This window comes from Anas platyrhynchos, chromosome 2 (genome assembly GCF_047663525.1).
Source record: "Anas platyrhynchos isolate ZD024472 breed Pekin duck chromosome 2, IASCAAS_PekinDuck_T2T, whole genome shotgun sequence".
Lineage (NCBI taxonomy): Eukaryota > Metazoa > Chordata > Aves > Anseriformes > Anatidae > Anas > Anas platyrhynchos.
In genome coordinates this window covers 11,991,753-12,113,648 of record NC_092588.1, presented here as the reverse complement: position 1 = coordinate 12,113,648, position 121,896 = coordinate 11,991,753, and the positions used below count along the sequence as shown (strand labels likewise).

The 121,896-nt window shown below is 46.7% G+C and overlaps 5 protein-coding genes and 1 long non-coding RNA gene across 23 annotated transcripts; 2 read left to right on the top strand and 4 right to left on the bottom strand.

Annotated features, from left to right (window-relative positions):
- Positions 1-518: 518 nt before the first annotated feature.
- Positions 519-8,825, bottom strand: C2H8orf76 (chromosome 2 C8orf76 homolog). Its single transcript, XM_027452665.3, has 6 exons — positions 8,165-8,825; positions 7,793-7,888; positions 5,455-5,598; positions 4,163-4,662; positions 1,927-2,059; positions 519-856 (listed from the first exon to the last, which is right to left on the bottom strand). The coding sequence occupies exons 1-6, from the start codon at positions 8,546-8,548 to the stop codon at positions 650-652; spliced, it is 1,464 nt and encodes a 487-aa protein (XP_027308466.3). The 5' UTR covers positions 8,549-8,825; the 3' UTR covers positions 519-649.
- Positions 8,826-9,773: 948 nt separating this feature from the next.
- On the bottom strand, positions 9,774-34,910 carry ZHX1 (zinc fingers and homeoboxes 1). 7 transcript variants are annotated; one of them, XR_011807352.1, is made up of 4 exons: positions 34,658-34,910; positions 34,078-34,183; positions 19,252-22,641; positions 9,774-10,149 (listed from the first exon to the last, which is right to left on the bottom strand). XR_011807352.1 is itself a non-coding variant. In XM_038175722.2 (3 exons), the coding sequence occupies exon 3, from the start codon at positions 22,420-22,422 to the stop codon at positions 19,795-19,797; it is 2,628 nt and encodes an 875-aa protein (XP_038031650.1). In that variant the 5' UTR covers positions 22,423-22,641; positions 34,078-34,183; positions 34,658-34,910; the 3' UTR covers positions 13,265-19,794. The 7 variants fall into 7 exon arrangements, 2 of the variants coding, with proteins under 2 accessions (XP_038031650.1, XP_071890441.1); XR_011807348.1 differs by lacking the exon at positions 9,774-10,149 and adding an exon at positions 13,265-14,762 and having other exon boundaries at positions 18,805-22,641; XR_011807350.1 differs by lacking the exon at positions 9,774-10,149 and adding an exon at positions 13,265-14,155 and having other exon boundaries at positions 18,805-22,641.
- A 5,248-nt stretch (positions 34,911-40,158) lies between these two features.
- Positions 40,159-69,683, bottom strand: ATAD2 (ATPase family AAA domain containing 2). Of its 5 annotated transcripts, none has more exons than XM_072034337.1 (28): positions 69,550-69,683; positions 66,369-66,511; positions 65,550-65,596; positions 64,398-64,551; positions 63,493-63,571; positions 61,903-61,975; positions 59,638-59,748; positions 59,094-59,199; positions 58,164-58,286; positions 57,835-57,937; positions 57,499-57,614; positions 56,385-56,559; positions 55,921-56,009; positions 55,413-55,572; positions 54,463-54,553; positions 53,721-54,035; positions 52,660-52,786; positions 51,498-51,681; positions 50,317-50,502; positions 48,977-49,106; positions 48,629-48,825; positions 47,326-47,485; positions 46,857-46,970; positions 46,611-46,760; positions 45,298-45,552; positions 44,473-44,606; positions 42,947-43,075; positions 40,159-41,531 (listed from the first exon to the last, which is right to left on the bottom strand). In XM_072034337.1, the coding sequence occupies exons 1-28, from the start codon at positions 69,664-69,666 to the stop codon at positions 41,490-41,492; spliced, it is 3,810 nt and encodes a 1,269-aa protein (XP_071890438.1). In that variant the 5' UTR covers positions 69,667-69,683; the 3' UTR covers positions 40,159-41,489. The 5 variants fall into 5 exon arrangements, with proteins under 5 accessions (XP_071890438.1, XP_071890437.1, XP_071890435.1 ...); XM_072034336.1 differs by lacking the exon at positions 69,550-69,683 and adding an exon at positions 68,738-68,944; XM_072034334.1 differs by lacking the exons at positions 40,159-41,531; positions 42,947-43,075; positions 69,550-69,683 and adding exons at positions 43,132-43,513; positions 68,738-68,944.
- Positions 69,684-69,930: 247 nt separating this feature from the next.
- LOC113842916 (uncharacterized) lies at positions 69,931-80,262 on the top strand. Of its 8 annotated transcripts, XM_072034339.1 has the most exons (9): positions 69,931-70,087; positions 70,263-70,370; positions 71,112-71,162; positions 71,411-71,468; positions 73,192-73,389; positions 73,698-73,847; positions 74,922-75,176; positions 75,870-76,003; positions 76,538-77,374. In XM_072034339.1, exons 6-9 carry the CDS (start codon positions 73,805-73,807, stop codon positions 76,799-76,801), a joined length of 696 nt encoding a protein of 231 aa, XP_071890440.1. In that variant the 5' UTR covers positions 69,931-70,087; positions 70,263-70,370; positions 71,112-71,162; positions 71,411-71,468; positions 73,192-73,389; positions 73,698-73,804; the 3' UTR covers positions 76,802-77,374. The 8 variants fall into 8 exon arrangements, 7 of the variants coding, with proteins under 7 accessions (XP_071890440.1, XP_027308474.3, XP_027308476.3 ...); XM_027452673.3 differs by lacking the exon at positions 71,112-71,162; XM_027452675.3 differs by lacking the exon at positions 71,411-71,468.
- A 1,139-nt stretch (positions 80,263-81,401) lies between these two features.
- LOC140001816 (uncharacterized) lies at positions 81,402-90,209 on the top strand. Its single transcript, XR_011807347.1, has 2 exons — positions 81,402-81,801; positions 86,677-90,209. It is a non-coding gene; the product is annotated as an uncharacterized lncRNA (long non-coding RNA).
- A 3,401-nt stretch (positions 90,210-93,610) lies between these two features.
- On the bottom strand, positions 93,611-113,000 carry FBXO32 (F-box protein 32). Its single transcript, NM_001310361.1, is given in 9 exon segments — positions 93,611-93,700; positions 94,391-94,534; positions 95,700-95,882; positions 99,099-99,283; positions 100,161-100,254; positions 107,045-107,137; positions 107,827-107,876; positions 109,591-109,703; positions 112,885-113,000. Coding segments are annotated over 9 exon segments (1,068 nt in total).
- Positions 113,001-121,896: the final 8,896 nt, after the last annotated feature.

Genomic DNA, 121,896 nt, shown 5'->3' with positions numbered 1-121,896 from the left:
CCTTGACAGTTTTTCACCCTCCTTGTATAAGCACCCTGAAGACTAGGCTGTGGCTAGCTCTACGCCTGCAAAAGCATTTAGCCTGGGCAAAAATCTCCTTCCAGTTCTAAGTTAAACAGTTACTATTTAGATATTTTCCCCCAAAATATGGAATTATTCTTTTTGACAATTTTGCAGCACAAATATATTTAAGATTCGTAGCCACTCAGCTCTGAACAGCAGATCAGCGTAATGTCAACTAATCAAGAAATATTAAAAACTTAAATTAATAAAATTACTAATTCCATGGCTCTAGATTCCATGTAGGATTTAAAACCGAGGAATTTTCAAACTGGGCATCAAAAAGGAAGCCTTACGTTCCACCAGCATCACAGAGCCCCCAAAAACTCTCAGGTGCTTCAAGAACCCTGTGAGGTTCGTGACGGAAAGCTAACTCTGGAAGTTCACTGAAAGGGCAATTTTATACTGGATTTCTTATTATTGTCAATATATCAGTGAGGAAAGAAAATTATGAGACATTAAGAGTTTAAATGCAGAGATTTATGCATTCTTAAAAGACACACAGTAAGAATTCTTAAAAAATACGAACGTTTTTGCAAGCATCATTCCACAGGCATTTGAAGACGTGGTAATACAAACAACAAAACTTTTACGTAGCCAGAGGTGGGATATGTGAATCTTGACAGAGCTGTCTGTCCGAGTGGCATAAATCATCCCGGAGCTCACCGAACCACTTGGTTTCAAACTCTGAGGCCGAGGCAGTTACCAACGATGCCAGTGCTGAGGAGCCTATGCATTTCACCTCACCTTGGAATTCCTCTTTTAGCTTTTCCGGTATCAGATCCGCCCCCATAACCTGCAAACAGAGTAAGAAAGAAGGTGGGAAACAAGGAAACGATGTGCAGAGGAAACCAGGAATGTGACAACAGCCAAGGCATTTACCCACGAACCATACTCCACCTAGGAGACATTCCCAAGCCACCATTACGTTGTCTGCCTGTTGGATTCTGCAATAACTATGGAAAACGGAGAGGCTTCACAGGGCACAACCCCTCCCACCTTCGCTCTCGGCTTGTATGTGGGGATTTTTGCTCTGAATAGCAGGGGAAATCTCACCCCCTCCTGCTAGGGGGTGTCAGGCCAAAGGCAGCAGGGACAGGATTTTCTCTTCACCAGCGTTTTTAAAAGCTGCGATAGTCTGCATGCTACTGCCCTCTTACGGCTGAAATCCCACAAGATCTTCTGCCAACTTGGCAAGTAATTTGGCTTTTAGTAACTTAAACCTGTAATGCTGGCAGCAAAGTTTAAATCCCGCCAGCTTCTTTTTGTTCTTTAAAATAGAACTCCATAAATGACACCACAGATGTTTAAGCTCTGTGAACAAAGCCATGCAATGTTAATCTCCTCCTCTGTAGTTCTTTAAAATTACAAGCCAGTACTCGGACCGAACAAAGAAATAATGTCAAAGGTTGTCTCTGGCTTTTTCTGGAAATTTGCTGAAGGAGCAGAGAGTTCCCCAACCCAGTGGCCCTCGGTGCAATCTCCACGCGCATTTCACGCCCGTGATTCACTTGGTGGCATCGCAAGGCCCCGAAATGAAACCTGCATCCCAGGAAACGATGATGAACGGCGATGATGATGATGCAAACGCCAGCCCAATGAGGAAGGTAACAGCCCTGAGAGCTCCCGCAAGGAGAACCTCGTCAGAACACGGATCCACCCGCGTGACACACGGCAGCACCAAACAGTTCCCGATAACGCGCTCCCAGGGCATCCACCCTGCCTAATTTCCCTCGTTTCCCAGCACAGTTAACAAGGCGAGGGGAGTGTCGGGCAGCTGGAGGCAGCACCCGGCCCAGGCACCTCACCCAGGCCTCGGTGCCGAGCTGCCCGCAGGAACCTCCGCCCAGAGCAGCGCTCCCTTACCTCGCTCAGCAGCAGCAAGGAGGTCGGGGTTAAACCAAACTGCGTCACTTTGTCATCAATTTCTTTTTGACTTCTTAAGTTGCTCTCCAGAGCAAAGGAGGCCTGCTGCGACTGAGTAAGCTGCAGTAAAAGCCTGGAATGAAGAAGGCAGTTAAAGAGGGGACTGCTGGAGAAAGAGTACGTCAGCAAACCTAAACCCAGCTGCAGTGTCGCGCTTTAAAGCAGCTCTCCTTCCTGAATTTAGCCAGCTGCACAAACTGAGGAGAAATAAACACGTGTAGCAATCTGCTCTGCTTATCCTGCGTGCTACGGTACTGAGACAAACAGTTGCTTTAACAAACAATGTACCAAGTACCTCTGCTTGCTCTACACAGACATTTTCCTCCCCACGTAGTCAGAGAAGCTCGGGTCTGCAAAGCAAGGTGCTGTGCATCAAGCCCCCCACGCCCTGAGGCCAAACAAGGCAGCAGGGCCTTGCTGCATACAGCACTGAGTATTTCAGTTATTATTTTTGCAGCCTGAAAAGCCAGAGATTTGGTTTTGTGCAGCCAAACATCAAATACCTGCAACTATCCAACATCCTGGCAGTTCCCAGAGTCCTCCTCCCACAAGGAGGACTGTGAAAGGTGTCAGCAGAGGAAATATCTGTGCCTGTTCAACCACTGAGGCTTAGCAGGATCATGCTGAAACCATGCTTCATTCACTTTATACATAAATAAAATAAAAATGTATTGCATCTACCACTGCTAAATGTAGCAGGTGTTATAATAAAGGTGTGCATTTGTAGCAAGAGGAAACATTCGATCTTAGCTGGTAGTTTTCACGTGAGCAATACAAACATCAAAACCTCCAAGTCTCAGCCAACAAACCACGGGTAAATTCAGAGAAGTTTTCACAGGGAATTCGAGGTAAAAACGGGAAGGAGCTTTTCTGATGGAACATTTTTGCCTCAAAATTTACATAACGATATTTAAAAAAAAATGAAATGTTGAAAACTAAGCAAAACCATTTATCCGTTTTTGTTGCTGGCAAAACTAAAAGAATTAATTATTTACAATGCTCTGAAGCAGACCCTTATTTACTGAATAAAGCCATGCTCACATCCCTTTTCCAGGTGCCATTCACCCTGCACACACAACATCCATGTCTCACTTAAAATCCAGCTGAAAATTTCAGATAGCCTGACACATAAACCCTGGGATGGGAAGAAGTTCCCCCTGGACAAGTGTTTATGCAAATATAAACCACCACAACACCTTGTGAATCTGTGACGTGAAGCAAGGAGATCCCTGAATTTACAGTTGTCTCAGTGCTGAGCCACACACACTGAAACAAGAAGCACAAATTATTTTAATACCAATGTAGCTTAATATTGGGCATCGATACTAAATCTACTACCTGCTCCCAAGCAGCAATTAAATCCCCTTTCAGTCAGAGTACAGTTAAAAACTACTCCCCCTGTGTTAATATTTCTTAAAAATCGCCCGCACAGGGCAGTTATAAGGTGTTCTCTGTAAAAACCTTCAGAAGTTCATAAAAAGGCATTAAGCACATTTCAGTGCCTAACGTGTTACTGAAAGGCAAGAGGAAAAAAAATCAAGGCTATTTGAACAAAAATCATTTCCTAATTATCGCTTTGAAAGATTGTGTTGTGGGGATTTTTGTTGTGTACAAGAGTTTTAGTAAGAGGGAAAAGAAAAGGGAAGAGCATTTTAATGCAGCCTTGTCAGTCAGCTGTCACGGAGTTCATTTTTCAGCCTCATCCATTATGCAAATCGGTGTATTATTGAAATAATATGCTTTTGCTCAAGCAGGCGGCTTCAAGCAAATAAGACAGGTGGCACTCACAGAGGGAAGACGGGCAAGGCTTCCCTCTGGGGGCCTTCAGCTGCTGCATCTTTAACAGCAAACAGCCACGCTCTAACAGGAGTGTCTGTAGGAGAACAACCCCTTTTGTATACAATTATTTGAAAAAAATCACATAATGACATCATTAAAAAAAAGTTTTGCTTCTCCATGTTGCATGGCAGACTTTTTCCACTTGGATTTTAGTTGTTCATGGTTGGTGGACTTTACCTTTTACATCTCAAGCAGGGTGCCTCTTTGTGTCGTCAGTGCCGAAACAAACCTTGACATTGAAAATGGAAGCTCAAAATCTCAGGGCTGGATAACAATATGCTTAAAATTGTCCTGGACTGGGAGAAGTTAGCATTATTCTAAGAATGCATTTAATTACCTCGCTCTAATAAATGAGGCACATGCCTTTATCCCAACCTCCTTCGACATGCTCTGCTCCCAGGCCTCGGAGGCTCCCTCCTTCCCTTTGTCCTTTCTCTCAGGTGCGTGTGAAGCGCAGAGGGTTTCATTTTCAGCTTGGCTGCTGCTGCAAGTCCCTGTGTCCTCGCTCTTTGTGGCAAGGCCGGACCAAAGGCCTTCCCTCTGGCTGCCTGGGAGATGAATCTCTCTTCCAGTTGGTATTTTGGAGTGGCTGTCACTGACACCAACCTCCTCAGAGCGATTTGTGTTTGTTTCTGGAACGTGTAATGGAGACAGACTCCCTAAAAGGCTCGTGTAAGCTTCAGCAAGTAACTTCCAGTACCAAGGGTTGAAGGGATGTAGGCAGATCAGCTGCTGCAGGCACAGCAGCTCTTTTTCGACGTTTTTCAGACCCTGATAAACGGCAAGCTGCAGGCTGAGAACAGTCGTTAAGTGATCCGTGTTAGTAGCACCGCTCCTCTGAAAACAGAAGATAAAAGATTAATAACAGAAGCACGGAGCCATCCTTCAGAGCCTAAGAAAGCATCTCCCTGGATAATGACACACAAACACCTCTCAAGGTAATTTTTAAATCATGCAAGGCTGTTCCCTGAGCTTTAAATGACACAGCGTGACACGGATCGCGCCAGATCAATCTGGCAGTGCTGCCTCCAGTCGCCTTGTCCCAGCCTGGAAGACACGAAGGCCCCTGAACATTTCTGCCCCTGAACTCTGTCACTTGCTTCTTTGCCTTCAGTTTTATCCAGCTGCCCTTTAATAATATAAATACCTTTTCTATACAATAAACAGCAGCAGAAATCTTAGATTTCAGAGCCTCTCGACACTTTCCTCTGAGGAAAAAGCTCCACTTGGGGCTCGGCACCCTTCTTGGTGGCAGTTTGGCAGCGAGTACATGGAAATAAAAGCAAGTTTTGAACCGTCACTTTTAGAGTGGAAAGATTTAAGCACTCATTTATCCCCTTCCTTATAAATCCCATTACATTACGTTAACTCTGCCTGGCAGAGCGTGATGTTCAGTCCCTTTCAGGACTACCAGGCTCCCTGCACGGGGAGCTCACAGTGGTACAGGCTGTTCTGATTTCTACAGGGTGATGCTATCTGCAGTGACAGTTACCCTCTGCTTCCCAAACACTCCCAGCATCCTGAAGGATTACACACATGGAGATTATTTTTCCAGAAAACAGTCCATATAAAAGGACTACCAGCAACGTTTTTATGTTCAAAGCATACAAGAAAGATTGGAGGAGTTACCATTTTTTCTGCGATATCCAGAGCCTCCTCGTGCCTTCCTAGTTGAGACAAACACCGAGCCTGACCCTCCTGGACGTCCCGCCTCATGGCGATGTTACCGGGAGGTAAGAGCAGCAAGCAGCTGGAGTATTCCCGCAGAGATTTCTGGTAGCAGTGGTAGAAAGAAAAGGCAGACAGAACAGGGAGAAATGGTCATTTGGAGGCAATCCCGGCAGTGTGCTTTGTTTACAACTACAGTCACAAAGGGAATCCAGGAGCTGCAGCCCAAATTTTCGTGTCTCCAGACCCAGCTATCATCCACGGCCAGCAGCGCACAAAGGACCTGGTACCTCGGGGTCAGAGAGCCCAGCTCTGAACCACCCGAGCGTGGACAGCATCGAGCAGCCCCAGCCCTAACCCACATTTAAGCACAGGCAGGGATTGCAGGAGGTCACCTATGGACAGGGCACACATGACACAAGGCTCCTTCGTCCCAGCTAACTGAGCGATCACAGCGCTGAGCCCAAATTTGGCAGACGTTGCTTTAAATCCACGAACATCCTGGCAAGAAGGTGTGAACCTGCGAAGGTGTGAGCAACGAGAAGGGCTCCAACCCTGTGAGCAATGAGAAGGGCTCACCTCACATGAATAATCAGCAAGTTGGGGAACACCGCAAAGAAAGGGAGCCTCCATCTCTCCTGTACGGCGGCTCGGATTTGCATGAAATAATTAAATATTAATTGGTTCAAGGAAAAAGACAAGAATGAGCAATACTCTGTAGCTTAATGCTCAGGGCACTCCCCAGGACTCCAATTAACATTTAAATACATTATATTAAGTATTCAGTGATGCTAAGACTGGAATCTTGGTTCCTTCCTCTCCGTGGGAGAGCTCAGACCAAAAGACTAAAGAGCAGAGCTCGTTCTCCCATCTCTCTAAATGAATATTTAATTATTCCTTGCAAACCTGAATAGCTCTAACAAAAAGAGCCCATGAGCAACATCCCCAGAATACCTCCTGGCATAATGGCCAAAGCATTTCTCTTCGCTGGTAAGCTCACTTTCCTTCTCAAGCAGAAGTGGGAGCTCCCTTACACCGGGTGAGTGCAGCAGGCACAAGGCCAGGGGGACCAGAGGAGGGCTGCAGGATGTCCCAGTCTGCTTTGCTACGTGATGAAGGGGTATAACCCCGGCAAAGGTTTGGCATTACGAACGCAAGCAGGTTCTGCAGTCCTAAAAAAAGGCTTAGATCACTGCTGTCCTTGGTCTCTCCTATCCACTAGCTTAGGCTGGCATCAAAAACTATTCATAATGTGTGAATATTTAGTCCCGTTTACTTATTTCCAGCCCCCTTTCTGAGGTCACTGCCCTCAAATCTGTGATTTTACACGCAGACACTCTCTACCCTGGCTCTGGTCCTGCCGCAGCAATCCAAGAACACGCCACCAGACACGGCTGACGTGGATCGCTGTGAGGGAAGATGGTCGGGAAGCAAGAGATGTTGTGTCGTGCTGCAGATCTGCAGGGTGCCAGTCCCTAGAGGTTGGGCATCGCAGCACGGGGCAGGGAGCAAAGCTCTTCATGGGGCAGGATGCCTGGCTGCAGCCTCAGACATCTCCCGCAGCACACTTCTGTGAAGCCATTCAGGCTGAGATTGGAAAATGTCCATCAGGTACAGACAAGGTGTCAGCAGAGCTGGGATAATGTTTGAAAGCAGGACTGAAAACAGAACCCTGACAGCCAGGGGGAGCCCTGAGGAAGGTGCAGGGCAGCCAGGCAGTGACCTGTGAGGCGACAACCTTTGGGGGACGAGGCAAGTGGAGGACTCGTCAGTGTTAGGTCAGAGGCTGGACTAGGTGATCTTGGAGGCCTCTTCCAACCCAGATGATTCTGTGATTCTCCCCACGAGCACAGAAACCAGCATGTTAACTCTTGCCGACCACAATTTCTGCGATCCCAAACAACAGACCTCCTCACTGCCGGGCTGTTCAGATGCACAGGCTCGGTCGGAGGCCAAACACCATTTTTTTAGGCTGGTTGGTTCACCTCGGTTCCCGTTGCCTGTAGGACATGACAGCTGGCTGAGAAAGCTTGCCAGAACAAGGTTAAATGTTATTATTTGGGCACACTTTAACCAGCAGCGCCTCCCCCCTAGCTGACGGGGTTGTAGTGCCTCCCAAGGTGCCATCGGGACGGATTTAGGTACCACAGGACTTAGGGGCATGGCTTGACGAGGATTTTTTTACAAAAACCTGTATGTTCACTCAACACACTGAGGACTACAGGGCCTGAATTTCGTGTCCCAGTAACCGGGACTGACCAAGGCACCGACTCGTCCCCAAGCTGGGTGCGTGTGGTACCTCAAAGTGCCGCTCCCTGTAGGCCAGGTCAGCCCGGAATTTATTGCCCGTTACGATCTCGGCGTCCTCCTCGCCGCCTGTCTCGCCGCAGAACCACTGGGGGCATTAAAAAACAAAAACAAAACATAGTTGTAAACCCATGGCCGCCACGCTCGGAGGCGCTCCGGGGCGGCTCCCTCAGCCCCCGGGAGCCTCCCTTAGACCCCGGTCGACCTCCTGCAGCCCCTGGGAGCCTCCCTCAGACCCCAGGACCCTCCCTCAGACCCCGTTCCCCGTCCCCCAAGCCCCGGGCAGGCAAAATCCCAGTCAGAGCCGCCCTTATCCCAGCCCATGCCGGCCCCACACGGCTCCCCCCCGCCTCCGCCTCCTCACCCGGGGCTCGCAGCGCTTGGCGCTGTAGGGCTGCCCGCTCCCTCCGCCCTTTCCCCGCTCCCTGCCGCCAGAGAAAAGGCTCTCGGCGAACTCGCAGCCCAGCGGCAGCTCCATTGCCGCTTCCATCGCCGCTGAGAGCAGCCCAGAGCGGCTCCCCCCCGGCCGGCCGGCGGCAGCGCTCCCCCTGCCGGGCCCGGGGAGAGGCTGAGGGGGCGCGGCCGCCATTTTGGGCAGGGCGCTGTGGGGTTGGGGGGCTCTGAGGCACAGATTTGGGGTCGTGCTGGCAGCGCTGAGCCCCTCGGGGAGAGCCGCAGAGATTGAGGGGAGGCTGAGGGAGCTGGGGGTGGTTGGTGTGGGGAAGAGGAGGCTCAGGGGAGGCCTCATTGCTCTCTGCAACTAGAAACTGGGGGGAGCAGGGGGTCGGTCTCTTCTCACAGGTAACCAGTGATAGGACCAGAGGGAATGGCCTCAAGTTGCGCCAGGGGAGGTTCAGGTTGGAAATGAGGAGACATTTCTGCTCAGAAAGAGCAGTCAGGCACTGGGACGGGTTGCCCAGGGAGGTGGTGGAGTCTCCGTCCCTGGGGGTGTTCAAGGAGAGGTTGGACGTGGTGCTTGGGGACATGGCTCAGTGGTGACATTGGTGGTAGGGGATGGTTGAACCAGATGATCTTGAGGGTTTTTCCCAACCTTAATGATTCTGTGATCCCGTTCCTAGCATTTGTGCACTGTTTTTATGAGGTAGGTGCTAAAAGGGCAAAGCTTCCCTTCCCACTTGGAACAGGACTATTGCATTTCCCACTGCTCTGCTGAAGATCCTGGTCACGAGTCATCCTAATGGAAATTTAGAAAGATACCATAAAAAATACTTTAACTTAAGTGTCCTGTGCTTAGATGAATTAATTGCAGAACCGTGGAGTTACTCTGTTGGTATCGTGGTCCAGTGTGCGTGCCAGGGTGGATGGTGCAGTATCTCAGTAACTTTTCCATTTGATTTCAGTTCTCGCCCAAGGCAGGATGGGGAACTTTTGAAATCTCTTTCAGAAGGCTTTTAGAACACAGAACATCCCAAATCTCCCTGCACTCTGCATTGTTGTGCTATGGGAAAAGGGGACACAGCAAAGTAAAGACTGATCCTAGAGCTTCTTTAAGATTTTAAGACTCAGACATGGCACTGCTTATTAACAGCTGCCCATCCTGCCTTAGGTTACCACCATACAGAAAGTGTATCATGTTTTAAGTGGCCTGCAATGCTGTTTCCTCTCTGTGCCCTGCTGGCCCTTTCATCCAGGGAAACCCATTTCCTCCCACCAAACCACCATACAAGTTCAGAGAAGGTGAGCTGAGAAGTCGTCCTTGTGCTTCCCTAACCTGAAAATGGACTCATGAACCTGTGCCTACCAGAACAGCATTCGAGGCCAAACCACTGCTTGTATGGATAATTTGAAAGGTTTCCTTCTAGCAGAGATGTGAGAAAGGGGTGGAGGATGCTTGTGTTCAAAATATGCTCAAAATATCTTCCACACCAGCATAGCTGTGACTGGAACTAGCATCAGCTGGTATAAATCCTTGGGTAGAAACTAAACATTGGCAGGTAGATTTGACCAGAAAATGAGAGAGAATTGAGGTTTCTTTCGCTACTAAGCTGACCGTTTGGCAAACAAGCCCTCCTGAACATAGGAAACTGCTTAACAAGCAAGTCTGGAGGGAAGCAGGAGCTTGCTCCACGTGATGCTTCAGTCGTTTCATTACAAGCGTCAGGGTAGGCGAGCACAGTCAGAGCTTCTTGTATGTGCACAGCAAAACCATCTGTCTCCTCTCTGCATGCAGACTGGTGTGCTGAGCTCCTGCAGGACACGCAGAGGACACGGGAAGGAATCTGCAGAGGTTGGCACTGGTGTCTGAACAGCTACAAGCGTCTGCGCCTCTCCTCACACATGCTGGGCACGTGCTGCTGCTTCCCCACTCCTCCAGGACTGCCGTTCATGCTGCAAAACACAGGTCTGATGAGTACAGCACTAAAATCCAGCAGGACTGTTAAGAACAAATCTAAAAGAACAAAAAAAAAAAAAGAAAGAAAGATGAGTAATCAAAGTGAAATGTGGCCCCCGCTCAAAGTAAAACACAAAGTGCAAGGCGTTCCCAGGGGCAAACCCGAGAGCAGCCAGCTGGCTGCCAGCGTGGATTGCGGAGTCCTCCAGGGCTCAGGGTTTCAGCCGCCGGTGCCTCTGAGGATACCAACATGGTCTGCAGAGGCTCAGTGTTGCAACGAGCGTGCCTCTGCCTGGTAAATCAATGATAGGGGAGCAATTCCTGAGTGCCACGCAGGGGGCCTAGCGGCTAGGGCACTGCGTGCTTTGAGGCAGAAGTCCCAGGCGTAGCATCACTTCTCTTCTTCCGTCCTTTCTTCCTTCCTTCCCTGGCTCTCCCTTTCTCCCGCCTCCCCTCAGACATTTAAAAAGCTCCTCGTATCTTAGTTACCAGAATTAAAAAAGTGCAACTTAAGGAAATTCCTCTGCCTTGTCAGCACTGGAGGTTTGCTCAATTTCTCCTGCGAGACCCGAGTCATCGGTGCAGCTGCCAGTGCACAAATCCCGGCTGTATGTGAGCAAAGCTGTTTGCCTGAGCTTGCACGGCGTGGTTTGCTGTGGTGCTGTGAGCCTTGGCTTCACGTGGGAGAAAGCAGCTCTGCAAGAGGCAGCTCTGAGAGGGTTTGGAGGTACAGGAGCCCAACAGGATCCTGAACTGGCACAGCTGCTCCGTGTATCCTCAAGGATAACAAGCCACAGATGAATCTCTTCCTCCAGGCAGACGAGGTCTTACCCCCCTGCCAGCCGAAACCACCAGCTCAGCGGGTGAAAATCAGGCCAGTGGCACCGACGGGCTCTGAGAAGTTGCAGTCGCCGAGTTCCTGCGCATCAGCCAAGCCGCTGGAGCTCCTGGCATGAGCCTGAGCCAGCTGTGGTGTGCTGGGACCCAGCTCCAGCCTCAGCGAGCTGGGGACGATCTCGTGTGCTTCAGTTCGCCATCAGGGCAAGCCCAGAGGAAGCCCGGACACGCAGGACAGCCCAGACGACGGGCAGGAATTTGTTCCGAGCTTTTTGGCCAGGAAAAGAAAACGCAGCACGGCAGGCAGAGCTCGTCTGAACCCCCACAGCCCTTCTTCTCCCAGCTCCCCAGCCTATTCCCAGGCGAAATTAATTCCAAAGAATTGCCCCCTGGGTTCTTCCAGATGCTGTGAAACACTCGTACCTTGGGGGGAGAGCAGTTTGCTTTTTTTTTTTTTTTTTTTTAATGGACAGTCATAACATGGGCTCTCCCCTGAAGAAAAGACAAGGAGGAGCTCTTTATGGAGCTCTTCATTTCCTGGCAGTGTCTCGAGGTGTTCTCGTCTCCCTCTGCTTATTGTCTCCTTCCTTTTATTGAGCCGTGAGTTCTTCGCAGCAGCAGCCATCCTTAAGCTTCTTTGCACGGTGCCAAACAAGCGGATATTGCCCGTGATGGAAAAACAGCATTTCAGGTGAGCTCTAGAAAATCGTAGGCTGGTTTGAGATGCAGCTGCAGGTCCCACGTGGCACCAAAGCCACCGCAGCGGGCGGCGTCAGGCCCAAAACTCATCCAGAAACCTGAGCTGACTGCCTGCGACCTTGCTGCCTTGCAGGAACAGAGAGAAATAAACCTAAAGAACGGGAAAACAACCAAGCAACCAAAAAGCTACATCAAAGAAATGCACAAAGGGCTTGGGGATTGCCCTCGAGTGCCCCTCACAACTCGTGGGCTTTCAGTCCCGCTCTCCTTGTCCGTCTGGAGGCTTCCACATGGGAACACCCAAAGTGGTTTTTTTTTGGGTTCTCTGGTGCAGCTTTTGCACAACTGGACAGGACCAGTCGCTCAGAGAATTACTGCCAGAGCTGACCCTTATTTTCACCCAAAGATACAAACCAGCTAAGTGAGACCACCAGTTTCTCCCCCTTTTCCCATCTTTTTTTTTTTTTTCTTGTCCCAAGTAAATATTTTAAGGTAACGCACATCGGCACCGATACTGCAAGGCGACACGGATGGGAAGGAGTTAGTCACAACGCTCACAGTTCAGCGTTTTTGCACTGGAAACACGTAGTCAGAGCTTTCATTTTACACTACTCGAAGTGCAACAAGGCATTGAACAGCCCCAAAACGCCGTCAGGACTTGAAATTATTAAAAATAGCCGAGTTTGGAGCCACTGCCAACGCAGCAACCGAAAAAAGGTAACTTTAAAAACAAGGTGCTTGTGTGAAGCCTTTCCTGCCTCCCTCTGGAGCTGACCGAATCTCGAACATTTTTTCCCCCTCCTTTTTTTTTTTTTTCACTGGACCGAGTGCAACTATTTGGGCAAACACCCAGCTGTGCTGACCGCTAGCGCTCGCCTCCAGGTCGCTGCTTGGGTTCAGGGCGTAGTTTTTCCGGGCTGACATGAACCACAGCACAGGTCCGGCTCTGTTGTCTTAAACCTGTCTTTTTCTTTCAGGGATCAACGTGTGGGAGTGAAGCCAGGTCCTGTGGGGACAACGGGGTCCCAAACACCCCCGGCCACGGCACAGTGGCTGGAGCAGGACACCGCAGGTAGCTGGGGAGGTGAGGGAGGCTGGTGGGAGGCTCCTGGAGCCTCCTGGGGCTGCCAGAGAGATTTGGGGCTCAACAAGACCCACCTCAGGCACTGCCTGAGGAAAACACATTTTTAAACCAGCCCTGAGGTCACCCAGCGTGATGTCCAGTTGACAGGGGCTTCAGCAGGGAGGCTCCTGCTCGCCCCTACTCCTCCCACCCCAAATATTTTCAGCGTGGTAATAAAGAGCGTCTGCCTTAAGGAGAAAAGCCACGGGAACGTCCCTGTGGATAGGGCAGGATAGTTAGCAGCACGCTGCTGCCCTGACCCCAACGTGAAGCTGCCCTGGTGCTGGCTCTCCAGCCAAGCCACTCCTCCACTTGTATCGCCTCCAAGGCATCAATGAAATTCGGTTTTGTGGAACACGAAAAAAAAAAAGCACTCAGCAAGATCCGTTTCGTGACATTTTCAGGCAAACACAGTCTCTGGTTTCCACGCGGCCCATGAAAAACACACACACTCAGTAAGGAGACGTTTATTCCATTATTTCTGGTTTCAAATTTTTTTGGTACAAAGTTTATTTTCAGAAGTCCCCACGTGATCCTTTCTTCTACCAGCTTCTTGTAGGATTTTTCTATCTCTGATTTATTTTCTTTATCTGTTGAAGCAAAAGCAGTAATTGCTACAGAAAGCAATAATGGCAATATTACAAATATTTTACAGCAGCATCCATTCATCTCTTTGCCTCAAAAAAATAACAAAAATAAATCCAAAGACGAGATCCATACCGCCACAAAGGCTTAGGTTTGTAGTATCAAGAAGTATGCTGCGTTCCCATATATGAGTTGTACAAGTCCGGCACAACTTTCCAAGTTTGTGCAGAGCCTGATAAATAAGACACAGAAATATCAGTTACATTATACTGTTTCTAAGAACTTTTACTCTGTAAAATGTTTGGTCACTCCAAGCTATAAGCTTAATCACGTATCAAAGAACACAGGCAGTAAAGCCCATCTTACTAGAACATATAGGATTAGGCCAAACAAAATATAAGAGGACAAAATCTAGTGGTCACTGAAGCCTCTTCAGAAAAGGTCTAAAACAGAATGTTTCCATTATGTATCAGAATAAAAATGTACTGTATTAAAATTTGATTTTCTTTTTTTCCTTTTTTTTTTTTTCTTTTTTAAAAGCTGTCTTTTAATCAGTCTTCTATTTACAGTGCAGAACTTCTGCCAACTGCAGTAGTTTTAACTTTGGCACAACACTAAGTTCCAATCCTTTTGAGTATTCAAGTCCTGTGTGTGTCCAAATATGTTCTTGGTTTCACGAAAAGTTTAGGGCCCATTCACAGTTAACCAGTTCTCTTGAACTTTTTCAAGAATTGCTTCCCCTTCACCACGCTGGGCAGCTACAAAGGAAAGACACTGTAAGCTATTGCATCACTCATCAGAAACGCTTCATTCTACACGAGAACAGCATCGCTGCTTCCGTTAACAACAGCACGTACGCCAGACATCACACAGACTGCTACATACCGGACACCTTCTAAAAACCTTGCTGGTCGTTAGTGAATCGTCTTCCTCATACTTCCAACACATTAACAACGCATTAACTTAGCTTCATTTCACATGTCAAACAGGACATTTAAATATATTGCAATATATTATAGGAAATTGCAAAGCTCCATCTTTTCTGTAAACGAAACCGACACCTGTTAACTCTCCTGTGCACGTGAAGAGCGGTACCTAGTGCCACATTTTCTGTACAATATAAAGCCTTCCCAGTAGGGCAACTCCTTTTAGTGCATTTCTGTCCAAACGGTGAGCATACGAGCAGGTAACCAACTAGGCAGGATCGGGAACGCTCCCGTAAGCTGGGACTGGAGGCAAGGGGAACACGGCAAAATCAGAGCGGAGCGCTCACGCTTGGTTGTTTCGTCTCCCAAGTGAAGACTTGGCAGCTTGAATCTTCTGTCATCCTAGCAGATTCGTTAGGGTAAGTTTCATGATAGGGATCTGGTATTGAATAAGCATAAGGAGACGCTTTGATCAATTGGGATACAAATATTACGTCTCAACACACTTTTAGGTACGCACAGTCCAATGCTCAGATGGTAACACTCTCTAAATACTTCAGCAACCCGAAAGCCGTATTTATGCCACAGTACTCTAACCAGGATCAGCTACATTATCCACCGCTGGAGTGCCACCTGCTCTAGAGTAAGGAACAAAACCCAAAAGGAAGACCTCACGCTTCCCCACACGTGCCATTAGGGAGCGGAGGCGAGTACCATCGCTCACACAACAGAAACCCTTCAGAAACCAGCACTGCCTCCCAGCCAGCACGCTGCAAGGTGAAGATTCATCTCCCCTAATTCCAGATGTCTCTAAGATCGGTGTCTGCCTGCGAGCTGCCTGTAACAGCCGGCAGGGTTTGGGGCACAGTTCCTCTGACCGGCTGCAGGCGCTGGGGACGAGCTGCCTTGCACTCAGCCAGACAAATCCCCCCTGAACTCAGGAAAAGTGCTACGGGATCCTCAGCCACCCCCCAACATTTTGAATGTTGTGGTAAGGCTTTTTTTATTTTTTTTTCTACGAGTATCCACTGAAAAAGTGCAGATGCCCTTCACTGCAGCAGGAAAAAAAAAAAAAAAAAGACAAAAGAAAAGCTCAGACCATTAGGCTTGAAAATACTGTCAGCAAGCTGCCCGTGCTTCAGAAGCTCCCTTTTCACAAGTGGGACAATGACGCTGAAATTTCCACTATTGAGTGTGTACAAATAGCTCTGGAGAGGACTTTTCTTTTTTTTTTTAAACCTCACCAAACCTGCAGGCACTTGCCCCAGTAAGTTTGTGTCACACCAAACATCTTTATCCCAGTGCATCAGAAGCTTGACGGGGAATACGACAGGCAGAACCCGGTACTGCTCAGGGCAGGAACCGAGCCCTGCGCTTGCCTGTCCCATCCCCGACACGATTATCCCAGGCGTTCCCAACAACTTCCAGCAGTTTTACTGCTCCCTCATCACTAATTCCTCATTCCTACCGAACGCAGGCAAAAGTATTTTCCAATAAATAATAAATTAAATCAAAGAAAAGTAACTACATTTCATTGCACTCTACTTTTGTGCCTTCGGGTGAGGGCGGGGATATTTACTAGCACAGAAGCTTAAGGGTTATCTTCTCTCCTTGGGAGATAGGAACACAGAGAGGAGGAGGTGGTGGAGGACACGGTTTGGGGCTGTCATATTTACAGGAGCAAACGCTGAGATCCGACTTGGATGCGCAGCACCCCGTTAAGTGCAAAAGGAAAATGCTCCCCACCTTACAGCTTGGTTCCGCAGCAGCCAGACTTGTTGTCAGAGTTACCGCTGTGCTTTCACTTCTGGGGAAGATGCAGGAGGAGAGTGTCTGCAGCTTGGGGCTTTCTAGCTTATGGGACTGCATCAGGCTTTGAATCCCTTTGTATGGGCTCCAGAAATCCTCTCTCTGCTCCGAAGGAGAAGGGAGAGCATTCGCCTGCCTCGGAGCTCCTTGGTGGGCAGGCAGACAAGGGGCTTTCACCCCACGTCAGCAAGCCGTGCATTAGAGAAATTATTTCATGTCACACATGGACATCGTGTGAGTTTCCTTACTGATGACCAAAGTTACAGCTAGCAACCATATTGCACATAACGCTGTGAAAAAACACTAGAAATGGAACTGGACAAGGTTCAGAAATGGAACGGCCCGGCTCACTGCAGGGTGTTAGAGATAATCCACTGAATCTAGTCACGGGCTACCAGCTATCTTTCATCTGCTTTCAGGTCAGAGCTGGGATTTCTGTGTGCTGCACACAAGTGACTGCAGCGCTTGTTCAGTGTTCGGAAGAGCGCAACGTGTGGTGAAGCAGCATGATGCAGGGACAGCGAGCGCCTCGGCGGCTGTGACGCTGCCTGCCTTCAGCCTGGCTTTATCCGAATCCCAGAGACAACGTTAACCAGCACCAGGTCAACCAGCTGATCAGATCTAAGATCAGATGAGATGAATCTGTGCTGACCCCCTGCCACCAGCACTTCGGGGCTGCCACGACCAGGGGCTACAGCCAAAGCAGAGCATCCCTCGGCCTCCAGCATGCCGCCAGCTCCTTCCAGTGCTCCTCCCACCAGCTCTGCTGCAGGAGCCTCTGGTAATTCGTCTCCCACAGTGCAAATACACCCGTGCTGTAAACGTGAAATAACCTGGACTCTTTTTTCCAACTAAAATAGCAGATTGTGAGTGGTGAGTGCATGCAGCCGGTGTTCTGAGGACTGAACCCACACAGATTTTTCTCGTCCTTGGCACAACCGAAAGGTTGCATCTAGCCTAAAGGAAACGTGGGTACCCTGCACCTCTCGTTACCCGGCCCCCAGCACGTGGTTTAAATTTAAATTCTGTGTTCTGCAAAGAGATGAGACAGGCTGTGAATGCTGTTATAACAATATTATGCAACACGAGGAACTGTGATGTTTGCAGCAGTTAAAGATCTGGTCCAGTATACACCAGCCATCCTCTCTGACCATTTTACTCAAAGAAGACGTCCAATCCAACTATATTTAGTCTGATAAACAATGTGTTTCCTCTTCCTGCCTTTCTCAGACCAGATGTGCTAAGGCCTAACACTGTAGCTGAGTGCTAGTTAACAGAGCACTGCCAAAATGGAAACATTTCCCATTTAATCATACAATTAACTTGGATCTTTGTATTTATTTTTTTTTGCATCTTTTAAAGAAGGTTAGATTTAGTAATAAACTAAATGCTAACAAAAATGAAGATGCTTGTAGAGGTTGATTGGGTGTTTTTTTGTTTGTTTGTTTGTTTTTAAATGAATTCTGGCTCAGCCTTAAGGTTGAAGGCAAGTCCAGAACTCGCTTGTTGGAGGCATATTCCCAAGGAGTTTAAGGATTTGCTTTAATATTTCTAGAAACTTAAAAATAGCATCTCTTCCCCTACTAGTTCTGTCCTTTCCCACCCATCAAGCATTGATTTCTGACCCTGTGGTCCCAGTGGAGCTTGAAGCTAATGCAAATCTTTCCTTGACTTTGTGCTATCCCCAACAGCCTCACCTACCCCATCACCTGCCAAGCCACAGCTCCCAACCTCCCGCAGCAGCCCGTGCTGGGGAGGCCAGATCCTGACCTCTCCTACACCAGCTCACAGACATTTGTCAGACATTATTCCCTCTCTTGTTCTGACCCAGGTTTCAGCCACAATCTGGCAAATCACATTTAATATGAGCTCCTCTGCTTCGGAAAATCATCACTGAAAAGATTTCCTTGGTCTTTTGACAGTTATCACAACAAGGAAGAAAGAATAATTCTAGATTAGGTTCTTGGAGATGCGGAAACATCAGGACACATTTTCTCTATGCTCATCTTTCCCTCACAGGTCAACAGATGCAAATGCCTACAGAGAAGAGGTCGACAGATTTGGAAAGGAGATGGCTAGCGTGCGCTCTGTTAGTGCCCATGGAAAAGCAGACAACGCTGCTTACAGCAGCACCAGTTCATTAGCATCTTTAGACACCTAAATATAAAGCAACTTACCCCTAAAAAATGCAGACTGACAGTGGTACGGACACAAACTACTCCTCCTTGGAGTACCACTCCTCTACAATGCCAGGTATCTGCCTAAACTTCTGTGAATTTGGCCCCCTGTTCTTTAGTTGGTTATCCAAACACTACGAAGACTTCATTGCCTTGAGACCATTTTTTCTTTTCTTTTCCTTTCTTTTCTTTAAATATAAACACTCATCCAAGATGCAGATGCTCCCTGTCAGATTTGACTGCTTCTGGAGTTCAAGCAGATCGAACCATCCCTATAAATACGTGTGTTCACCCCGCAGCCCTAAGAGCGACCAGCACAGTGGCAAGCTTAATCCACGAGGCTGAATTTTAGCTTAAACTTGCACGTGAAACATTCAGCCGGGCTATCGCTAGAGAACAAGCAAACACCGCTATGTTTATCGTGCCTAACCATCTAAAAGCCACATAACTTCATTTCGTTTGAGAATTATAAAGCAGGTCGTTGCCACAACTTACTTGAAACCCTTTCTTACTAGCACCTGAAGACGCTTTTCGCCTCTGTCTGTGTATTCTTACACGACCGTAAGCAACGCTGACCCAATGGAAACAGGCAGGTTCTGCCTTGTGTTCACCTTAAAATACAGTGTAAGATTTCAAGAAATTAGTCTTTTTAGCTAGAAACATAAATACTTTTCTTACCATTTTCCAACAAAGTAAAGAATGCATAAGCTAAAAATGAATGTTGCTATCAACTGCATCAAGTCTGTCAGGCATTTAAATTAAATTGATGTAGGATACACTGATTAAATTTAACGAAAAGCATCTTCTAGCATTAAACTCGTTCAGTTAGCTCATAATTATCAGCAAGAAACATTTCAGCACAAGCTCTGTAAACCCAAAACACTTTGAAGATATGCAAAAGGTGCAATATCGCCTCGTTTTCTTAAACCAAGCAATCCTCACCCCTAGGTTCATTGGTTCCTTTGTCACACTTTTCCCCTTCTCTTTTGTTTTGAATCCTTTCCTTAAGAAATAAACCCAGGCCTTGAAACCTTTCAGGTGAAGTGATGTTTGCAAAAACACATCCTAGGTTTTTGTATTTTCCTCCTTCGCGAGCAGGCAATGTTCTCCTACAACAACAAAAAAATATGCGTCTGTGGTGGTTTGTGGTTTTTTGGAATCAAACAACATAAGGCAATGAAATATTGAGAAGCAGTCATGTGTATGATGAACCTTCCCATCGGTAACACAGAAGAGGAGGAGCTGAACTGGAGCTGATTTGTAACCCCATGTCCTAGGCTGGGCCTGAGGATGTCCACCTCTGGTAGCAAGGAAGCAAACGCTGGCCACCTGCACGGGTCGCATCTTGCCCGTGTTCTCCCGGGTGCAAGGGAGATGCTTTGCAGGTGCTTGCTAAAACCGAAGGCCAGGAAAAATGGTTTGGCTCTTCAGCATCAGATCAAACCTAATTCACAGGTTTTTGGCTCCCAGATCCCAAACCGTGCATCAATCGGATTTGGAGAGTTTACGCTTAACATGTCGGGGCGGTTCCCACGTATCGCTATCGTCTGTTTCTTCCTCATCTTCCTGATCTTCCAGCGTTTCATCTTCCTCCTCGTTCTCCTCAAAGAGCTCTATCCCAAGTTCTAACCTCCTTTGCCTTTCTGCAAACCACTCTCGGACCTGCTCATACCCCATGTGCGATTTGGCTACCAGTTCATCGAGGTCTTGCTCGTTAAGGAATTTGTGCTTCATGTAGTAGTCCTTCAGGATCGCTGTTCCAGTTTTGAATTTTATCACCGACACGCCTCTGTCCCAGCAGTTTAACCTCTTGCTCCCCCGAGGCCTCCCTCGAGGCCTTCCTCTCCCCCTCCCTTTTGGTCTTCCTCTCCCTCTCTTCCTCGCGAAGCCCTGCCCGTTCAGGCTGCCCGCGTTGGCGCTCTGGTAGTAGTAATACCACTTCAGCCCACCGTTTTTCCAGGCGTAGCGAGTGTCGCCGAACCAGCTCACAATTTCTGACCTTGGGAGCCCCGTTTCTTCTGCCAGCTTGTTGTACTCTTGTGGGGATGGCCACTGAGTGCGAACAAATGAACTTTTGAGCATGTGCAACTGCTCTGGGGATTTTTTGCCTATTTTGCTGGAAGCGGAGCCCCCCGATTTTGGTCCCGCTGCTCCGTCTCCCACGGATGTTTCTCCAGCCTCCTCTTTTGAGCTGCTGGCATTGCTCTCGTTCACGTCGGCTCCCTCTTCCTTTAAGACATTCGACTTCCGTCTTTCTGTAAACCAGGCATCGATCTCCCTCCTGGTCAGTTTGGTTTGGGCTCTTAACCTGTTCATCTCCTCATCTGTAAGGACAGGGTTATTAAGAAAACTCGCCTGGAGGACTTGCAGCTGTTCAGCTGTCTTCTCCTTGAACTTCTGCGGGGTGAAGTCGGGAAATGCACCCCACGAGGACTTGCTCTGGGGAGTGGCTCCCGTTGGGGACTCGTTCATTTCGTCACTCGAGTCAATAACAATGGTGGCACACGAATCGCTGTTGAGATGAATCCCGTGGTTATTCTTTGAGTTCCTCTGATTGTAGCGCGTGTCACTGAACCACTTCTTGATCTCTCCTTTAGTCAGGCCTGTTATTTTCATAAGCCGGCTAATTTCTGAATCTTGAGGGAACTGATTCTTCAGGTAGCTGACTTTTAATTCTGCCAGCTGTTCCTTTGTTTTTTTGGCCCGCATGCCGAAGGAATCGGGATTCATTAGGGCGGTTTCATTTTTGATCGGCTGAGGGGCAGGCACGGCAGCTACCTGCTTGGTTTCTGCCACGGGCTGAGCGGTGTGGATCTGACTCTTCTGCAGCTGGGTTTGGTTTGGGACTCCCGCTACAGTCAGAGCTATCGGGGCTGTCACCGGTAAGGTATTGGCACCTGCGACTTGAGTGAGAACAAGGCCTGGCTGACCGACTATTTGGCACGTCTGTAAAATCGAAGGTAGCCCATTGCTAGCGGCAGAAATGTGCGCTGGGATGACGGTGATCGTCTGCGGCACTGTGTGCACCGTGCCATTAAATTGCTTCCTCCTCGCTTCCTCCACTTCCTCCGGCGTCCAGCTCACACCATGCTTCAGACGCTGGGCAGAAAACCAGATTTTGATCTGCTCCTCTGTGTACTTCGCTTGAGTGGAGAGCACAGTGATTTCTGACATGGTCGGGTACGGGAATTTGTTGTAGGTGTTGAGCAAAAGAGGGTTGTTGTCCAGAGCGGTGTTGTAGGTCGGAATGCTATTTACAGGGATCAGGACTTTGGGGATCAGGTTGGAGTTCTGCGGAGCTGTAACAGCCGTTATGACCTGTGCCACCCCGGGCTGAAGCACCGGCGCTGGGGTCACCACCGTGCTCGTCACGTCTGCTGCGCTGCAAACGGCCGAGTGGCTTGCTTTGGACTCGGAAACCGCCGGCGGTGGCTTCTCTCCTGCTTCTTCCGAGTTTGGCTCATTTTCCGTTCCCTTTTCTTCGCCAGGAATGTCATCGATGACATTGTGGAAAACAGCAATGCGTTTGGTTTCGCTTTTGTTTTTCATCATCTTCATAATGGGCGTCTTGCTAATGGAGATCCCCGACGAGGGGGCCTCGGCAGGGTCAGCCTGCTCGGCGTTTTCTTCTCTAACAAAGCTCCCATCAAAAGTGAGGTCATTGACAGTCTGCTCGAAGATTGTCTGATTGTTACGCTTCACCATGGTCAGTTTAAAATTCTCCTCGCCGGGGTGGTACTTCAGATTGTGTTCTGAGAGCGCGTCGTATCTTTTGGTAAGGAAATTGCATTCCACGCAAACGTAGGACGAATTCAGCACGACGTTGGGATGTTCCGAATCCACGTGGAAAGTAAACATGTTGAGATCGGGAGTCTGAAAAGTACAGTATTTACACTCGTAGCCACCTTCGACTTTACTGGCGTTCTTCTGATTGTCTGAATCCACGCACTCGTGCGCGTCCTCCTCGCTCGTGGCGCTCTCTGCCACGGGGTTGTTCTCTGCCGGCGCCGCTGCGGGCGGCCCTTCCTCCACGTCCGACACCGTCCCCAGGTCCGGATCCTGCTCGTTGGCTAAGACCATGCACGGCGTTGTTGATTTTCGTTTACTTGCCATGCCTGTTCCTGCGGATGCGATACGGACTGGTCAGCTACAGGCTTAGCTTCAAGCTCTTCTGGATCGGTAATAATGGCTTTTGGTGCTTCAAGTCAGTTCTGGTAACGTCTCAACATTTCTCCCGTTAGCAGCTTTTCTTGGGTAGTGCAATCGGATTAAAAAAAAAAGACAGTTGAGGATGAAATGTTGAGACACTGCTTTAAAGTCCACATCCACCACCTGTAGCAAAGAAGAGAGTGTAATTAGTTCGATTTAAAGGCTGACTTCTATTCTGCTACATAGCACGGCTTAAGGTAATTCAGCCCCTTAGGGTTCTGTCCACCACTGTTCACCCCTGAAACCAGCAGACCCATTCCAGGAAGAGATCCTCACAGCTAAGGCAAGAAGGACAAATTCCAACTCAATTATAGCTGGGCTACTGATTTCCCCTCTGTTTCCTTTCTAAAAAAGGCACGTTTAGCCTATTTTTCTGCTTCATTACACACAGAGGTACAAGCATGCACAGGGCCTTTCTCCCCAGTTTGAAATGAGGCAAAAAATGCCTTTTTAAGGCGCTCTGACAGACAAAAGATGAGTGTCCTTTCCTCCTAGCTCCCCAAATGTCATTCTTCAAGTGAAGGCCAATCCCAGACCAATAAAAGTTGATTGTTAACACATGGCAATTAACTAAGATCTGTTTTCTTGGCTCTATGCATTAACGGGGACGTGATTGATTGTGTGAACTCCACCAGAAGAAAAAAAAAAAAAAAAAAAAAGGCATTAAAAAGTGATATAGCAAGCAGAAGCCAAACAAAATTATGTATTTTCCATTCAGAATTCCTTGTTCACTTCTAAGAAAAACTAAAGAAGTACCAGCCCGACTTGAGGCCTGCATAAATTCAGAGAATAAATATGTTCTTAAATAGCACAGACTGGAGTGAGTTTTATCCCACTGGGACCACAACTAGGCTGTTGGAAACGATGCACTAACTTCTGCAGTGGGTTATACTCTCTGTAATAGTTTTCTTCTTGAAATAAAAGCAGGCGCTGATTTCTTGTACAAGAAATCCCACAGATACATGAGTCTGTAGACAGTGGAACATTATCTACTGCCCAGAGTGGTGGCATGCTCAAGTGCAAAAGGAACATCCAAGCAGCTGCTTCACAAGGTTTTTGGGGCATGTAACAGGTTAGAAACAGAAGGCCAGCTTGGATCTTGACAAAATCTTGAAAGAAGAGCAGTATAAAAGGAAGCAGCGCAGCTTAAGAAAACGAGAAGGAGAAAATAAATACTATTTCCCACAGTAGGGTAACACAGCCCTTTATTTTTGATTATGGGGCCAGCAGAGGCTGTGGCTAGGAAGGAAGGCAAATAATTCATAACTTCACATTTTGTCTTTAGGCAAAAGACAAAATCGCTCATCCGTAGCTATCACACAGTGCTTTGAAACTGGGCCTTACTGCACTTTGCTGCAAAAATCCTCCCCGAGTGCCTGGAAGTGACCCTCCGAATCTCTCCGCACTGCTCCTCTGCCTACACCCGGAGCGTGCCGCCCAGGACGAGGGGCTCCTTATGCCAGGGATACGGTTACACAGCATTAAGGACACCGCCAGCGCTCCATAAATCTCTGGTAATCATCATTCCAGGGTCATAATTATTTCATAGTGCTGGCGCTGAAGGGTGCCCTTCTTCGACAAGCCACTGCCAGCCATCTGTAAAATCGCAGAGAGGTGTAAAGGATATTTATTTTAAAGCATACACAAAGCGTGCGCTGCAGACCGTCTCGTTTATCTTCGCAGCGAGAAAGCCACGAAGCCCAGCTAAATGGATCCATTTGTCTCCCTGCCCGGAGGGACGAGAGGTAGGGAGAGCATCATTAACTGTGCCACTCCTCTGCGGGGCTGGAGGGCTCTTCACAAAAGACAGGCAACTGCCAAGACGAAACGTTGGGCAATTCTCCTGGGGAAGAGCTGGGTGGTATTACCTAATTTTTCTGCGATCTTGAGTAAAATTTCCGAGATGCCAGACATGCCAGTTGTCACAAGCTCCTCAGCAGCCAGAGGAGCTGGCTGGGGTTGCAGTTTGACACGACCGGAGGTGCAGCAGCACTCACTGTTCTCAAATCCCAGCAAAGCCAGATGTTTGCAGCCCTCCTTCCTCTACAAACCTTCCAGAAGCCCCGGTACCAGTTTCTGATGGGATTGCTGCAGCTGCAGCACGCTGCCTGACCACGGTCTGTCAGTGTACCAGGGAATTACAACTCACGCTTGAGCAGTAGATCAAAGCAATCACGCACACCCCCAGTAGTTAAGTTCCCCTGAAACACCTCTCCTGTTCTGCTTACGAGGATGCCACTGCAACCTTCTCGTGCGTTTTGACTTCAGGAGGCTTTGCAGCATCCAGTTGCAGGAGGCTGACTCCACTGACAAGGAAGGAATGCAGATTTGCGTGAGATAACTTGCTTTTTGACAAATCCACCTGTCTTAAAAATAAACTCTTGTTGTTCTCTAGGTGCTTACAGGCTCTTTTTAAAGCGAATTCTTCCTGTATTTTTCTGGGAACAACGATTCCGGGAACTGATCTGTAATTCCCTGCGTGTTCTCCCCCTCATTTCAGACCAGGTTTTATGTTTGCCTGCCCCAACTCCCCTGAGACCACCCCTCATCCCCCACAGACTCCTAAAGACTGCCACTAGTGGCTCAGGGGTTGCTCTGGCTTGTCCCTTAAATACTTTTGAGTCAAATACAGGAGCAAAGATTAAGATATAATGCAGAAATTCAGTACTCTGAGGGTGGTGAGGCCCTGGCACAGGCTGCCCAGAGAAGCTGTGGATGCCCCATCCCTGGAGGTGCTCAGGGCCAGGCTGGATGGGGCTTTGGGCAACCTGGGCTGGTGGGAGGTGTCCCTGCCCAGGGCAGGGGGCTGGAATTAAATGGTCTTCAAGGTCCCTTCTAACCCAACCCATTCTGTGATTCTGCAGTAGAAGAATCTGGAGGAAAAATTCCATGTAGCTGCACTTCATCTCTCAAGATATTCACTACTACAACGCCCTTTTGTAATTTTACCTCAGATCTTCACACAAGTGACATTCCTAGCACAACCAGCCCACAAAATGGATATTTTCCCAGGGAAATAAAACCAAACTAAGTGCAGACACACCTTTTCAAAGGCCCTGGAGCTTGTATTTTATCTCCGAGCACGCAACTGCTCAGGACTCTGCTCTTCAGAACATAAACAGTTCATAACACCAATTCATTAGTAATTTTATTAAGACAGGCTTACTCTCCAGAGTGGAATTCAACACTTAAAAGCTGTCTCTGTAGCAGATCTGGATACAGATTTATACGTTTCCTAAGTGCTGCCTCTTTGATTGAAGTTTCAGGAGGAAAAGATATACGGCTGACAGCAGAAAACAAGTCAAAGAACAAGCTTTAAGGACTAAAGTTTTGCCCGCCTCGTCCTTCCATGCCCCGAGCAGGAGGAGCCGCTGCCACAAGAAATGAGACTACAGAAGGTGTTCTCCACGTGTTAAGGTGCTTTATGAAAAGCCATTTTTCCCTGCTTGCTGTATGACATTTCTGTCCAGCATGCAGGAAAAAGGGAGAAAAATGCAACAAAAACCCAAACTGAATGTAACTGGAAGGATGTGCCCAAGCGGAGTGGCTCAGGAGGGCATTGCTGCTCCTGACCCCAGAATTTTGAGCAAATCTCAATTTAAACCTAATTTTCCCTCACCTGCTCATCCAGGCAGCTCCACTTTACATGGGCAGCTCTTGATTTTTGGAGCTCGAGCGTGTTTAATTCAGGAGGTGAGCGCCCAGTGCTCATTGCACCTGACATCTCCACGTCATTACTCTTTAAAGGATCAGGCCTGGCCACGATTGCCGATGCAAACGTTCACCTTAGCCAGCAAAACGGTGGCAGAGTTCAGAGATGGATTTCTTTTTGCATAGTTACAGCTCTGTTTTGTTTTGCCTGCTGTGCTGTTACACAGAAAAACGGGGAGGAAGAGGAAATAACATTATTGACCTGAAAAGATCGTGGAGCACGTTTTGGGTCGAATAAACATTTAATTCAACCCCCAAAATGTTTGTTCCATATCGGCTTTTAAAAACCATAGCGGTAAAAATTGATTTCACTTCAGAAGCTGTTTATCAAAAAAAGTTTCTCCTTAAAACACCAAAACAAAAGGTTTTGTTCCCCCGGGATTTCCTCCCTTAAAACGAAAATCTGGCACAGGCAGCGTTTCACAAAATGTTCCTTTCCACTTCCATTTTTTTTTAATTTTTTTTTTTTTTTTCCCTAAGCTGAAAAAAAATCTGTGGAGACCTCAGCTTTCCCAGGCCCCGGCGTAGGGCTGGGAGTACAAAACCTCCCCTTCGCCTCGGGAGCTCAGTGTCCCCAGGCACCTCTCAGCTGCCGCAGCCCCGCAGATGGTCCCGCACCACGCAGGGGTGACAACCCAGACAGAGGGAGGAGGAGAATCCATTTGCCAGCGGAGGTTTAAAGCAGGAGGAGTGACAGGCATGAAAGCCGGTGGAGAGCGGGTAACAAAATATCCTGCAAATCCTACCTTGGATACAAGGAGGTGGCGACAAACTCTGACTCATAATCCTGCCAGTTCCTTTGCTTTGAACAGCAGAAGGCATTTGTCAGACCTCGGGCTAGATCCTTGCCAAATTTCAAGCTGCAAGTCAGAATTTCAAACTGCAAGTCAAAAATGTGACTCCGGAGCTGACGTTTGATTGTTTTGAAGGTGCCTCCTGCTGTCACACATCGGCTTTACACCTGTAAGCTGAATTACACCACAAAACCAAAGCAGAATTCACCTACAGCCTACTGGCAGACTCTCCTAGAACTGGGGAGATGAATTTCTTGGTCGATGCTTGCAATTTCTTTAGGACGTGCCCTGATCTGATCCAAGCAGCACAACCCTTGAGTTTCCCTCTCCGTACGCAGGGTGCTCGGTCCCTGCTGAGCTTCTGCCAGGAGCCAGGAGAGGCTCTGGGGCTGCTTTGGGTCTGTCTCCACCTCGCTGCTCTCGGCCTGCTCCTGGAGATCACTCACTGCTTGTGGGGCCAGCTGATGGAGGAGTAGCGGCACCTCCACACCAGCTGGGGACTGCAGGCAGCTGTCTGGAGAGGTCGAGGAGATCTGCTGGCAACTTTGAAGGAATTTCCGTCCCTGGAAGATTGCAAAACTCGGCAAGACCCAGACCAACCCGATCTCATTTCAAAGTTAACCTCGCTTTGAGCAGGAGGCAGGGCCAGATGACCTCCGCAAGTCCCTTCTATTCCTTTTCCCCTTAGAATCTGGGGATGTTTCAGCTAAAAAGGAAGGCAGAAACACTCTCCGCAGGTCTCCACCACGTAGTAAAACAGCGCCGTGTACCCGGTTAACCTCTGCAGCCAGCAAAGCATTTCTATTTGCAGCAGTGCCCTGACCCCAGCCTCTTGCTGAGCTCCGTCCTGTGCTGCTTGGATGCTCCCGCTGCTCAGACACAGGGGCTGAGAGAGCCACCGGGCGAGCACAAGCCCCCCAGCTCACTGTCAAAATTCACGTTTGGCATCTTTCACTTCACCAGCGCCGCCAGACAAGGAGCCCAGTGATGCCTGACGCCGCTCCGGGCTCACCTAAACACGGGGCTGCAAATTCAGATTCAAAGCTGCGAAGGTTTTACTTACTGAAAGCACAGAACGAGTGGCCAGCGGTGGCTAACCTTACAGGAAGGCATTCACTGTGTGAATGCTGCAGTGAGTGAAGACCGAAGATGTTTTCTGAATGACCTAAGAAGAGTCCTCCCCGAAAAGCAGGACGGTTTATTGTCTACGTAACATCTCCTTTGAAGGTTCGAGCACGAGCTCCACCAGGTTTAAGATCTCAAGACATGGATCTGCCACCACAGAAGCAATACATTTCATCTACCTAAAGCCTAAATACCATATTTTGCCTCCTCTGTAGGTTTAAAAAAACACGGTCATGCTTGAAGGAATGCATTCTCAGATATTCTACGTATTTACAGTGCTTTAATTAATACCACAGACATGTTGTGCTGTTTAGGGGAATTTGCAATTACATTTTCATTTCCAACCAAACGCAGCCTGACACAAATTGGGAGTAACAGGAACTAATCATCTGGAAGCTGGGATATGCATCATTCGCCATTTTCTAAGAAAATGACAAAAATATAAAACCCCAGCAGTCTGAGAACGTGAGCATTGAGGTAAAGGCCTGATCAAACAACACACACAACTATGATTTGTCCTTTTAACTCAGCAAAAGTCCACGAACTGTCACGGTAGCAAATGAGGAGAAGGAGTTGGTATTTACAGAAGTTGCAGCTGAAGATTGAGATAAACCATTCGGATCGATGCGCCCTTCCTGCAGGTTTAAGCTGCGGTCACATCGCCTACTTTAAACCCTTTTGATTTCTACCAGTCACCCCAGATCCCACCTATTTTGCACGTTTTCCAATCAACGAATTCGCTACGTGATTTCTGGCGCAGAAGAGCAGGCCTGGTGAAGAGGAGCACGCCTGGTGCCATTATTAAATCGAATCAAAAGCGTCCAGGAGAAGCCCGGGGTGTGGTACTCACAGGGAATGTTTGCGAGCGGCCAAGTTCAGCAGAAGAGAATAGGCAGGCCTGGAAGCCCAGGGGAACGAGATGCATCTGTTGTTGTAGGCAGCCCCAGCAAAATGTTACAGCTTCACTAGCCTGGGGCATGATTCCCCCCTTCCCTTTTGACAGCCAAGTACAATATTAGCTTGCCTTTTCTTTTTTTTTTTTTTTATTATTATTTTTATTTCTTTTTGCCATCATCAGGCTGAGGCCGGCTGAGAATATTTTGTGTCTAGACTAATAAATGTTTGTGCGGATTTTGCAAGAGCAGCTTATGGGAACAGAATCCACTTTTTGTTTTCTGCTGGAGGAAAAAAAATAAAATAAAAATAAAGGAGGAGCATTGAAAGCAACCGAGCACCCCCGTGCATTTGTTTTAAATTGCATATTACGGTGCTGCTATTTTATGTGCAATCAATACATAATTTGGAAGAAAAAAATGCTTTTAAAATTCAGAGCTATCCCTGAGCAGCTAAGGTTCTCTTGGAAACTGAAGGAGGAGTCTGAAATTATTGTTCTTTTGTTTGCATCCCCCAGTGGGAAAGGCAGCACACAAGTAGAAACCACTGTGCTTTGAGGCGGCATGAATCATTAAGAATAAAGATCAGCCCCCCCCCCATTTAAACATGAGATATTAAAACTGAATCTAGGACAAAGGTAAACTAAACAGACTCCTTCCTTCCCGGGCAGTCAGTGGGTTAAATCAAATATCAAAGGGGCAATATCAACCTTATCACTTCCTCTGCCGAAATTTGAAAAAAAAAAAAAAAAAAAAAAAGGTAACTTCTATTTTGCCTGCCCCGACCCCAGTCGCATCGCCCGAATGGGTGCAAACTGCTGGGATATGTGAGGGCCCAAGCCTACATTTTCCCTTTTTCATATTTGTTGGAGGAGGGCGGGGTATCTCCAGATGAAATGGCTGACCGAGCTTTTTATTTCCTCGCTTTGGGTGGAAATGACTGAATCTTTCCAGGCAGCAGAGCAGCGCTCGGCCGGCTCCCTCAGCCTCCCTGGGTGGGAAGAGCCCTGCCGGGAGCAGCCCGCGTAACCCTCAGATGCCAGCCCCATCAGGATGAGGTCCAGCAATGGGACGTTGGCTCCTCTAAGTGAGGATGCATCCTCTCGAAACACATACACAGAGATTTAAATGAGATATTCCCAAGAACACCTGCCTATTCTTTCAGCATGTGTGCAAAGAGTAAATTCATTTGACTTCATTCCTCTTTTTCTCAACTCTCCCCTCCTTCCTCCAGAAGGAAACAACCAAGCAGTATTAGCAGGGCCTTCCTTTTCCCCTGGTGGAGTCCAAGAACTCGAGAATTGAGAAAAGCGACTTGTCAGGAATCAAGTTTAAAAAGAGTGTTTGTAGACTGCGAGGTAGAATACCCGAAGGTGTAAACAGAAACACAACTTTTCACTAAAAAAAGCTTCTTTCCATTGTAAATTATTCCAGTTAGTGAAATAACAAATTAGTTCTCTGCTCAGCCACAGCCTCCTCCACCAAATTTAAGTAAAACCTGCAAAGAAGTCGAAGTTGTAAAACATTTGTCAGATGCAAGGGGCAGCGTTGCGTGGGTTAGTATCACACTCGGATGCCCACAGCACCAACAGGTGCTTTCTTTCCAGAGGCACCAGCTCCTCCAAGAGTTCCCCGCGCGAAGAACTGAAGAAGCTGCAGTCAGGGTGAGCCTTCCTCAGTCCTCATCCTCACAGCGAGGAGTACTGGGGATGGGGAGCTGCGTTTCGGCTTGCTGAGAAGCAGAAACCCCCCAAGTTTTCAGGCGGGCTCCGCTCAGCTCCCCTTGTGACTGCTGCTCGGGACACGACCCTGCCTTGCTCAGCACCCTCGACTCCAGCAGGTGCTGCTGCTGGCAGCTGCCCTATGTATACAAAAAAAAAAGAAACCAACACAGTATTTTCCTGCTTTTAAAGTATATCCCAAAGATTTACTAGGAATTGTGACGTTCTGCAGAAGCCCACAGCTGTAACTAAGGTTTGTGGGGTGTAGAGGGGCTGGGGGTTAAACAAGGCCAAGAAGAGCCACATCTCCTCCCCGATTGTCTCCCCTCTACTCTTTTTAGGACATCCAACATTCCCAGATCTCGTTTTGTCCCAGTGACCATACAGGAGCCTGGCACTCATGCACTCCGCCTTAAAACCTCTACAAACCATGCGCCTAAGTCACAGAACTTATTATAAGCCGGCAGCTCTTTCTGGTCTCACAAACTATCTGTGGCTTGAGATGCTCTGAAGATTCAGGGCGCTGAACACCTGCAGCCTTTGCCAGAACCATGACAAAGTCCAGGAGCTCCCTGCTGGCTCCAGCAGCAGCTTCAAGCTGTGGGTCAAGAAGGCCAAGACACCCAAGAACCTACAACACCAAGTGGCTTTCTGGAACAGCTCCAAACACAACTGGAAGCCTGTTTTTTTTTTGGAAGTGAGCTCTTCTGGACCTGCTAGGTGCAAGCAGAAGTCAAACTTTCAAAGTGTGTTTGCATCATTAAGCTCTCCATGATCTATCTCCAAGGTCTTTTAAGAGCTAGTAGCAACGTGTTCAGAGTTCTTGCCTGTTTTTCCCTTCACGTTCTCCCACAACAGCAGCCATGCGCTCCCTTTGGGCTGACTTCCAGAGCTGGGTAGAAAGGATCCCCTGGAAGCAGAGATGCTGCTTTATGCAACACCTTGCAGCTCGCTGCACTCTGAAGGGTATGAGAAAAGAGGTGAGGGGTCCTGGTGTGGTTCCTTCCAGCTCTCAGAAAGACAAGAGAACTGGAAATGAACCATCAGCCAAAGGGAGGCACGGCGCAGCATTATGAAATGCCATCTGGCTGCTACAGGATAAGGAAATGAGGCATTTTTGGTGGCTCCCACCTCCACAGAAAAAGAAACAACTGTTTATGCAGCAGAGTGGTTGGAGTATTTCAGGAGGCCCTGAGCTACCCCAAAAACCAACAACGAAACCACAAACCAAACCGAACCCAAACCAAACTAACATGATGGACTGCAATCAAAGATGAAAATCAGAATTAATACTACCAATGACAATAAAGATGTTGAAAACTTGAGTCATCGCATCCCTTGTGTAGACTGCAGGAGGAATCACCTTTAGTGCCTGATGTGACAGTGTCAGAAAGTTAATTAATAACACCACAAAACTGGATTCCTATGAGCATACACTCGGCAAAGGTGAGACAACCGACAGCGAGACTTGAACACTGATACTGGTACCTGACTGGGAAATAGCGAGGAAACAAAGGGAGGAGGGGAAACGGTGCTATCCTGAAAATTGCATCACTTGTTTACAAGTCACCGGCAACTCCGAGGCAAACCATCTCGGGCATTTATGGATCAGTGACCTCACGTCTCTGGCACAGGACGGAGAGGGAATACCGACCGTGAGTTCACAGAAGGGAACAGCGCGTCCAGGCCCTCCTGCACTCAGCCAAACGTGGCCAGAACGTCCCCTCCCCTCATCACCCCAAAACTTATCATGGAGGACTTCTATTAAACAGACCCCAAAGAGCTCGTTCTGTCAATTTTGCAACAGGCTCAGGATTTCTGAAAATTAGAGAGGCTAATTTCATAATATAAAAACACTGCATCTGGCACGGGGGAATTCTCAGCTAGACTTCAGCCTTGAGACACAAAGAGAAACTGACCATAGAAATAGAGATTGGCCATAGCTCAGCCACAAGCGAGTATGCCTCGGTTATATTTATTATGTGCAAACAGAACTAGAAAAACAGTTTACACTGACTTGCTGCTTTAGAAGTTAGTTCCATAAAGATGGAAGAAATTCTCAACTCAAACTTGAAGAAAGCATCAGACTTCAAAACCAGTCGTAGATCTTTGAAGTAAGACTGTTTTGAATTCAGAAGTCACATCCAAACAAAAAGATCATTTATGTTAATGGTAACTAGATAAAAAAAAAAAAAAAATTAATCCTGTCCCTCAGGCTTTGTAAGTGACTGGGGGAAAAACAGCGCAAGGATAGTAATATGCCTAAGTGAAACACCACAAACTGCTAAGGGAAGCAAAAGACCCAAGGAAACAGCCTTTTTGGTACATTAGGAACAAAAGGAACCCTAACAACAGCACAAAGTCCATCACTTGACAGAAATTCTTCAGCGTGGAGAAATTTACAAAAGGCAGAACAGTTCAAAAGCCAGCTCTAACAGGCTCCAAGGACACATGGACACGCAGCGATAAACATCGTCTTTCCCAATAATAACCAGCAGAGATAAATGACAACAATTACGGCTAGCAAACGGAGCACTGGATGCAGTTGAAGCAGGCACAGGTCATCGAGGGCTTGGCAAGAGAAGAGAGAGCCCAGGAGAGCCACAAGAAGCATTCAAGGAGTAGGAAAGCCTCACAAAGAGAATGCGTGCCCTACCTCCAAGTGTTATGTCCCAAACTTGTCTTTGTTAAACAAGCACAGTGCACAGGTGCTTTACCGAAATGCAAAGGGCTTTTTGGCTGAGGAAAGCTAGGAGGACTGCCAGCCTGAAGTTAGCAGTCACCTCGGTTAGAAAAAATGGCACCTCCTTCTAACAAGCTCCGGGGAACCCAATTAACAGCGTAACTGGAAGAGGCTGCCTTGCTGGCAATGTTTAAAGACGGTAACAAATGGGTTTTCTACATGATGTCTGCTTGTTCGGGGAGGTTTGGACTTACGGCCTATGGTATTTGGGTCCTGGGCTTTGCCTCATACAGGTTGTTCTCCACAGCTGGACCAGGTTCCTCAGAGCACCCACCAGCTCCTCGTGCGTGAAACCCCTCTGAGCAAACACCACCACAGCACAGGCTGCTGCTTCACACCAGCAGCGCAGCTTTCCAAACTCCCCTCTCCTCTCCCCCTCCAGCGGGCTGCTCGTCCTCACCTCAGCACTTCCACAACAAAGCCCCCCTTTGCACGGATCGCCGTGCACTTTGACAGCCCCAAGGCGCTCTCTGCGGCGCCTGTCCCGGCTGGGACCGCCACCTCAGCCTTGACTCACCCTTCAACGAAGCCAAACTCCTCCGTCAAGCCTGACGGGGAGCCCCAGCACCTACCGGGCAGCGCTGACAGCCGCAGCCTCTCCGCTCCCTCAGCGCCCCGCCGCCGCCTCCATTAGGCGCCTCGCCCCGCCGGGTGCCGATCTCCAGCGCCGCGCAGCACCTGGGGGACAGCCGGGCGTCAGGGCGGCCCCCGGCACCCCAAAAACCCCCGGCAGGGCTGGGGACATGGCCCCGCTCCCCTCCCACCGCCACACCGAGCGTGTGTGTGTATAGAGAGGGGGGGGGGAGCCCGGTCTCGGCTGGCTCCGTCCCGTTTCAAGGCACGGAAAGCGAAGTTGCTCGCCCTGCCCGTGTGCCCCCCATCCCCCCGGCTCTGTCACAGCCTCGTTTATCCCCCCCCGGGGGCCGCCAGACAATGAGGAGGAGGAGGGCGACGAGGCGGGGCGCCGCCGCCCCACCGCGCCCCGTTCCCCCCTCACGGAGCCGGGGAAGGGGTGCTCGCAGCCGCCCCCTCTCCTCAGGGCCGGCCGGGGGAGCGCCTCGCCTTCTCCCCAGGGGTCTCCCGTGGCCGCTTGGGGTCGCCCCCCGCAGCCGCCTCGCCCCCCTCTCCTCTCCTCTCAGCCCCGCCGCCTGCCTCCTCCTCCGCCGCCGCCATTTTGCGTCTCCGGGAGTCGTCCGCTGCCGGCGGGGCGGGCGCTGAGCCGCCGCCGAGTCCCAGCTCCGCCGGCCGCCCGGGCCCTCGCCTCGCCGCCCGCGGCGCCCACTCGCATCCTCCCGGCGCCTCGCAGCCTCCCCCCCCCTCCCCGGGAGGCTTTGAGAGCCGGGGAGGGCCGGGCAGCGGCGGGCCGCGGTGCCTCAGCCTCCCCCGGCAGGGAGCGGGGCGGAGCCGCTCCGCCCGGCAGGCGGCGGCCGGCCCGGCCCGGCTCGGCTCGGCTCGGCTCAAGGCATAAAGGCGCTGAGGGCGCCCGGCTGCCATCCCTCGGCTTCTTCTCCAGCCCCGAGTTCCCCTCAGGTGCCCGGTGCTGAGGGAGGAATGCCCTCCGGGGCTGGCTGGGACACCCCCAAAGCCTTTGGAGAAAAAACAAACAAAGAGCGAACAAACAAAAAACCCAACCCCAACCCCTTTTTGTCCACCTCCAAGTTGAATAAAGAGGAGCTCTTCCTTCAATACGTGTCCAGATATCTTAGTCTACGCTTCGCTTTAACTCCCACTACGCACTTCTCTTCAAAACGCTGTGTTTCCACATACCGCTGCTTTTAGCAATGTTTTTACCTCAGACGCTAAAAGTTGATCTTTTCCCCAAGTCAGAAAAAACAGAATGGGGCTTCTGGGAACCCTTAGCTGTGACAGCTGTTCATGTAGATCCGAGATTTACACCTTTATATATATATTTTTTTTTAACTGTGAAGGTCTTCTCTCCAGACTAATAACAGGGAGAAGTTTGCCCAAAACTTTGAAGAGCAAAAGTTTTGATGCCAGGAACGCTCCTGCTTCCTCATTGCCTGTCATTCCCTTTTAAGTATGAAATTTTCCAGTTGCAATGCAATGAGCTGACTGTGGTTCCATAGGTAAAGATGCATTTAGGATACCAGGTTTTCAACATCATCTTGAAGTGGATAAGAAGAAACACATTTTTGCCTCAGTGATACTTTTTTTTTCCTCTAATTTGTCTGGAGATGCAATGAAAGCTTCCTGTTGTCCGCTCAACACAGGCATCTTCTTCACGGTAGCTTTATAAATACAGTGCTAACAACACAGCTCTTTGTTCCCTTCTGTACATCTACTGAAACGTGGAAGATTAGGTGCCAGGCATAGGTCAGTCTTGGAAAAGGCTGCCACCCCTAACACACTGACGGAAACATCAGCATTGAGTTGCACCTGGCTCACGATTTGCCAGTGTTTGCCTAGAAAGCTCCATGGTTTATATGGCATAGATAGATCCTGAAACAACTGAGAAAAGTTAGACTTGGAGTACTGTGTCCAGCAGTTCTGGGCTCCCCAGTACAAAAAAGACAGGGGTCTCCTGGAAAGAGTCCAGCGGAGGGCAACAAAGACGATAATGGGGCCTGGAGCATCTCCCCTGTGAGGAAAGGCTGAGAGACCTGGGGCTGTTCAGCCTGGAGAAAAGACTAAGAGGGGATCTCCTCAATGTGTATAAATATCTGAGATGTGGTGGACAGAGGGATTTGGCCAACCTCTTTTCAGTGGTTTGTGGGGACAGGACAAGGGGCAATGGCCACAAAATGGAGCCCAGGAAGCTCCACACCAACATGCAGAAGATCTTCTTCACGGTGAGGGTGACGGAGCACTGGGACAGGCTGCCCAGGGAGGTTGTGGGGTCTCCTTCTCTGGAGATATTCAAGGCCCGTCTGGACACCTACCTGGGCAACCTGCTCTAAGGAACCTGCTTTGGCAGGGGAGTTGGACCTGATGATCTCTGGAGGTCCCTTCCAACCCCTACAATTCTAACAAAAAGGACTGGTTCATATTCATACTGGGGCCTCAGTGGTGGAAGATGCTTATTAGACCGGCCTAGAAACCTGAAGTAATGTGCTCAGCAGTGCTAGCTAGCATCCCAAAAACTCAGCCCTGTAGAATGCAGTCACAGGAGAAAGATGACAATGCACTTCTAACAGATGAGGAAAAAAGCTAGGAAGCACAAATGGATATTTTAATGGTGTGTACTCTTTTGAGCACCTCAGAAGTTATTTTCACCTGTCTTGTCTGTGATCCCTCAACTTCATGTTTATTATATAAAGGATTTCTCAAAAAGTCATTTTAGAGAACAAGATAAGCAAACCATATACACAATCTCATTAAAAATGTCAAGCATAGATAAAAAACATCATACAATGGGTGAACAATGTCTGACAGGTAGGGCTCCGAGGGTTATGGTAAATGGGGCTACATCAGGCTGGTGGCTGGTCACCAGTGGGGTCCCCCAGGGCTCCGTTTTAGGGCCAGTTCTTTTCAATGCTTTTATAAACAATTTGGATGTAGGACTAGAAGGTGTCTTGAGCAAATTTGCTGATGACACTCAACTTGAAGTTGTTGACTGTTGAGGGTGGAAAGGCCTTGCAGAGAGATCTGGACAGATTGGAGAGCTGGGCGATCACCAACCGCATGAAGTTTTACAAGAGCAAGTGCTGGGTCCTGCACCTGGGACGGGGCAACCCTAGTTATATGTACAGACTGGGCGATGAGATGCTGGAGAGCAGCCCTGCAGAGACGGATCTAGGGGGGTTGTGGTTGACAGCAAGTTGAGTATGAGCCAGCAGTGTGCCCTGGCAGCCAGGAGGGCAAACCCTACCCTGGGGTGCATCAAGCACGGCACTGCTAGTCGGTTGAGGGAGGTGATTGTCCTGCACTGCTCTGCGCTGTGCGGCCTCGCCTCGAGCACTGTGTGCAGTTCTGGTCACCACAGTACAAAAAGAACATTAAACTGTTGGAGAGTGTCCAGAGAAGAGCTACGAAGATGGTGAAGGGCCTTGAGGGTAAGACATATGAGGAGCGGCTGAGGGCACTGGGCCCGTTAGGCCTGGAAAGGAGCAGGCTGAGGGGAGACCTCATCGCGGTCTACAACTTCCTCATGAAAGAATCATAGAAACACAAGCTTGGAAAGGACCCACAGGATCATCTAGTCCAACCATCCTTCTATTACCATTACTACCACTAAGCTACTAAATCATATCTCGTGCACCTTGTCCAGGCGCTTCCTGAACACCCCCAGGGACGGGGACTCCACCACCTCCCTGGGCAACCCGTCCCAGTGCCTGACTGCTCTTGCTGAGCAGAAATGTCTCCTCATTTCCAGCCTGAACCTCCCCTGGCACAACTTGAGGCCATTCCCTCTGGTCCTATCACTGGTTACCTGTGAGCAGAGGCCGACCCCCAGCTCCCCACAGCTTCCTTTCAGGCAGTTGCAGAGAGCAATGAGGTCTCCTCTGAGCCTCCTCTTCCCCACACCAACCACCCCCAGCTCCCTCAGCCACTCCTCACAGGACTTGTGCCCCAGGCCCTGCTCTGGGCACGCTCCAGGGCCTCGATGTCCTTCTGGGACTGAGGGGCCCAGAGCTGAGCACAGCACTTGAGGGGCGGCCTCACCAGAGCAGAGCACAGGGGGACGATCACCTCCCTGCTCCTGCTGGCTACACTATTTCTAATGCAGGCCAGGATGCCATTGGCCTTCTTGGCCACCTGGGCACACAGCTGGCTTGTGTTCAGCCGAGCATCGATCAACACTCCCAGGTCCCCTTCCTCTTCATAATTTTCTAGCCACTCTGCCCCAAGCTTATGGCATTGCATGGGCCTCTTGTGGCCAAAGTGCAGGACCCGGCACTTGGCCTTGGTAAACCTCACCCCATTCAACTCAGCCCAGCAGTCCGGCCTATCCAGGGCCCTCTGAAGGGCCGTCCTACCCTCAGGCAGGTTGACACTATCTCCCAGCTTGGTGTCTGTAGTGGCAAGGTTTTGGTAGCAGGGGGCCATAGGGGTGGTTTCTGTGAGAAGGATCTAGAAGCTGCCCCATGTTTGGGAAGGGCCCCACTGTTTTCCAGAGCTGAGCCAATAAGCGATGTTGTTTTGCGCCTGTGTGAGAGCAGATTTAAGACAGGGAAAAAATTGCTGTGATACACAGCAGCTGGGAGAGTGAGAGGAGTGAGGAACGGCCTTGCAGGTGCTAAGGTCAGTGCAGAAGGAGGGGGAGAGGTGCTCCAGGCGCCGGAGCAGAAGTCCCCTGCGGCCTGTGGTGAGGACCATGGTGAAACAGGATGTCCCCCTGCAGCCCATGGAGTACCACGGTGGAGCAGGGTTCCACGCTGCAGCCCGTGGAGAGGAGACCACGCAGGAGCAGGTGACCTGGCAGGAGCTGCTGCCCATGGAGGAGCCAGGTTGGAGCAGTTTCCTCCTGAGGGATGGACCCCGTGGTACGGACCCATATCTGGAGCAGCTCTGGAAGAGCTGCTGCCTGTGGGAAGCCCACGCCGGATCAGTTCATCAAGGACTGCATCCCGTGGGTGGGACCCCACAGCACAGGGGACGAGAGTGACTGAGAAGGAGCGGCAGAGAAGCGCTGTAGACCGACCATAACCCCCATTCCCCCGCACCGCTCAGGGGGAAAAGGTGGAAGAGGGTGGATGGGGGGAAGGTGCTTTTGGTTTCTTTCCTTTGTTTCTCACTTCTCTAGCTTGTTAGTAATAAGCAATAAATCTTACTACCTCCCTATGCCGAGTCTGTTATGCCCATTACAATCATTACTGCGTGATTTTCTCGTCCTTATCTCAACCTTTGAGCCCTTTTCACATATTTTCTCCCCATTCCTCTTTGAGGAGGGGGAGGGAGAGAGCGGCTGTGGTGGAGCTCGGCTGCCCACTCGAGCGGAACCATGACAGTGTCATCTGCGACCTTACTGAGGGTACGCTCCATCCCCTCATCTGGGTCATCAATAAAGGTATGAAACAAGATAGGCCCCAGTACCGACCCCTGGGGGGCACCACTTGTAATGGGACACCAGCTGGACTTAATTAGCCACAAGCCACTGGGCACAGCCCTCCAGCCAGTTCTGTACCCAGAGAGGGAGTGGAGGGGCAGGCACCAAGCTGTCCTCTAGAGACCAGTGACAGGACCTGAGGGAATGGTGCCAAGCTGAGGCAGGGGAGGTTCGGGCTGGACATCAGGACGAGGTTCTTCACCGAGAGGGTGGTTGCACACTGGAACAGGCTCCCCAGGGAAGCAGTTGCTGCACCAAGCCTGTCGGAGTTTAAGAAGCGTTTGGACTGTGCTCTTAGTCACACGGCCTGAATTTTGGGGTAGACCTGTGTAGTGCCAGGAGCTGGACTCGATCCTTAGGGGGCCCTTCTAGCTTGGGATATTCTATGGTTCTGTGGTTCTAAAAATCTGTGACATTAACCAAGTTGAAGAATAATTTAAGGAAAAAGGAGGTCGACTCATTTATTACCTTTTCAATGTAATAATACATTAAAATGTAAATTCTCCATATATATTTTTCTTCCTCCTGTGTTTGCCTTTGACATATAACCAAGACAACAAGAATGGGGTAAGCTGCTCACAAGCTTTTTAAAAAAAGTTTATACAGTTTTAAATGTAAGATTAAAAAACGACAACAACAAAACAGATGGTGGCTCACTTTTTATTATTACATAGCCAAACAATACACATGAAAGAAAAAATTCTTAATACTACACTGATATTGGGACAGATGCTAAAAAGCTACACGTGTGTTTCTTTTTTCTTAAGAAAAACAGACATAGAGATTGCACAGTTAGGTATTCACCTTCACTAGGTGTTGCGTACGAGATGTGACAACACAACAGCAACATATCCTGCTATGTATTTTAGCACAGCTGATACAGAATCTTATTTTCAAAAAAATTAAACCTTTCCTGCCTTAACTTAAATATCTGTGAAATTCAGAGAAATTTTTCTCTGCTGGGTTGAAGAGGTATCCTTCAAACAGAATATTGCTTTCTGTTTATTTAAATATATTTATCACCAGCAATATATTCATTTTTATGAAAATAAATATCTATAATTATCTCCAGGTCAGTAGAAAACATTTTATTCAACTATAAGGCTTTCTTGTAACTAGTTTTTCGTATTAAAATGGCATTCTCTGGTATCAGCAACACTGTCATTGTTAGAAGCAAGACTTAGCTTTGCACTAGAAAGTTGCAATAAGCAAATCTTGCTTTGCTTCAGTTTGTGTCGTTTACTTTTAATAGGCAAAAACCTTGTGTTTGTGGAAAGTGTTTCTCCCACATACTTTCTCTAGCATGTTAATACTATGAAAGCCCTTTAAGGTGCTATCAGTAAATTATAAAAATAGATACCTCCTGCACTAAGGTCAAGGAGGTTTACAAGTTTTTATAGGACATAAAAATACCTCCTGCACTAAACTGCAATAGGAGGTTTCTGAACGATTTGCATTTCATATATAGGTTTCTTTTAAGACATTTATGTAGCGTCCAGTGGAATACGGAGCACCACAGGTTACTTCAGACAAATATATTCTGAAGAGCTGACAAAGTCCGTTAAAAGTCTATCCAGTTTTCAGTCATTTTCTTTTAAAAAGAGGTATTGGCAGTATCCGAAAGACGTTCAAATCTACAGTGTTACACAGGCACTGTCAGCAGTAGCTCCGATAAAAAGAAGATGGAAAATTAAGGTGTTGTGTAATGGAAATGAAAGTCATGTCCTGTGATTTCAGAAGACTCTGTATATTCCATTCCTTCTGCCAAGCTTGCTATTTATCATGCTATATACATACACATATATATGCATGTATAGGATAATAAATAGAGAGCTACAGATATAGAACAAAAATATCAAATAAAAGTACTTAAGTATATTGAAGAAAGGTCAAATAAACAAATTTGTTTAAAATATCTTAAAATACCTATATATGAAATTTTATATACCTATATGAGACACTATTGACTAAATTGTACTACGTGTCGGACCAGAAGGCTGAGATTTCTTTCTTAATTTCCTAGGAAGAAAAAAAAAGACAAAATAGCAGTAAGCACAAATGAAAGCTTAAGAACACCTTCTATTACTATAAAAATAAATAATTTGTAATACATGGTTAGTCATATTTAGCAAACAGTGTGATACCACCATCACAACGGCCTATTACCCCTTCTAGCTTCAGAGGCATCCTTATACATCCAAAAGAGAGAGGAGGGTATCAACTACATGGATCTCTCTCAGCAGTGGTTTCACAACAATTAGAAAGAAGAAACAGTTCCTGAGAAGCCACAACAAGCTCAAGTTAATTTCTGGCCTTTGAATAATTACTCCTTAAGTTCTCTCTCTCTCCATACAGTAGAGCACGCTCCTGACTAACTTGTACAGTGCACTCTGAAGAGGAGAGATTTGTTTGCCTAAGCTAAAGGAAGAAATAGAAAACCAAGAAAGCTACTTAACTTCTAATACTTCAATTAAATGTTAAGTTACAAAAGTTCACAGGCCATGAGATAACATAAATAAATCCCTTCTCGAGCTAAAAGATCTCATTTTTTTTTTCAGGAGTGGCCTCCCTGAATCTAAATAATCCTCTCACAGGCAGAACAGAGTGTGCGTTCTAACTCTTTATCAGATGTGGAAGAAGAGATCGAGATGACCAGTGCCTAAAAAAAAGAGGCACTCTCTTTTTAAGGCAGACTGATCGACACAACACATTTTATCTGTTCTCAAGCACAAGCAACTCTAAGATAAATGGGTTCAAGGATCTTCAATGTGAAGAGTGAATATCCAGCGTATACTGGGAACACCTGACTTGGACCATGGACGCCTCACGCAGATTTCTGAGGAGTTTGGACAACTCAGAAATCATCTTTTACAGGAAGAGACCAGAGAATTTGATTCAGTGTAAAACTGGCACAGGCAGAAATCTCCCCAGTGACAGATGCTCAAGCGCATTAGTTAAAAAGAGATTCGAGTGTGACTAGAGAGAAGTCTCAAACTCTTGTTATATACTTAAATTTCTCTATAAGGATGGAACAACTGCTATCACCGTGCATGACTGGCTGTAGAGGGAGAGAGCAAGTGAAAGACTTAGAAAAGCACCTTCCCTTCGTAGTCCTCCCGCTCCCAAAATGGTTCTCAAGGAAAACTACTGACAGACTAAGGTTAACTGCTTTGAAAAGGCTGTGTGGGTGGACCCATTGTCTTCAAGTTCAAGCTTTTTCCTGCAGAAACTGCCAACAATTATGCCAAATATAACAATGGTTTTGCAAGATGGATAAACGTCTTCCAGACTGAAAGGGAGAAGTCGTACTGTTGTTGTCGTCTGTGCACAGACAGATAAGCAGTAAAGAGCAATGCTAAACAACCACGATAACCAGAACACACAAATACTGCCTAACAGTGACAGAAAGTGCTAGAATTCAAAACAAAAATTACCTCCACCAAATCGGTTTTGTCGTAGTCTTCTCGATGATTGTAAATGCACTGAATAATGACGCCATACACTTTTTCCAGGTGATGCATGTCCAATCTCTTCGTTATCTTAGTGACAAAGTGTAACAGTTTCTGAAGACAACAATGGAGCACAACAACAACTTTAGAATAGTACAAGATCCTTTGAATACACTCTATATGTTTTCGAAGGTTGAACAGTAACAATACAAGTGACATCCTACTTTTTCTTACGCTATTAAATAAAGTGTGACACTTCAGAGAACAGATTAAATATCCCATGAGATTTCAGCAGGGAAAATGAGTTAATTTTTCATAGTTCAGAGAAAGGAAAGGCTGAAATTTCAGACAATCTTTACTACTAATCAATCTATCACATCCATGGTCGTAATTGCAAGTCGACTGCTCCCAAAGCAGCAGGGAATGACACGATCCTCGTTGTAGGACAGCTGCTGCCACAGCAAAGCCACTGTTGCAGTTCATTAGAGAAGCATTGCAGCAGCGCGGGGCACTGTAAAAAGGCTGCAGATCTTGTAGATACAGCTGTGCCAGCTGGAAAAGGAAGCACCCTTAGGTGATTACCTTTACCCACGTGTGCCATGCCCACAACTCTGCTGGCAGAACAGATTGCTCAAACGCCCAGAGCAAAGGTGGATTCGTTTGCTCAATCCTACCTTTAAATTCAGGGGTGGGTAAATAGCAAAGTGACTGCTTGTAGCAATCACCTCTCTCTCACACAGTCATTTCTATTACCAAAGATGCAGAGGTGATCATCTCTGGCACAGCAACAGGGACAAGCTAGTGGCAGCACCTTCTTCCACTGCCACAGCTGTCCACTAGCTGTGTGAGCCTGTGAGTATTTGGCTTTAGGGAGCAGCCATACCAAATGGAAATACGACTGCCCCCTGGAAATAATGCTGCTTATCATCTTATCAGCAAACTCTGCCTCCCTCATGTATATATACAGACACACACAATATAAGAAATTCTAATACTGCACTTTCAAGGAATTTCAGAACAGTAGTCACTTCTCCATGGCTAGCTAGTTTACGTCAATCTGCTAACTTCAGGTTTAAAATCATCACTGCAAGAAATAAAGATCCTTTTCAGGTTCTTAATATATCAAAGCATGAAAAAAAATCCCCAAATAAAAGCCCTCAAACCCATCATAAGAATTACGAATCATTAAAATGATATCCATAATGGTACTAGCAGGTTGACAGTGTGGTATTTTAAAATTCAGCAAGGCCTTTTATCTTAAAGATTAGGCAAAGAATCTGTCTCCTAAACTACAGATGACCAGAAGCAAATGGTAGCCTACAGAAATCTACACGAGCTGTGGAAACTAAACAGTCACAGTGCATTACAGGCTGAATTATTTCACTATCTATATGTCCTTCCAATTAATTGTTTTAATTGGTATTGGTTAACAATGGGCTTGATTTGCAATTCTACATGTCGCAGGAATATGTCCTATTTGAGCATTAAAAAAAAGCTGAAATTAGACATACTTTGAGCTCAGAGCGATCCACGATAACTGTGTAGTCTGTCTCTGTAGGAACTTTTACAGTGTTCTCATCCCTTGTCTGTTGCTGGTCTTCTTCCCAAGAACGTTCAGGAGTCACTGCTTGAAATGCCCAGGAATCTGGAAGGACACAAATTTCTTCAGTCAGGTTTTCTGTTTATCTAGAATACAGTCTCAGTGAAGTATCCTGTACCTGCAAAACAGTCTCTTTCTACAAATACAGAGACAGAATTGTTATCGTCTTCACTGAGAAATACTTGGCTTCTCCCATCTTTCCAGCTAAAGTCACTGCTCCATAAAAATTAGAAACTAAGACCAACAAAAAAAGCAAACAGAAATACCCACAAACAAACAAAAAGCACTCATGAAAAGGTTAATAGTGGAAAAAAAGAGTCATGTTGCCGATTCAGGTTAGGGAACACATCTTAGAGTACAACATTAGGGCTTAAAGCTCCTATTCCACATGTTACTCTGGATCCACGCATCTTGAAGTGCAGCTTTTTCACCTAAGCTGCTCGTTATTGGAAAGCACCTCGTACAATAAAAGAATGGCAGTGACTGTCAGTGACTGCTGGCTTTCAGTTAGGTACCATTAGAAAAAAACAGACTTTAGAATCAAAACACCAGCACCTACACAAACATGTGGGCTTGACTTGCACAATTAGAGGAGCAACATCATTACGGAATAAACTGTGTGATGATTTTTGAGAGCTGTAACAGAAAAAACAGAGTGAAATTGAAGGCTAAAGCTAATAAATAGTGCAATCCTCCTCACCAAGAATGAGGACTTCTTATTGGACTTCTCCCTTACCATTTGACCTTGGATTTTCATTAGCTATAGTTCCCCATCTTGGTGTTGAATATCCACAAAGCTTAGCGCTTTCCTTTTCAGTGTTAAGTTTCACTTGACATATGTCAGAAACGTGTTTTTCCACAAACTCTTCTTCAGCACTATCGTTTTGGTCACCTGTTGGTACTCTGTTCTCTTTATCGAATTGAGAACTCCTCCTTCTCTTTGCTGCAGCACGCGCACAGTTGATCCTTCTGCGCTTTCTTTCTGACGCACCTACAAAGAGACAGCATAAAAAAATAATCCAAAACAGAACCGAAAGAATTCTTTCTTCAAAATCCATTATCTTCATCTTACTCGACTGATAAGGAAAACAGAGGAACTGAGCTACCACTGCCTATATCCCTACATATGCTGAGAAAAGAGTTGAAAGTTCATGGGGTCAGTTTGCTATTAAGATTAAAAACAAGAAACAAACCACATACACAGCTACGGAATTTCATTCACTAAACAGTCACTTTCAGGATTTTACATGCTGAGGATTCTTACTTTGGATGGGCAGTATTAATACAACGTGAGGTTATTTGATAAAGTCACTCTCTTACTACATGAACTAATACAGATGAACATCATAAAAGCCTCTGGAAAGAAGCTCTCCTTCGAGTCTGGTATCAAGCTGAAGACTTCCAAAGCTGAATACGTGTTTGGAAGAGTTTAATTAATGAGACAGTTTTAAGGGAATATTCAAAGGAGAAAAAACGGGAAGACTTATACCTCGTATGCTTCCTGATTCGGTAAACCTTTTGTGAAAAAACAAACTTTGTGGTTTTGCCCAACATTCGTAGTATTCATATAGTATTGCAAAAGGATATGGGTGGAGTCCATGGCAAAATTCCCACTCTCACTAGTTAGACTTCCCTCCTTCAACTGGAAATCACAGGATGAGGTAGCTAGGATTTTAGCATTTGGGAAAGGGAGGGGTGGAGTGGGGGTAAAAATACCATTGTGCATAATTAAAAACTAGTTAAGTATTCAGAAACTGCCATCCACAACGTTTTTTACCTCAAGAATTTGCAATTTAGGGGCGACTAAATGTCAATTGGGCCATCAAAGTTGGTTTGTTTGTTTGTTTTTATATTGTAAACCAACTTTCTTTGAACTTTAATTCATAACTATATTGAATGAATGACCTCTGGATTTCTCTCTCCCATTTTGAAGTACATTTGAAAACAAAATACCTCTGGCATAAAGAGCCAGGCATCAGAGACACCTGTTGCGCATCAAGAACAGAGAAGGTAGGAATGACAAGAGCAGCTGAATAAAATGCAACTTGCCATTAGAAATGGGTGTACTGGCATCTACAGGTGCCGCTGTCATCTCCTCATTTTCATTACTCTCTTCATCTGGTTTGTTGTCTTCAGGAGCAGGGTTCTGCCGTGGTGACTTGGAGTTGTTGCATGGAGCACACGCTGGAGAGGTGCGACCTTGCAATAAAGAATAGATACCAAAGATCTTCGTCGTGCATTTTCAGTTACAAATGCAGAGACAAGTCTTAAAATCCTTAGCGTTAAAGCACGTACCTCTTTTCTCACGAGATTCTTTAATTTGTTCACAAAGTCGTCCAAACTCTGTCTCCATTTCGTTCCTCACCATTGAATATGCAGTGTCTTGCAAAACATAGGCTCTGTGACGATCTGAAATTTTACAGACTTTAACTGAATGTTGTCTACCAACCAATGAAACTGTTTTGATCACAGAAAAAAATCTCTTTCTTCAGAGGTTGGTTCTGAAAGGTTCTCTCAGTGAATATTTTCAGCGTAACAACATAGAAGTTAATTAGAACAAAAGCACTAGTTCCTTGGGAACACTTACATCACAATTCCATGCCCAAGTAGCAAAATGATAAATTATTTACAATGTGGTAAGTGATGTTCTCTGTGGACGTCCAAAATCATCTAATCCATCCGAAGTCTATTGTCTGCACACAGCATTTATCCATCTATACGTTTGACAGATTTTTTAAACTAGGGCTAAAAAGCACATCCTCACCTGTAGATCTTTGATCCCGGTAGTACTCTAAGGCATTGTTACAGATTAGATCGATGTCCTTCAGATAGTCTCCTGCAGTGAGGTACTGGCGCGAGTCAATTTTAGTCAGAACTGTGGAAAGATCCATCGGCTCTTTAATCCTTGTGGCATAGTCAGGGACCTGCAGATCAAATACAAGCATTCAGAGGTTTTCTTAACCTTGCACACTGTCTACCAAAATTATTCTGAAAACTTTACATAAACAACTTCCTAAAAACTCTGAACATTTGTGATGCATCAGAAGATGCTGAAATTAACCAGTTTGCTTCTCAAAAATGGAAGGGCTCTTTCAACTGGCATTAGAGCTGCTAGGAGAGGACAACAAGAAGCAGGGAGGTCAGAAGCACGTGCATGGTAGAGAAGAAACACTGAGGGTGGGAGATTCATTTCACTTTGCTTCAGAAAATCACAACAGTGAAAGCTGAGTAAGCCATCCGACATTCTCTTTGTTGTTGACATTGAGGAAAAGGTGCATGAATTGCACCTGTGAAGTACCCAGTGCAGGCATCTACTTTAGAATGAGATAACTGGGCCCAGAGGTGCTGATTTCTTCCCTCAGACCATAAGAGGAGCCTAAGGACTAGTTCAGATGAGGACATATGGATCTGGCTAGATTTTTCACAGCTCAAGAACCTAGGAGAAAAGGGGAAGAAAAGCCAGTGGATGCCCACATGAAGAGGACTTTGCTAATCCACAGGTATAGTCAAGTTACATCTGTCTTTGAAATATATGCCCCTAGTTTAGGCTTATCTAATCAATTAAGGAGAAAAAGGGCTCTAAGCAGCCAACTGGAGGAAAAAGAAAACACACTGCACTTATGGCTGATTCTTATTGAGGAGTTCCAGATGAAACAGAGAACAGGATCTCAAAACTCATTTTTACAAACTGCTGCTCCTATTCCTGTTCCCACAGGAACTGACAGTCCAATAAAGGGCTTTAGACTTCATTAAAGTAGTCCTGTAAATACCGTTTGTAATTATAAGGAAAGATCTCTGTGCTTTTCAGTGCTGTGACATGCCTACATATCAAAGCCTTTTCACGAGCAAACTGTGTTGGCATTTGGACTGGCTTTTTAGAATGAAACCAGGGCTTTCAGCGAACAATCTGGTAAGAGACATTTGAGAGTCAGCAGAAGTAAAAGCCTCTGCTTCTTGCAAAATCCTAATAGTGCAGCCCTAAAAACAAAGCGGAACCTTCCCCAAAACGCTGAGAAATACAAACACTGAGAAGTTACAGACACACACACAGATCAGCACTAGTTTACCTTCTGTGGGTCAACGGGCTTTGCAAATTCCCTGAAACGTCTGTCAGTGGCAAGTCTATGAGTAACGTCCCTCAAGAAAATTCTAAGTTCACGCAAGGTATCCTCCTCTTCCTCCTCCAGCATCCCTACTTCTTCCTCTTGTGGCTTCTGAGGCTCAGCTGCTGGTGCTACAGGCACGACTTCCAATGTCCGATGAACTTCAATTAATCAGGAAAAATTAGCCAATTTACAGTACTCAAATACAAGCATATGACAAATTACTGACAGAAAATGACCACCAAAGCAAATCCCAAAGAGCTAGTAACTTAGGTAGTAAAGTTTTAGATATACTTCTTATATCCTCCTCACCTCTTTTCTTTACAGGAGGCTTAGCCACTTGATTTAGAATTAGGTCCTCAAAAAGAGCTGCTCTCTCTGCCCTACCAGGCAACTCAAGATTGAAAACTTCTCCAAATTCCTTATTAAATAATTTTTGGATCTAAAGCAGAAGGAGGAAAAACATTTCAGATTTAAGGCCACAAAAACTCATATGCTATTCCAAAAAGACGAGTACCTTTTAAAATTAACAATAACCTGAAGAACACAAACTGAAAAAAGTTATCTTCCTGGTCTTAAAAGGCTACATTTTCACAGGCTGGAACGGCAAATTCAAATATCACTTTTAAGAATCACCTGTAGAATTAAATCTCGGTGAAGGGATTGTACGCTACACTGATAAAGTAATGGCTTTCACCACATCCAACATCGCTTCCTTTGTATTTATTACTTGCCTTGCTGCATCCTTTAGTTAGAACCTTTATGGCTATAGAGGGAAGAGAAAGGCTTCAGCAGACAAGTGCGGGCTTTTTGCTGAGTTTTTATTTCTGTATCAAAAGGTGTCTGAAGTAGCTAGTACCTCTACACGTCTTCCTCCATTTTCAAGTTCTAGTATTAAAAGGTAGGTAAGGAATTTCACTACTTATTTTAGAAGGAATTTAGAACCTGTACAAAAACTTCTGTGGGAACTCAAGCACTTTCAAAGCAGTTGATAATAAACACGTCTGGGTAAGACCCGTTCTCTTCCCCCAATAACTGAGACAAAATAATCCAAATGGGAACAGCGTGTTCCTGTTTTGGGCACCTTCCCTTCATATAAACTCTCAGAAGTCAGTGAAGTTCTGCATGTACTTTTACTACAGTTTATTTAGGAATACAACTAGAATTCGATTCCAAAGTTACTTTAGCAGAAATTGGAACTCAGCTTTCCAGCTTGGAAAGCTTTGGCCTATATGAAGAAAGAAACTGATTTTTTTTTTTTTAATCAAAGTGTTTCAATTCTCTACTAAATTGCATTATTAGCAGTTTACCCAACATAGCATGGAATGGCAGACTGCCAGAAGAAATCTCTTCAGTAAAGACATCCTCTTGTCATTTCAAGCACTGCATATTCTTGACTGAACCACTTTGTAGCCACCGGAATTATTGTATTAATTTATTATTTGCATGCGTGAGAAGGGGGTGAAAGTCACTTGCTTGACCTTAAGCAGATGCTTTCACAGTATTCTTTTTCTCTAAGCAAATTTTAAGAGATTTGTTAGGGTGCCTGAGTAATAACAGCATGCATTTAACAAAGCACAGCATTTTGATGCTGAAAGCATTCATAAATTACAAGAAACTGAAGAAATAGTAAGAAAAGTATTGACAAATACCTCTTCTGGAAGATCTAAGTGACATACATCAGATGTAGCAAGCAGCAAAACTGGCAAAAATGCTGGAATGTTACGTAGTAGAGTTAGAAAAGTAAGTTTCAAGGCAGGTCCAGCGTTGTCCCACCATAAATGGATATCTGGGACATAAATTATGCTTGGTGCTGTCTTCTGAGCATTTCGGATCAGCTAGTGAAAAGGAAAGCTTGGGTAAGAAAACTAAAACACGTAGAATAACCTGTTAATACATAGCTACATAGCCATCTGACTGCCCCATGAAATGAAACTACGTGGACAGAGTGGCAAGCATCCTTTCACATAAGGAATTTCTCTGTGCACCCTTTCAGATGATCAGTATTCGGAGAACTCTAGTCAGAAGATGGGAAGGATATATTCAGGCAGTGGCTAGACACCGTAGCTATATGGCCACAGCCACAATCATCGCATCACAAAAAAAGGAAATGTCCCTCTTATGGGACACATCAGTATTCAGTCGTGTAACATGTCTGTCCTTACTTGGATGGCTCTCAAATGTTTCCACTAAAGGGAAAAATATTTTAAGGTAGTGATGCCAAACAATAAAACGGATTTCTTGCCTAAAAGTAAAAACACCAAATCTGTTCATTTTTTCTAGTTAAAACCACATCAGCGTGCAAATGAAGTGTTTTGTGAATGTTAATGCTTTCATTACACATACTGCAACAGCACAAGTTGTGCATGTTCGTGTGAAAACAAAACAAACAGAAGCCCCAAACCTTGGTTGCCTTACTAATATAATTTAAAAGAAGGCTACAAAAAGTAGCCGACATGCAGTCTGATACAGAGCCATCTACTGGGAGCACACAGTCTTAGGAGGCAATGAGAACTACTTTCTGGATCCCAGGGAGATGAGCAGCATTTCTTTCCACAAAGGGATGTTTATTAGCAACACCGCCCAGCTTCCTGAGCTGCTAGCAACATCCTCACTGTAAAATTGGGTATGGAAAATGTGGACATGTACAACATCCAGATTGTTCGTGCTTCTGTCTAAAAGAAAAGGGGATTTTCAGACAGAAGCAAACATCCCAGCACATTAAAACAAGGCCACCTCCATTACCAATGAATTTTGCTCACCTTACTTGCAACTCGACTGATCTTTCACATACAGTCAGTGAATCCAATAAGAAGAAAAAGAAAAAAGGTACCTGTCCGCAGATTTCTTCTGGCGGTGCAACGTTTGTAAGCAGAACAGAAAGGTCCAGGGTGTGAACAGGAAACTTCTCCAAAGCATGTAACACCACAGGTGCCACGTAAGAAACCTGGCTGTACCCTTCTTTTCCTACTATTAGCAGACGGGGCCGGCATGATGTTGGTTCGCAGAAAGCACTCCTAGAACAAGGGTTAAGAAAACAAGTTTATAAATGAGGTGCTGAATAGACACACACATGTTCCAAGTAATTTTCCTATAGACTTTCTTTTCCCTCCCCAAATAATCCAAATGGCAGCGGTACATTAAATACATGTAAGATTTCCAGTTAAGTTATTCAGTCATTCCAATTCTTTCATCTTCTTCCCTTATGTTTCCTATTCTTTACTAAGCCAAGACTGCAAATTAATATCCCTGCTATCTTGCTTTACTACTAGGAAATTAATTTGTGAGGAGCATTTGTTTCCCCACTACAATCAGGCTGTACCTTTGCTGGCTTAAATCAAAGATGCTAGAGACTTAGCCTTGCTCTGAAGCACGGAAAATCTTCTGGACATCTCAGCAATAGAAACTGAGAAAAATAACTGATCCAGTTGCGACAATATGATCTAACTTTCCAACTGTGGGCTTGCATGACTTCCATACTAAAATACCTAAAGATTTAACACAACTTGGTGGCTTAACAAATAAAGACACCATTCAAATTTTTCTCAAGGTGTTTTAACAAGACATTTCTCAGTTTTCTTTCTGCTACATAATTCACTACTGGTTTAACAATCCTGGAAAACAGAAGGGCAAAAGGTGGCAACACAAACTCATAAAGTTGGGGTATTTTTAGCTAAAAGGACAGACAGGACATTTATGTGGTCTTGAGTCTTTCAAAGAATGCCATGGATTAAGTCAACGTGTTCTGGTAGTCTACAGATCACTTTGGCTTAGGAAGAGAAGCCCGGGCTTTTCAATTTGGTCATTCAGAGCAACTTCATTACAACTTTAGTCCCTTCACCCTTTCTTCTTGTGAATACCAAGCACCCCTTCAACACACAGACTTGATGTTACCCCTTCGTCTACTACCCCTCACACTTTTAACAGCTGGAACTGTTTACAAAGACTCAGCAGACCTGAGAATTTAAACATAACAGGGATCTATCTTTCTTTACCTGCTGAAACAGAGGCCTTTTTTGTCTGGTCCGTCAGGCATTCCATCTTTTAATTCATCTCCAGAAACCAAGGATGCATCGTCATCACTGTCGAACATATCATCTTGTAAAATAGGATTTAAATGGTCTGAAAGGCAAAAGAGGTTTGTTAACTTTCCTGAATAGCCCGTGTCTCTTTCTCTTATATTAATACAGCTTCTAAATCAGTGCCAAAACCCCTTTTTCATTTGAAAGCACACACTGAAAGCTATTTCCTAGAGTTCATCCCACCACAGATCTAAGGAGATGGCACAAGGCCCTACAAAGCTGTACTAAGTCCTACTGATGTGTACGTATACGGTACGCTACTCCTGGTGATTTTTTTTCTCCCCCTTAGAATAAAGGAGATTATGAACAATTTCTGCAGTTGCTAAATAGCAAAAAAAAAACACAAAAAACAAGACCATTTCTTTCTGGAGGAGGTTCCCACAATGAAAGCACGGGGATTAAGGATGTGATGGCCACAGAATTCCATTCATCTAGTAAGTATCAATGCTAATTGATCTCACGTGCATGTGTATGGTACGATCCACAAACATTTAAATTAGGAGACTGGTTAAAAATGATGATAGCTAAAACAATATTTAGCTTAGACCAGTTATACTTGTATCCTGGTCCTGACATTCTTCAGAAAGGAATTAGAAACATTGACCTAGAAATACTTCCCCTCCAAATATCTAAGTTTTTGTTTTTTAAAGAAAAATAGGTGCCTTATACTACAAACCTCAAGTCAACCTCTACAAATGCTAATTATCTTAGCTGCCGTCAGAAGCAGGATGCTTCAGTAGAGAACGCATCGTCCTTTGCTGTGTATTGAGTCATTCAGAGCTTCCATTTGGCATTTCAGTTTCGAATCCAGAATGAAACCTATGCGTTATATTCCAGACATACCCAAAAGAAAGACATGCACATGCAAATAATAAAATTCTACCATCATTATGTCTGAAAGGTTTAAGTTGATTGCACAAACCACAAGTTTTTGCTTTAGCAGAATTATGAAGAAGTGGATGCTGTGGTTATACCTTGCTGTCGGTCCTTCTTTAGCGCAAGCTGGGCATGCGGGAAGATCTTCTGCACAACTTGTAAAATATTCTCTACTGATCTTTTAAAAAGTGGCTTGAAGATGGGTGATAGTGATTGTACGGGTGAAACCTCGATCCTGTTTGAAGCTGGAACAACCTTCTTCATAGCCATGAAAAAGTCCTTTGCTTTTATTTTAATAGAATTAACGTCTAGTTGCAATTTCTCCCTACTTGCATAAATCTGAGGATAGCATCGGCGCAGAGAGCACAGAGCAGCTTCAGTACATAGGGATTTGATATCTGCACCACAGTATCCTAACAAAACAAAAATCAAACGTTACATCAGTCAAGGCCCAGGTTTACAACATGCAACATTTAAAGAATTTGTAATGCCAAAACCAAACAGGTTAACAGGGAATTCAAAGTGCTATCACTCTGCAGGGAAGTTTCATGTTGCTCACTGCCTGATATCCTGCGCTTATGCAGCTGAAACAGACTCCTCATCAAAAACTATACTCTTGAGGAAGATGCCCCAGAACATTTAATGTTCTCAGACAACAAGAGGAACAACAACAAAGAGTAAATAGATGAAAGCATCTAACTCTGATTGCTATGAAGGCGTGCCAGCTGCCTCGTTGACTAGTTGTGCAGCAAGGCACAAGAGCTTGGGTACTGCCTGGTACAAGCTAAGGTTCTTTACAACTCGGTCACAAGCAAGAATCCATTTTGGTTTCAGTCTTACCAATGCATTTCTCAGCTAGTTCATCAAGCAACACGTCCGGTGGCTTAGGGGTCCAGTCACGAGTATGAATCTTGAAAATTTCTTTTCTAGCCTGGAAGCAAAATCATTGCATTTTAGCTTGTCCCAAGTTTTCCTTAAAAATACCAACAAGAAACAAACAAACAAAAAAGCAAACAAACAAACAAACAAAAAACAGTCCTCCCTCAAAACCCCTCATCTATTAATACGCTTTTCTTACTTGGTCAACTTTCAAGTATTTTACAGTTATTTAATATACACTCTGCATTTTCAACCAGGCAATTGAACATTTCTTACTTGTTACACTGAACCATAGGTTCTAGGAACCTACAATGAAAGAAAAGGCATTTATAGCTTCAATAACAAGTTTCCAAACTACGAGACCTAATGACCCAGAGGAAAATACTGTAATGAAAAATTTATCCAGAAACATTTTTTGTTGTCCAAAAAGCTTCTCTAAAACTTAGCAAGCTTTCATTGTGACAGTCTCATTACTTCATCACATTTGCTTTTCAGGCAGTAAATTCACAGAATGCACTTCTGGCACGATGTTTCAAATTGCTACAATTACTATAAAGAAAATAATTGTGACTCAAACTACTACCACTGATCCGGGGCACAATCAAATGCAAACACGTCCCCTATTCATTCATAAGTGAAGGACTGAGACCAAAAACACAACTTCATGATGAAAGCGCCCAAGTGGACTAAATAATTAAGCAAACAGGTACAACCTTGGGAATGAAAGGTTTGATTATAGAACTAACTACTTGGTGGTATCATCCTCACCATATATATCCAGTACCAGATTTGCCCTCCACGGAACAACGCAGTGTCTCCGCATATCACTCTCTTGTTCAAGTTGTCAGGTTTTTTTTCCTATAAAGTTGGACTTTGCCATGGTAGCACTAACGTTGAATTTAAGTTCTCACCTCTTTATTTGGCAAATTGAAGAGGAACTCTCTGTCAAAGCGTCCTGGTCTTCGTAAAGCAGGATCTATAGAATCCAGTCTGTTGGTAGCTCCAATTACCACAATCTCCCCTCTGTTATCTATGCCATCCATAAGCGTCAGAAGAGTTGAAACAATGGAACTAATAGAAATATATAATTTTTACTTACTGGTTCAGTAAATTTTGTTACATTCCACATGACTTTCTTCCATGAGTAGTCAAAAAGGAGAAGCTTTAAGGACAAGACTCATTTTAAGGCATAAAAAATAGAAGTTAACACAGACCACATGCTGATACCAGGCTTAGTAAATTGGTTTCAGCTATCGTTTAAAATCACCTGTTTTGGCATTGAGTTACAAGTTTTCAGGATAAATGAACGTGTAAATTAACACATTCACAGTACATTAAACAGGTCATCATCTTTTTTTTTTTTTTTTTTAACTTCCCCAAAGATCAAGCAGATTTTATGTAGGTGCAAAACTGTAATACCTATAAATGTGGTCTTGTTTACTGGAGCGCACAGGAGCAAGACCATCTATCTCGTCAAAGAAAATAATTGAAGGTCGCATCTGATAGGCCTAGCATGAAAACACAGAGTAAAACAGCATTATTTAAAGGAAAAATGCACAAAAACATCATGGTTGGAATGTCATCTAAACTAGATTTTTCCCTTTAGCCTCTGGGACCTCTACTGATACAGCTACTGGAGTATCTGGCATGACTAACAGAAGACAGCAGTCTGTGTCAACCCACTGTATCCGGGTGACAGGAAGCAAATCGTTCCAGTAGTTCTTACAGCTGACATTCACAGCAGAAACACTGGCATTTCCATTTCAGTGGGGAAAAAAAAAACTAACAAAATACAAAAAAAGAGCAAGTTCTACTTAAAAACGTTGACCACAGAAAATTATGTTTTCAACTCTGACAGAATACACTGCACATTTCAACCTTACCTGTTCAAATAACACACGAAGTTGGCGTTCTGATTCCCCCACGTATTTTCTCATGCAGTCCGAAGCATTTCTCATAAAAAATGATATTTTTCTGTCACATCGGCTATATTCACTGGCAAGTGCACGAGCAACTAGTGTTTTCCCTGTTCCTGGGGGGCCATGAAAAAGACAGCCTCTGCAATAAAAAAGATCCAGATAGGAAAAAAAACATCATGAATACCTCCTACAACCATCGTCTCTAGAACAAACGTCTTTCCTAACCAAAACACAGCATGTACAAGACAGCAGTAATAGCTGAAGCGTGGGTAGAGTCAGAACAGATAGAAGTTCTGCGTTTTTATGTTTCACAAGAAAATTCATTTTTTTCACCCAAAGAAATGAGTAAGGGGGTAACTCAAGTGTATAAAACCTTCAAAAGAGAGCATACTGTCCCAGAAGGACACTTCCAAAACTGCTGACAAACAGGGTGATTACAGCAAACTGGAGCCAAACGGGCAAACTTCAGCACAGAATCTGAGAATGGGCTGAATGGTGAATCACCAGTTCATTCTTCAGCGATAAACTGCGTATTCTTGCTTTCACAATATGCAGAATCTGATAGTAAAGCATTTAATGCTCCTCTCAAAAGCATTAAGTTACTGGGTTTGGTCTCTCAGACCATCTATTGCTGATGGCAAGTGAGGAAGCCTAAAGCTGGAAGGAAAAGTGATGCCTTAGCACTCAAAGGAAAAAAAAAAAAAAGCATAAGTAGGAAGGAAAAACAACGGGGCTTCCAGGCAACGTATTACAATTGACTTCCACTAGATAATCCCTTCTTGCTTACAAACTAATCAAGCTGACTTGCACATAAAACTGAGAACAAAACCACTCCAACCCAACTAACCCAACTTTTTAAAAACACCAGATGGTAAAACTTAAAATTTTAAGACGTTGCTTATATTTTTAACCTACAAATATTCTGGAGTCTATCCATTTTTAAGAAACCACTTTTTGCTACTACTAAAACAAGCGTTCACCGTTGCCAAAAATGTTGAAGCATGGAAGCATATTGATACCTTAATTGAACTTTCTCCTGAAAACAGCTGACTTACGATTTACCACTTTAATGAGTTACCTTGGGGGCTGAATATTGAACCGCTGAAAAACTTCTGGATACAGGAGGGGGAAAATCACCATCTCTTTCAAAGCTGTGATGTGTTCGGAAAGACCACCCACGTTCTCAAATCCAATCTGAAGAGAAATGCAACACAACAGAGTTTGTATGTTAAAGAAAGCAGCAACCTAGATCAAGGTTTCATCAGAAATTATCTCAGCACAACGGAAACATTCTGGGCAATTTTTGAAGTTGCTTTAGAGAAAACCATCAACAAAGGTAGTTGTAGTTGGCACACTGAGATCTCCCATAATCACTGGAAACACTCGCTGACACGAGGATTAGTTTAAGACTTACCGCACTATCTATCTGCATTGCATCTCCCTGACTTCCTCCAACTTTCTTCTGATCCCTCTGAACTCTCTTTAGGTCCTGTTTCTGAAGTTTCACTCGAAAAGTCCTGATTTGAATTAAGGAGAAGTTATAAGGCTTCTTTTTCTTTAAGATGCAGCTCGAAGATTTGTTTTTCATAGTAATGCCAAGCAAATGTAGAAGACATTAATTAATATATAGAAGACCTAATTAATTGACATAAACTTACACAGTTAAATTTAGATAAACTTAAACATGGCTAAATATTCATTTGAAGGAGATTCATCCCTCCCCTATTCTCTAACGACAGCAACCTTATTGGAGATGTGCTCTCGCTGTCCTCACTGCTCTCACCACCTTCCTCCGTATCACATGTGCTAAGCGAGGGAGATGAGCAAGAGGGTGTAGAATCACTGATGTCATCTGCACATCTCCGTCTGCAAGCAAGCATACAAACCAGAAAGTTAAAAAGAAAATAGAGCAGATACTAAGTAACACCAAAAATTAAGAGAATTCGATCTCCAAATTTACTCTGAGATCTATTTTCCAGTCCATTGTACTCCTTAGGAATCTGATTTCAAAGGCCATGACATGATTTTCTTCGTGACAACTGTCTGCTTTCAAGAATGCTCAACAAAATATCTGGCAATCAACAGCATTCTCTATGCACTAACTGCTTACAGAATCCAAAAAGCATTTATCATTACTAAGGCAATTTATGATTTCATTTAGATCTTTTAGTGTTTAAGGTTAACTTCATATAGAAACGTTAGTTGATTCCAAACAGAAACCAGAGTCAGTATTTGAGGGAAAACTTTTTTTTTTTTTTTTAAATCTAACAAAACTTCCATAAAACCTCTCCCTTTAAATCGAATACAATTATTTTCAGTTTTAAGAAAATAATTTGTATCCTTCAAGATTAAATAGTCTGACTAAGATTTTTAAGGGGGGATTCTGGCTTCAGTTCCAGAACCAAAGAATTTCATTTACAGAAACTCAGACACTACCTCCATAATCATCTTATCAGTGACCCACAAATAGTGGATTTAAAAAAGAAACCAACTTAAAAGTATCCACCTCCTCCCCTCCAAATATTTCTTTCCTCTCTATCTCAGACTACCAAAGTACCAATCATAAACTTACTCTGTAATTACCGCTAAACTGAAAACCCTTTGAAGCATTATGCAGTAAGGAGACTGACAGCTCTATGGATAAGTAAGAGCTATCACTAGCCATACACCAACCTGGCACGTCTTCTAGATTTTTGTGACCCAGCATTTTCAAGTGACTCTTTCTGTCTGACAGAACGGGGCTGGCCCGAGTTAGTCCTCTCTCGATCTCTTTGTCTTACTGAAAGGAAAGAATTTAGAATAATGATACAGATACATTTAAGAGAGGAGGATATCAAAAGAAAGAAAATGACACGTGTTTCACTCATCCCTAATGCCAGAAGAATTTTTAACTGTTTTTGCTTTTCATCAGTGCATGGTACAAGTGGAAAACTACACCCTTTTTAAAGGAGAACTGAAAAACACAAGAGCAAGACTATTAAGTGTGATTAATTACTGTTATATCAAGGATACATAGCACTAAGTACGCCAAACAGCAAAGAAATACAATGTGCACAGGACACACGTGTCTGCTAAAAACAATGAAGTTCACATGCAGAATGAAGGTACAGAACTGAAATAGAACTGTGTGCGCAAACACGTGTATTTGCATTCAAAAAGTTTATCTCGCTTATGTGCAAGAAATAAGGTTTTAAGAGAAACTGTGTGTTCAACCTACTTTCCGTAGTAGCTTGGTAGCGGTCAACAGGTTTCCTCTGTCGACGGTTGTAACGCCTTGGAACATCTTCACCATCATTTTCTTTGTTCTCACTTCCTCCTGATGTTTGTACTGTACCACAAAATGACACTGAACCGTTAAGTACTTTTGCAAATTATATGAAATCCAAAAGGCATTACACAGATGCCTGTAAGTTTTATTATTATCATTATTTGAATGACACAGTGGATCCTGCAAAACCTTAAGATGAATTTATGCAAGTCACGTTTCAGAAATCACAAATCCTAGCAGATGAGCATGCATCTAGACATTGTCGTGTCCTCTCTGAAACTGCTGATGGACTTGTCGTCAGCCTCAGTGTTTCACAACAGGCAAAATTCTGTCATATTGCTTAGCTAAGATGCAGATCTTCTGAAAACAGCTATTTCAGAAAGTCACTTCTTAGTTTGAGAAAGTATTTAATGGAAAAGGTTTTAATAATCTGGAGTGCTAAGACTAAGCGTAGTGATCTAAGTCCAAGTCTAGCTCTGCCACAAATTCTGTGAGCAATAATGGGCCAGACACAGGCTTGAAGCTCACCAATGAGAAAACAATGCCAAATGCACATAAGCTTAGGCCATGAGCTTCTGTCAAGTAACCTGAAGTTGTTTCATGAAAGATGGTAAAAAACACAAGAACCAGAGTGCAATTATCTGCTGGGTTCTGCTGAATATCCTCTCACGTTAACAGCAGGACACCGAGGAAGGAACGCACATACTCTGTTCACCTACCTGTTTGCCAAAAGGACTTTTTTTTTTTTTCTTGGAAAGCACTGCCCTCTTTGGCTTTTATTTTTTAACCCCAAAGGTTGCATTGCTTTCCAAATGCAAGGCAGGTGCCATGGGGTATACAGACAGCACACGGAAAACTAAGCGATCAGGAAATGAGTTTGTGATGACTACCATCTCCAGTCCTTGGTGTTCCAACACTTCTATCACAAAAGCATGAATTTCTCTGCTTTATTGCTCCTCTAACCCTTTCCTTTGTTCCAATAACTTCCTTTATAACAACACTGACACTCTTCTCACTCTTTTCTGGCATATTGTTCATTATAGAAGTATATCCTAGCTTTTTCCTGATTTAAAATTGTAGTTTGCACTTCGATCATCAATTAATTGCCCCGGGCTCATTTCCCATTCAACGTGCTATTTAAAATTCCTCTCTACAAGTCTCTACTGCACAGCTCCCTGAAACCCACACACTTTAACCAAGCTTCTCCCTCTAGACTGGCCCCCGCCTTGTATTCAAGCTATTCTTAGTAAGACTTTGAGCTAATGTTTTCCTAACTAAACCTCCAAAGGAGTCAACTCTGCTTCTCCCTTACTAGTCCATGGCCCAGCCATTCTTCCTCTGAAGAACTTCCCTCGGGTTCCCACCTGCCACTGTGCATCTCTCCGCTCCTCTGGGCCCCTGAAGGGAGGAGCAAAGTCTTTTCTGGGGCTCAGCCCCCTGTCACTGTCTCTCTGAGCTCCTTTGCAGGTGTGCAGGTGAGCTCTATCACATAATCTAACTCATCAGCTCATCTAATGCAACACCCTTGTCGGTCCTTAAGTACAGTCTTGCCCTGTTCTGATCTGTTTAGAAAGCTCCTACGAGGATGATCTCATTTACTGACTTAATCACAACTAACATTCTTCTTAAAAACTGTAAGTTTTCCCATCACTTCCAAGTTAATATGGCCTTTCGTGGTTTAACCTCCTTCCACAAGTCACTGAGTACCCAGATGACAGCTCCTAATTACAGGCCCTGACAGCAGCTTACGGTGACTGCCTCCTAAACACAGAAATACACAACGCTATCTTCCCTCCTGCTGAGCTTCACGCTTGGGAGGAGCTTTTCATACACATCTGGCAGCCTATCTATCTTGCTTCCTGAAAATTCTTGCTGTGCTGCTCAAAACCATGAAAACTGTCACGCTCCTGCTGTAGCGGTATCGCCGTTTCGCATGCTGAGTAATGCTGTCCATTTCTTTCCATTCCCACCTGTCTACAACCATCTGTTGCCTTTTATCTTGTAAGCAGTTTGGAAAAGTGCTGTATTTTTTTTTTTTCACCTGTTCTGAGCTCACTACAGTACAGCTCTAGAGCTCATACTAAGGCTTGTGAAGTCAATAGTAACACAGAATTTTTACAGAAGACAAATACCCAGTAGATTAGCTTGTTTCAATTGTTTAAGACAAGGCTTTTGGTTAGAACAGAGTAAAGAAAACTTAAAACCAGAACTCACCAATCTCATCTGGACTGCCAGGTCCAGTTCTTTCAAAGTCCGACTTCACACAGGTGAAGACATCAAGGTTCTCCTAATTGCAAACAGCAAGAAAGATCGGTCACAAACGTACAGCAAAACAGACGTGCACACACGTACATCCACTGATAGACACGTCTGTCTGTTGATGCTTACACAGAAACATTATCGAGGCACCCCGTATACACACAAAAAATAAATTATTGCACAAGAGGAGAGAATGGGAATATAATTGCATGCACCCACAATCAGTAACAAGAATTTCTGCTCTAAACCAGGGCTCAGTACATGCAGTGGTTAAATACTTGCCCAGATACAAAACTGAGTGCATTAGTTAATCATAGGTTAATAACCTACAGCGTGACAGAACCAAGGAAAAAGAACTACCTTGCTAGCAGACATACCAAAAGAAATCATACAGGCATGTGAGAGATGCTAATAAAAAGTACTGTGGACAATTCTGGATTAATTGCACAGCCCTGGGCAACCAGCTCTAGGTGTCCCTGCTTGAGCAGGGGAGGGTTGGACCAGGTGACCTCCAGAGGCCCCTTCTAACCTCAACCATTCTGTGATTTGAGAGAAAAAAAAAGGGAATTCAGAGCTAAACAAAAAGCTATGAAAGTAGGTTATCGGGAAGTTTTAAAATGATGTGCCTATCACTCAAAAGAACAGTAATTTAATAAAATAATGTAATTTAATAGAGCAAAACTAAAACAGAGGAAGTATGATTGCTGCATACAACTTTAACAGGGGTTCCTCTAGAGACAGGGGTTTATTTAAGCTCTCAGGCAAGGCCATCACACGAACAAATATACATAAAGTAGCCACCAGTTCATTCAGCTGGAAATTTGAAAGGCTTCAAGTTCCTGAAAACTCTGGGAGCAGTTTGCAAACAAGGAAGAATTCTAAAATGCAAGTTAGGTCAATTAAAGAAAACAGCTCCATTTGCCTGTAACAGATGATTAAAGCTACATGATACTGGAGATTCTTTGTGAGCTCTCAGGAAAAAAAAAACGTTAACAGGAATCAAAATGTGAGCGAGTGACCAACACAGGAAGCTATGCACTGCCTTTTGTTAAGCTTTCCAAGTAAGTGCGTTCCTGAGCATGAGAAATATGATTTAGGAGCTAAGGATAAAAAGCTAAACAGCTTAAACTGCCAAGCTGATGGAAAGCACCAGTCTTTTTGCATATTCAGTCCCCCAGGCAGAGCTTTTAGTAACATTTGGAGTAAAAACCCAAGTCTGAAACAGCTGTTTGTAAACAGTGTCCATTCAAAAGCAGAAGGCAATTCAGAAACTGGAGTGGAAGACATGCATTTCAGCATCTCCCCGTTATCCCACGTCTTCTGCAGAAGATGCTTCCTCCACTCTTAAAAGATATCTGGAGCAGAACCGTATCAGTAAGACATGAAGATATAACCAGGGAGCAAGACCAAATGGTAGTTTAGGCCACACTATTCTTTGGAAGGAAGTTATTTCAGTTCAATTGAAATTACAACTAAGTTACTTCCCTACGGGAAATACTCTACAAAAATGGCAAACTGACAGAGTATTTGCTCTGTCATTTGTACCTCAACGTCTTCCCAACATCTTTGGCATCTATGCATCTGCTCCATTTGATCCATTTTTTGTAGCACAACTTCCGCAGTACTAAGATACAAAGTTGACATGGAAGAGCAAAGTTAGGCATGTATGAAAAAAATAAAACAGCACACATAATCAATAAGAGATTTTAATGTGGTATGCACAAAGCAAAAGTCATTGACGCTTAGCCAAGATTTTAGACATTAACAAAAAATTAGGTCAAATCTTTATTTTTGATAGAGATTTAAGAACAAGTTTTTGAGGATTTGCAAACATACGCTGTTTTCAGGTTTATTTTCCCCTCTTACTGAGCACATTTAAAATATATATATATATTTAAATGCAGGAGGAAAATAAGAATTCTGACATCCTAATAAGATGTTATAAAAAAATTATGTCAACTTTTAATCCTACTTTAGTTGCTCTGCACAGTAGCATTAAGTCATTTTTTGTTAACCAAGGAAAGGCTGTTTGTTCTTCTCTACACGGGAATCTAAGTTTTGTGTTGTAGAAAATGATGAAATGAAAGAAAAGCAAATTCTGAAGCAGAAAACAATGTTGGCTTCAGAAACAGAAATAAACCACGGACAGAAATGCAGAATCGCTAGGACTACTTTGCTTTGACTGTATCAAACCGTCCTCAGTTTCTTAACCAAGCATTACATTCACTTTTGTGAGTATGGAACAAAAAGTTTATTAAAAATGACAGCACTTCTGACGCTAAGAAAACTGCCAAATGGGGAAAACTCAACAAATTGAACTCTCAATGCCAGGAGCAGCCATACCTCTTTGCTGTCAAAATAAAGAGCAAGTCGAGGCCAACATCATGCCATAGCGCAAAAGCTTGCTAAGAAAGATCATTTTAAGAGGTCTGCAAGAAAAGATGACTTACTTTGTTATAAGTTTGTCAAATAGAATGGATGAGTTAGTAGTAGAGTACCGACTGCGTTGGACTCTACAGCTGCGGCGCAGCTCCAAGTCCCTGTTTTCTCCATGGACTTGTCTCACAGTTTTTGCACCAGCTCTACTCCTCGATGTTCTGGTAACTGAAACGCAGAAACAAAGTATTTTGAAACAGTGAAGATGGGATTCTTCTTATTTCACCGTTGCTCTTGTAAAATGTAAACAGACAAACAAAAAAGGCACCCTGAAGTGGATTGATTTTTCTTTACATTTCAGATCAGAAGTTGTTGTCACAACCACTGCATTCCACTTATTTATCGCTCTGCACATTTAAACTGTCTACTTAAAACTGTGACCCGTAGAGAAATTTTTAAAGAGACTGAAAGCTAGCCAGACAAAAACAAACGTGCAACTTTTGTTCCATGCAGGAGGGAAATTTACTCCAGTTACTTCTGTCTTGGAAAAGTGAGAACAATCAACACCCTTCTCTAAGGTGTTTTCACTCCATTCATGTAAAACTGTATCTAACAGTGCTCAAAAACAACACTAGTACATTGCAAGCCTCTTCCTAAGAGGTGTATGTTTCATTACTCTGTTTCTGCATGCAGCACTTTCATTTCCTGCATTATGATCTAACAGCTCAAGGAGGTAAGAATCGTTCCAAGAGAAACACCCAAACACTAGGTAACTCAAACTTGTGCTTTTTAGAAAAAAGCCTGCCCATTGTTTACCATACAGCACCCTTTGGCACAGGTTTGTTGCTTGCACTGTCATTAAAAGAGCCAAGAGGACAAGGGGAAGGGAAGAGCTACACCACTGTGGTGGTAGGATCACAGCTAAGGTTTGGTTTTGTGGTTGCCAACTATAAAACTAAGTTTGAACTTACCAAGTATCAATTTACTTTGCACAATTAGAACACTTTCCTTTGTGCCTATGAAGCTGCAATTCACACTGCTCCCTGCCCAAGGAATTCATAAAATCTCCTATTTGCACCTACCTCTCTTCACAGAAAAGTCACTGATGAGTGAATTCAGCTGAGTACAAAAGGCTTTGGGGCCAAATGAAAGCGATGGAGTGACCAAGTGCCATCCTCTTCAGTAACCAGCATAAATAGGTATCCCAGGGAGTTACAGCCACTTACCTGCGTTATACTCTTTTTCTCGTTCCAATTTCGGCTTTCTCAACTGCCTACATTAAGAAAGAGGACAGGGGAGAGAAGGGAGAAAAGACTTTTTGTATTAGACCCATCAAGGATGGGAAATTTCACCAGGTTTACAAGCCAGTGCTCCATGGTATACAAAGAGAAGCCTGTAGCCTCACGGAGGATCAAGATCCCAAGTCTGTTGCGTACCATATACACGTGGTTCTGTATGTACCCCCATTTCCTAGCTTGCTCATGTTGAATTCTCAAAATTATGAGCAATAGCACCCAAGTGGAAAGGATACATGTCCTGGTTTCAGTTAGGACAGAGTTAGTTCTCCTAGTAGCGGGTAGGTTGCTATGTTTTGGTTAGGATGTGTAAAAGGATGTTTAGAAGAATTGTACATCACTTGTTTTATACACATTACTATTAGCAGTACTATCATCATCATCATTATTATTTTCCTGTCTTAATAAACTGTCTTTATCTCAACTCAAAGGCTTCACTCCCCCATCCCAGAGAGGGAGGTGGGAGGGTTGGCGAAGGGCTGTGTGGTGTTTAACCCGGCTGGCAGCTAAACCACAACAACACCTCAAAGGGGTTGGGAAAAAAACACATGTTTTTTTTTAGAAAAGCAGAAGACTTTCACTGAGAAGAGGTATTCTAGTTTTAAGGTACTGGTACCGCCATCAGCATGCTCATAGGCCTCTGCTGATTTTAGCCGGAGGTTTATCAGGCCACGACTCACTGCACATGCTTTCTCTCTTGCTTTTCAATCTACAAATCGAACAGAGATTGAACATATAGAAATACAGTACCCTGAAAAGTCTCTTCTGTTGACATTTCCCCTCAGTATCGCCATACTTCCTTCAAAGCTGGAGTCCGAACACCGCAGGATGCTTTTTCTCATTGATCTTAAACAGTGTCCGTTGAAACATTCAATACTGGTAGAAGAATAATCCTAGGGAAAGAAGGAAATAAGAATATATTTATGTGAACCACGTAGATTCAGATTAAAAAATTCTGCCTCACGCAAGTTTAATTAACCCTCCTGACTTGGTAGTGGGGCAACTAATGGCAGGCAGACACTGAAACACCGCTGTGCTCAAGAAAAACACGGGAAAAAAAAAAAAAAAAAAAAGCTTTCAAAACTAAAGCTTCCCTCTCCCCACCATTTTCTTGTGGATAACTTAAGCTTAATATCCTTGGCAAAAAGATATTGCAGCAAAACCTTTCACATAAACTTAGTGCTTCGTGAAAAACAACAACAAAATACTTAAATTCAATTGGAATTTTTTTTCAATAAATTCAATTGGAATTTAAATTCAAAACTTTAAATTCAATTCAATTTAAATTAAAAAAAATAAACTAATTAATTTAAATTAAAAAAATTAAATTCAATTGACTGTTCAGAGGAACAGTCAAGCTTGACATTATACATCCTAGAATTAAAATCTAGTTAAGAGTTTTTCTCCCATCTCCAGACCTTGCTAAAGATGCTTATTAGGAGCTCTGTCAAAAAAAGTCAGGCTTGTTATACCAAAGCTTTGAACCCTTCTTACTGCCCTTGACATTCTTCACATTGCTGCTACAAGGGTGAGTACTATCATTTCTAGTACGGGAGGGAAGCTGTGATATCCTTGAGCGGGGACTCGTTCTGTTTACAAAATCAAGTTTCAGTAAGAGTACCTCAGACCAAATTTCACTCAAAAGCCAGAAAATAGACAAGATTCTTCTGCTTCTCAGCACCAACTTTACTAAGAGCTTAGTGTTTGCTCAAGGTAATGGCAAAGGCATGAAGAAGTTATAGGAGGGCACTGGTAAGGGCACGTGGGAGAACGCTTTTCTTCCTCCTGTTCTCCGTGCTGATAGAGAGGGGCCTCACGAGATGCTTGCCCTAGCACGAGTTTGAATCCAGGCACCTGAAACAACTCTTGAAGACATTTTTTGTTCCCTAGATCCAGCAGAAATGAAACAAGACCTAAAGCTTGATGAGACCAGCCTGGTCTGTCACGGTGATGTTTAACGGTTTTCCTCTGGGAGGCTTAAGAAAGAAAAGAGTGGAATAACTCGGGACACCTCTGTACACATAGTTACGCATTTATTTGATGACTTCTCTGCAACAAGCACAGTGCCGTGTACTCGTGTTATTCTTTATCAGCTCTTCTTTTATCTTCACCTTGTCTCAAACAAGGGCACAGCCAGGAACAACGGACCAGGAACCCTGATCATCCTCTGGCTCCTATGAAAGCATCCCAAGTCAGTGAGACAGCAGACGCTGAGAAGCACTACGTTACCTGCAGCAGGCTGCCAGCAGGGCAGAACTGGCTCGTATCAGTCATACAAGGCTGAAAAAACGCACTCAAGAAGTGAAATTCAGCAGAAGCAAGTGGCTAAACCAGAACAAGGAAACTGCAGGAAGGAATTTTGTAGTAGTTTGAAAGTTATTTTCCTCCTACTACGGGAAGTGATCAACAATCGCTTCTAAGAAGTTAGCTGTCGGGTGTCTCTAAGGAAGTAAGCAGATGCTCAAGTGCCAGCCAAACAGGTAAGTGTGTTTAGGCTACGAGCTCTGGTGTCAAGTCCCTACGCAGATGACTCAGGAAGGCTCAGCAGAGAAAAGGGCCACTTCCCACTTTCCCCAAACAAAAAGGGAACTCTGGAGCACACGGGTGTCAAGTACAGGTCACAACAAAACGACCTGGTTCAGCCTGAGGAATTACAGCGGGGTTGTAAAGCTGCAGACAAACAGCCTCCAGAGGGACAGCAGCCTCTTACGGTCTGCCACAGGACTCCTTGGGACTGGAAACTTGGGAGAAGACGAAGCCATCAGACTCCAGTTTCCCTGAGACTTTCTGCTGCATGCTCCTTAATCTAGATGGATGAAATATGCCAAATAACTGGAGGTAAACGGCTTGCTGATATTGGGGAAGCTGCAAAAGCTGCTATTGCCATGTCTTTGCGCACCAGAAAGTTAGGGAAGAGACATTAGGATGTGAACATGCAGCTAGGAGCAGGATCCCCATCTCTGTCATCTAGGGCACTTCTACATGTCTCCGCTATTTGAGTGCTCCAGCAAAGCCTGGCGGTCCTACAAACGAAACAGGAGTGACACTGTGCCTTGAAGCATGGGAAAGTTCTGCAAAGAGGTGAGAAAACACAAAGAAAGAAACCAAACCAAACACACCTTACAACCTGTTTCATGAGAAGGAACATTTCCTTTCGCTTCAGTGAAAACTTTACACTTAACTTCCTCATTCCTGCTCCCACAACGAAAGCGGGCCGGCTGTTTGCCCTGCCTGCCTTTGCACAGCTTTCCCTCACGTGCCTCGTGCAGCTCAAGTCCTTGCAGGCTTTGACAACCGCTTCTCATGCACATTGCAACGGCAAAGTGGAGATATTGAAGCAGCTTCTAGCGCCTGCTTGCAAAGAGAAGACACACCAAGGGCTGCTTCCTGCTTAGTTCAGTAGACTTAAATGAGAAGGGGGAAGAGAAAAAGCAAAACAAAACCCCAGCCTGAACCTAAACAGCCGAGAACGCTGAGCTTGGCGGCGCAGAGAGCTGAAAGCATCGCTTTGAGGCAGGGCTCACCCTGAGAGCTGTAAGGTGGTTTGAGGTGGTTCTGCTCTGCCTTTGGGAAGAGCAGAGCTTTACCTCTAGCTAGCTGTGTGTACAGCAGCCAACTCCTCCAGGTGATGCTGAGCGGGGACGGGAGCAGCAAGACGGAGCTGGAAATGGTGTGGATGAAATACCAGACACACAAATCGTCCCTAAGAGCAAATCAGGGTTTTCCCTAACACCAGCAAACCCTTGAAGGAAGTCGTAACCACATTACACCCCCTAACTAACGGTTGTTTTCCCTTCAGCACTAATTAACCCTGATTTTTAGCCTTGCTCTCCGAGCCCCCTCAGCACCCCCCGCGTGGCCGCCTGAGGGGGGGGAGGTTGGTGAACGAACCCCGCCCGGGCTCGCTCGGAGGGAACCCTTCAGAACTCACGGCCGGGGCTGCTCTCTGCCTGCTCGTCCTCCTGCCGCCGGGCTGCAGCGAGAGGAACTCGGAGCTCGAGTCCATGGCGGCCAGGGACTGCCGGCAGCTGCGCCTCAGCACCACCATGGCGGCGCCGCACAGCGCTGCAGATCCCTCCGCCTCACACGGAGCCCTCCATCTCCTTCCTCCCCTTTCTTCCCTCCTCGCCGCAGGTTTCCCTCTCCCCGCCGTCACGGAGGGCCGGCTTCGCCCTCTCTTTTTTTCTTTTTTTGGAAGTATTTTTGAAATCTTTCCCGGCGGAGGGTTAGATTTAGGGGCCTCAGCACCGTTTGAGCCTTTTGGCGGGCGGGAAGCGGCGCGTGCCGCCCCCTCAGGCGAGCACCGCCTCCTCACGGGCTCCGCGCCCGCCCTCAGGCGGCTCCCTCAGGAGCCCGGCCCCGTTCCCCAGCACGGGAAATCTCCCCCCGGAGCATGGCGGAGCTGGATGAGGACCGGTACCGGTACCGGTGCCTCCCCGAGCCGCCTGCGCCTACACCGGCTGCTCCTGGTAAGGGAGGCGCCTCAAAATGGAGGCTGGCGGCGCGCTGAGGGGGGAGCTGGAAACGGAGCTAAAAACCCCGCAGGGAAACCTTCCCGGCCCGGTTTGGGTTGTTGGAGGTGAAGGTGAAAAGGGGATTGAAAAAAAAAAAAAAAAAGGTGCCGTCGACGGTTGTGTTTTGCAGTGAGGAAAACGCGTGGAAGCTGTGCGACTGCATCAGGAGTCGGGGGGAGCGCCCTGTGGAGGAGCTCTACGCGGTTTTCATCTCCGACGAGAGGAGGATGGCGAGTGGGTGAGTTGTGGGCGTGGTAAACCAGAGGCGGGGGGAGGTGGGAGGCCCTTTAACTACCCCAGGCCTTTTAACTAGGGCCTGGGGTAGGTGAGACTTGGCCCCAGGCCCCCCTGCAGCAGCTGAGAGGTGTGCAGGCAGCACTACCCGGGAGCATGAAGAATTTCATTTGTTTCTGGCCTCCAGACCCCAGGCAGTATTTGCTCAAGACATCAAGGCAACAGCAGAACCTGAGAAACAGTAAAAGGAAACAGCTCGAACTGCTGCACCAGAAGAGAGCCCTGCTCTCTCCTACAGAAGGCCCAAGGATAAGGATACCCTCAGGGGAACAAAAGGTTCATGGCATTCTTTCCAAGCTTATAGAAGTTGCCCTAAAACAACAGATTAATCTTAATTAAAGGTTAAAGGTTGGGCTAGATGATCTTAAAGGCCTCTTCCAACCTGAATGTTTCTATGAATGTCCTTACCTGACACGCTTGGATTGTGGGAAGAAGGAATCGCGGTGCCCCTAAGGGCTGTGGGATGATTTTTCCCTCTCATCCCTCAAGTTAGGGGGAAGATTATGTTATATGGTCCAGAATAGCATCCAGTTTAATGTTTCTGAAAGATAAAAACTGGAGCAAGCTTTCTGACAGCAGCACTGATACAAGCTGATGAAATGCAGAGTTCAGCGAAGAACTTACCCAAGCCGAAACTAATCTCTGTAAGTCAGGAGTGGTTTATGGCAAATTGCTTAACTTTCAGATCCCGCTCTGGAAACAGAAGTCAGGGCACGGAGATGAGCCTGTTGTCTGGGTAAAGCCCTCTGTTCTTTCTTTGTCAGTATTGAAGTGCGTGCCTCTGCAGCTGAGGTCTGCAGGATCAGATGTGGGCACTGTTAGATACCTCTGCTGGAATGAATTTAGGTTGATGTCCCCCCTGAGCATCAGGAAGCACTCTCGCTGTGCCAGAGATCCCTTCCGACCTCAGCCATCCTGTAGTTCTGTACTAGTATTTCTTCTTCTACAGCAGCCTAAATGCAGACCTCCTTTTATTGTTCACAGGAAAATAGCAGTGAGATGGCCCATAAAACCGCCAGGTGACAAAGCTTAGTTAGCATCGGTAAGAGTGCACAACGGTTCTGTGAAAATTACCGTCTGGATTTGTTGGGGCCTGCCAGCTTTGTAGGATGTTAAATAGATGTCTTGTAACAAGCTGACGGGTGAAAATATCCATGTGGGTCTGACACGGGATGGAAAAACATGAGCAATACATGTCTTCAGGTGGCAGTGTGAATGTAAGCTCTTCCAGAGTTTTTGGCGTGTCGTTTAATTGAATGTAGTTCAGTAGTTGCCACTACAGAATTCCTTTTAAAGCTGTGTAGTTATGGTTATACTGTATGGGAGGGAAAAAATCAATTTTGCGTGGCGATTTGTTTCAGAAATTCTGTTTAAAAAAAAAAAAAATCTGTGAATTTCTGAAATTCTGTCATTACAGGATCATTTTCTGGAAAATTATCAATGTGTTTATATTGTAAAAAAGGCTTGGTTTAAAAAGAGGTCCAAGCGTTATCGGGATGATCTGAGAAGGAAGAGGAGTTAACAACAGCTATCTTCAATTTACTTTTTGGAAAACTGCAATGAATGGAAGTAACTAACACTGAAAATAGTAACTGGAGTTTCTCCAACCCCCTGCCATACCCGTGTTTCCTGCATGTTAAGGAATCAAAGATGTGGTATGAGGACATGAGGAGTAGCGTACTCTTCAGGTTAGCTGCCCAGGCTGATAGCAAAGAAGGCTACAAGTAATGGGGAGAATAGCAAGGCTTACCAAACGGCACGAGGGCTGAGGCAGGCATTAGGAAACTGTTGAGGGATTTCTTGAAACAGCAAAAATCCCATGGCTTGCTGTAGCTGAGCAAACCAAGCTACCAGGGCAACTATGAGAAGTTCCCATGACAGAAGTTCCCACATCGCCCAATTGAGGAATTCAGAAAAATATTGTTACCAGTAGCTGGCTTCAAGGACAAGGTCTATGTGACTGCTCATCACAAGGGGGTTGTTTTCTTGTAGTTGTTTGTCTGAGTGCTTTTGACCAATAATCTTGCGTGAAACACTGTCCGCCCCTGTTAAGTTCACTATAAAAGTTAGGCTATCCGGACAATAAAGTTGAACTGTGCTTTGTTATAAGTTGCCCCCTTAATTAATTTTCAGAGAGCATTGCATTAATAATAGAAAGGAATTTATTGAGTAAGCAACAGCAAGCAAAACAGCGCTGGGCAGCCGGGGAGTCTCGGCTCCGCCAACGGTGCGCACCTCACCCCCGCCAGGGTCCCTTTTTATATCTTGGTAATTTCGGGATTACGCAGCACATCCTGGTATATTCTGCGACTGCGTGCACTGTTGCTAGGGGGTCGTCTCTGTCCCTCTGGTGGTCGTGAAGATGAAGGCCGTAGTCTTCCTAGCGTTGTGGTTCAACTTCTTTTTTTATTTGGTCATGTTGGCCCAGCGTGAGACAGGAAGGCAGGATGTTGATACACTAGTTTAGCAACTTATCAGGGGATGGTTACATGAGCTTTGCAGCAGGGTCTTTGAACAAAAGAGGCAACTGAGATGCAGAAGGAGAGAAGGGGAGGGGGTTCTCTTTTTTGTTACATTAAGCAAAAGAATTGTCATAGTGTCTAGCCAAGCATTATACAGTTCCTTACTTCAGCAGGGAGTTTTCACAACTCCCGTTCCTCAAACAGAACTCCTTGTTTTTATAATACAAAAGACAATGAACAAATATTTATTGTGTATTACATGCTTTATCACTCATATTGAGTTGGCTGCATTCGTTCCTTCAGCCGCGAACCGACAAGTGGTGCCCGAACAGGGACCTGTCAAACGGCGGCTGAAGCAGAGGGGCACCGGAACGCAGCGACCGGGGAGTCAAGAGCGACCGAACACTATTACAACGGTTGGTGTGTCGTCTCCGAAGACCTGAACTAAACAGTTCGCCATCTGCGTGGGCTACAGGGCAAAGGCTGCAGGCTGATTACAGGGTAAGGCGCGCATTCCTTTTGATATTGCCATAGTACAGGATATTGCCACAGTGCAAGAATAACAGGAAAATGGAGGACAAAGTAGCCCTAGATTTATTACAGCGCTTTTTGGAAAAGCGGGAAGTAATCACAATGCAACGCAAAATTCGGACAATAAAATGGAGCATGATCTGACTCTACTGGTGTCTGTCGTGCTTTTGGCCGTGCTTCCTGCAACAGGAAACCTCTCTCCTGGTGCTGGAACATCACAGGCCCGATACCCGAGCATCAGAAAGCAAAGATCTTTGGTATCTATTCTTTATTGCAAGGTCGCACCTCTCCAGCGTGTGCTCCATGCGACAACTCCAAGTCACCACAGCAGAACCCTGCTCCTGAAGATGACAAACCAGATGAAGAGAGTAATGAAAATGAGGAGATGACAGCGGCACCTGTAGATGCCAGTACACCCATTTCTAATGGCAAGTTGCATTTTATTCAGCTGCTCTTGTCATTCCTACCTTCTCTGTTCTTGATGCGCAACAGGTGTCTCTGATGCCTGGCTCTTTATGCCAGAGGTATTTTGTTTTCAAATGTACTTCAAAATGGGAGAGAGAAATCCAGAGGTCATTCATTCAATATAGTTATGAATTAAAGTTCAAAGAAAGTTGGTTTACAATATAAAAACAAACAAACAAAAAAAACAAACAAACAAACACAACTTTGATGGCCCAATTGACATTTAGTCGCCCCTAAATTGCAAATTCTTGAGGTAAAAAATGTTGTGGATGGCAGTTTCTGAATACTTAACTAGTTTTTAATTATGCACAATGGTATTTTTACCCCCACTCCACCCCTCCCTTCCCCAAATGCTAAAATCCTAGCTACCTCATACTGTGATTTCCAGTTGAAGGAGGGAAGTCTAACTAGTGAGAGTGGGAATTTTGCCATGGACTCCACCCATATCCTTTTGCAATACTATATGAATACTACGAATGTTGGGCAAAACCACAAAGTTTGTTTTTTCACAAAAGGTTTACCGAATCAGGAAGCATACGAGGTATAAGTCTTCCCGTTTTTTCTCCTTTGAATATTCCCTTAAAACTGTCTCATTGATTAAACTCTTCCAAACACGTATTCAGCTTTGGAAGTCTTCAGCTTGATACCAGACTCGAAGGAGAGCTTCTTTCCAGAGGCTTTTATGATGTTCATCTGTATTAGTTCATGTAGTAAGAGTGACTTTATCAAATAACCTCACATTGTATTAATACTGCCCATCCAAAGTAAGAATCCTCAGCATGTAAAATCATGAAAGTGACTGTTTAGTGAATGAAATTCCGTAGCTGTGTGTGTGGTTTGTTTCTTGTTTTTAATCTTAATAGCAAACTGACCCCATGAACTTTCAACTCTTTTCTCAGCATATGTAGGGATATAGGCAGTGGTAGCTCAGTTCCTCTGTTTTCCTTGTCAGTCGAGTAAGATGAAGATAATGGATTTTGAAGAAAGAATTCTTTTGGTTCTGTTTTGGATTATTTTTTTATGCTGTCTCTCTGTAGGTGTGTCAGAAAGAAAGCGCAGAAGGAACAACTGTGCGCGTGCTGCAGCAAAGAGAAGGAGGAGTTCTCAATTCGATAAAGAGAACAGAGTACCAACAGGTGACCAAAACGATAGTGCTGAAGAAGAGTTTGTGGAAAAACACGTTTCTGACATATGTCAAGTGAAACTTAACACTGAAAAGGAAAGCGCTAAGCTTTGTGGATATTCGACACCAAGATGGGGAACTATAGCTAATGAAAATCCAAGGTCAAATGGTAAGGGAGAAGTCCAATAAGATGTCCTTATTCTTGCTGAGGAGGATTGCACTATTTATTAGCTTTAGCCTTCAATTTCACTCTGTTTTTTCTGTTACAGCTCTCAAAAATCATCACACAGTTTACTCCATAATGATGTTGCTCTTCTAATTGTGCAAGCCAAGCCCACATGTTTGTGTAGGTGCTGGTGTTTTGATTCTAAAGTCTGTTTTTTTCTAATGGTACCTACCTGAAAGCCAGCAGTCACTGACAGTCACTGCCATTCTTTTATTGTACGAGGTGCTTGCCAATAACGAGCAGCTTAGGTGAAAAAGCTGCACTTCAAGATGCGTGGATCCAGAGTAACATGTGAAATAGGAGCCTTAGGCCCTAATGTTGTACTCCAAGATGTGTTCCCTAACCTGAATCGGCAACATGACTCTTTTTTTCCTCTATTAACCTTTTCATGAGTGCTTTTTGTTTGTTTGTGGGTATTTTTGTTTGCCTTTTTTTTTTTTGTCTTAGTTTCTAATGTTTATGGAGCAGTGACTTTAGCTGGAAAGAAGGGAGAAGCCAAGTATTTCTCAGTGAAGACGATAACAACTCTGTCTCTGTATTTGTAGAAAGAGACTGTTTGGCAGGTACAGGATACTTCACTGAGACTGTATTCTAGATAAACAGAAAACCTGACTGAAGAAATTTGTGTCCTTCCAGATTCCTGGGCATTTCAAGCGGTGATTCCTGAACGTTCTTGGGAAGAAGACCAGCAACAGACAAGGGATGAGAACACTGTAAAAGTTCCTACGGAGACAGACTACACAGTTATCGTGGATCGCTCTGAGCTCAAAGTATGTCTAATTTCAGCTTTTTTTTAATGCTCAAATAGGACATATTCCTGTGACATGTAAAATTGCAAATCAAGCCCATTGTTAACCAATGCCAATTAAAACAATTAATTGGAAGGACATAAAAATAGTGAAATAATTCAGCCTGTAATGCACTGTGACTGTTTAGTTTCCACAGCTCGTGTAGATTTGTGTAGGCTACCATTTGCTTCTGGTCATCTGTAGCTACATACTCGCAGGCTCACACAGCTAGTGGACAGCTGTGGCAGTGGAAGAAGCTGCTGCCACTAGCTTGTCCCTGTTGCTGTGCCAGAGATGATCACCTCTGCATCTTTGGTAAGAGAAATGACTGTGTGAGAGAGAGGTGATTGCTCCAAGCAGTCACTTTGCTATTTACCCACCCCTGAATTTAAAGGTAGGATTGAGCAAACGAATCCACCTTTGCTCTGGGCGTTTGAGCAATCTGTTCTGCCAGCAGAGTTGTAGGCATGGCACACGTGGGTAAAGGTAATCACCTAAGGGTGCTTCCTTTTCCAGCTGGCACAGCTGTATCTACAAGATCTGCAGCCTTTTTACAGTGCCCCGCGCTGCTGCAATGCTTCTCTAATGAACTGCAACAGTGGCTTTGCTGTGGCAGCAGCTGTCCTACAACGAGGATCGTGTCATTCCCTGCTGCTTTGGGAGCAGTCGACTTGCAATTACGACCATGGATGTGATAGATTGATTAGTAGTAAAGATTGTCTGAAATTTCAGCCTTTCCTTTCTCTGAACTATGAAAAATTAACTCATTTTCCCTGCTGAAATCTCATGGGATATTTAATCTGTTCTCTGAATTGTCACATTTTATTTAATAGCATAAGAAAAAGTAGGATGTCACTTGTATTGTTACTGTTCAACCTCCGAAAACATATAGAGCGTATTCAAAGGATCTTGTACTTTTTGTGTACTTTTTGCTCATTATAATATCATTATAATAGCAAAACACACCTCCATCCCAAAAGCTACCCGCCTCCAAGGTGCGACCACCCCTCACTGAGCATGCGCCCTGAATTTCCTATTATTTTAAAGGGAGACGGGAAAACTTTACACCAATCATAACTAAGATATGCTTGACTAGAGCCACTCAAGCACCACCTAAAAGATAGAAAATAATATAAATTGGCCCAAGAGAGAGGGGATGTTAGGGAAGATACCACCGTCAGGGGAGATACCATCCCGAGGAAATACAACATCCTGACTATGTCTGTTTTTCTTAAGAAAACTGAAACACACGTGTAGCTTTTTAGCATCTGTCCCAATATCAGTGTAGTATTAAGAATTTTTTCTTTCATGTGTATTGTTTGGCTATGTAATAATAAAAAGTGAGCCACCATCTGTTTCGTTGTTGTCGTCATTTTTTAATCTTACACTTAAAACTGTATAAACTTTTAAAAAAAAGTTTGTGAGCGGCTTACCGCATTCTTGTTGTCTTGGTTATATGTCAAAGGCAAACACAGGAGGAAGAAAAATACGTTAAAATGTAAATTTTCAATATATATTATTACATTGAAAAGGTAATAAAGGAGTCGACCTCCTTTTTCCTTAAAGTTTTCTTCAACTTGGTTAATGTCACAGATTTTTAGAACCACAGAACCATAGAATATCCCAAGTTGGAAGGGCCCCCTAAGGATCATCGAGTCCAGCTCCTGGCACTACACAGGTCTACCCCAAAATTCAGGCCATGTGACTAAGCACAGTCCAAACGCTTCTTAAACTCCGACAGGCTTGGTGCAGCGACTGCTTCCCTGGGGAGCCTGTTCCAGTGTGCAACCACCTTTTCGGTGAAGAACCTCGTCCTGATGTCCAGCCTGAACCTCCCCTGCCTCAGCTTGACACCATTCCCTCAGGTCCTGTCACTGGTCTCTAGAGGACAGCTTGGTGCCTGCCCCTCCACTCCCTCTCTGGGTACAGAACTGGCTGCAGGGCTGTGCCCAGTGGCTTGTGGCTAATTAAGTCCAGCTGGTGTCCCATTACAAGTGGTGCCCCCCAGGGGTCGGTACTGGGGCCTATCTTGTTTCATACCTTTATTGATGACCCAGATGAGGGGATGGAGCGTACCCTCAGTAAGGTGCCAGATGACACTGTTGTGGTTCCGCTTGAGTGGGCAGCTGAGCTCCACCACAGCCGCTCTCTCCCTCCCCCTCCTCAAAGAGGAATGGGGAGAAAATATGTGAAAAGGGCTCAAAGGTTGAGATAAGGACGAGAAAATCACGCAGTAATGATTGTAACGGGCAAAACAGACTCGGCATAGGGAGGTAGTAAGATTTATTGCTTATTACTAACAAGCTAGAGAAGTGAGAAACAAAGGAAAGAAACCAAAAGCACCTTCCCCCCATCCACCCTCTTCCACCTTCTCCCCCCGAGCGGCGCGGGGGAATGGGGGTTATGGTCGGTCTACAGCGCTTCTTCTCTGCCGCTCCTTCTCGGTCACTCTCGTCCCCTGTGCTGTGGGGTCCCACCCACGGGATGCAGTCCTTGATGAACTGATCCGGTGTGGGCTTCTTACAGGCAGCAGCTCTTCCAGAACTGCTCCAGATATGGGTCCGTACCATGGGTCCATCCCTCAGGAACAAACTGCTCCAACCTGGCTCCCCCACGGGCAGCTGCTGCCAGGTCACCTGCTCTTGCGTGGTCTCCTCTCCATGGGTTGCAGCGTGGAACCCTGCTCCACCGTGGTACTCCATGGGCTGCAGGGGGACATCCTGCTTCACCATGGTCCTCACCACAGGCCGCAGGGGACTTCTGCTCCGGCGCCTGGAGCACCTCTCCCCCTCCTTCTGCACTGACCTTGGCACCTGCAAGGCCGTTCCTCACTCCTCTCACTCTCCCAGCTGCTGTGTGTTGCAGCATTTTTTTCCCTGTCTTAAATCTGCTCTCACAGAGGCGCAAAACAACATCGCTTATTGGCTCAGCTCTGGAAAACAGTGGGGCCCTACCAAACATGGGGCAGCTTCTAGATCCTTCTCACAGAAACCACCCCTATGGCCCCCTGCTACCAAAACCTTGCCATGTAAACCCACTACAAAAGGGTAATGTAAATACCCACTGTGGTGCTGGGACAAGACACTGGGACCAATGATGCCTTTTTATGACGTTTACCAGAAAGTGTTTAAGGACTGTGAAATTCCTGTTGGAATTGAACCAATAAACCTATCAGGAACCAATGAAGCAATTTTTTTTCCTGATACTAACTCAAAAGGAATAATTCTTGTGTTGGCAGTGCTCTGGCTTCTGTTCCTCTGCTGTGGGTGCTCAGAGGAGCTGGGTGCATCCTGCTTTTTTAAATAAAACTAAACAAGATCTGGTTTGAGGTGTGGATTCACCATTCTGGAGCTGGCTAGCCCAGCCTGGGGTTTTCTTTTAAGTCTTCCTCCTACAAATGAATGAGGTTTGATTCTGCAAAGACAAAAGTTTGGGGCTGGAAGGAAAGAAAGCACGAAGGTAAGCAGCCTGGGGAGTAACAAGCTCTGGGTGTGCCAAGAGGCTTCTGAAAGGCAGCAGGCAGCTCCCTGCTCGGGCTGCTGCTGTGACCCGTCCGTTGTCGCTGCAGAAGCTGCCTCGAGCAGCCGGGTGTGTGTGAGGGCAGGGACTGAGGCACCTGCTGCTCTGCAGCTCCCTGTTCCGGTTGTTGGCTGCACTCCGGTTCTCTGATGCTCCTCAACTCTTCCACATTGCTGTTGCAGGGAAAAATAAAATCTTTTCTCATGCTCACTGTTCCTAAGAGCTAATGAGACTTGCTGATCAGGTAACGGGATTACAGCCACGGGCAGAGGGCAGCTTCAGGACAAACGCCACACTGCAGGCGCTGGAAATAGAGGTTCTGGTGGCTCCGTACAGTCTGCAGGGCTGTTGGACTGCTGCTCAGCAAGCGCGCTGTGAGCTGCTCTGAGTTATACTTTCAAACATTTTTTCTTGGGATTTTCATGGTAGCTGTATGTGCTACAGAAGCTGAATCAAGAACTCTTAATATTTCACCTCTGCTCTTGTTTTAGACTCCAAGATGAACTTGGATGATTTCATCAGTATGAATCCCAAAGTGGGCTGGGGCTCAGTGCTGCCCTTATCGGACTTTGTGCGCCAGTTTGGCAGACAGACTCATCTCAGCTGCTCCGTGAAAGCACAGTGAAGTAAAGAAGCTCTTTTTGCTGCAGGTTGCAGGCGGTTTGATTTCTTTTGCTGCTCTTACATTGTATTTATGAATGGTTTATGTTTCTTTATATGGAATAAGCATTTGGGCAAATAGAGTACCCAGGGTACCCTGAATTGAATAGTCTTTTATTTTTGTTACAAAAGAGTGAACTTCTTTTTTTTAATACATCGAATCAGAGGTTGACATCCCACCATAAATGTGTTGCTCTGTTGTCAACAGAGGCCACCCCTGCAGCTCCCCCCACTACCAAAACCTCGCCACATAAACCCAGCACCTGGGCGTCGCTCAACAGAGCCGTTGAGCTGTAGAACATCAGGTTGTCATCCCTCCAGACATGAGTTTGCCCCTTGATTAAACTACTGAGCTCCCATCCTGAGCTGGTTCCTGGTGGCTGAAATCCATGGCACGCTCCCTTTAGTGAGGCTCAGATAGGAGAATTTGCCACGTTTGGTCTAATTTCAGGATCAAGGCTGTTAAGGAGAACCATTATTCGGAATGTAGAAGTTAAAAATCAGCATGAAGAAACGTTCCTTTTTCTCTTTAATCACTCTTTAGCTTGTCCTTTCCCACAGAGAAGTCCTGACTTTCTGTAGTCCATTCCTATTACAGTATTTATGTGCTGAGAGTCCCCGTGTGGTGCCTTTTTGGACTCGGTCACACTTGAGTTAGGCATTGAACAAACAGAAAAAAGTTCCTCACAGTCCCACTCTCTCCTGGCTTGTGTGTGCTGGTGGTCACTGCAAATTCTCCAGTAACCCAACCCTACAACATTCGCTACTGAAAATGTTCGGGCAAGGCCCTGACGGCCTTACATCCACGCTGGGGGTACCTTGTCCCATGGGTCGGTCCTCTCGCTTCCACCAAACGATGGATGCAGTGAGCTGGGATGGGACAGAAGACCCATGTCTGTCCTGCCTCTTTCTCCTCCACTGCTTCTGTTTCATTAAGAATACCATTTATTCAATTCAACCTCTTTTATGTGCCTGTTTGGGACTTTAGGGGAAAAAAAAAAGCTCTATTTTTCTGACACGCATTTTCTCGGTCAGTGCATTTCTGCATTTCTGCAGGCCCGGCTCGTGGAAATAAAATTTTTCAGTTGGCCAGCAGAGAGAGCAGTCGGCACGCAGCAAGCATGCGGCCAGCTCCCCTCCAGCACGGCGTGCCAGGAGCTGTTACAGCTCAAAACAAATCATCCCACAGCGGCGCAGAGGTGATCTGTGTCTCACGGGGTTGGGGCACCGGGTTTCGTGTTGCCCTTGTCAGTCTGGGCCCCTGAGGGCATCGAGGAGCGTGCCAAGGCCTTCAAACTAAGCCTCTGCATGGGACCAGCATTCATAATTCCTACCGAAATGGGTGCGTGGCACTTGAGGATGTCAAACTAATCGATATATGGATTTGGGGGGCTAAATTTAGGCACCCGGGAGGCTGCAATCCGATCTGCACCATTAAGTAGAGCGGCTGGGAGGCACCAGGCTGCACTCGTATGAATCACATTCCAGGATCAGAGCCCGGGTCGGAACATTTTGGCCTGCGGGGCCCTTCCCTGCTCGCCCGCTCGGCGTCATCCAGCCAGGACCTCACGCGTGCTGTGAAACCATCTGCTGTGAAAACGGTCAGCTCTAGGGTCTGCTTTTCCCTTGTTAGGATGAATTGGGCCGAATTTCCCTGTTTTACGGTGCCGTGAGGTTGTTTTCTCCTTTTCCCCTTGCCTTTCCAGCAAACGTGGGTGGTGTGTTGAAGGACACGGCAAGGAGCAGGCAGGAGGTGTGAAAACCTCAGCTGGCTCCACGTTTGGTGGGGCTGCCCTCTTAGGGCACTTAGGATTCGCAGGCCCGGGGAATCTCAACGTGAAACCCATCTCCACGTCCGCCTGCAGTAATTTCCTGCTCAGAAATTGGAGGGAGCGAGCGCCGGTGATTTTCTTCTCCCTCCTGGTCCAGCCGAGGTCAAGGTGAATGAGGCATGCCTGGGGAGTGAGTGTCTGGAGGCATCCGCGCAGCTTTGCTCAGCAGCTGCCTGTGCCCTTGCCCCTGGAGCTCAGCGAAGATCTGAGCGAGGCTTTTTTGTCATCATGGTGTCAGCAGAGAAGCACTCGCTGGAAGGGCAGCCTCTCAAAGCGCAGCTGCAGCAGCGGTTCTGGAAAATCTCCCCGCTTTGACCTAAGATAAACAAAGATGGCAGCTGAAGCGTCCTCAATGTTTCCTTATTCTTACAGTAGGAAATACCTTGGATGCTGAGGGCGGCTAAAACAAATCTTGCCTACTTATCTAAGGCCTCTGGCAAGACCCTGAGTTTCTGGGGGAGCTAAGCCGCTTCCCATACGGGATGCACACGGAGCTGGGGTTCGTGCCGCCGAAAATCAGCATGCAAAGGACTCGAGCTGTGGACCTGCGCTCACCAGGCCCGAGGGAGGTGGCATTGCTGGGTGTGATGAGCAGGGTGTTTCCAGCGGGCCAGATTCCTGACATTACATGACTTAAAAGCAGGAAATGCTCATTTGGCTCCCTCCAACATCATACCTGCCTTCCCATGCAGGGCTATATCTGGAAGCCAAACACTGCAATAAGGCAGGAATCATTATATGTTACATTTATTTATTTTTTTTTTTAACCGGCCTACACGCTAAGAATATGGTAGTTAGCTCGGCCTTCCCCTTTTCCGAGTGTGTAATTGTGGTGGCACGCTTCCCACCGCCTCGGGATGGCTGGTCGGGTGGCAGAGCACCAGCCTCACGCTCGGAGCCCTCCAGAGAAACCACTCTGCCACGGCTTTTAACGATTTAGCTGTAAAACCTCCCTCCGCTGCCATGGCTTCCGACTTGCAGGGGGGAACAAGGGTTTCCAGCCCATGTTTATAGCTCCTGTAATCAGTAAGGCTATTTATACTGTACTCATGCACTCATCACAGAGTGCTTTGCTGTATGAAATGGTCGTGGTTATATTTATCCCTGTGCAAAAACAAAGTCATCACAAACCCGGGCAGCAACGTTCGCCGTGTTTTGCCGTTGCTGTGTGCTGCTGTTTCTTCAGCAAACGGAGCGTCTACCAGCCCGAGCCATGCTCCTAGCACCAAAACCCCAGCCTGCTGCACGTCAGAAACCCCTCTGGCGTTTTTCTCTGCTTGTTTTTTTTTTTTTTTTTTTGTCTCGTGTGAGGTAAACACAACTATTTAGTAAACTTTGCTCAGCTGCTACCTCGGTACAAATACGAGGCGATGCCAACAAAGTCCACAGGGTTCTATTAGTAGAGCTGAAAGCCGAGTTTGATCCGTTCTGCCAGAGGTACTAAAAATACCTTCTAATATGCTAAGGTATGTGTCTAGCCAGAAGATGTTTTCAAACGCCTTGTTCCAGGGAGCTGCTACGCAGTAAACGGAGCCTGAGCAGCTCGGTGCTGAGGTGCAGAGGAAGAAGAGAAGAGGAAGGCCAAGTGCCTCCAGCCTGGCTCTAGACCAGGGGTAGCAGCACCGTGTTCGCCCCACGTTGGTCCCAGCAGCAGGGTGGGAAGAGGGGACCTGGAGGGGGTTACAGTGCCCTACCTGCCATATGAACCAGTGGTGTTTTACTGGGAGGAATTTGATGCTTAATCCCTCATATAGGGCTTTCTCTGTGGCCTCTGCACTGCTTGGCATGGCAGCTGGGAGAAATGGGCTGGGACTGCCTTCCTCCACCAGTGTCCTGCTCCGAGAGAATTTGAGGGTTTACACGTGCTCATGGAGAGGGACTAAAATGAAGGCCCTCAGAACACCTGTGTCCTTTTCTATTCAGATTTCCACCTCCTCTGGAAATCAAATGCCATTTCTGGTTGCTTTAGACAGTCTGGCAGGGTGTACTTACCTCCAGCAGAATACATTAGTGAAAAAGACAAGTTCGTGATTAATGCAGAAAGATTTCTTCCCCACCGCAGGATGAGCCACGTCTTAAAACCTTTCCTTCAAGAAAAGCTGCTGCTGACAAGAAATTACTGACCTCCATTACTCATGCTGCAGCGCCCAGCATCTAAAAGTCATCTATTAATTATTTGCACGTAATGTGTGTGCATGTGCCCTTATCGCTCCCATGGGCAGTTGGCACCTCCTGAGAAATGCTCACACCTTGGCTGCTGCTGCCTGGCAACATTTACGGGATTTTGGGCCAAAATTTGCAGCGCTGTTAGTCATTTTAACTCCCATTGTTACCCCATCACATAGCCCTCTGGAAACGTTTCAAGATTTTATTTTTATTTTTTTTTCCATGCCAAAGCTTGGTTCCTTTAGGAAGACAACCTGGCAGTGGAAACACTGACAAAAGCGCAGGCTAATGCTGTGTTGCTTAACATCCTTTCTTTAGACTGCTCCATCAGGGGGAGTTGCTTGTTTGGTGTTGGGTTTTGTTGTTGTTTTTGTTTTGGATGGCACTAAAGAAGCCATAAAATTAGCTACAGTACTGCTTCAGGGATTTGCACACTTCAGCCACATCTGCCTTCAAAATAAGAAGAGGATCACAGTAAAATGAAGGACAGGAATGGCGCTAACCCTGCTGCCACCAGTCGGGCAGGGCAGGCTGGTGGCAGGGCAAGGCCTCGCCGCTGTGCCTCGGGGACAGGGGTTTCTGGCAGGCTGACAGGGACATTTGGCTCAGGCAGAACATTTCAAATGAGGGGGATAAGGAGCATGAGATAAATGGGGTCCCATCCTGTATTGTAGCAGAGGCACTGCCCTGCTGCCCGCTGGGGCCAGCAAGGCCTTGGGCTTTCCTGAAGGCTCAAGCAGGGAAATTTGCATTTTCAGGGTTTCTTTCTCAAATAAAGACAAATTGAATTCACAAATACTAAAAAACCTTGAGGCTCTAGCCTGAGGAGAAGGGGTTTAAGGTGCCCAGGTGTGTTACAGACTGTGAGGCCTAGCACTGAGCATGCAGAGGCCATGCTACCTGCAGCTCTACTCTGTGTGTGTGTGTGTGAAACCGGTTACCCAGCCTCTTTTCCTTCAAATGTTCACAAGAAGCAAGGAATAATAAAACACAGCTTTTCCCCAGAGAGCACAGGAAAAGAATTACTGCCTGGGTGTAGCTGGGGGCAGAGTCTGGCTCGTTATTTTCTGCGAAATAATTCTCACGGGGCCTTGTGGAAACCCAGTGTGTTTTTTTTTTTTTTTAAATTTTTCCTTCATCTTCTACTTCCTTAAACTTTCACAATATAAAATACTTCACCCAGTCCCATGTTAGCTAGGAGAGAAAAGGTTAAACTCTCCTTTCATACCCTAATGTAATTCATTTCCTGTTTTTCACAACTGTCTAGACACAGATCTAACGAGCATTAACCCTGAGTCCCACCATTGGGTTAAAAATAGCGGGTTTAAATATAAAAGGGTGTAGTAAGGGAAAGATTGTAGGTTTCTACCTACTGCCATGAGCCAGCTATTTTAAACAAGAACCGTTTAATTGGTTATAAGCAAGGGAAAAAAAACAAAACAAAACAAAAAAAACACACCAACAAATAAAATGACTTCAGTTTCAGAGGTTTAAAAAGGCTCGTGGTGGTGTTTGCTTTACACACAGACAACGCAAGCGCTGAGGAGCAGTGGCACAGACAGCTCGATGCCCCTTCAGGAGTTACAGCCGTCTGGATTTACACCTCCAGCCACATCCAAAAAAAAATATAAATAAATTCCACTTAGGCGAGAGAGCTATAAAAAGACTGGAAGAAAGTAAGTTGAGAGATAGCCTGTGTTGAAAACCATGTTCAGGTTCTGGTGGGAAACCAAATTACACATGGTCATCCACGGGCAAAAGGCCCCGCAGGAGTGCGTGCCAAGCCCCAAGGACAAAAGCTGCAGTTACTGCAGTACCCAAAGCCTTTTGCCTTGGCAAGGCAAGGGCCAAAGTGCCAGTACACCACAGTGTTTAAACACTCACTCACTTGTCAATGGGATTCACTTGTCAATCGGATACTCAACAAACTTAGGCTGAGCATTGGCCCAGGAAAATCTCCCCTTGGACATGTGGCCTCCTCAGAGGCATCTCACACCACCTGGGCTGTGGTGTCAGAGCAGGAGGCAGAAAGAAGATGTCTGAAGTGTAATACAGTCCAAAACCCTCTCAAAAGAGTGAGTTTTGCCTCAGGAGAAAAGGCAAAGAGAAAACAAGCAGCTGCTCCACGACCCAGAGCTCAGACCAGTGGGGAGCACAAAGGGTTCAAGGCAGCCACAAGCAGCTCGGCACATGCACCACCCCGACAAAAACTTATCCACAGAGTCATCGTTTTTGATGTACTTGATGAATGAGCCTACTCTTACTGACATTTTTAACTCGACGGCCAAAGCTCTTTTAAAATAAGTCAAAATTCATGGTGTGCCTCGAAGGGGAGGAAATCACATTTCCTGAGCTGATTGCATTTGTCCATCTATAAATGCAAAACGCAGAGGGCTGTTTATTTGTTTTGTAGAGCTGGGGGTGGGTGTCCTTCCTGTTTAGCCACCCATTTTCAACAGTTGCATTTTGTAATTTCAGCAACAAACAACAGAGACCGCTGTGACAAAACACAGTCGAGCTGGAAACTCCGATGGAGGCATAAAGAGCAGCCAGCAGCTCTTGGTGTGAGGGGCTGGACGTGCCACCTCGGCTGCAGAAGTTGTGTTTGGTTCCTCCCCTTCTCTGCTACGAGTTCAAGGCCTGTTCTGACCAGGACCAACACGATCCAAGAAAAACATATTAAAATGACATTAGTTTGTTTACTTTCTACTAAAAAGCACAATATAGTACGCATCAAGAAATGCGAGGGGTGAGCTGATGTCCTTCCAGCTTCGGAAAGGCCTTTGAACCTATGCGAGTTATTTATAGAGCCTTTTAGAAAACAGCTCTCTTCTAGTTTTGCAATTTAACAAAAGGACCAGCTCAGGTTTTGTCAAAAATAAAGCAACCGTCTAAAGGGTTCTCTGGAGCTCGGCCCATATCCCTTAGAAAAAAGAGAAGCAGGAAGTGATGGCTAATGAAAATTGGGGCAAATAAGAGTCATAACCCTAAATTTTGTTGTGCAAGTAGTTTTCAGAATGCTTTTGCCCCATCTCTACTTCTTCACTGGGCTTTAAGGCAGGTGGTGAGGGCACTCCACGGAGCTCCCTGAGTAATTGTTTCACTAGAACTAAGCAGGTGCCATGTTATCTTTGACCAAGGCAGGGCTTCCTTCATGCTTCAGGCTGCTGGACCATCCATAGAATCACTGAATTATCTAGGTTGGAAGAAGCCTTCAAGGTCATCAAGTTGAGTCATCAACCTGACCTACCAAGTCCCATCCCCGAACCATGTCCCTTAGTGCCACATCCAAGCATCTCAGATACCTCCAGGGATGGAGACTCCACCAGGACCCCAGACAGCCCATTCCAGGGCTTGCTTCTGCTCCAGTCCCTGTGAGCTCCTAGAAGGTTGAAGGTGTTACAGTGACAGCACCATGAAAACGGGAAAAAGCACGGCCAGACCTCTGTCACCTAAAGGGACTATGGACAGAGCTCATTGACCCACTCAATCCTAAAAAGACCAAGTATCCCTTTTAAAGGATTTAGTCTACTAAAATAAGTAGAATTGAGTACTTTTAAGAAGTTTAAGGGCATTTGAACAGCTTTCTCAGTGCCTTGCTTAAGACTGGCAGGCTGTCTCATGTTCCAAAGACTGGGTGGGGATACAACCCTCTAACTACAGTCCCGATACAGCATAAGCACAGAAAGACACATGCAACTGCTCGAACACCCTACCTGACTGTGAAAATGAACTGGAAAAATAACCTTCTGCTTTTTAGTCTCGTTTTCATAGCTGCTTTCCATGCAGCAAGTCATCCCGTTTTACCAAGATAACTTCTCCCATCCCAGCCTGAGACATATTTGCCTTTTCTATTATTATTTCTTCCCCAATTTACTGAGACTCCCTTCAGCGGGCTCCTCGCTTGCATTCCCTCTGGCCAGGAGCCTGGGTCTGAGCATTGCAGTGCTGACTAACCAGATGCAGTAACTGGGACGAAAATAAAAATAAATCAAAGTCACTTGGATAACATGGCTAGAAAAACATTTCTGTAAGCCAGGAAGCGAAGCTATCAGATCAGTGCAAGCACTGGAGATCTCTTCTGGAACAATCACTCCTGTGCTTTGGTAGAGCACAAATTCAAGTGCATGAGCTGCAGGTGGGCGCTGGTTTTACTGGAAGCGAGTGCTCCATTCACCTCATTTTCCTTCGAGTTGCAGTGAAGTAGCAGCTCCATCCTGGACATTCCCCATGTGCCTAGTGCCATGACAGCCCAAGTTCTGGATGTTCCTGCCGAAGAGTTTCTGCTTACAGTCACGAGAAGCTCAAGGCTGATAAGGTCAACAACTTGGAAGCAGTGAGACAACCAACTCTGTGGTTCACATTGTTTGAACATTTATTGCAATTCAGTGTCAAAAAATGTTTTACAAAAATACATTACTGTCTGCACAGAACAGCTGTAAAAATCAGGGCTGAACATGCAAGGGAAGAGGAAAAAGTGTGCAAATTTATAAGGAAGGATTTTAACCACACAGTAATATTAAACAGAAGTCGTATTATACAAGGGATGCCTTTTTCACTTCATATCATCTCTACTTACAACTGTAAAGAAAAACAAAACAGAACACACTCTCTTCCATATACAAGTATTTATAGTTACTGCAGATAGTTCCTAAAGATGAGCATATTTGCCATTTCAAATTAAAATGCTCCCTTGGTAGCAGACCTGTTCGTGCTCCGCACCGCTCGTAATAGCTAAGGAAATGCAAGGTCTGCCCTCGGTTGCCCTCCCAGGGGGAGGAAAGGCAATGCTTGGCCACCGGAGGGGGAATCTCTCTGGTGTTCACGATATTAATACAGCAGCCTACCTATGGCAAAGACAAGATTTATCCTCCCTAGGGCCAAATCCTGCAAGGCCTATTTGCTGCCAGTGAAATCACTGGAGGAAGATGGGGGATAGAAATCAGGCACTGGAAAAGCAGCTCATGCCCCAGCAGCCACACGCTGCCAGCTACACGGAGACCTGGTTGTGTCTTCGGGGCCTTTAATGAACATCATGACAAGCAATGAGCTGCAAACAGCAGCACGGGCAGAACATCGCAGTCCCCAACCTCGTAACTGGCAGTCTTCATCAACCTGAGCAGCCATCAGCTCCGCTGGGTCCCTGCTTCTGCTAACAGGCCAGCTAGGAAGAGTGGCATTTTAATTTAAAGCTAGTTCTTTTTTTTGGCAAGGTGCTGATCTGTGGGGAAGCTGTGCAACAGGTTTCTGAGAACAACCCCAGCACCTGGTTCACTGCACTGAACAGCGCCTAAGTGTGAAACAGCATGTCTGATCGACTAGCTACATAACAGAACCTGAAATGTTCCTGCTCTAAATCAAATTTCAGCTACTAAAGGCCAAGGAGCTTTCCGGGCAGGAAAAGCTGGTGTAGTACCTGTATGTGTTCTAGGAGGAGAGAGCTTTGCGAGAGCAATCAAAGTCAAACAAACAGGAACACAGACAGCTCAAAACCTGGGGGGCAGAGAAAAATGATAGAAAAGATATTCTCATATACAGAAAGTGGCAGGGTGCAATTAAATGCTTACATAAAAAGCGATGTCTTCAGAGCAATAGAAGTTCTTCTAATCACTTCACAAAACAAAAGGACCTAGAAGCTTTCACAACTGGTAAAAGAAACCCAAATGATGTAAGAGGAGGTGCACACATTTTAGGATCAAACTTCACCATACCGTAGTTAATACAAATGGCTTAAGGTATGTACAGCTGAAACGGTGCCTCTTGAAGTGGCTATCACATGAAAGCAAACTCCAAACACCTGCCTCTTATAGAAAGCTGGAACAGAAAGATCTCTCCCTTTCTGAGCCTCCTCCCCTGCACGGATCTGTTTTTCCTCTCCACGGTGCCATGCTCCACACCACTGCACTGCTTAAAAACCTCTGAAGATAAAGACATTTCTTTGCATATACTGGCAGCAGAAAAAAAAAGAGGAAAAACCTCCTTTCATAGTATACGAACTGATGCATTTTTAATGGGAACGCAGCCACCAACATGAGGATGAGATGCTGTTTGAAAAGAACACTTGATTTCCAAAATACAAACAGTAAAAGCCTATTTTCCATTCACAGCAGGCTTTGCCAGAGTTGTCCTAAAATCAAGGTCCTTTCTGCGAGAGAGCAGCCTTACACCATCCTGTCTGGGGTCCCGAGCTATCCTGGCTGGTTTCGCTCCTCTGCCACCCAAAGCCAAGCAGATGCACTTGCACTGCTAAATCCTGATCATTTTGTTTTCAAGTGGTTAGGCCGAGGTATTTGGATGCAACAGCATTTTGTTTTAAATGCACAAAACAAAACTGAATCTCATACAATACCTCCCTGTACCAGCCACTTGAGGAACAACGAGCATCCCAAAGAGGTCAGGGTCTGCTTTGACAGCTGCTGGAGCTGTAAGATGGTGACGGAAGCAGTAACTGACTGAGGCCTATTCTGCTTTTTGTTCAGCTGGTTTTGTTCTCCAGCACAGTGGTTGCTTGGTTTTCTGCTACTTGGGACACCAACAGCAACATCCCAGGGCTCGGGACGAGCAACACACAAGTGCCTGGATTAGCAGATTGATCTTCAGCAATCTGACCCTGTAAGATCTACCCAGTGCTACAAGAACACTGATTGAAATTAACTTTTGCAGATAGGAGCCTCAGTTGTACGTAAGTACAGCATCACCTGTGCTCTCTGGGCAGGGCTCATGGCATAAACTCTGCTCAAAAGAAGTGAAGGGCTCACAGAGGCAGCGCTGAGAGCTGAGGGGTTCCTAGACCACAGCTAAATTCTGGGGTTTTGTCTTGTCGTGCAGACTGGATTTAAAGCCAAGCTTGAAATTCACCCAGAGCAACAATCTCATTGTTGGGGTAAGTGTCATCTGGCAAGCACGGCCTCAGCCTACACGAAAACCCCCAGCAGCTCAGGCCACCTCCATCACAAGAGGTTGACTCACTGCAGAGGGCAGGGGCAGAAGGACTACAAACCAAACCACTCCTGCGTCAGAGCTGGAAGCAGGAGATGGTGACGGTGAAGGTCACACGAGTCCTCTCACTACCAGGAAAATTAACAGGAGTCTCCCAAGACAGTGGCAATACTTAATGCACTTGCAGGTTCCTGTCCTTAGCATCCTCTTTCGAGGTGGATTTCAGCCTCATCTACCCGCTGACATCGGTGCGGGAATGAAAACAGAAACCAGCCTCCCTTACTCGTGAGCATCCCCCCAAAACAAGCACAAGATGATTTTCCCAAGGTATCAGCTTTTAAATCACTTTCAGTTGACATGAGCATAATCAACAGGCTTATTTTTACCAGCAAACTGACGGAGAGAGCACCGACACCAAAACAGAATTCCCTATCCCAGGTTTTCTCCTCATCTCTGGATATTGCCAAGCTCTTGGCCATGGCTAAGGGCTGTGCTGGCTCACAGAGTTCTCTAAAAAAGCAAAAAAAACTCGGGTTTGTTGTGGGAAGGCAGGAGAACAGCAGTTCTTGTCAGCTTTTTCCTGCCTTTCCCCTTCCCAGTCTTCTTCCCTTCTTCCCCACTGCTCCATCTAGAGGCAGCTTTTTTCCCCTTTTTGAGTTTCTCCCAGGGTATGCAAAGTGATTTAGTTTGCAAAAACGCAAATACTGTCCATTTTCTAAAATACAAACAGCTGCAGAAAAGTGTTGAAAGTCAGTTATAAAAATGTTAAAAAAAAGGAACAGAATATTTAACAATATTAACTCAAGTAGTTCTTCCTGAATTGTCCTGAGTACTCCTCTTCCTCAATTCTCTGTACAAGGTCAGACACAACCCCCTAATTTTCACCCTCCTGAGGTATCCTGCTTCCATGGCGCACAACAGAGGAAGTGCTATACAGGAAATCTACTGGCAAATGGCAAAAACCTTCCAACGCAGGTTTTCGAATGGTTATATTTGAGCTGGAATCTTCTAGTTCTGCCATGGTGCACGTAAGGTTACACTTGAAGAGATTGTGAGCCAAATCACGGCCACAACGATGTCAGAGTTTAGCCACTTGCTCCACAGGACTGGAAATTCTGCTCTAGGCTCGTCCTAAGAGATCCCATAAAGAAGGCCAGCACTGGAAGCAGAAGGGACTAGACTGGGTCTTTGTTTCCTTGGCACACAGATAATGTCAGAGGTTGAGTGCCACATTGGAAATCCCTCACTTTCCGCAGCCTCGAGTGCTGTTTTTAGCAAAATGCTGGCCACTTTCTTTATGGTCTATCACCATCCTAAACCCCACTAGGCTGAGATTAAGCAGAATGCTGCCAGTCTTTCGAGGAATTAAAACCGCATCACTTCACTAGACTCGACAGCCCAAATCTCCGCACGAATTACCAGCTCCAAGATGATTTAATTCACTTGACAGCAGTGGGAATACAGAGCGGTGTGTGGATGTTGGAAAACCAGGAAGAGACGGGCTTGAACCAGAGTCTAACCTCACTTGGGAATTCATCCAGTGCAATTAACCTAGCGGAGCTGATATGAATTTATGTTGTAAGATTAAACCCAGTCCTTTGTTTCCCTATATTAGAACTTCCTCCCTTTTAGACAATCTTCACCTTCGTGACTTCTCTTCCCTTTTACTTAGTCTTTCATAAAACCAACAAATTAAAAGAGGATGGAGTAAAGTCTTAGGTATTTATACAGTGCCTATCATCTAGGCATTCAAGCACTGAGTAGAGCAAGAAAACTAATGTAAAGAGGTAAGCATTAATGCAAGAAAAGATGCTTACTATCACAAACGTTTCCCTTTAAATCATTGTACAAAATACAAAAGTTCACATTGTACACTGGATTTTTGTTTGAAAGGTACTCAATCTGTTAGAGGTAGAAAGTGGTATGGTGCGATTCTTTTGTAAGTAGGCTAGAGTTCAACGCTAAGTATTTCAGAATGTCTCCTTTTTAAAAACAGAAGTATTATTAAACTTGTCACAGGGATATTTTTCATAAATACTTTTAAAAACATCATATTTATAAATACGTATGCTAAATAAAACCAGATGGAGAAACAGTTCAACAGTCCTAGCCTCATATTGCTTTCTCTCAATTATTAGAAACAAACCAGAAAAGTTCTCAAATGGTTGCGGGGCAAATTCAGTTTTAACTTCTAAAAACAAAAATGAAGGTTTTGCCCTGTATCTTGTACTCTGATCATAAAAAAGGGACTCTGTACAACATGCTGCATTTATACACCAGTCCTATGGAATTCTGTATTCCTTAAGTGCTGCACGTCAGCGAGCAATTTCACCTTTCATCTCTGAAATCCTCTTGTTCCTTGACTCAGGAGCTTCACACAAACATGAATATTTACACTATTTACAAACGGAGTGTCCAAGCTCAGTGGCATAAAGTGTCCTGTAAGAATCGCGTGAGCTGCGGTGAGCCAAGTTCAGAACCTGAACAAGTTGATAAAGTCTTGCGGGGAAAGAGAGGTGGAGCACGTCTCCGGGTTGTTGGCTGTGCAAGGGTGATCGGTACCCTGGGAAAGGAGAAAACAACTCCATTTAGAGAGACTGCAGAAAGGGTGCCAGGGCACCTTAGTGCCAACTGAGTGCTGCCACTCTGCCAGACATCCTGCTTGCAAACAGAGCGGAGCCCAAAATATTTCCACTCTTGCCAAAGCAGACAGCTCAGAACTGGGCTTCATATTTTAGGGGTTACTGTGAAGTCTGGGGAAATGAAACCAGAAAAAATCCAATTCACTCTTTCATCCTATTCTCTGAGGCACCACAGGACAGAGGCTACCATCAGCTACAGGAGCTTAAATCTAGAGATGTGCCGTGGATAGCAACACAGAGGCCAGCAGAATCGTGTTGTGGGCTGTTTTACAGCCATCAGCTCTCATTCTCGCTAATCCCACTGCCAAGACCTTCACCTCCACATGATGGCTGGCAGGGGCTGCTGGCAGTGCTAATGCAATTTGCTGCGAGTAGCCTGACAGCATGCCCATCTCACTGCCCTCTGGCTTTGACGGCAATAACTTGTTCAATGTAGACAAAATGGGAATCCCTGAAACATAATGAAAAGGTCCTAATAGTTGAGGGAGGATTGGGATGTAGGAAAACACCCAATCATGCAAGGCAAAGGAACTGCAGCTTCTTTAGGGTGACAGGAAGTCAGAGGAAGCCCTGGGTGCCCAACCAATTTTGCCCCCCCCCCCACCTCCTACCTTCCAGGAGAGGATGTGGCAGTGCCTGCACAGCTGCAGCGTGTCACCGTACTGCTCCTTCCGTGGGTAACACCTGATAAGCTTGAAGTACATCTTTTTCCAATCCAGCTGCCCCTTATCAGATAAGATTAGCCGTTTACGAATCTGAAACAAATAATATGATGGTAACTGCACTAGGACAAAAAAAAAATCATGGTTTGTTCTTTCCACCCATCTTGTTCTCTCCCTTGCTTTAAGTTTAAGTTAAGCACCATCCCTGCCCGTCACATAACAGTTTCTGCATAACACCAGGAAAATTCCTGCTTTGAATGCTCAGCTCTAACAGGCCTCCTGACAGCAACAGCCTCACCTGATACCATTAGCAGGGTCCAGCCTCATTTCACGATGACTACTCTATGAAGGCCTGAAACTCCGGGAGCTATTTCATACTACATTAGCCACTGTTTCAGGCTGGCAGGGAAGTGGAACTGCATTTAACAGTTTCTAAAGTTCAGGTCAGTTCTTTGTCACATTAGCTTGTGAGACCTCCATCTTTCTTTTTGGGTTCAGTAGCTGCAGAAATTGGATTTGAATGTACTCTTTAACAGAAATGACTTCCCCAGAGTCACTTCCAAAGTCAGATCCAGAGCGAGCAAACAAAGCAAGTCAGCAGGGGAATCTGGCACATGTTTCCTGAAGTGCAGAGATCTGATACAGACACCCCACACATAAACATCATCCATAAACAGAGAGGTGTTTGTTTCTTTCCATTTGTTTTTAATTTTAGAAGACCCTGGGTGATTACCAGCCTGCAAAAGGCCAAGGATCTTTACACAGGTACAACTCGGGTAGCAGCAGGGCTGCTTTCCACATACTGTCCTGTCACTCACAAAACAGCTCAGAGGGGATTTCTCGCTCTAAAGGGCAGGAGAGTTCAACACATTGCTCACAAACCACATCCACAGAGATTCTCCATGAGGGTGTCAGCCCTTAGGACACTGCATTTAAGGCTGGAGCTCGGCCGCACGTTTTCCCTGCACACGTGGGGCGAGCAACCATGACTTGCAGTTGTTGCCACCTGGATTAGGGCTGCAGGAGTTCACCCTGTGACTAATTCCTGAGACTCCTATTTCAGGAATCGTTGCTGGGGCATGCAGAACCCTCCTCATAAATCATCTTTACAGCCATTCTCGTACCAGCCGGCATTATCAGCTTGCAGCACAGCCCACAGATCCAGAAGATAGTCAAGTAAGAGTGTCCTACCCATACAGATTCACTCGCTAACAGGTTACAACAGGCAACTGATAGCGATCTGCACCTCTCCTCGTACCTGTCTGTCTGTGAAGTGGTACTGGCAGAGCTTCTTCCACAGCAGCCGGTCTTCACTGAGCACTTGCAGGTCGGGAGCCACTTGACCGAGGCTAACCAGGTCTCTCCCATCGCTCAGCCGCTGCATGATGTTTAATTGTAAACAGAGTGGCAGGTCTGTCAAAGTGGTTCCTTTAAAGGCAGGCTAGGGAAAAAAAAAAAAAAGCAAAATTGAGCCGGGAGGAAGCTGGAAAACCGGTACTTCTAACTTGCAGGTGAGTTACTGCTTTTTAAATATTGCATTTCACACTCAAAATAAGCAGTAGTTCCTTCTTCTGAACAAAGAAACATTTGACCTTCCTCCACAAAAAAAGAATTTGAGGTATCTTCAATGTTGTTTCAGCTCAGATCATCACAAGATCTCACTGCAACCACAGTGGCGGCCGATGAACCAGGATTTTCCCTGCAGGGATTCCCGAGGCAGTGCTGGCAGGGCTACCCCTTCATCCGAACACTTGAAGAACCTGCCCCTTTCCCACCAGCCGCAGCTTCGCAGGCTGTTCAGCCACATCAAAGCACGCTCTGCAGAGCCAAAGCCACCTCTGCTCCCGTTCACCTTTGCCTGGTCTATAGAGGATTATTTTACGAGTCTGCACAGCTCCAGGACAAACCAACTGCAACGGATTCACAGATCCTGCACCTGAGGGCGATCCAAAGCATCAGCAAGGACCACAACCTGGGCTCGAGCCGCTCCCAAATCAGCCCCAGCCTTATTAAGGCAAACGGCAGCTTTGCGGATTGGGCCCCAAGGAAGAAACAATGTCCAACAGATGTGCCAAGTTGCTCGTTTACCCTGCGCAGGGATGCTGCTATTTTTAAGCTGCAGAGTCACATCGCCCGCCTGGCAATTGGCAGGGCTGTTAACCGTTTCAAACGAGAAGCACGTGGGCCAGCAGCAGCAGGGGAACGCCGTGTGAGGCTGCTTTCAATCATACGGCCCCATCTCCAGCCATGTGAAACCACAGGGGCACGAGGAGAACTGCACACAAACAGCTCCCACCTTCCCCAGGGACCAGCCTGCGCTGCTGGTGGTCCACGCAGCCTGGCTGGTACCTGCAAGAACCCCTCTGCTGAAGCCAGGCATCATTTTTGGATGGCTCCAAAGCAAGGCTGAGGTCTGCTTCAACCTCTCCAGAAGAGTTGAACCATCTCGGCCACCTCCAGAGGGTATTTGTTCCAACACCAACCTCAAACAATTGTTCCCCTGTTCCCATTTTGTGCTGAGGGTTAAGCTGGGAGCACGCTGCCTGGCTACATGCAGATGTTTGCTTGGTGCAATCCACTCGTGTACTTGGAAATGGAAAAGGAGGCAGAGAGCAGCACTCCATCAATTCCTGAAACCCATGAGTTGTGTCCTCGCTCGCCAGTGCAAGCTGAGGTCGCTTTTAGGGGCAGGAGGAGCGCACCGCAGCCTTGGATCCCCTCCCGGTGATCTCCCCACTACGCTGGCTTTTGCCTTCTCCTGCAGACAGCCCACACAAGCTCCATCAGGGCAGAGCAGGCAGGACTGTGCTCAGAGGCTCTTGGTTCAGCAAGGGGGAGAAAAAAAAGGCAAAATCAAGCAAGCACACGCTAATGTCTTATTTCTGAGGAAGCCAGTGTGACTAAAACAACTCCATACAGGTTTTCTGAGTCAGAGCCAAGGACTTATCTGCTACTTCTTTTCCCTCAGTACTCCTTTCCAGGACTTTTCAAACATTACTTTCTTTGGAGAAAGAACACAGATTAGATCAGAGCAGATCATTATGTTGTCACTTTCTGGACAGTTGTTTTTGTGCCTTTTTTTAATACAACTCTAGCACATACTCAGTGTTTTGCAATTTTTCTTTTAAAAACGGTCTGTCTTGGCTGTTGGGAAGCTTTTTACCCCCTCCAGAAATACCAGAAGCGCTCAGTGCTGTAAGCATCTGGCTGCACAGAACTGGGCTTGTTCTGCCTTCCTCTCACCTCAGGTTTTGTTCTAGTTTGACCTGAAGCCACCTTCAGAGGTGTGAATTTTTTTTTGCATGCTCTCCATGTACTTTTATTATATTTTAGAGAAGTGACTGCAAACCTACGCTAAGTGTGCATAAAAGGCACACTTAGAAGTTCCCTTCACAAACACATTTTGATGCGATTTTATCTGGGCAGGCAGAGCTTTGAAAAGCTTATGGGAGTTTTTGTAGTCGATAAAGATGAGGGGAACAAACCCATACTGTATTATGGAGTTGAGCAGGAGGACCAAACCTGTAGGGTAGCGGGGAAACAGATGCCCCAGCAGAGCTGATCCCAGCAGTGCCCAGGCACTGAGCAGCTCCCCAGAGCTGGGCACATCCCACAGCAAGGCAGAGACCACCACCACCTAAGGGAATGTGGATTTTGCAGTTCTTCAAACTCCCTGGGACCTCCCAGAGTTTATCTTCTCCCAAATCCTTCTGCCTGTATTGCTCTTTACAACCAAAGGATTGGAAACTGTTTCTTGATGTTCCCAGCAAACACAGTCCTGAAGAACAATGAAAGCAGGACCTCTCTGGTTGACCCACCAAGGAAAAAGGTACTTTTAAAATCCCCTCTGGCCATGCTTTGGTATGGCCAAGTGGGAATTTCACAGCTCAGCTCACTGTAAAACTCTTACAATGGACACATTGACAGAGGGGTCAGCAAGCAGGAAGGCTTTAACATCTCTGGGGAGTGAGCACCCACTCAAAGTGAAGTGGAGCAAGTTCACATTGAATTCACATGCAAAGCCAGGTTAGGAATTTATCAACTCCTCGTCTCTCCCAGCTCCACAGATGCTGCTGGAGGACCAGATGTTGTGAAAGCAGGACTTGTCTGGCTGGAACAGGCAGCTCCAGACTACTGGAAGAATCACTGATGTTTTCAGCCAGGAAGCATGAAGTTATGCAGCTATTTGGAAATTTGCATTTAATTTACAGATTAAACAAATCTAAAAACCTCAACTATCTGATAAACAAAGTTTTGAGGGCAATTTCTCAGATTTAGAAAAATTGAGTTGACTTTTCATACCAAGGCCTCATCTCTAAAGACTCTCAGGAGGAGGAGATGTTTCCTGCCCAGCTCTGTTCACACAGAGCCTCAAGACAAGAAAGGAGTCACGCCACCAGTAACGGTGAACATGATCCCACACTGTATGCACTGAACTGGCTGGGGACATGTAATGGCTCCTAGTGCTTTATTTTGAATTAAGGGACTGAAGTGATTCAAGGAATGCAGCCAGTTATTTTGGCAACTTCAGGTCCTTCTGCAGCACTCTGCCTGCATCGGGAGTACAGTGAGATAGAATCACCCAGATGAAAGCTGCTACATGAGAAGGTTTCATGAAGGAGCCACATTATTTTTAGCCTTTGGGATTCGTGCTTACCCTGGTGATCTGAATGTTGTTCAGTTGCTGTTGCCAGTGGAGAATCGTCTCCATCCTGTGCACCCACATGTTGATGTTTCCAACCAGGACAGATTTGCCGACCCGTTGAACCAAAGTGCAGAGGGATGTGTAGAGGGTCTGCAGCAATTCCCGTATTAGCCTGATGTTCTGCTGGTCTTCAAGGACTTTGGGGTGGAACAGGAAAGGTTAAAAACGGAAGCTGCCCAAATCCTTTTCTGAATCTACATGATTCTCAGGGAAATGTTACCTGCTGTAATCTCACAGGCCAAGAGAGCCAGCCTGTGCTTTTCTTTTGACAGAAAAGCACTTAAACATGAGCCAAGCACAGCAGGTTAGAGAGCAGATGGAGATCTTCCCAGGATAAGCAGATGAGGTACCCATCCTTTCTAGAGCGCTTCCCATTTCCCTCGCTGGGAAACCAGCCAGCTTTCCCCTCTGTTACACGTGAGAGGTTGTGTGCGTGTGCCTCTCCCCCACCACCCCAGCTGATAATGCTCAGCATCTCCAGCCTCATCACGCTTGCACACCCCAACAGGGTGCTCTCCATTCCCAGGCTTCAGTCAGAGCTGAAGCACCAGGAAGGGAAACAGCACCTCTCAGCTGCAATCCAGCCCCACCAGGAGCCCGGGGAAGTGAAGACAGCCCTCCAGGGGAAAGTAAAACTGGAGGAGAGGGAGCACTTGATATTACAATCTGGAGACAAAGCAGCAGAGGCTGCTGATGTGTCAGGCTGGGGGGAAGGAGCCTCTTCTGCAGTCAGAAATAGGATTCAGAAGGATGCAGAAGGAGTGGTAGCGAGGGAAGTAGGAGAAGGAGGAATTGCCTCCCAGATACCTACCAAAATACAGAGATTTCCTCCCACTCTCCCCACTCTACATAGTCCTTCCCTGACAAAAAGGAAAGTGGAACTGAGCGACAGAAATAAACAGGGGTGGCCCCTCTTCACCCATCTTACACGGGGTATCCCTCAGGATGCCGCTCATGCTGAGCACACCGCATTAATTCCAACTCCTCCTCCCCCGCAGTGTTTCCATTTCTTACCTTTCTGCACCACTTTCTCCAAGATGTTCATGTAGTTTTTCTGGGCAATGCCACTCAGTGACGTCAGCTGAGACTTCGCTATCAGCTCCAGCAGCTGTGGATAAAAATAGAAGTGGCAAGCCTTAGAGAGCAGAGATACCTTTCTAATCTTAACTCCCGTCACATGACACAGCAAAACAGTCCGGGCACTTGTTTGCTGCATGAAAATAAAAGGTAGATGAAGCGACAGCAAACTAATGCACGGGGGGGAAAAAAAAAAGCAGAGGAGAAATAATTAAATCCACACAGAAAGGGGTGGGGAAAAAAAAAGCCTTCTAATGATACTGGGGAGAAAAATTTGGTTTCATGGCTCAGAGATGCAGGGAAACCACAGAGCAGCGCTCAGGCTGACAGCATCTATTCACCCCGAGGAACAATGAGCGGAGACGTCACCGTCCCTCGCTGGGGCATAAACAAGCAGTGTCATGAGGGAACACGAGCGAGCGCTGGTTTGGATGGGGATGTTATTGATGGGGCAGTAATGAGAATCAGACCCTGCAATTTACGTCAAACGCCTTGGTTGCATGGGCTTTGTCAGAGCGCTGTCACCACGATGGAAAGGTTAAGGGCTGTATTAAAACCAAATAATTCTCCCCCCAGCTCTAACAACCCCCTAATCCCTCAACATTTCTCCCCTCTGTGCAGTTCCTGCAGCTGTAACAGTCCCAAGCCATCCACCTTTCCCTATTTGTCCTGTTTACTCCCCGTCGAACCAGGGAAATCTCACTTTTACTTTCGATTGCCATTTGCTTCCTGTCCCCGACTGCCTGACCGAATGCTGGATTTGGGCTGCAGTTGCTGAAGGAAGCATTTCCCCCGGGACAGATGCCCTCTCCTCCCCGGGCTCTCTGCTGGTGCAAGAAGAGTCGTGGAAGTTTCCTACGGGTCATGTTCTGCAGAACATGTGGCTTGTGATCTTCCAAGCCTTCCTCCCTTCCCCCAGCATTATATAAATACAGGCTGTCCACATGTCGTTCCATTTGTTTTGGATGTACATAGCCTTCTGTTTTAATTTAGAAGGGAAAGGAAAAACCTTTTATGCCACAAATCAATCAACACGTTACCACATGACTAGCTTATTAATCCTTTATCGTCTGGAGCTACGCTATCCCATGGCTGGCACCGCAGGGAGTACAGGGAAGGTGCAACTACTTGTGTCAAGTAACTAAGATGTTTTTTTGATAAGACTCGATAAGTCGTGAGCTGAACTGTTTGCCCCGTTTTAAGAATGACAGGAATGCATCCATAAAGTTACCGGCAGCCTGCCATGAAGCAGAGAGCTTGGGGAGAGGAATTAGTGCAGCCGTTTGCCCATTCTGCTCGTCTCAGGCATGTGACTGCCAGTTAGCAGCACTGAGGTCGCTGAGAGTGAAGTTGCCTTCTTCAGTTTAATTTCCAGGCCAACACCATCATCAGATGGCGTTGAGTTTACATTCTATGAATATCTTACACCTCGCATGACTGAAAAAGTGAGGAAAAAGCATTGCACCAACTTCTGTGAAGGGCAGGCTGCCTGCTTTCTTGCTTCATTTTGTAGGGACAAGATACAGGAGAGCTGGAGAGCATTTGGTGCACAGAGCAAGATGGCCCACTGATGCCTCTCAGCAAAACAAAGACCCCAGGTACTCTTAAAAACAAGGCAGTCTGCAAGGTGCTTGCGAAGTCTTAAATCTTTTCCTAATTTCTGAAGATGCTGGAGGAAGTAGAAGAAACAGCATCCCAAAGTAACCTGCGATACTCTGCTTACATTAACCTATTTAGCCTCCAGACCTTTGATTATAATGACCAACTTGCCAGACTCCATCTGTACATTAGGCACACACGCATGCAGATCAGCTCTTGTGCACAAACAACTGCTGCCTCCAGATTGCACCGCTCAGGAGCTGGCACAGGGACAGCTTCCTCCAGGCTGGGTGTTAGCGATGTTGTGCCCATGGCTGAAAACACTGAAATATGCCCAGTGATAAGCATCACGTAACGCAGCACTGTAAGAGCTGGAAAAGCCAGAGCCATTCTTCACGAGGACTGAAGATAAAAATCTCAGTTCCTTGAAGAACACTAAATTGGTACAAAATTCAAACTAGACAAACAGACTCAGATTTGCCTTGCCCGTGTTTATCAAGGTTCAATTTATGTGCAGTGAACCAGCTCTGATGTCACGTGTCACCTCCCTTCCCCTGCAGCAATAAACACAGGATGAAATTCCATATGAAAACTATGTTGTGAGTACTTCTAGGACTACTCCACTCCCCAAAGGCATTTTTATTCCTCTGTCCTCATATAATGCATGTAAAACAGGTAAGGGATATGGTTCAGCCAGGCTCTGACCCATCCATGCCCCATACACCGCAGTGAATCAAGGGTCTTTTAGCACTGGCGCAGCCCCAGAGTACAGCCTCATTTAATGGACTGCCAAATTTGGGTCTACGGTGTGATACAAATCAATGTTGTCACTTGCATAATACAGACTAAAAGCAGACTGATGGGTTCAGATTAATGCTGAGTAGGGTAAAAAACAGCGGAGAGCTGCAAGCATGTTATGATGCTGTTGCATTAAGTCCAGCCCACGCTCAGCTGAGAGGGACAGATGGTGGGGAGAGCACAAAGGGAAAGGTTAAGAGCAATTTTAAAAGGCCTGCTTTTCAGAAACACTAAGTAATTGCATTCCAGCTGATTTTAATTGGAGCTGCAAGTCTGTAACCCCTCCTGGAAAGACGGCATTAGATCCCAATTCCCTCTTTCAGATCCTCAGAAGTTGAAAAAGGTGACTGGGTAGCTACCCCTAGCAAACCCTTCCTGTCACCTTGCCGCTATTTGGTTTGCTCTCAGGGGTCTGCACCAGCCAAGGAGGAAAGGCAAGAGGTGCAGTAGGTTATTCCAGAGCATCTGCAGAGCTGGCAGGAGACAGCAGCTTCCACAGCAGGGCAAGATCCTGCTCACCTCCCCACACCAAGGGGATGGGGCTCCTGCTCAAACCCCACTAGCTCAGGGAGCACAACAGGACTTCCTCCCCACACTGAGAGAAAAAAAGGAAACAAGTGACACACAGCAGGGAAGAAGGGCCCCGAAATTGTGTTGTTCTGTACTCGTTGTTGTGCACATCACTTGCAGGCACCCCACAGCCAACTGGTAACTTCTGCCATACTCCTGTGTAGGCAATCCAGCGCCATATGGCCCACAGGTCCTAAATGGCTTACAGCGCCCAGAGACAGAAAGGCCTCTGCAGGCCTGCACTGCACTGAGGAGGGCATAACTTGGCCTCAAACCCAGCAGTGGTTAAAAATCACAAGCCTCAAGCTGAGGCAGTGTAAATCTCCACTAGAATACCCCAAACACCTGCCATAGGTAAGGAGGACTGCATCCTGTGGGATCCCCCAGCTCCTCAGGGCTGGGGCTCCTCACAACTGAGCTGCTTGGAGAAGCTTACTGCAATGAAAGTTCCCTCCTGTCACCCCCTGTTCTCACAGCCCTTCACTTTTTGTGGCTAAAATGTCACATTGGCTGTAAGCTGGGAGGTAGAACAACAGCAGGGCGAGTTATAATGATTTACAGTGCAGGTGCTGACAGATCTCCATGAGGCAGCATTGAGCTGATATTCTTTCAGCACAGCATAAATCCAGGACTCCTGGAGCTAAGGGCAATAAAAACTTAAGAAGAAACAAATTTAAGAGACTACTTTAGCAGGCTGCATGCTGTCTAGATCATGTTATTCCAAGAGCCGTGCCCATGCAGCTTAACCTGACCTAAGCTTTTATGATCAGAAACAGCACCTTCCCTTGAGACATTACTACACAACCATCATATGACAAATCTTTCTGAAGGAAACAGCCTGCAAAGCCTCACTGTCATCTGAACAGAGTGTTCCCAGAGGAGAACCAACAACTTCTGGGCTGCAGGCACTCGTCTCTGCTTATATTGTGTACACTCACAGGAACACTTCCAGTCTGTTAATTCTGCAAGAGCAGAGAAATCAGGACTGCTTCAATATGGAAAAGTTTGGGTCTTCTGGATCAATCAAGCACCTTCCTTATGAGTTCTAAAAGGGGAACATTTTCTTGTAATGGGTATGTACATGCTATAGTTCAAACAGTCAAGCAAGAACCAGGTCACAGCACTAATACCTGTGCTTTCACTTCCAGCACTGTATCAGCACTGTCAAGACAAGATTGATTTTGGAAGATTTCTCCTCCTTCAGTTACATGAGCTCACCAGCTGCAGTTGATGGTACCCGATCATGAAAAAAGTCTGACAAGCTTTCCAGCACTCACAAATCTACCTCACCTGGAAGAACCCATAACAGATCAGTGCACTGTTAGGAACTAAGAACTTAATCTGGGAATACCTTAGACTTCTGTAAAACAAAATCAGTACTGAAAACACTACAACACTGATGTTCAGAGAGATGCACAAGGGAAAGCTTTGAGAAAGGCCAGAGGAAGCTGATGGTCAGCCTGAAAGCCTGTGTTAACAGCAGTAATGTTATCTTCTTTTTCTACTGATAAAGTTTGGGTATAGCCAGCAGAGTTCCAGGTCTGTAGCCGTTTCTCTCCCTTCTTTCCCTGTGGGCATCCTCACCCTCATTCCAACTCAGCTTACCTCCTTGGAAGGCATTTGCTTGATGAAGTAAATACTGTGACATTAATCAGATCCTCTGAGCAACTGGTGGAACCAGAGAGAACAAGGAGAGGGAGGGAAGGGAAAAAAATCTGCCTGCCAATATTCAAGGCATTTTCCATGTGACAGATTGCTCATCTGTGTGCTCTAGGAGGCCTGCAGTTTGCAAAGACCCATAAACAAGATCCACATCTAGGCAGAGCTTTTCATGAGTGAATCTGGCACATCAGGCATTTTTTGAGCTACTATTCACCAGAGACTTGGCTGATACAACCTCTTCATTTAAGCAGTCAGTTTTATATTTGATCCATGGTACCAGGTTTAATATCTTTTTTCCTAAATCCACCAAACCACACGTCAGCCTCAATTAGAAAGCTTCATACTTCTCCATAATGCTGTATCCTTAGAACTACTTAGCCTTAAAAGCTCAATTTGTAGAAACAAGGATAAATATTGACTTCCATACAGAATACTACTTGGGACACATGGCAGGTTGGGTATGCTTTTATGAAGTCCTCATAGGAAAAATGAAGAAAGAAGTCAGCCTGAGCATCCCACCAGGCCACAGCAACTACACTGAAATCTGAGTTTGCTCTTTAAGAAATTTCATGGGCCTCCTGCCCAGTCACTGCAGCCCTGTGAGATAACTGTCACATTGTGAGAGCAGCAGGAGCCCATCACATGGCAGAGCCTGACCTAAGGCTGGACTTACCACAAGTCTCCAGAGTTTTTCATGGTCATAAGGTAAAAAAATCTGCCAAGGTAATCCTTGGAGCACCAAATACATGTTTTATTTTTTCTTCTTTATCTTTAAAGGGTTATTGCCTTGGCACAAACTAACTGCCCTAAGGATGACGTAGTGGTATAGACATCCACTATCAGAAAACAGTGAGTATCTGTCCTGGCAACCACCTTCTCAGTGCGAGCAGGAAAACAAGCTGTCCCAGAACTCACAGAGCTGGGGAAGCCTGAATTTCAATGGACCTGTATCCTGCTTTTCCTCTGGCATCATCCCCACTCCTCACCACCACTGTGGCACCTCACCCAAGCAATTACCATTTTCCTTCCTGCACTGTGGGTGGGTAATCACCCCCCCAGTGTCTGTGCCCTTCCCAGGGTGACAGGGTTTTCACAGGCTCCTGGTCACCTAACCAACAGGTGAACTGAAGTGAACTTGCTCAGATCATTTCTTCCTGACTTCCCAGGACACTTGACTCAAAGGGAAAGCAACACCACTGCTGCTTGCTTCAGAACCTAAAACCTAAACAGCTGGTGCCTCATCAGTGATTAACAGCTGACAAAATGTGAAAAGGAGCTGTTTATAAACAGCCCCAAGCTAATAACAGGGTTTTTTTAAGCTTATTAAATTCCAAGACTTGATAAGCATTCTGAAATGTGAGATCAATTTGCAGATCACATGTACATAAACACACAACCACCTGCAGCCCTTAGGATAGGGGATACCCCCAGAACACCACCATTTCTTGGTAACCCAGAGGGAAATGAGAAGCCCTGATCTGTTACGAGAAGTCAGATTATGAGGAACCTCGGCAGGAACCTGGGGCTGACAACTCCCTCCGACTGAAAGCATCAGGGCTAACAGAATGCCTCACCCACTGAAACTGCTGCCACTCAAGATTAAGAACAACCATGATCCTCAAGTCCTTCATTCCAGCTTCTATGAGGTTCGGCCCATCTTCTCATTCCCAAAACATGAGGTCTCTCCTTTATCACTTCACAGGACGCCACCCCCCTCAGCACTCATGCTGACAGGTATCTCAGCCTCCTGTGCACAGAGGTCCCCACAGCTCTGTGGCCTCTGCAGAGCCCATGCTCCTCCTGGGACTACAGGAACTGCATTTGGAAGCAGGACTTAAAATACAGTAATTAGAAACAACTTTTCTTCTCCAACATGAGTTTTATGCATAACTGAAATTATGTATTACCTGAAACTATCAACAGTTCACTATAACTTAAAATATTAAGATTGCTGGAAAAAGGACAGCATAACCATCTTTTACATCACCACCACATCCCTCTCTCCCCATCTCAACAGATCTGAGCATTGGCTTTGGGTCTATCCACACATTTTCCATCAAGAACTTGGCATAGCAAGGCCCAACATCCCCACGTGCACCTCTTCTTTGCTGGTGCTTCCCATCACCCGACAGATGCTCAGTTCAGAACCCTCCCCGCCACCACAGCAAGATAAGCCCAGGCCTTTCACTCACCCTCACGACATAGTTGAATCTCCTGGAGTCCAGGATAGCACTGGAGAAGTCAAGCCTGTTGAAGGCTTCTCCCAAGGTGCAGTAACCATGGCGCTAAGAAAAAAAAAAAACCGTCTGGGTCATGTTTTGGCAGACAAGAATCCAGACAGCATCAGGAAGACGTGACCCAGGGGAACTCAATTTAGCAAGCTCATGGGTACAAAGCATGGGACTCGCTCACAGCCCGAGGAGGCAGTCCCATCTCCCATGGAGCCGCACTCACTGACGTCAAGAGTGGGCACGGTTCAATGTGGGTTATGGTATTTTCCCAAAAGTGACACGAGCTCTATTCATGACCCTTAGATAGCTCGGATCCATCCCTCCAGAATTTACGAGGGAGAAGGAGCCTGACATTCCTGGGGCTCAACATACAGCCCAAGTTCACAGAGGGTGGTTTCATGCAGCCGCTTCCCTCCACGAGCCCAAGCGAGCCGTTGTGATGAATTCCAATGATTTTCCATGTTAGGACTGTGCTGGGTGAAGGCCAAGAACAGTATTATGGCTTGGTCCGCAAATGGCTTTTTTTTTTTTAAACCGAGGGAAGCAAACAAGTCATATTTTAAACACATGTATAGAGCCTTGTGCAGCAAGCCCTGGCTCCATGATTAGGGCTTAAAATCATTACTGCAATTCCAACCACAAGCCAGATCTTCCACTTATCTCTTAAGAGCTTCTGCTGATTTATATCAGCTCGCTATCTTCCACCGGGTGGAAAAACAAAAGGGAACAGACAACCTACTCACCTCTTTTGTGCTCCCCTTATGAACATAGATCCACTTCTCTTGGTGGAAATCTGTTTAAAAAACACATTTTGCTCAGTTAATTTTACTCTGCAGAGGGCCGGATCTCTGTTCTGCTTACAATGCTCGCTGCCCTTTTATCACAAAGGGAGTTTTTTTTGTGTTTACACTGCTGAACTTGAAACCAAAACTAGCAACTTGCTGAGCTGCTTTGTTTCCATACTCCTTCATTTGAGACGACAGCCCTGAGCCTTAAAAAGGGCTTATGTTTCAGCGACAGAGCTCAAGACTGTAAATGTTTAATCTGCCAGCTACAGATATACCATAGCACCTCCTCTTCTTTGGTACCAAACAGAAAGCGTGGCTGACAGCCAGGTTCTGTTGTTATTGATTTTATTAACTATTCATTACCTTGGATACAGGCTTGGGATTGAATGTCAAAATTGAAGTTGAGCAAAAATGTCATGAGACATCAGGCATGTGGGAGAGAGCTTTTAGCAGTGAGGTCAGGCTCCGAGGAGCATGCTTATGCTTGCAGCTAACTTGCTAAAAAAGAAAAACCTATTTGGGACCCAAATTTTCCTATTTCTAATTGCCCCTCCCTTCCCTCAGAAATAGGAGTTGTCCCATCTGTCCCCCAAAATAGCCTCCCTGTACCCACCACATGCTGCTCCTTCAGTTTGCAGCAGTAACAGCAGTTGCATGGCTCAGCCCTTTTCCCTCCCCACTTTCACATGGGCTCTTGACCCTTCTTTCACCACACACTGGCAATTCAACAGGTAATATGAATAAGAGAACCCCATCCTACAAAACTCCTGACTGCGAAGGACACGCTGTGCTCCTGGAACCCTTTTCCACCTAAGGACACAGTGATGTATGTCTGCCTGGTACTGAGAGCCCAAGGACAAACCCAGCCTCAGCTGCAGGCATGCAGATCCTGCATCAAGCCCTTTCAAACAAGGAGGTCACAGCAAAACCCAGCCAAAAACTGTCATGGTAACATTTGTTTGTTCACACAGAGAGCCGAATGCACAGAGGGGCCAGCTTTTGGCATCTGCTTCCAAAATCCTGGGGGATCCACAGTGAGCTAATACTAGTGTGGGAATGGTAACTCATTTCCTCTGTGTATGTTTACATTTGGAGCCTTCACCAGTTCCAGTACCTATCTCGCAATCGGACCAGGACTTGCAGTCCCCGTAGGATCCCCACGTTATCCCCCAGGGTGCCATCTGAGACCCCGGCCGCTCGCTGTGCACAGAGATCTCAAAGCTCCCATTGTTTTGAGCAAGCTGAAGAAGTCTCGGTTCATTTTTCACGCGCTCTGCACGCAGAGATACAATCAAAGCTCACGTTCAGGCTTGTAGCCTCCAGTAACGTCGATTAGTGCTCCGCATGCATATGGAAAGGAAAATAAATTTAGCCTGTTGTGCACGAGGAAGTCTACAGGGGGAAAAAAACCTGGAACTGGTTCATTTGAATGTACCATAGGAAAAAATTACCCTCCTCCTGACAAATACAAATGACAAAAAAGTTGAACACAACAAGTACAACTCCTCAGAGCAGGGATTACTAACAGGGGCATAAATCTTCACATTAAGCTGTATCCAAGTTCCCTACTTAAGTCAAACATGGGCGCAAAGCCCTTTGAGATAGTTTGGAAGACTTCTCAAGCACCATCCAAAAAACCCATAGATCTGAAGCATTTTCCATTCTCCCCCTGCAACAACTTAGTTGAAAAAAAAAAAAATGCCCAAGCAGACATCTTACACTGAATCTTGGCTTTGTTATTCAGCAGGTCCTTTTTCCTCTTCTTGGCAGCAACATCATAGTTGAGGCTGTTGAAGAGATTCTCCTTGTTGTGATCTTCCTTTTTACAAAAGCTGTGAATGATACAAAGCAAGGATTCTAGTTATTTCTGCAGCCTGATGAATATATCTCCTGTATCTCCTGCAAGGAGAGAAAACACACAGGTTTTCATCACAAATCCTGAGGCTACCTCGCTGCAGACCATTCTAGAGGCTGCACGCAGGTTTTGCATCCAATAATGTTATTTTTCAATGAGCCTCCAGTGCCCCATCTCTGTGCTGGAGAAAGCACACGTAACAGACAGGAGCAGGCAGAGCTTTTTTTTTTTCCTCCCTTTAACTCCCTGTTTCTGTGCTTAAGTAACACCACTTCCTCCTACTGTAGGTGGTAGATCCCTGAGACAGATTTCTATGCCAGGACATATTTAGGCATCTGACGACACAGATGCACACAAAGTATTAACAGAGTCCCTCCAAAACATTCTGCTTTCAAGCAGACAGGAAAAGCTCAGCTGAGGTTCAGACTTAACCGGTGGTTTCCCGAGCCCCAGAGAGCAGTGACTGTACAAATTAACAACTAGGATCTCTCATCTAAGGCTTCATCTTCTGTATTTGCTGGAGCTTTGCTTTCTCATTAGCGGGGGGAGCTGTAACCACTTATTTTGAGGGCAATGAAAGGCCAAACGAGTGCCTCGAGATTGCCGCGTTCTGCGGGCCTGCAGATCAGCAGGATGCGAGCAGCAATGTGAAACTGAGAAGTCCTTGGGCAGCTGCAGTGCAGAGCCTGGGGTGGGCAGGGGAAGGCAGCACTGTCCTGGAGCTCTTGGCTCCAGCCCTGGTCCCCCACCAGAGCACCCACACGCTGGGTGAGCAGGGATGCCCTACAGGTGCTGCAAAAGGCAAGCGATGTATCTGGGAGATGAAAAAGCTGCTCGAGCAGCTCACAAAGGATGAGAGACAGCTGCCAACAGGCCCAAACCCTAAAAAAGAAGGGTCTCAGGCACCTCACCCGTGACAGCACTGACCCGGGACACCCCTGGAGCTCTGGCTGCTGCTGCACCCCGCTGCTGCTCGCGGCGCTGAGCTTCCTGTGCTGCAGCCACAAGGACCCCACGCAGCCAGGCTGCTTCCTCCGCAGCCCTCTTGTTTCTTTTGAGGCTAAAGAGTGTAAACACGAGCACCCCACAGCCGTGCTCACACCTGACAGCTGATCAGCACACAAAGCCTGCAGGAGAAGGCTCCTCACTTCTCCCCACTGCTCAAGCAGATCGCCAGCCCAAGGCTGCAGCCAGGGGAGGGAGGTTGGTGGCTGTCAGCAGGGTCACAGCACCACTACGGGCAGGGAAACAAATGCAGGTGGACAACACTCACAGCACAGGGACACTTCCACCCGCTCAGCTGGGCAGTCCCCAGGGTCAGAAGCTGGATGTGAGCAAAATATTTCAGCTGCTCGCTTCCCCTGCCTGCGCTGCTTCGTGCTGGGGGACCAAACCCAAACAGCACACGGCAGTCAAAACCATTTGTGAGCAGTCCAAGCTCCTGCTTTATCAAAGCCGCACAAAAATCGGGAGTGGGCCAGGCGAACATGCCCAGAATCCAAGCCCAAGAGCACGAGAGATCTGCTTTAAATCTGACATGTCAGCAGCACACCCCGGGCTGTTGACTTCCTACTGAATGACTCCGTAACCCGAAGCCTTCACAACAGCAGCGGTGGACGGATTCCAGCATGGGAGGCAGATTGTTCCCCTGTCTGAGTACTGACAGATCTCCGAATTGCTCTCCAAGGAGCCTGGACAGGTTGAAGGGTCAGGCACCGGGACCTCACACCGCACGGACCTCGGTCCAGGACTCTCCTCTCTTTTGAGCGAGGAAGATGCCTAAACCCAGGCCAAACCTCAGTGTTCCCAACGCGCTGACTCCTGCCAGCCAGACATTTTTCTACCTATTTACAAAATAGCTGTTTCGCATTCTGAGCTTGATTTAGAGCTTGCACAAAGGAGGGGAAGATAAAGAGCCACCGCGTAAGCCTCCTTGCACAACAGGATCTCACCCGTGGCTCACAGCAAATCCCCCGTTTGCTCCCAGCCGCTGTCACATACATTCCTGTCCCCTCGCAGCCAGACCTCGCTGGGCAGAGCTGAAAACAAGGCGCAGCTCGCAGGAAAAGGGTGGTTTTGACAGGGGCGATCTGGCCAGGACCCATCGCACCCGTACCGCTGCTTCCTGCCCTCAACCACACAGTTTCACAGCGCTTAAACCATCCCGGGGGTTTAGTCCCTCTGCAGTCAGATTAATCAAGCCGCACATAAGGCGAGCTTCCCATAATCTGGGGGGAAGATTTATGGCTTCAGACACATCATACTTCCCCAGCTCGGGAAGCAGGAAGCCTAAGGAAGGGCTTGCTGCTGGAGAAGGAGGGAGGGAGGGCAGGTTACCTCCAGAGCTCCCCCGTGAAGGTAGTAGGTAACAAGGAGATTTTCAGTGGCACTCCTTATGGGCAAAACCCCACAGCCAAGGGGACAGCGAGTGTGATATTTCCTTCAAGGAGGCTGAGGAATAAAAGGCTGCCGTTGCCCAGCCTATTTCCAAATTACAGCACACCCCAGAGTGGGGTTACAGGGGGCTCTGCAGCTCTATTTCTGCAGGAGACAAGCCTCGAGTTGCAGCACAGCCCCTGCCCCAGCCCAGCAGGTCCAGCCCCAAGGGACCCAGGGCTGCTTTGTCCCCCTGTCCCCAGCAGCAGGGGAGCCGGGCTGCGGTTTGGGGCCGTGTTTATTCCCCGTGCTGCAGAACCAGAACGCTGCCTGGTGACTCAGGGCTGACTCCCAGCATGTGACGAAGCCGGGAGCCTGCGCGGCTCCGGCGGGGTTTTAGGAGAAGGGGAAGCGCTGAGAACCCCAAATGGGGCTCAGCACCTCCCTGAGCGGCGCCAGGATAAAACCCAACCCCAAACACCCCAAAAATCAACATCCCCTAAGTCTGCAGTGCCCTATACAAGCCCCTCAGACAACCGAGGGGGGGCTTTTCCCCAGAGGGCGACGGGTCCAGCCCGCGGCTCCCCACCCCATACCCATCCCCTATAACCCCCCAGACCCTGGTGACCCTCAAACCAGCGCCCCCATCCATTTTGGGGTGTCCCCCCGGGGACCATAACGGCGGCTCCCCACACCCTGCGCCCTCTGGCGGCGGCTGGGGCCGGGACGGGGACCCAAAAAGGGACCAGGACCCAAAAGGGGGGCACCACCGGGGCCGGTACCTGCTGATGTCGCCGACGAAGCCGCCGCTCTTCTCGTCGAGGAAGCGCGTCCAGCCGTCGGCCGTCTTCACCCAGCTCTGCCCGGGGGAGCGCCAGTCCTGCCCCAGGAACGGCATGGCGGCTGGGATCGGGATTAGGACCGGGGCTGGGATCGGGGCTGGGATCGGTGCCGCGGGGTCTCGGTGCCGCCGGGTGCCGGCTGCGGGCGCGGCGTTGCCGGGCGCTGCTTTATGGGCGGCGCGCCCCGTGTTGCCGGAAGCGCGGCCCCGGCCCGGCCCCGCCGCCGCCGCACGTGGCCGTGTTTATGGGGGCGGGGCCGGAGCCCGGCAGGGACGCGCCCACCCGGCTCGGAGCCACGCCCCCTTCGTGCCGTGTGCAGTGATAGGGCTGTGGGGGCGGGGGGAGCTCACCTGGCCCAGCCACCCCCTGCCACCAATGTCACCACTGAGCCGTGTCCCCAGGCACCACGTCCAACCTCTCCTTGAACACTCCCAGGGATGGGGACTCCACCACCTCCCTGGGCAACCCGTCCCAGTGCCTGACTGCTCTTTCTGAGCAGAAATGGCTCCTCATTTCCAGCCTGAACCTCCCCTGGCACAACTTGAGGCCATTCCCTCTGCTCCTATCACTGAGGCCGACCCCCAGCTCCCCACAGCTTCCTTTCAGGCAGTTGCAGAGAGCAATGAGGTCTCCCCTGAGCCTCCTCTTCCCTACACCAACCACCCCCAGCTCCCTCAGCCACCCCTCACAGGACTTGTGCCCCAGGCCCTTCCCCAGCTTCGTAGCCCTGCTCTGGGCACGCTCCAGGGCCTCGATGTCCTTCTGGGACTGAGGGGCCCAGAGCTGAGCACAGCACTTGAGGGGCGGCCTCACAGAGAGAATTATATACAGAAAGTTTTCTAACTGTATGTTCCTTACGTTTGCATTTTGTATCACCACATTTTATTTTATGTATGTATGTTTTATGCATGTATGCTTTATATATGCATGTTTGCAAAGCACTGTGTTTATACATACACACATACAGCTATTCATATAATACTACAGAGGTGAATATCCATAGCACAAATATTTAAAACCCAAGATTATACATGACAATATGTATGGACATCTGTAAACATAACTCATTGGGTACTTGTTAGCAGAGGCGTTACAGAACATTAACGATTGCCACCTTGCAGTCCAGCCCAGGCTGTGGGGCACTGACAGCCACCACAGCTCGTTTGGCAGACACAGGGCACTTTGTGCAGGTATTGCAATGGAGCTGCCCGGTGCTGTGCTGAGCCTGTCTTCACACCGGGAATTTGTGGCAGAGGGGACAGAGCCGCTGCTCTGCTCCTCAGGCCGAGGGAAGGAGTGAGCAACAGGCGCGTGGGCTGGGGAGGATCAGCTGCCCTAATCCAGCCTGCACCACCCACGCTCCCTGGCTGTGCTGCTCACTACCACGGGCATCTGGCGCTTGCTAGTGCCGGTGCTGTGCATTCACCCTCGATGACGATGCAGGTAACAGCATTGAAGCCCTGGGGAGGCTGTGCAGGTCGGGAGTGGTGCTGGATGCCTGCAGCTCCTGCATGCTGCTCGCACCTGCACAGCAGGGCAGAAAGTGGTCAAGAGCTGTGGCAAGCCTGAGCACAGGCAGAAACTAAAAGTCAAGTGCAAGGGCACCAGAGTGAGCTCTCTGGGGCAGCAAAACCCTTTCCTTATGGGCCAGCTATTTTTTGTGTGAAAGGGGATAGCGTTTAAGCCGCAAGAGTGCTTGGAGCTGCAAAACAAATTGTGAGTGTGTTTCTTGTGTGATTGAAGCATCCTGTGCCTTCGATAATTGAGCACAGCTGCAATAGCAGCGCTGCAAGTGGTGCTGCCCTCCATCTGCAAGGTGTCCCCGGGGGATAAGGGCTGCAGGGGCTGAGCACACTTGGGATGAGGACAGCTCCTAACAGTGGGACCATGTCTGTGTGCCCCAGTGCCTGCAGTGTCTGCGTCCTGCCCGGATGAGTTCAGGCGGTTTGGATCCATGCCACTGGAAATACCATCATCCTTTTAATGAGGGTCATTTGGCATCTGCACTGTAGGTCGGGTTCAGTCTGCAGGAAGGGACAGAGAGAGCAATGGGTGTTAGGGAAAGCAGCCACAGACTGATTTGTGCTGTGTCTTTTAAAAGCCATTGTGGGCTGGGGTGATAACCCACAACAGGTAGCTCAGGCTCTGCAACTCTGCCTTTGGTCCTCTGGACACTGGTGTGCAAGGGTTAGGTTTTGTCTAGAGCTTGTACATCTATAGCTGATGGTGGCTCCGTGCTTAAAGATCTGAGAAATGGCATTAGGGGCTGGAAACGGGGATGTCCAGCCTTGAAAGGAGAGCGTCTTCCTCCCGGCCCCAGTGCACAGAAGTGCTGCCTGGTGTTCACAGGGAGCCTCCTGTGTGCAGGTTTGTGCCCATTGCCTCTTGTCCTGGCACTGGGCACTGCTGAAAAGAACCTGGCTCTTCTCTTTGCACCCTCCCTTCAGCTATTTGTACACATCAATGGGATCCCCCCTGAGCCTCCTCTGCTCTAGGCTGAACGGTCCCAGCTCCCTCTCTCAGCATCTCTTCGTAGGAGAGGTGCTCCAAAAGCAGCCTATCCAAAAGCATCAAAGCAGCCTCTTACACCTCCTCCTAGGGATCACACACCCCAAAAACCTTTAACTTACACCTTTAACTGCACATCCTGGGGGCACCTGGCAAGGACTTCCCCACAGTGGCACCTCGAGTTGTATCTGTGGGTACACAGTCAGCACCCACAGACACCGCGGGGCCAAGCTAACACTGGAGGTCAGCTCCGAGAGAGGAGGTTGGCACCGAGGCAGAGCATGAGGATGTTACGTGAGGGCAGTGTGTGACAAAACCCAGCAGCGTTGTTTCGCAGAAGTGCAGCAGGCACTTGGCTGCTGGCTGTGAGTCACTTGAGTGCCCGCAGGTGAGTGGGCTTTGGGGAAATCGCCGATGTGGCAATCCCGTCACGAGCAGGGAAATCATGTCTGAACTGGAACCAGGAACCCTCTTTCAGAGCAGACTCTGGGCAGCAAACCCTACTGAAAGGTGAAGAGCCCCCAGGAAAAGTGAGGGGTTCATGGTGGCATATAGGTGAGGGCCTGGTGTGTGTTAGGGGACCTTGCCCACACCACCCAATGGAGAGAGGTGAAGAACTCGTGCTTGGCTGCACGGGCACCTCAGGACTGCCTGGAAAACACTCCATGTGCAGTACCTGGTAGATATTTCTCCAGAGGAACCACCCTGGGGGCCACCCAGGGCTGAGTCATGGCAGGAGTTTGTCTCACGGAGTCACAGCCACAGGATGGCCAAGGTTGGCAGGGCCCTCTGCATTTCGTCTGGTCCAACCCCCTGCCAAGCAGGATCACCTGGAGCACTTTGTGCAGGATGGCATCCAGGCAGGTTTTGGATATCTCCAGAGAAGGAGACCCCAAAACCTCTCTGGGCGGCCTGTCCCAGAGCGCTGTCACCTCACAGTACAGACGTGAGCCTGAACCTCCTGTGCTGCAGTTTGTGCCCGCTGCCTCTCGTCCTGTTGCTGGGCACAGCTGAAAGGAGACTGGCTCCATCCTCTTGACACCATCCCTTCAGATATTTATACACATTGAGGAGATCTCCCCTCAGTCTTCTCTTTTCCAGGCTAAACAGCCCCAGCTCTCTCAGCCTGTCCTCACATGCCAGGTGCTCCCATCCCCTAAAATTATCTTAGTATCTCACAAGGATGCTCCACAGGAGCCGGTTTTCTGCTGTGAGCCAGGAACAGCCACCTCACCGAGGGCTGAGGCAGCTTTGGTTGCTTCCCGAGGGCTGGGACAAGCCTCGGCAGCTCCACAAACCCTCCTCCCCGCGGGGCACCGAGTCCTGCCTGCGAGGTGGGCAGAGCACTTCTCATCTTCCACGCGTTACCTGGTGGGGATGAATCCTCACACCAGGCACGAGTCTCGTGACGCCTGGCAAAGAGAAAGAGTTAACGAGGTGGTGAAGGCCCGTCAAAGGGTGAGCGAGGCCACAGCAGGGATGAAGTCACTGCAGTTCCTGCCTGCCTGTCCCGTGACCCTCAGACCTTGCATACTCATCAGCTTGGCAGCCGGCAGTGCAGGATCCAGCCTCCCTGGTGGCAGCAGGCAGGCAGCCCAGGAGGAGGTGCTGGGCATTGCTCACCCTCGGCAGCTGGGATCAGCACTGGTTTTCCCCAGCGAGTCACTGGGTGCGTCCTGTGGTGCTGGGGATGCTGAAAGGCCGAGGGAATTGGCTCCCAGTGGGATTTGGGTGCCAAATGTTATCCGTCGCCTGAAAATTTCCACCTTCTGAATGGGGTCTTGGTGGTGGATTTCGGGGTGAAAGGGCTGTCAGTGTGGATCTTTAGAGAGGACTGAAGGGCAAGGATCTCCATCTCCTCGGGAGAAGCCCACCCTGCTGTGGCTCTTGAGGAACCAGAGGGCAGCGAACAGCACAGCATCCTGGGCAAACACCTGCAAGCAGCTTTGGGGAGAAAACTCCCAAGTAAGCAGCCTTCAGGGAAAAAAAAAAAAAAAAAGGAAAAAAACACAACTAAAACAATGCCCTTGATTTACCTCAGCTGGAAGAAACGCACCCCGCAACACGGAGTGAAGTGGCTAGGACAGATAACACGGAGGAGAAAGCCGCAGAAGTACTGGCAGTTCCCCACGCAGGCAGGACAAGCAGCAGGGTGCTGTCTGAAACCGGCCAGCAGCAAAACTATGTCAGCAAACTGGCTGGGAAGAGGCAGAGCCCCAGGGGCACGTGCCGTGGAGAGGGAATTAGAAGGGTATCCGGGAATTCTTGCTTGCTGGTTGCAAACTGGGCACGACGCAGCTAATGGCAGGGGTGGTTTGGTTTCACAGAAAATACACCTCTGCCATCTCAGAGGGTGTCTCCACCTCCTGCCCGCTGGGTTCAGGCCGAGGTTTTGTAGCCAGGAGCTTGACATCCACTCCCACAAGGGAGAAGAGGAGAAGTGGAGCGCTGGGGTGGCAAACAGCCAGCAGTGCCTGCACCGAGCCTCGGTGATGCTCCTGAAGCTCCCAGGGTGCTGCACCCCTCACAGCTGGGAAAATGGAGTCAGGAGCGGGGTCTGTTTGGGCTGGCTTTGTAGTGTGGGTCGTGGCTGACTTCCTAGCATAACCAATAACCTCCTGTCATTACCCTGGGGGCATCACACAGTGGCCATGCCCTTCGTCCCTCCTGCCCTCGTGGCACATCACAGTGCGGCTCTGCAATGGGGCTGAGGGCTGTTATTGGCACGCTGCGGTGTTTGCTGTGGCTTTTGGGGTTGATGTTATGTGGCCCTGCAGTCTCAGGGGGCCCAGCCTGGTGACCCAGATTCTCCGCTGTTTGCCCACTGCTCTTTTTCTCGGGCTTCAGTTTTGGAGCTTCCTTGTGTTTTCCTTTTCCTGCCTCCTAAAGCCTTCGGAGGTGGCAGGATGGCACTGTTCAAGGGCAAACCCTGCGGCCTCGTACAGTCTTACAAGGAAGGTGAGGACACAGACGGAGGGAACAGAGTGTGAAATTTCCACCCTCCTGCCTGCCCCGCAGCCCAGAGAAGGCAGCTGTTTCCATTGCGTGGAGGCAGGGCACTTTCCAAAGGTGGACCCAGGCAAGGGCTGGGAAGGTGCCAGGGGGCTGCAGCCCTGCCCATCGGGCACGCTGCCCGCTCTGAGCCTCCCTTCGACACCATGGGGGGGCTACCTGAGGGAAAGCCCTTCCTGCTGGACCACAGAGCACCTCTCCCTGTCCCACAGCCTCGGGAAGGAGTTGTTTTTCTCACCAGCGTTAAGCAAAATGCAGATTTCATGGTTGTGCTATAAAAGCCATGCAGGGGAAGCGGATCGGGAAGTCGCTCCTGGCTGGATTTGGCCGTATCCCTTTGCTGATCCTCCTGCCTCGTGTGTGTTTCTAACACAGAGGCTAGCCCAGAACTACCCGTTTTACAAGACACCTCATTTTTCTGTGTACAAGACAGCTCTGCTCTGCATCAGCAGCTGCTTTCCACAAAAGCCTTGACCGCTTGATCTCCATCAAGAACCCACAACATTTTCTCAGGATGCTCTCCTCCACGTCTGCAGCAGGCTCCAGCCTGGGTCACTCTGTATTCTGCTTACCTAAACATGACCCCGACAGCATCAGTGGGATGCAAGGAGCAGCGCTGGCTGGCGGGGAGCGTGGCACCAAGCTCCCAGGCTCTGCTGGGTGGCCAGCGAGTGACACAGCCAGACTGCAAAGGGCAGTGGGACAATTTGCCACATGAAAGCTCCCGGGAGTGGGGGAGCCTGGTTATTAGAGATTTCCGATTCTGCCTGTTGGTAGGACGCACGGCTTTTCCTAAACACAGCCTGTCCAGCTGCATTCCTGAAGCACGCATTCTTTGCCTGCATAGCTCGACCAGAGGGTGGCCAGGAATAGCGCTGCGGCTTCGCGTGGGACCTCTCCCAAACACATCTCCAACCGAACAGGGCCGCTTGGCCCGCGTGCTTGAACTTGGACCAAGCAAGAAGAAGAATTGTAATTACCATTGTTTGGGCCATTTTTTACCCATCACCACCTATTCTTTATCCTTCACATCTAAGACTTACACTTCCAGTCTTTCAGCCTCATTTTCTGTTTCTTGAGCATCCGATGGTTGCTGTGCAGGAACTGCTGCTCCTTGTGGTGCTGGTGAGGGACAGCAGAGCAGCTTTCTTGGGTTCATACAGTTAAGGCCTGCTGCTGTGCAATAGGAGGCACTGATTTCCCTAAAGCCACATAGCTGGGATTCAGCTGGCTACTTGTAGCCACAAAGAATGCTTGGCTGGGAGGGCGACTGCCTGCTCTCCGATTGTTATCGTAAGTCTTGTGATAGCTGGCTGGCTTTTTTGACAGCCCCACTTTCTGGAGCATAGTTTTGGGGTGAGAAGCTCAGCTTTTAGTTCAAACCAGACTGCACATGTGCAGCCTTGACAGTTTCAGGGAGATGCTGCAAGGTTTGTCCCGTGTGTTCAGCCATGGCTCAGAATGCAAAAGGCAAATGCAAAACACTCAGTGCTTTGGCCAAAAAAACAATAATATAGATATATATATATGTTTATTTAAGACTAAGCTGTGTTTTTTGAGTACTTGGCACTGGCAGTCCCGGGGAGAGATGTTACTGTGCCAGGCCTTTTTGTTATGGAGAGGCTGCCCGTAATTTGGAGATCCAGGGCTGCAGGGATCTAAGTGCTCTGGCACAGGCAACAAGTTCTCCCCTTTGCTCCAGGAGGTGCTGAGCAGGGCAGAGCCACCACTCCTGCCCAGCACCTTGAAGACCTTCAGTTTTCTGATCTACTGCTGAAGACCATGGAGCCTCTGAGCTTGTCCCAGCCGATAACATGAGGACATCTCTCAAGGGCTTTGGCTTCACCCCATCAGGCTTGCTGTAGCTCCAGCAGAGGCGATGAGTTTGTAGCTCAGCAACCACAGCTTTTAATTCTTCTGTGCTTCTCTTTGCTGTGTGCAGATGTAATCACAGCGGTCAGCCCTTCCCTTCAGCTTCCCCCTTGCTGCCTTGTGATGTTTACGTGGTGCGTAGCGTTCTGCAAGCCTCAGATAAACAGAAATAAAAATCAGTGTTGGTTTGCTTTATAGGAATAACCCCCCGAGTCAGCAGCCACTCACTGCTTGTAACCTTTAGCTCTCTCACCAAGAAGTGACTTTATAGAGGAAACAAACAGTATCGGCTTCGGGTTCCCATGTGTCACACTGTTTTCACATGAAAGCATGAACAAACTGAAGGCAGCACGGGAGTGAAGCAATAAGGCATCTGGGCTTTCTTGGCCAGGAATGGAATAAAGCGTGCCTGATTTTTCCAGGAAGCAAGTGCATTTGCAGAGCAAGTGCCAAGGAGTCACAGCAGCATCTTCGCTATTATGAGGATGGGATTTTCGGCACACACTGTGCCGAAATGATGATGGGCAGCTGCTACACTTGTAGGCTCTCATGTTTTTTCTACTAGGCAGTGGGAGCCCAGCCCCTGGAAGATGCTGTAAGAAGGGAAGCAGCTCAGAGGCAGCCCAAGAGCACCTCTCCAAGCTGTTTTCCATCAGTCCAGAGCTGGTAGCTGCAAGGACGAGGGACAACGCTGGTACTTGCAACAGGACGAATGAGATCAGGAGTTTGAGTCCATTTTTCTTTGGTTGTAGTTTCCTCTTTTTATTATTATTATTATTATTATTATTATTATTATTATTATTATTATTTATTTATTTATTTATTTATTTATTTTTTCAGTTTTAGTTGGCAAAGAGGTACTCTTCTTCTTGTAAAACAGAAGGAAGATCCAAGCAATATCAAACCTATCTTTATAAATATCTCTCCAGTGGCTTGATCCATATTTTAAACTAAAATCTGTGCAGTAAAAAATGCAACTTGCTGCCCTGAGGGTTTTCCTATCCAAAAGGCAAGCCACCTCTCTCGATCAGGGTTAAAAACGTAACCACGCACCCTTGTGCTGAGTTGCTCATCTCACCTCTTGGCAATGGGTAGAAGCATGTTTTGGAGAGCATCGCTGGTTCCTTTCCCAAAGATAGAGGTACAAGCTGTACCAATCCCTTGAAGTCACAAAAGGGCCCCTTTAGACTTTGGCAGGGGTCCAGATGCTTGGAGCTGATGGAAAAATAATGAATCCCTGCCATAGTAAAACCGAGATATGGGGCCACGTAACTCAGCACACTCAGCAGGATCATAATTCAGGAGCCCAAGCAGGCCACCTGCATGGCTGGAACGTATGTATATATCTGTTTATGTATATATTTGGCAAGAGCTCATGCGGATTAAGAGTCCTTGAGCTCTGCAAAAACAGTTAGGTGCTCTACTCAGCCACCACACATCCATCCTAAAGGGAAAAAAACAGTTACCTGTCAGCCCACTTTGGCACGTGGTAAGATATGTGAGCTGTTGTGTTAGGTCTAAAGGCCAGTTCAGGAGAAAATTCTGTCCTCTGATCCAAAA

Bases quoted from the DNA above. Each gene is read 5' to 3' on its own strand.
- C2H8orf76 (XM_027452665.3), bottom strand. From the start codon at position 8,548: ATGAGGCCTCCCCTGAGCCTCCTCTTCCCCACACCAACCACCCCCAGC. The intron at 7,889-8,164 runs GTGAGGAGGCGG...TAATGCCCCCAG, and splicing joins CCAAGCGCTGCGAGCCCCGG to TGGTTCTGCGGCGAGACAGG. The intron at 4,663-5,454 runs GTAACTCCTCCA...TTCTGTTTTCAG, and splicing joins TGGATATCGCAGAAAAAATG to AGGAGCGGTGCTACTAACAC.
- LOC113842916 (XM_038173712.2), top strand. From the start codon at position 70,012: ATGGCGGAGCTGGATGAGGACCGGTACCGGTACCGGTGCCTCCCCGAG. The intron at 70,088-70,262 runs GTAAGGGAGGCG...TGTGTTTTGCAG, and splicing joins GCCTACACCGGCTGCTCCTG to TGAGGAAAACGCGTGGAAGC. The intron at 70,371-74,921 runs GTGAGTTGTGGG...GTCTCTCTGTAG, and splicing joins GAGAGGAGGATGGCGAGTGG to GTGTGTCAGAAAGAAAGCGC.
- ZHX1 (XM_038175722.2), bottom strand. From the start codon at position 22,422: ATGGCAAGTAAACGAAAATCAACAACGCCGTGCATGGTCTTAGCCAAC.
- ATAD2 (XM_072034334.1), bottom strand. From the start codon at position 68,929: ATGTGCATGAGAAGCGGTTGTCAAAGCCTGCAAGGACTTGAGCTGCAC. The intron at 56,010-56,384 runs GTAAGGTTGAAA...TTTTCATGCTAG, and splicing joins TTCGTGTGTTATTTGAACAG to GCCTATCAGATGCGACCTTC. The intron at 49,107-50,316 runs GTATTTGTCAAT...CTTCTGCTTTAG, and splicing joins ACTTAGATCTTCCAGAAGAG to ATCCAAAAATTATTTAATAA.